General features: G+C 36.6%; 3 protein-coding genes, 1 long non-coding RNA gene and 1 other non-coding gene across 9 annotated transcripts; 2 read left to right on the forward strand and 3 right to left on the reverse strand.

Annotated features, from left to right (window-relative positions):
* Nucleotides 1–8,579: 8,579 nt before the first annotated feature.
* TRNAF-GAA (transfer RNA phenylalanine (anticodon GAA)) lies at nt 8,580–8,652 on the reverse strand. Its single transcript has one exon. It is a non-coding gene; the product is annotated as a tRNA-Phe (tRNA).
* Nucleotides 8,653–19,302: 10,650 nt separating this feature from the next.
* Nucleotides 19,303–26,224, forward strand: LOC132031374 (dihydrolipoyllysine-residue succinyltransferase component of 2-oxoglutarate dehydrogenase complex 1, mitochondrial-like). Of its 2 annotated transcripts, XM_059421311.1 has the most exons (15): nt 19,304–19,486; nt 19,586–19,648; nt 20,237–20,311; nt 20,964–21,024; nt 21,105–21,132; nt 22,478–22,548; nt 23,539–23,613; nt 23,699–23,754; nt 23,832–23,876; nt 23,984–24,265; nt 24,375–24,469; nt 25,014–25,104; nt 25,191–25,301; nt 25,458–25,652; nt 25,736–26,224. In XM_059421311.1, exons 2-15 carry the CDS (start codon nt 19,598–19,600, stop codon nt 25,925–25,927), a joined length of 1,428 nt encoding a protein of 475 aa, XP_059277294.1. In that variant the 5' UTR covers nt 19,304–19,486; nt 19,586–19,597; the 3' UTR covers nt 25,928–26,224. The 2 variants fall into 2 exon arrangements, with proteins under 2 accessions (XP_059277295.1, XP_059277294.1); XM_059421312.1 differs by lacking the exon at nt 23,539–23,613 and having other exon boundaries at nt 19,303–19,486.
* A 37,624-nt stretch (nt 26,225–63,848) lies between these two features.
* LOC132029406 (uncharacterized) lies at nt 63,849–65,384 on the forward strand. The gene is made up of 2 exons (XM_059418684.1): nt 63,849–64,314; nt 64,859–65,384. The coding sequence occupies exons 1-2, from the start codon at nt 64,032–64,034 to the stop codon at nt 65,011–65,013; spliced, it is 438 nt and encodes a 145-aa protein (XP_059274667.1). The 5' UTR covers nt 63,849–64,031; the 3' UTR covers nt 65,014–65,384.
* Nucleotides 65,385–66,155: 771 nt separating this feature from the next.
* Nucleotides 66,156–105,736, reverse strand: LOC132031375 (uncharacterized). Of its 4 annotated transcripts, XM_059421313.1 has the most exons (23): nt 105,442–105,733; nt 103,427–103,636; nt 102,523–102,553; nt 101,868–102,052; nt 100,492–100,648; nt 99,713–99,809; nt 98,750–98,919; nt 95,473–95,645; nt 93,413–93,601; nt 93,239–93,328; nt 82,386–82,466; nt 79,492–79,635; nt 79,169–79,251; nt 77,556–77,697; nt 77,355–77,438; nt 74,863–75,024; nt 74,698–74,785; nt 73,607–73,684; nt 70,081–70,147; nt 69,909–70,008; nt 67,037–67,153; nt 66,892–66,948; nt 66,156–66,624 (listed from the first exon to the last, which is right to left on the reverse strand). In XM_059421313.1, the coding sequence occupies exons 1-23, from the start codon at nt 105,559–105,561 to the stop codon at nt 66,448–66,450; spliced, it is 2,802 nt and encodes a 933-aa protein (XP_059277296.1). In that variant the 5' UTR covers nt 105,562–105,733; the 3' UTR covers nt 66,156–66,447. The 4 variants fall into 4 exon arrangements, 1 of the variants encoding a protein (XP_059277296.1); XR_009408256.1 differs by lacking the exons at nt 66,156–66,624; nt 66,892–66,948; nt 70,081–70,147 and having other exon boundaries at nt 67,080–67,153; nt 74,666–74,785; nt 105,442–105,736; XR_009408257.1 differs by lacking the exons at nt 66,156–66,624; nt 66,892–66,948; nt 70,081–70,147 and having other exon boundaries at nt 67,080–67,153; nt 105,442–105,735.
* Nucleotides 96,812–98,740, reverse strand: LOC132031376 (uncharacterized). The gene is made up of 2 exons (XR_009408258.1): nt 98,401–98,740; nt 96,812–98,362 (listed from the first exon to the last, which is right to left on the reverse strand). It is a non-coding gene; the product is annotated as an uncharacterized LOC132031376 (long non-coding RNA).
* Nucleotides 105,737–126,355: the final 20,619 nt, after the last annotated feature.

The following is a 126,355-nucleotide window of genomic DNA, read 5'->3' on the forward strand; positions in this document are numbered from 1 at the left end:
AAATCTCAATTTCCCCCCCAAATTTGTCCATGGACTCAGATCAAAGTATCTGAAGTTGGTTGACCGCATTTGAGACGTATCCCACACCCACACCCACACCCACACCCAGGGGTTATTTATCGTGGTAAGTTGAAGTTCAATTGAACCCCTAACTTTCGACGCGGAGCGTAAATTTATGTGTAACAAATTATTAAAATTGCACTCCCTTCATTTCAATTTATGTGAACTCAGTTGATTGGGCACGGAGTTTAAGAAATAAGGGAAGACTTTTAAACTTGTGGTGTTAAATGAGTCACATATACTTTGTGTGGCTATAAATTATTGCATAAACGTAAATTGTTTCTAAATATAGAAAGGGATCATTCTTTTTGGCACGGACTAATAAGGAAATAGGTACACGTAAATTGAAACAGAGGGAGTATTAAATAGTAGATATGAACCCATAACTTTTAAATATAATGGTTTCAATACTTAAGATATTAAAATTGAACCCCTAAAATTTAAATTCTGGATCCGCCTCCACTACTAAAAAAAAGCGCTTTTCCCGACCTCAAAAAATGACTTTTTCTCGACCTCGAGGTCGGTTTTGACGAAACCGACCTCAAAACAGACCTCAAATTCGGGTCGGAATATAGTGGGTCGAATTATTACCGACCTCATGAGGTCGCGAAAAACCGACCTCATGAGGTCGGTAAAAGGCCCACAATTAGCCGAGCATTAATTAATTAAAATACCGACCTCACGAGGCGAAAGTTTTTTAGCCGGGTTTTAATTAATTAAAATACCGACCTCATTAGGTCGGTAAATTATATTAATTATATAATCATATGACTTTACCGACCTCGTGAGGTCGGTAATTTATATGAATATATGATATATTTTTCCAAAAAACCGACCTCATGAGGTCGGTATTTTAGTTATATGTTGAATAATTTTCCAGAAAAACGACCTCATGAGGTCGGTAATTACCCATATGTTGAATAATTTTGCATATTACCGACCTCATGAGGTCGGTAATTTGCAATTTGTGAGAAAATTTTCCAGAAAACCGACCTCATGAGGTCGGTAATTAGCACTTTCTGGGTAAACTTTGCTCAGTACCGACCTCATGAGGTCGGTGATACCGCAAAAACAATTGTAGCACCTAGCTCTTATTCAAATTTGCCTCCTCCCGTCAAGATGAAAATAATTTTACTTTCAACTAAAACGAGCCCAAATAGTCGCCAACAATACACCAAACTACTATAAATACATAAAACAATAAGCTACTATTACAACACATATATTACAACCACCAAAACATCAAATTCAATTCAAAACTACTTCAAAGTTGAATAAAAACGTCAATCAAACATTCACAAGAGACATTAATTAAGCTACTTCAACCTTCGCAAACATCAAAACAACATTAAACTACTTCAACATTGGTAAACATCCACAAAACATTAAACTAGTCTACACTAAGTTAGTTTACAACATTAGACTACTTTACCCCTCGCAAATCCACAAATCCACCATAACATTTAACATTCAAACATGCCTTTGTGTGTTTGACACGTGAGTCCCATCAGTGATCACCAAGATATCCTAGTTACAGAGCTTGAATTTTTGTCCAACCAAATGTCCGACAATCAGGAATACAATATTCAAGGCACTAGAGTCCGATCTAATTTTGCCAGGGCACCCCGGTTTTTGGTTTGAATAAGAATTAGAAAAACTTGTACATTGCAAATAAGCGAGGATCTGATCCAGTGAAAATAAAGGACAAAGTGATGTGTGACATTTGCCGCACCTTTCATACTCATTTTGTGCCTTGTTAGCATGATCTAACAAGGCACGACCACTTACAACAAAATCTCGCCTTGTGTGAAACAAGTTGATTGCCTTTTCCAAGTCTTCCAATATGGAAGCTTCAGAACCACGAAGCTTCATACAAAATCCCAAAGATTCTAAAACTGCTGCTAAGCCAGCATCCGAGGCATCCAAACCTAAATACACAAGTTAAAAGGACAAAAGATAAGATGTACATACAATCATCATTACATGTAGAAAGTATGATAGCGAGGTATGCAACGTCAAGCTCAAAGAGAAAGAATGTTGGAACCAATAAAATCTAAGAAAGTCATGGCATGGAATATTTAAAGTTCAATAAAAGCAATTGTATCTAACAAATCTGGTACATATTACAAAAACAACATAACAAACTGATACCATACGAAAGAATCTGAGCATCCAACCCAAAACCATAAGGCTGTGGGTGGAGTAGCCCAGGATACTATAAATTCCTTTGAAAACCCCTGCATAATGATGAGAGAAAAGTATTTCTCTAACACAAAAGATATTTATTTTCTCCATTTTCTATCTACCCTACAAGTCTACTACCTCACCTCCTTTGAAGTTCAAATGTTCGCTATGTACACTCTCTTAAAAGTGAAGATATATGTGTCGTGAGTTCATTATAAATTAACTTGGTAGTACCAAATTTCTAACCATAAGCTAAAATGAATGTTAACTGGAACTGCTTTCCTCAAAGATCATCACTATGAAATGATTTAAATCATTATTCTGGTGACTTGTCTACTCCACAATACTCAGACTCTCATATTTAGTGCTTAAAAGATTTACATTTAACCAACAATAACCAAGTACCAGATATAGTAAGCTAATAATTTTACGCAAGCATAGTATTTGTTGTAAGGGTCAAAAACTCAAAATAGTGGTTACTCTACGGAGAAATGTGTGAAAGAGGAAATAGCAGGTAGCAAATATCAGTACCGAGGCAACTATTTACAACCTCGAAATAGACAAATATTTACATCTATAAACTTAATCAGAAAAAGTATGCTGACCCTTTTAACAATAACACAATTCAATTGATAGTAGCCCAAGTACAGGCATAATTTCATGATGTTCTCCAAAGAAATCCAGAAAGGTGTGGCTTCTATTTTACTTTTTACCACAGGTCCACAGCCTAGACAGTATTTTATAAGTTTTAAAAGAGAAAAACCTCAAGTTGCCTAAGGCTGCTCATACTCTTTGATGTTCCTCCAATGACTAGTGACCGTGAAGAGATTGCATCACCAGTTCCTTGCAGACGCTTTAAAAGCTGTTGGCTCATATTTCTCGCTTCTGCGGCTTTACCCAATGCATCTTCAGTAGCCATGAATTGCTGAACATGTGGTTTCTGCGTAGGACAAAAAAATCAGACCATTCAGAAAATATACTAAAATAAACAAATCTTCCCAGAGGAATCAAAAATGAAAGGTCTTACAACTGTAAACACAGGTCCATATCTAACAATTAATTCACAGCATCCATGTCAGGTTTACAGTTGTGAAGGAAGTGTAATAGACAGGAAATATGAAACTAACAACCAAGTCAAATTGAAGATTCAATTCAGGTCGAAGGGGCACTAGTTTAGGAAGAGCTCCAAAAGGATTTCAGGCAAAAAAAAAACACACTCCACAAAAAAGTCCAAGGAAATTTGCAAAAGTGACAATTTGAAGGTGGCAAACTATTATAATGAATGAAATAAAAAAAGACCTATCTCTCAAGAAGTTGATTTTGACTCCCTCTTGAAGACGTATCACCTCTAATTTTTCCATTGCCATAAAGCTGATAGTGTAAAGGGGATGTTACATCAGGAGAAGAAGCATCCATTACTCTGTCATTCTCGTACTTGTACCTGATTCGAAGGGTAAAATTGACATCAATGAATAGGTGCATCATCAAGTCACAATTATCATAAACTGAGTTCAAGCAGATATTGCAAAAACCAAGGGGATGCGAAAAGCATCCATCCCTTTCATATCGGTTGCCCTGTCGGAAATTACATGATGAATTAGTTTACCTCTTCATTACATAATCTTTCATGTACTTGTACTGTATTACTTTGGGGTAAGACGTTCCCGCAACTTCTTTAGTTGGGGGCATATATGTCACTGAGCAGATAGCGACTCTAAATTATTGAATGCTTGATGGATAAGTAAGGTAGTCAATGCACTGCGTCAACCGGGTCAGACAGGCAGCCGATGCACCAAAGACAGGTAAGACATGTGGAACTACGCTTCAAGACCAAATAATTGGGATCAGCTACATGAATCTTCTGTGTGCATTCCGCTCTCACGTCCATTTCATTCTACTGTTAAATGATTTATCTTGCAAGGCAACCGAGGGATCCCCTAATTTAGGTTTTCTAAATCTTGAATGTAACCCCAAATGGGTATACAAGTCTACCAGAATCAAAAGACTCCCCAAAACTCCAAACCTAATATAAGCATACGATCAACTAAGTATAAATCTAACTACTTTGTATCGACTATAGTTGGTATGACACTTATCTCTGATTGGTATATTAAACTATGAGGAACTGCAAAATTTGACCAATTAAACAATTGGTCATATAAAATAAGAATCAAAATTCCTGTTCCTGAAAGTGGACATGCATTTCCTATAAAAACAAAATTTACAAATCAGGTAACAACTGCAAAAAGAAACAGAAAAATACGAGTTAGAAGATCAGATTACCTTAGAATCTCTGCATCAGCGTTAACGTCAACTTTCTCTATTTCTCGGTAATCGTAGTCTTGACTTTGAGCATAGGCATTGACTGCCTGTAGCAACTGGGCAGGATTTTTCAGGCAACTTACAATTGCATGCCTTACCTCAAATCTTCGCATACGACCTTGTTCATCCTAATCTTTGGCTCATCGCGTGTTTCATCAGCAAGGGCAATGACAAATGTATCCTTTCTCTACTTTTTCTAGACCCCATCACATACTTTATATATAAATAAGGGTGATGACAATTGAATCCTTTCTCTTCCTTCCCTGGATAATAGATGCAACAAAATACAAATTTTGACTTAACTGAATGGTAGGCAGAAACACACGTACAAATCAAAGAGTCCAATCTTCATTCCAAATAATTGTTAAACACACATGGCCATAAAACTAATTGGCAGAAAAAAGAAAAAAAAGGAAGTAAACTATAAGCATATTAAAGACCTAAATATTCTCTTACTCATTCAGAATACAATGAAATAGGTGTAATGTTATAGAATCTGCGGTGATAAGCTATAATATTTCTATCTCTGACTAGTAGTATGTCATGCATTTGTGCTCTACAATTGATAACATCTTTGGAAACAGTTATGGTAAGAGAAGGGGATGAAAAGTTTCTGTAGTAGAGTTGAAAGGCACAGCTAAATTCCCAAACAGTTTCTACACCCAAGTTGCTGACTTTTTGACAAGCGAAAGGTGAGTTCCAATTGTCAGCTCAAATAAATTAAAGCTGATCAAGTTTAAAGCTTAGGTGATACATGTCTTACAAAATCAAACTGCATAATTGATGCCCCTATTCACAATGCTACCTTCAAGCTAACCCCAGTTTGCGGTGTATTGCTGAAGTTCATTCTTTATGTGCTTGAATTTATAACTAATTAAGTGGAGCTAAAGCCACTAGTTAAAAAGAAACAAGCGCTTCCAGAGTCTAGACTCCTATCAATTACAAATACTAACATGATTGGTGATTTTTCTTCTTGGCCTTCTAATCGTGGGAATCTGAATACCATAAAGGGTCAACTAAAAGTGAGCTTCTCTAAAACCTTTATATGTTACCAGAACTTCAAGATTCTGTGTTTTCACAATCTATGAATTGAAACCATGGAAATGTTATTATACTTATTTCAATACAAGCATGAATATTCCATTTTTGATAATAGAATGGTGTATGCTTAAACCTCACTGCATTCAACAGGTAACCATACTATTGTTTACCCAATCACAAGTGTAATTGCTTGGTTTTAGTAGCTGTATAGTCCTATAATATTATTTATGATCTGTGGACAGTACCAAAGAAGTGGCAAAACCTTAATAAGAACCTTCTAAGATGCAAAATTGAACACCAACATACAGTACTGAAAAATATTCTTACTTCAATATTTGCAAGTCATGTACTGTGGAACAAGTTTGCTAAGTCACTCCACCAGAGAGTGTATATGAAAATCATTAAATAATCAATTTTAAAAGACTTGAAGACATGACGTCCACATATATCACTTAGCCATCTATACATATAAGCCGCCAAACCTTTTATTTTAGTTTATGTTTGTATGATTCTACACCACTCACAAAGTCACAATTGAAAAGGAAAAAAAAAAAAAAACACCAAGCTAACTAAATTCTATTAGACAATTTTTGTAGATGTATCTTTTCCAAAGTAACATAATTGAGAGAAAACAAGAACGTGTTTTTGATAAGGTTTAAGAAAAAGAACTTTACATGCAGCTTTTTGATATTAAACGTATAAGATCTTTTTCACCTGGATGGACATTTTCAACATAGTACACTTTCTACGTAAAAAGGATCCAAGCAGTGGCCAGACTGCTAGACCAAACGAAATAAAAACTAAAGAGCCCACAAGATAGTAGAATAGAACTTAATTAAGCAATCATAAAGCTCACTGATATATTGATGTTTTTTTATGTACCTAATACTATTTAATAAAGCTATGCACGTCTAAAATATTAATCTATGAGCACAAGGAGGAATAAGGTCCAAACTAGATAAGGCTTGCACTACAAATTAGCGAATCTTCCGTTCAGAGTCCATGTTACCAAGCCTGGGTTGTTCATAAGCAAACAGAATTTAAGTTTCATCGGGAAAGAAAAGAAGCTTTAATCATTTTTCAAATAGTTTTATTGCAGAACTCAGAAATCTTCAAGACAAATTAAACATGATACATGGAACTATCTAATCATCTTACCACATTGTCTATCACAAATGACTCTTTAAGCATCTTCAAATCTAAGACATCATCTGCTAGGGACACACCCTTATATTATGTTTTCAGTTATATGCCCAATCCTACCTCCCCTGAAAATTATATTCACAAGATCCAATCTTTGCACGTGACAAAGAGCATGCTACGATCAGCTAGCACGTGAATTCAAGCAGTAAAAATGAAATATCAACTGAATAGCAATAACAATTTAACATATCTCAATTGCACTAGAGGCGTGCCTTCTGGCTCCAGATCCCACTAAAACATCCAAATGCAATAAATTGGTATTCGTTGTACCAAAGGATGCAAAAGTTATTTTGTTTTGACCAAACACATACACAAACACTTCCATTTTCCATAGAACTTTACCCAATTGACTATAATACGTTTTGATGTCGTGACTTCTATAGTTATACATCGTGTCCGGCTGGACTGAGATAAATGAACATAAGAAAATAGCTACGCTAGCTTTTGGTTAGTATTGGATTGAGATAAATGAACAAAAGAAATCCACAACACATTTTATTTTGGATTCCTTCATACCCTGGGAGATGGTAAACAAAAAAATCTGAATACTAGCCAAACATAAAAAATAAGTAAAAATTTATATTTGAAGAACACGCAAGAAATACATCTTCAACAAAAAATAATCTGCATAAAGATGCCCAGTCAAAAGATTCAAGATTTAGCAATTGCTGGGGAAGAATGAAAGCATATGGATTCTGCAAGTCCCTCCTCCCCATTGGCAAGGACAACATCGGAATTTAAAAAAAAAAGAAATACACACAAAATCAAGACATTCAGGATATACAAACAAAGTCATACGGGGCAAATTCTTTACCCAAATCAAACATCAAAAAAGGAAAATCCAAATTTTTCAAAATCTTGGATTAAACACTAATGATAACTAAAATTAGAGTATCGTCTAGTGAATTAAGAAATCGAGTACTGGCCTGAACAATATCTGTGAGGATCCGAGAAGGTAACTACTTGGTTCTTCCTTAGGTTTTGAAACCTAGCGTTATGCAAGTTGTAAGTATTATTTTGCTTATAGAGAAGAGAGAAAGAGATAGAACATAGAGGAGCGAGGGAGAGGAGAAGGGCGGGAGACATGGTGACGTCGCCGGAGTTAGACTAGGGTTAGTGAGAGAGGGGGCGAGAACAGTGACAAGAGAGAAGCAGAGAAATGGGAACGAATTGGGTCTGGGTGCATTTTAGTTGAAAATATTACCGACCTCATGAGGTCGGTATATTTAATTAAAAACAATACCGACTCTCATGACTGATAGAGATATTTAATAAGCTTATTTTTATTTAAATATTCTACCTTTGGCGCTATTGATATTTTAAATTAAAAATAAAGTTATAATATTTATCTGGAAATAAATTCCGACCTAGTGAGGTGCCTGTATATTATTTGTTGAAATTTTATAATATTACCGCATTATGGGTACGGTTTATTTTAAAAAAATTAAAAAATAAATATTACGAATTTACCGACCTACGCGAGGCCGGTTTTTTTCCCCGACTCAACCGCTGGGTTTTTTTTTAGGCCGAAAAGTACCTTTTTTAGTAGTGCTCTGCCCACACCCACACCCGCACCCGTCCTGTGTCGAGAAGGGTGTGGCATAAAAAATGAAGAGTCCGCATAACTTAGCCTCCAAGAATGTGAGGTTAGGTTATTAACCAATACACTGAAGCAGAAGTGCCGAACAGGAATGAATTCCTGGTCTCTTTATGTATTAGTTCCTTTCCATTACTAGGTAATTTCCGATAAAAAATATCAATAAAAAGAATGCGGTGAACGTGGATCGAACACGTGACCTTCAGATCTTCAGTCTGACGCTCTCCCAACTGAGCTATCCCCGCTTCTGCTACTTTATTTTAAATATAAAATAGTTCTACATAATATCTGTTGTTGGCTAATAAAAAGAGATTCTATTACTAGTACTTTGAACCATCCACCTAAGCAAATTCAATTCTCTTTCTCTTTTATTTTCATGAGAAATTAATCTTAACTTATTTCTATATTTCCAAATTATTCACACCCTTGCAAGAGCAGGTCGATAAGAGGTACTCTCCTCTCTACATGTCTTGTTCAGGATAAATTTTCTATTGCCTATACTTAAGTTATATGTATCAAGACAGTGGCAAAATTAGAAATTTCTTAAGGGTGTTCAAGATTTGTTATAAAATTTAATTTTGACCTATAATGCTCAGTATAATTCTTTATATACGAAGTATAATTTTTTAATGAAGAGTGTTCAACTGACCACTCTTTATTATACCGTATTAAACATTCTTCACACGTTCGTGTGTAATGTCAATAGAAATATATGTCCATCGAGAAAATCCCCCTTTCATTTGTTCCCTTAACTTTGTTGGAGTGTAGTTGCATGATTTTGGTGCACGTAAACATGTGACTAGTGCAACAAGATAAGCTGGAACCCCTAATCTATATCTATATTATAATAAAAGGAAGGTAGTCTAAATAATATTAATCCAAGCAATAATGAGTAAAAGCCACTTGGCAACAAATTCTATTTGTATCAATTTTAAAAAGAAATTAATTGACATTATTAAATATACTCACCTAATTTGTTAGATCTGATTTGAGAAATATAATTAATTTATATTTTTGGATCTAATTTAATTGATTTGAGGGTAGTCTAGCTTGATATTAAGCCAAGTGGTGTAATATGAACATGTCACTTGGCAACAAATTCTATTTGTAATATTATAAGAAGAAACTAATTCACATTATTAAATGAACTCACCTAATTTGGTGTATTTGATTGGAGAAATATAATTAATTGATATTCTGGGATCTAATTTATAGTCAAGAATACTCCTTTAAATGGTAAGATATAATATTTTTCCTTTGTTACTTTCTTCAATTAGGGTAAATTCAAGCCTATATGAAGAACACGTGTACCATTAAAATTAATGCAATATCAAAATTAGATAAGCATAAAGCACGTAAAGATTGAACCAAAAATAACTCCATTCCTATTTTTTTAATCTTCCATCACACATCCATTATAACCATAACTAATTTGTGAAAATATATGGTGTGTTCATGATAAATTTAACGTATGCATGAAATGTTGAAGATATAAAAATATTATACGAGATATAAAAAAACTATATTTGGTATGAAATACTTTATGATATGTTTATGGTATATTTAATATACACATGAAATGTTGAAAGATATAAGAAATTTATACAGGATAGACTATTTGCATTTCAGATGATATTTTTATAAAATGTATGATGAAAAATTCTATCTATTGATAAGACTACAAATTCAAAATAGTAAAATATACAACTAAAAAAAAAATTAATATATTTTGATATAAGAGAAGGGTGGGTGGGTGGGGGTGTGTGATTAATAAAAAGTCACATCTAAGTACTAAGTAATGTGATACCAAAAAATAAGTTTACATTATAATTAAGAGAATATTAATTATTTTAAATTAAATTGGGGGGGGGGGTGGGACTGTTTGGGGGGGGTGATTAATAAAAAGTCACATGATAGTGTAAGTACTAAGTAATGATCAATACAGTAATGATAAGTGATTATTGAATTTAATTTGAAATAATTAATATTCTCTTAATTATAATGTAAACTTATTTTTTGTTTTTTGTATCTTATTATGATATATGAAGTCATCAAAATGCTATTTGATAATTGTATCTACATAATTTGTTTCGTTTTTGTTATTGGGTACATTGCACTAAAAAACAAAATGACAGTTAAATATTTGTTAAATTAATATGATTCAATTAATGCACCCATACAAATAAAACAAAATCATAATATAATTTATATTAATATTCTTTAATAATTTCCGCGCATCGCGCGGATACTAATACTAATTTTAAAAAGGCAAACCTATACATTATTGTTACTCAAATGATCATTATGAAATGAGATCCCCAACATTTTGGGGCCTAAAACGGAGGGGTTGTCGGTTCTCCCCGAAACATGATCTTTCTTCTTCTTCGTCTTAGTAACAGGTTTCAAAAACTTTTCTATGACCTCTTTATTTTTTTTTTATTTTTTTTTTCTTCTTTTTAAGTATATGTCTTTTTATGCTACCTCCTTTTGTAAACTCTCTACCACAATGAGGGCACTCTTCTTTAAAATGAGAAACCATGTCAAAAATAACATTGGGGTCAAATAACTTATTTTTTTTGGCTTATAAAATGTTTGTCCTTCAAAATACTTATTCTCTTTAGATACTACAAGAAAGTACAAAAATGGCAACGGCTTTTTGGCAACAAAAATAATATAACGTTGGTACAATTATTTTTTTCAACTTATTTTTTGCACATATGATGAATCTTTCAAAATGAATTTTTTTTTGCTGGCAAACAATTTAATTTTGTTGCCATAGTATTGAATATTGTTGTAAAAAATAAATCCAACGGCAACTATGTCTTTTTATGCTACCTTCTTTTGTAAACTCTCTACCACAATGAGGGCACTCTTCTTTAAAATGAGAAACCATGTGCCCATTAAGTTGCATTTGCGTATCAAATAGCAGGCCACACTTATTGCATTCAAAAAATGTTTGCTCCATCGTGATACTTATTCTCTTTAAACACTACAAGAAAGTACAAAAATGGCAATAGCTTTTTTGGCAACAAAAATAATATAGTTGGCAAAATTTAATATATAATATCATCATCATATCATATCATATATAATTAAAAGTTTTGGTATATATGATGAATCTTTTGTAATGAACTTTTTGCAAAAAAAATACCAAACAATTTAATTTTATTGCCATAGTATTGATTATTATTGCAAAAGATGCATTTAACAACAAAAAAATTGTTGCCGTTATTCTTAATTTAATTGACTTTTTTATGGAAAACATTATAATAACAACAAAATAAATGTTGATCCAAAAGTATTTTTCTGCAACAATATTTAATATTAAAAAGGTGAAAAATATATTCTTTTGCTATTGTCAACAACAAAAAAATTGTTGGCAAATATCTTCTTTCTTGTAGTGGATTATGTTAATAATGTTATATAGTCATTTAATAGACATTGAAATAATATGATAATGATAATGTTTATGATGAACCCACGTGCCAACTAATAACTAGAAAAGATAAAATGATGAAAACGTTTAGAATATTTTAAGAGGTATTTAAAATTAAAATATTATGATATATAATATCATCATCATATCATATCTTATATAATTAAAAGTTTTGGTATTACAAGATACTTTTGTATATATTCTTTCAAATTAAAACATGCAAAAAAAATACCGAAAAGTCATTGAAATTAAATTGTTCTTGCTTTAAGCTTTGTTTTTCCTTCCAAAAGATGCATATTAAGATATTCTAACATTTTCTTTTTCCTTTTTCTTAATTTAATTGACTTTTTTATGGAATCTACATTATAATAACCTTTTCATGTTGAACTTAATTATTTTATCCTAAATTATAAAAAATATTGATTATCTCGTATTTCGTAAAAATATTTAATATTAAAAAGGTGAAAAATATATTTTTTTGCAATTGTCCAGTATTATTACTGTTTGGAGATCAAATTGTATTTTCTTTAACTACAGTTTCTCAAACATTTTTAGACTATATATGAAAATAGTGTTTTATAGTTCCACTTTAATATAGTCACATATTAGGTAAATTTTATGTTACAAGTGCGCGCACGTAAAATTAGACTAACTAACAACCGTACTTTAGAATTTATTTTTTGATTGAGAGGAAGGACTATAATCTAGATTTTGATACCTTTTAAAGTATTTAACAATGATATAAGTTATTTGTGTTTTTTTGTTAATTTAAAACTTAATCCTACCTTAAGTGAAATATTTGTTGATTACTTATGTGCCAGCATGTACAACATAAGAATATAGGAGAAAATTAAAAAAAAAAAAAAACTTTACGTTTAATCGGATGAATAAAAATTTAAAATAGCAATTGATAAATGGTATAAATATCATCAATAAATAATATTAAAGACCACCCCAAAAGAAGGGCAATCCGCACAAAAAAATGAACACTATCTTCAAAGAATAAAAAGATAATATTTCACTTTTGAGAATTTGTGTTTGTTGTTTGGATTGACTTATTTTAGGTATTTTTAAGCCAAAATAGATTTTAAGTACTTTTATTAGCATTTTTCACTCTGCTAACAACTTATTTCTCTATCGTCTATTCTTAATATTTTCCGTAGTTATTGATGGATGGGAAAACATTGTCTGGATAGAAAAATAATTCAAATATATTATAGTTCAAAGGTAATGTGAAAGGTATTACAATTTTCAAGTTTGTTGATGAATTACGTTTCTTTACCAGCTAGGCCCCTAAAGTCCCTAGGTTTGAAAAAAATTAGAACTGCTTTCAACCAAGTTAATATCTGTTGGCTGTAAAAATAATTTTTTTAAAAAAATCAGCTCTAAAAGCATCAATACTAATTGCAACCAAGTTGGATTAGATGACTTAAATTTGAAAGTAATCTTCAACAGATCGACAAATGTTTGTCTTTTTGGTTAAGGAGGGTAGTCTATCTTGATAATAAGCAAAGTGGCATAATATGAACAAGCCACTTGACAACAAATTCTATTTGTTTTAATTTAAAAATAAATTAATTGACATTATTAAATGTACTCACCTAATTTGGTGGATTTGATTGGAGATTCATATCTTTTTAAGTTTTGAATTAATCGTGTAATCTTAGAAATTAAATAACTAATTCACTTCCTATTTTTTAGCTACAAATCTTCTACTACTTCTACCTAAAAAAATTGTTCCTAATTTGTCTCTCAAAATCAGAAGTTATCGTAGTAGAAATGAAGCACCTAATTACTTCCTATTTTTTAGCTATAAGTATTCTACTACTTTAACCTAAATAATTTATTCCTAATTTGTCGCTCAATATTTAAAGTTGCCGTATTTGAAATGATATAAGGAATATTTATATATGACAAAGAATATTCATATGGTATAAAATGAGTTGAAAAGTTAATCAATTAATAATCAATCAACATATATGGAAAAAAAAGTTAATCAATTAGCAATCAATCAATTTTATATCATCCAAATTTGCAAGAAAATCACGTTAGTATAAATTTCACTTGATTTAGGGAATAATCTATATGCAAATCCAATTTGAACAAATAATTTATTAGAGTTTCAATCATAATAGGAGTATTACATTTTTGCAATATTAAATTGTATAAATTGACTATTAGAGTTGCAATAATAAGAAATTCAGTTGCTATAAATATGGAGCAAAAGACTATAAAAGGAGTCAACTTTAAGTAAAAGACGTGTGCTCTATTTTAGTGGGATATTAGTTGAAACAAAATCTCACACTCAAAGAGAGAAATTGTAAAACTTTAACATATTTTATGTTTTGAAAAAAAGGGACATGCAGGTTTCTCATCGATTCTGCATTAATTAAGATTATTTCTACCGTTATTTCCATGTTTCAACCAAAAATATTGAAAATTATAATATTGCCTCATTAATGATAAATTATTGGCACTGTAATTGGTTAGTGCGATGGGCGAAAAATCAGGACTATAGGATTGGGATTTTAACGTGATTCTCTTCCAAAATGATAGGTTTCTCCTATTAAGGAATGTAACTATTTAGCTGTTATGTTTTTTAATTAGTTAGTGCTTTAAAATTTCCTTAAATCTTGCACAATTAAATTTTCTCTTTATTTTGAAAATAAAAGGATGAAATAAGAAGGGGTTTTCTCTCTTCTTTTCTCCTAGAGTTGTTACATTTTTCTTTTGTGTTTGCTATCTACATTCTCAATAACCATACAGTTTTGCTCTCTTCGTTTGTATTTGCTTTCTTTATTCTCATTAATGGTGGTAGGGAATGATTTGATACATATATAACTTGATGTAAGTTAACTAATAATGGTGGTAGGGAATGGTTTGATACATATATAACTTAATGTAAGTTAACTAATTAAACTATATGTGCAGGTTTTTGGAAAGCAAAAAGTTCAATTGTGTATGAAGTTATTGAAATTGAGACTAAGTTTTGAACAACGCGGTTTAAGCAAAAAGGAGAGTTATGACAGAAGAATACCAAAACAAGAAGCTTTAGCAGAATTCGGACTGAAATCGGCAATGGCGGAGAAATTAGGAATGGCGTCGCTTTCAAAAGAACTATACTATTGTTAATCTTCAATTGATTATCAGTCTTTTTCTGCCTCTCATATACCATTTGAAGAATATCGAACTATACCCACACAAAAGAAAATCAGCTTTTGAAGGAAAACAATCCGCCTCATCAGAAAAATAAGACTACATAGGTAAAAGAATACCAGAAGGAGAATATGTAGCAGAATCTGGACTGAAATCAGTAATGGTCGTAGCCTCATAGGGAATGACTTGATAAAAATTGAGTGAAAAAAAAATTATGATCAATTAGTAATAGCAGGCCCTGAAAGAAGATTTTGCATTGGAAGAGTCAAAGAGTTCCTTGAAGTAATTTCCCATTCAGTGAGGATTTTATGACTATATTGAAGATAAATATATTTTTAATTCTTTATCATTATCGTATAAATATATCTTTAACTTTTAAGTTTGATTTCAACTTTATTTTTTTGTAGGTTTAGTGAAGTTTATTAGGAGGAAACTTGCTTATATATGCAGTGGTATTGTATATACAACGTTCTTGATTTATGGATGATGGAGCAGTTACTTGGTTGTTAAATTTTAGTTTTTACTCTATGATTGATAGATTCTTAGTGGTATTCATATGGCTCACTCAATGTAGGAATTTTGATTTCACTATTAGCAACAACTAACTCATCTTGAGTTTTCATTGCAGTTATCAATTTGACAATACTAAATTTACATGGTTTAACAAAAGTTCTTATCGGTATTGTCTCTTCATTCCCATGTTGTTGATCTTTTTCTTATAATACATGTTTCATGATCTATTTTGCTTAGGGCAATTAATTTTGTTGATAGCGGGGCAGACTGAAGGTGTGGTACATGAAATTGAAGATATAGCTTAGTTATGCGTTGAGAAAGTAATATGTTGTAATAGAAACTCCTTTAATGTTTCAGTTATATATTTTTTTTCAAGAATTTGAGATCTTTTCTTTGCACAGACGTAACCATATTCAAATTTCTAAAAAATGAGAAAAAACTACAACGTGGATGTAATCACTAGAGAAACTTCATTAAATCCTCAATGAAGGTAAATTATGATCTTTTATGATATTTTTTCTTTTGATTTTCCTTCATCGATAGAAATTTTCGCGATTGATTCCATTATGCCTTTTGGAAGGAGCATAAGGTGGAGTTGGGACCCCTTTTGGCAGAGAGTCAGAGAAGATGTAAGAAGAGTTACTAATCATATGTAGTGTGTGTTATTTTCTACTGAAGTTTTTGTTGAGCGATACTTTATTTAACCAATGAAAGAAAGTATAAAACATGAGTAGTCTGTCAATTTATAATCTTTTCCTTTTGATGTTGATTTGTTTGAGGAAATTATCAACTTCGCTGAGGATGTTTGATGTGCATTCGTAGCAATCATTAATATGAGTAGTCTGTCAATTTTATAATCTTTTCCTTTTGATGTTGATTTGTTGGAGTAAATTATCAAACTCGCTGAGGATGTTTGATGTGCATTCACAACAATCATTAATGTGTTATTTTTCTTCTTTTGCTTACTTTTACTTTATTACCTTTTAAGTAATATCACTAAAGGATGCGCGATTACTAACCCGAGGGAAAAAATTAAACGTAAATTGCTTGAGATGGTTTTCCGTTGAAAGTGAAGCAGACTAACAATTAGCATACTTCAGAAAATGATTGTTGATTGTATGATTAAATGTGTTTGGTGCAAAAGGTGTTTAAAATATGATATTCTGCTGTTTGTTGTTTGTGGCGTAGGAAAATACTCAAGTACAATTGTAAGGGAAGAGGCATGTCCCGTAATTGTTTCTACATAGCTCTTAAATTGGCTTCTTCAATAGTTTAGGGAAGCTTGCTTTTTAGTAAGTAAAGAGTTTACTTGGTCATGTTGATGATTATTGTTGCTCCATGTGATGACTATTTGTTGTGTATGTCCCCACTGTTTAAGTATTTAAACAACTGGATTATTATGATACATGTGACAATAAATAACTATGATTTGGTAGTTAATGAATCTACGGCCACCTTTATGTAGGTTCGGAATATTCTTGAACAATACAAATGGTGAATACACATCTATCATTCATGAGAAAGTTTACTTATGATAGATAGTTAATTTTCTTTCGCATAGATACATTGTGAATAGTGACTGTATGATTAATATGACAATTTAGCGAGCTGATTGCAAACTGAAACAAAAACAAATGTGCACTCACACATATTATTTTTTTGAAAACAGATGTACATAATTTGTCCATTTATCCTCTTTTGCCTTTAGCGTCAAATTTGGCAGTGTATCCTCTCTTATTTTATGTAAATTCGTAATATGTAGTATGCGTAGGAATTAGTCTTGGTGAAGATTTTGATTAAGTTTTTGGTAGCACATTGATAGTTTAGGAAACATGTATTGATGCAACAATCTATCAGAAATCTACTTTGGTTGAAGAAGGCCGATAATGCAAATAAGTTTACCTTGCATACATTGTATAGTCCTAAATATTCATTTTGGTGGATCAATTATTGTAGTTCTAAAGATCTTGACTAATTCTGTTGAACCAAAATATTGTTTAACAAGAAGTGCTTTTAGGTTCTTTTTTTTAATACACACGTCTTATAGTGTGTTTTTTTCCTTTGAAACGATCCGCGCGATAACAAAACTATTGAATGCTTAAACAAGACAATTACTGGGCAAGTTATATACTGAGAAGTGCGGAATCATAAAAGATGATCTTGTTGGACTCCTAGAGTACTTTTTTAATATTAAATAATAAACACCTCATAAATTCCTAAGTATTGAAAAGAATAGAAGAGTACTTACTGAAATATGGACATCCAAGACAAAGGACCGTACTATTTGGTCTGATCAAATGTCTAAAGTCATAGTAGGATTCATTTGAATGCCTAAATGAATCCTACAATGACTTTAGACGATGATTAACGTGGTGAAACTCGATTTTTTGTGTTATATGTTAGATATGTGTACCAATATAGTGTTGAGGATAGTTTGGGATTGAGTTGAAATAGCATTAATGTAGCAAGAGGATGTCAAAATGGATGTTAAATGTCATGATCAAAATCCATCTGATTTGCACCAAACACACTACATGATCGGAGTAAATTAAAACGTATGATCGTCCTAAAACATATGATCATCCCAACCATATGCATAAAAACTAATTAATCGTGAAAGCCATTTGAAAAATATTCTCATTTCAAATTAATCATGAAGTGTTTCCAAAAAAACGAAATCATATATGAAGCAGTTAATAAGAATAATGAAATCAAAATCAAATAGATGTCATTTCATGTGTGTCGTGTATTATCCCATTATTACAACCTAACGCAACTATTTATGGAGCATCTATACCGAAGAATAACACAACATTTGGGACAACTCCCGACTAAAGAAAATAATAAACAACATACTAGCTACCACGGAATAGAATTGGTGTCATATACCTCATGAAGAGAGTCATCCTAGTGCTGTCCGCTCATCACGTGTCACATCTCATCCTGAAATATGAAAAATAAAAGAGGGCTAAAGAGAGATTGAGTACATTGTCACATTACTCAATAAGTATCAGTGACTCTCTCTAATCCAAAGATGGGACAAGATTTCACTAGTAAATCAATTGTGGTGGACGATAGTGATATCTAATGGTGGTGGTGAATGATAACAATGGTTGACGACATATATTGGTGGCTGATGATAGTGATTATCGGTAGTGATTGGGGGTTGTTATGGTAATTGGTGGTGATGATTGTAAATGGTGGCTAATGGTGATAACGACTGAATGTGGTGACTGGCGGTGACAGTGGGTACGGGTGGTATTAATTGATAATGATGGGCGACAATGATGATTAGTGATGAAGGTGCATCTTTGTAGAAAATTTTGAATAGAAATCTTAATAATACTAAGACTTAAGTTATATATCTTAATTGCTTAGATAAATTCAGATCTATTAAGCGATTAAAATTATAAAATTAAACGCACTAATAATTAAGATTGAGATCTTAAAAGTAAATTGATTTTGATGATTGAGATTTAAATAATTAAAAGTAAAACATTCATTGTGGGTAGGCCTGGGCACAGAGCCGAGTCAGCTCATCTTGGTTTAAGTAAAAAAAAAAAAAAAAATTCGGCTCGACTCGATTTGATTCGGTTAATGTCCGATCAAAGCTCGACTCGGTAAACCCGGGTTCGGTTATACTTTGGCAAAGTTTGATTGAGCTTGACTCGAGCTCGGTATGGCAAAAACTCGGTTTAGCTCGGCTCGATGCCCAGGCCTAATTGTGGGTAAATATTAAATAAATGAAGCTTAGGTAATTTTTTTGGGACAATTTTAGGGAGTAAGTTGTGTATTTTCCCCATTTCTCTAATTGTGTTTGGTGACAAGTTGACATGTCAGTCCATTCTTCCCTCTAACGCCTGGAAGGAATAAGAAAAAAAGCAAGCTACTACAGAAAAGTATTCACTGGTTTGCGACTTTCCTTTTTTCAATCGGCGCTCTCCCAAACAAACCCTACTCCATTGATTCTTGAGGTCAAAAATATGTATTACTTTTCTTCTATAAGAGATCTACATCATTGTTTCATTTTGTTAAACTATTGTTTTTTGTATTGATTTGAACAGATTTAATAGAGGAAAGAAAGGATGCTGGGTGTTTTAAGGCGCAAGGTCGCTTCTACCACCTCTTCTGCTTCGGTACCATTCCTTATTTCCCTTTTCCTCTTTTAGTTGCGGTACTTTATGATGTTTTTTTTTTGGGGGGGTTCAAAAGAACCATTTACCAGCAGGCGAAATGACAATAGTATAAATAAAATAAAGAGACAGGAAAATGAAACTAGAAGCCTAATATGAGATCAAAAGTGTCTCAAAATTACCCAATATCTCTTGTGGAACAGAAAGGTCAAAGCTCGTTTGATTCTGATTTTCAGTAATTATGAACCGGGAAAGTGTGGCCTTTAGACCTTCGGGATACGAAGCTAGCATAGGGATAACCGGCTTGTGGGCTGTTGTGGCAGCCAAGCATTCATAGCGGCATTGCTTTTTGATGAGTTTGGACATGAATACAAGTTAGAAACATGTTGAATTTTTGTGAGTAGTTTGGAGTGAAAAAAGGTATTTGGAGTTTGTCGAATTCCGAAAAATTCTAACAATTTCTATGCCCAAATATAATTCTGGAAAAAAGTGAAAATTATCCATGGCCAAACGGGCCTTAGTTGCGTACGATGTTCGGTACTTTATGATTGGTTGATGAAATTAATACGGCGATTTTTTTTTTTTGGGCAGTATTTAGGGAAATCTATGCATGCGGTTCGACCTGCAGTGTCTACATCTAGAATTTCCTCTGCCGCAACAGAAGAGGTAAGGTCTATATTTATAGCAGGATATAAATGCTTCATTTTCTTACTACGATGCAGATTAATTTTCAGTGTTTAGGAGGTCAAGTTTTTGTTGTATTTGGAGCATTTCAACCCGAAATTCTTGAACGTTTATTTTGGGTAGTTTTAAGATAAATACATTATTGAGCTATTGTAATGAAATGACAGTATTGTTTTGATTAGAGTTTCAGGTTATCCAAACGGGCAGTGCTGTTCGTCAAATTAATTTCCTTTAATTTAGTAGGTTTTCAGGTTGTTTTGCTAATGATGTAAATTGCTGGAACTGTATTCTCGGTCCTTAGATCTCACTTGTTGTTTATGTTACCATGTCTTTTTTCCCTTCTACTTCTCCTTATACACTGCGACATGTCTAGCTTTCGGCTGTGATTGATTCTGATAAGATTGTGTTATGAATTAGCTAGCTTTCAGAATTTATGATATAATGTTTGAGATAAACCATGTGATAGTTATCCAGGCTTTTATCTTTTCTTTTTTTGTCCTCTTAACTCCGGGATGGTATTTGTCTTTTGAAATTCCAGTCTCATATCTTTGGACTGGCTATGCTCCTTTCTTTTCCATGTACACTTTGTTCTATTTGAGATTTTAAGCAGAACATACTTTTCACATGTCAACAGATATTACTTCTTCCTCGACAATGCGGTCATGCTCGGCATTTCAGTCACCTTGTTTTACCTGGTAATCATGATGGCTCAATCACAAATTCAATCTATTCATCTCATGTTGCTATTGTTATTAACTCCTAGTTTCCGTTACAGGATGCTCAATGAACTTGCGGCCAGAAAGGTTAGTGACCATGTTCATTACTAGGAGACCTGTTTTTCGTAAAGTTGTATAGCATGAAAAGATTCACCATATGTTTCCTCCAATTAGCCTAACCATTTTCCTCCTCGTAGGACAGCTTTGCTTTAGTTCTATGTTTGGAGGTGAAACCAACAATTTTTTATCTTTGCATATCTTAGTATTGCTGTCAGCTATACAGCTTGATCATTGTTTTTTGTCATTACGCGTTACTGGAAGAAGAGACCTTGTTTTTGGCAGCTGCCTATGTGTCTTCCTGCACTGAAATGAGAAATTAAGAGCTGAGGCAGCGTGACAAGGATAGCATGTTCATGTGCCCTAAAGAGACAAAAAATCTACATGTTTCTATACATGATATAAGTAAAACACTCCCTCCTTCCTGTTTTATACAATGCAATGACCAAGGGCTTCCAAACACATCGTAAGCTAAACCAAAACCGAAAAAAAAAATTGTTGAAGAACCAATATTGAGTATTGGTAATAATACCAGCAAACAAACATAATTTGATTGCCTATAGACTAATAAATTCACTTGCATTATTATTCACATTGTGGTTAGAAGAACATATTATAATTGTTGAAGACTTGCAGATTGATAAGGAAATCATATTATGATCTTGATTTGATCTTAACAGAAGTGAATCTTACACTTGCAAAAGGTGTGAATGATTTTATTGTGTAGGCATTTTTGGGACATCCATATGGTTGGAACTTTGTCATATAAACTGAGAGTAAGGGAGTTTTATGATCGTAGGTCTGATAACTTTGTATGCTCAAAGAAGTCTCTGTACCCAAAAACCAAAAAGTGGATCTTAAAACAATAAGAAAAAGGTGATCTTAAAAAACAAATGTAATGTGCTTTTTGTATGTGTTTCTGTACATATATTATGTATTACTTCAGCAGTTGACCTGTGTCAATAATACAGCACTGACCACAATGGTATTTTGCTTTTATATACCTTTTTTTTTAGAAAGGTAACAGTAATATTTCGCTTTTATACCCTTAAAGTCATTCTCAAATTGTAGTGTAAAGAAAAGTAAACAAAATAAAACGCTGGACTGAAATCATATTTAACTATTATTATCCCATTTTCATCATCAACTGTATAACAAAAGATGAGATAATGCGCCTCGAAGTATGTGCTCATTGGGTGTTGCCACCTATTAATCTTTTCTTTCTTATGCTGCACCTTGTTATGATGGTTTTCTTTCTTTGATGGATGTTTATGAGTAAAGAGTAAGAATTGATGATTTTGCTACATTCTGCTGCTTCTACTTTTCTTTTCCCCTCGTTTTTGTTGGTCCACATGAAATATTTCATTGTCTGCAGGGGAGCTATGGGTAATCTTCACTCAAGTCTACCACTACAGATTTGCAGCAGGCCTTTTTGTTCAAATAGTGGTATATCTTCTATAATAGTGATTAACCTTGTCTTGTCTTGTCTTGAATCTTGATAATAATGCTGCATCTGCTAACTTCCAACTTGTAAATTAAAATTTCTTCTCTAGTTTTTGACGCCTGAAATGATTATTACCTGTTGATATCCTTAGAGAAGATACCTTTTACTTTTCCTTCTGTTTTAGTACTGAGATTTTATGTAGATATTAATTGAACTTTGCAGGTTCTTTTGTTATTTCCCTTATGATCTCTAATGTTTAACATGTTAATTACGGTAATATGCAAATTCTTGTCTGAGAATGAATGATTAATTTGCATTTATCTATCTAAAGATACAGAGGTAGCTACTTGGAATGGGGTGAAATTAAGTATTCATTGGAAATTCACAATTGATTTATACTCCATTTGTTGTGAAATTGTAGAGTGGTTGGATGTTTACTTTTATTCATCTTCTTGTTTCCATTTCTAGTCTTCTTTGCAGTGCTATTCCTTTTTCTTCTTCTATTGGGCTTGGTTGGGATTAAGTATGAACATTAGGGCCTTTACCCTTCGATTTTCATTATTAGTATATGAATTCAGCTGTATGGATGTCTTGAAATACGTTAATCCAAAGTGGAGGAATTAGCTATACTTGTACTGCAATAATGGAGTCTAATGATAACTACCAGTGTTATGTCTAGCAAGTTCATTATAGAGACTTTTAAGACACGTATTCAACGTGTGCACAATTAATTGTACCCAATTGCAGTGACAAAGTTACTATTCATCACTTTGTTTTCATTGTTATATACATGAATTTCTCAGAATTGGATTATCATAAGATGTGTTAACCCTTTAAATGGGGTAGAATGATGACTATCAGTGAGATGACTGGCAATTTTATTAATAGTTCAGAAAATGCTTGAATTGCCGTACTCTGCCGCACTCAATTGTGTCTGCAATGTGATACAATTACTAACATTTTGTGCTTTTTTCATCTATATTTCTCCAAAGGTGATCTGGTCGATGCTGTTGTTCCTCATATGGGCGAATCCATAAGTGACGGCACACTGGCTAAATTGCTGAAGAGTATGTTTTTTGTTATTGTGTCCATGACCATTTTTTTTTTTCCTTTAACACTTGGTTCCTTTAATCTCTCATTCTTTTTATGCAGATCCTGGTGACAGAGTAGAAGTTGATGAGCCAATTGCTCAGATTGAAACAGATAAGGTATTCGAACATGTTTAACCAATTTTCTCCAACTTTTATGGGTTATTGTGGAGGTTAATGGCTTACATGTAATCCAGGTAACAATTGATGTAACCAGTCCTGAAGCTGGTGTAATCCAAAAGGTAAAATATCGTTTAACACTGGAACTCTTCATTTTCTTCCCCAGGTGTATTATGCATTTCTTATTTTGATATCAATGGATTTTGCATCTGCTTTTGAATATTTATAGTTTGTAGCTAAGGAAGGAGACACTGTGGAACCAGGCTACAAGGTTGCTATCATTTCAAAATCCGGTGAGGGTGCGGAAAGTGTAGATCATGTTGCTCCATCTGAGAAGCCATCTGAAAAAGAAGCTCGAAAGCCAGCTGCTCCCGTTCAAGAGAAAAAAGAGGAAGAGATGAAACCCAAAGTTGAGACAGCTCCTGTGAAGGAGAAGCCTAAGGAACCTTCACCACCTCCTAAACGATCTGCTACAGAACCCCAACTTCCCCCTAAAGAGCGGGAAAGACGAGTAACTCTCTTAAACTTTTGAAAGCTTATTGTCACTACTCACAACACTGTTCATTTGAGCATCTGTATCAATTACCGAGTAGCAACATTTAAATCTCCCTTGATGATAGGTTCCCATGACTAGGCTCAGGAAAAGAGTTGCCACTCGTTTGAAAGATTCTCAGAACACATTCGCATTGTTGACTACATTCAATGAAGTTGATATGTAAGTTTTGATTGTTATTTTGATGAACAAATTTGTGAGCTTGTCTTATGTTTTAGCTTAACCCTAGTGTTATCAGAAAGATATCCGAAAAAGGACAACTTGATATATGTTGCATGGATTCATATAAGGGTACATATTCAGTATACGTGCAGAAGTATGCGGTCCCGGCATGTTAATTTTTGCCAACTTTGTATTTTTGAAGATTCCACTTGAAATACCCATACTATCACACCCGTTCGACATGGTATGCCAAAGCAAATGGAAGGGTCCATGTACAGATCCTTTAGATGACTAAAACTAGTTTACTTGAGTGATTTAGAAGGTCCAAATCTTAGTACCTCTTTCTTTTTGGTGATTTTTTATGGCTAGTGACATTTGAGGTTATAACTTAAGTATCTTTCTCAAGCTGATATCCTGTAAGCAGACTGTTCCTGTTCTTCTGATACATTAGAGGTGTAGGAGCCATTTGTCCTAGCCCATGAACTGTTTGCTATGCACCCATTATATTAGTTGTATTCACTTTCTTCAATCTTCCTTATTGCAGGACAAATTTGATGAAGCTCCGATCTGAGTACAAAGACACATTTGTTGAAAAGCATGGTGTGAAGTTAGGACTCATGTCTGGATTTATCAAAGTATGAAAAGTATCAATGTTAATAGTTTTTTTAAATATATATATGTTGACAAACACGAATGAAAAAGGTCTTATGCAAAATTTCAGGCAGCAGTTAGTGCACTCCAGAATCAACCTATAGTTAATGCAGTTATTGACGGCGATGACATCATATATCGGGACTATATAGACATCAGTATAGCTGTTGGTACCCCAAAGGCATGCCCACCCTTTCTTTGACTCAATATTTCGAATTAAATTGACAATTTATAGACAACCTGTAATCTGATGTGTCGAACTTGTCCTTTTACCTGCTTTTGAGACCCCACACTAAGTTTATTGCCGATGTTTTCCAACTTTTCTTTGCCAATTCAGGGTCTGGTTGTCCCTGTTCTCCGTGACGCTGACAAGATGAATTTTGCTGAGATAGAAAAGACAATAAACGAGCTTGCTAAGAAGGCAACTAATGGAACCATCTCTATTGATGAAATGGCTGGAGGATCGTTCACAATATCCAATGGTGGTGTGTATGGAAGTCTTCTAAGTACCCCCATCATAAATCCTCCTCAGGTACTTGTCCTTATTGAGACAACAAGGTTTGAAATTTCTCATAAAGCTATCTCACCATTGATGTTTGTTGCTTGATTTTGTAGTCTGCTATCTTGGGAATGCATTCAATAGTGAATCGCCCAATGGTTGTTGGAGGCGACATTATCTCAAGACCAATGATGTACATCGCGCTGACATATGACCATAGGTTGATTGATGGAAGAGAGGCGGTATACTTTTTGAGAAGGATTAAAGATGTGGTAGAAGATCCACGTCGCCTGCTCCTTGATGTTTGAAGATATACAACCATCTCTGGATTTTGAGTTGACTGTTTGTGGTATACCTGAGTGTTCACGCAAGCTTAAAACCAGAATAAACATTGTCAAAGTTATTGAGGCCTTTGACATTGCTTTTGTCCCTGATTACTTAATCAGTTCCATCTATACTTGAGACATGCAAATAGAGCTATGTTACAATTCAATCTTTCCCTTTCCTTGATTCATCCTTTTCAACAACTTATTACCTTTTCACATGACGCCCAAGGAGGATAATTTATTGCTTGAATGTATTTCACCAGTTTTTTATGCTTTTCAGTTTCATGTTATGTAGTTACTCTTGTATCTGTCCTGTCTTCTTGATTTGAGGCGATTCCTTTCTTAGAACGGTACTGGTAGCCCTGATTGGGATTCACCTCTGTTTCAGATTCATCCACACAGCAATAATAGGTTCTATGACGAGGCAGCTCATGATGTTCATATAGATCTATTATGTGCTTCTGCCTTTAGCATTGGATAGACTTAATACATTACTGTTCTAGCTTTATATATATATATATATATATATATATATATATATATATATATTCTTTTTTCATTTTCTTTGGAACAATCACAGACTTTTTAAATTATGGACCTATTACTAGAAGTTTAATGTGTAATCTCAACATTCAATGTGTATTCTTGAATAATCTTCATAGGTCCCAAGCTCTTCTTAGAAAGCCCTCTTCCTTCTCGTTAAGAAAAAAAGAATGCTGCTTGATTGAACGAACATTGGTTTGGTCTTTGTACTTATCTAGCTTTTACATCCAAGGATGATATGAGATGAGGTCTAAAACGAGTAAGGAGCGGAGTAATTGGCGTAAAAAGAAGGGATAAGGGCCATAATACGCCTCCTTTTCGTACTTTTTATTTATTTATTTATGTAATTTTTCACTTTATTACATTCACTTTGATATGAAAAGACATCATCTCGTGTGTCTACTACTTCAGCATCAAGGCATCTTAATAGTATACAATTGTGGGTATCTTGTCATTCCTCGTTACCACATGGGAGAAGGAATGGCTAGAAGATTTTACAAGATGTGGAGACAGAATCATATGCAGGTTGGATCCATGTGCCTTCAAATGCTTAAAGGAATGGTATAAAAGCTATGTGATCTTTCTATTGTAGACGGCAAGGATCAAGTTAAGAGCACAAATTCTAAGGTATCTCTATTCTAAAGCGACTAAAGATATATATATTCCTTGGAGCTACGACATCTTGCTATGACCTATCAAATTTTTAATGGAAAAGTATCATAAGTAGCAGGATTAGTGTCTTTTTCTACAAAAACTAGCGATATTGTTTTTTCCATGTAAAAGTATTTTCTTTTAAAACGTAGCATATACACTGTATGCTCACTCTTCAAAGAAAAAGTAGCACATACATTGTATGCGCCAATACAATATCAATGTATATACACGGATACATTGTATATATAAATATATATATACGCTGATAGCATTTATACAGTATACGCACGCATACAAGAATTGTATGAATTCGTTCAAGAAATTCCTGCCTCTCTATCTATCTCTGAGATGTTTGGATTTTTCAAAACTCCATGGACATGCAGAAGAGAAATGCTATCTCCACTCAGACCAAGACAAAACTTTTACTTGTTCAAATAACAATTAAGGTGAAGCAGGGTCAGGAACGATGAATCTCTTTATGATAAACAGATTCATTTTTCAAGTTTGTTATTACGGGATCTATAACTGCTTCCGGTTTAGGTGTGAAACCTGACAAGTATACATCTAGGGAATTAGCTTTATCATTGCTTAAACGAAAGTACTATAAGAATCGGTATCAAATCCCGCACGTAATTGTACAAGCTTCCATAGCAATAACATATTTTGGTTGAGCATTTGCTCATATAATCTCACTGAAAAGGGGGCCATTTTCATTGTTCTTTATTCCTATTTGTTAAAATTAAATCCGCTTGTCTAGGACTCGATCTTGGTACTAGTCTATAACGATCAAAGTCGAAGCGTGAGCCTATTAGTGAAGCAAATTCAATGAAGCAACAACTGGTGCCATAGAGAAGCGGCCATAAACTAGAGTGTCTTGACCAATTTGAAAGATCATTTAATGTAGTTGATTATCGATGATTCATTCTTAGATTTTCTAAGATTTTTTAAATGATGAAGAGATAAAAAAAATGCACTATTCTGAAATGTTGATTGTAATAGTAATAAGGGGTAAATCAATTGAGTATTCAACTTTTTAAAGTCTGCTTACAATTTAGGCATAGACGAATCAAAATATATTTGCTATAATATGTAAAATATAGCTATATTTTGTAATTATTTAAAAATATCACTATAATGTGTAATTATAGGGCATAATCAATTACGGGCAATTTGCAAGATTACCCTTTGCTGGGGGTGGTCTTTAATTTTTGTCCCTCAAAATGGTGGTCTTTAACTTTTGCCCTTCAGGCAGAATTTCGCGCCAAATTCTAAGGCAAAATTTGGGTCTTAAAGGCAGAATTTGCACATGGGTAGAATTTGCAAGCAGAATTCTGCCTTGCAATTTTTTTTTTTAATTGAGCTGGGGTTTGAACCCACAACATCGGGGTATTAGGCGAAGGGAAAAACTTAAAGACCACTAATTTGAAGGGCAAAAATTAAAGACCACCCCAAATGAAGGGCAATCCGCGCAAGAAAAAGATCAATTACATTAGGTAATTTTTTCGGGCAATTTACAGGATTGCCCTTCGTTGGGGGTGGTCTTTAATTTTGGGGAAAAGGACATAAAGGGCCGTTCGACCCAAACTGGTCCCACCGGATGGCCCATGTTACTCCAAACCCAAAGTGTAGCCAGCGCGACCTTTATGGCGACTTTAGTCGCCACAAGGACTATTTGTGGCGGCTTTAGTTTCCACTAAAGATCAACTAAAAACTTACTGATGAATTTTGGTTGTTTTCAAGTAATTCTGGGTCATTTTAATGTGTTTTTGTTGTGTTTTAGGAATACGATGGCCTAAAAGCAAAAAGGAAAAAATGCCCAAAAATGAAGATTCGACGTTCCGTCGATTGATCGATGGACCGTCCTTTGAAGCGTCAATAAATTCAATTTTCCAGTGATGGTCTTAGCTGAAGAGGGCAAAGGACGGAGGCATCGACAAAGATCGACGTTTCGTCGTTTGTATCGTCAAACAAATTTGACAACAAGAAGAGAGAAAGACGGAAGACTTGACGAAGTGTCGAACTGGTCGACGACACCGACGAATGGACCATATAACTGAAGAAACAAAGGACGGAGGCATCGACGGATCGTCAAACTGATCGACGATCCGTCGATCTTACGACCAGGGGCAATTTTGTCAACTGTTGCTGTGCGTTTTTGGAGCTTATTTAAAGAACATTTTAGGTTTTTGTTCAATATCTGATTTTTCTCCAACATTGAATATTAGTTCCATTGGTGGGTGAGCATTGAATACACCACTTTTGGAGCTTAGTGAAGACAAAAAGATTCCATTTCCACCATCTTTATCACACTTTGTAAGCTTTATGTTTCTATTATTGCTTACTACTTTTGTGACCAATATGTGTGAGTAGTTTCTTTAATCAAAGTTGTGGACCCAAATAATGAGTGTTATGTAATGGGTGTCTAACATTGCATATATATATAATGGGTTGTGATGTGTTTTATTATTTCTCGTATTCATTGTTAGTTAGTGGTTGCAAACACTTACTTATGCATAAACCCTAGTTTTGTTTGGAAAGATGAACAAGGATTTGAGTTGAATTAATATAAAAAGGACTCGGGGCGCTAACCCTCGTTCTTTTAATCCAAACAAATTCCAAATACTTTAAAATAGCGAATACAAACCAAAACTCTTTTTCTACACTAGTCGGAATAGAACTAGTCTTTAGAGATTAGTAAAATATATGATTAGTATTCATTTAACACTTTATTCCCTGTGGGATTCGACCCCAACCTAGTTGGGTTACTATATTTGACACCGACCGCCTTGCGCCATAATTTAGGTGTAATTTGAGCCTGTCAAATTTTGGCACTATTGCCGGGGAATACGATTTTGAAATTTACTAATTGTTAAATACTTTTCTTTAAACCCTTTTCTATTCCATCACTCTGTTTGTTTTCTCTTCATTATTTGGCAACAGATGGCTGGCAGAGCCAACCGAAATAATCGAAGAAATCAAAATTAAGAGGGGCTCCGGATAAACTCTCCTGCACCTATACTAGTAGCGGGAGAGGATGAGAATGTATTTGCGGATTTTTGAATAATGCGGAGTATGCGACTGCGGTAGTTCCTCCTCGAGTTGGAAATGCAAACTTCAAAGTGGAGAGTCATCTCTACCATTTATTGAAACTTGAGGGGTACTTCAAAAATTCTTTGGAGAATTGCCCACTTTGCCATCTCAAGAATTTCTTGCATGTGTGTACTCAACAAACAAATGGAGTTGTTCATTCTGATGCTCTTCGATTGAGGCTTTTCAAATATTCTCTTATCGGAGAAGTTCGTGAATGGTATGAGAAGCTTTCAAGCAACTCAGTCCACACATGGGCCGAATTATCCGATATTTTCTTAAAGAAGTAGTTTCCGCCGAGCAAAAAAGGCGGGCTCCGAGACAAAATCTTTGAGTTCAAACGATTACCCGGGCGAACAACAACACAGTGCTTGGGATCGGTTCAAGTACTATCTAACCCAATCTCTGAATCATGGTTTCACGGATAATGTGCTCATGGATAAGTTTTATAAGGGGTTAGACACCATGAATCAAATTGCCGTTAATACGGCCGCGGGTGGTTGTTTCATGGATCGGACTTTTTCAAATATTACTACTTTGCTGAATCTTCTCACCACTCATCACCAAGCTTGGCACTCCAATGATACTGAAGATTTGTCCTGTGGTAGTCCTTTTGTTGCCGCGGTGGCCAAAGAGAATCATGAGCGAGATCATGCTTTTGCTCAATTGCAAACCACCATGGATTTTTATCAAAGAGACTTGCGGAGAAAGAAGACAAGGGTGTAAATGTTGTTGAAGAAATGCCATCTCATGCCCCCGGAATGTATCAAGTCTCGGAGGAGACCTATCTAGAGAGGCAACAACAACGTGAGGATGCTAATTATATCGATAACTCTCAAGGGGGTTATCAAAAGCAATGGAGACCCCAACTCTCAAGGGGGTTATCAAAAGCAATGGAGACCCCAACAACAAAGCAATCAATATGGCCGAAATGAATATGGTGGTTTAGATAGGAAGGATTACAACAACAACAATTATGGTAATCGAAATTCCAATGCCTATATTCCACCAAAAGGGCGTTCTTCCAACTCTCAAAATTGGCGAGAGGGTCCTTCCAATGTTCAAGGGATTTCTCGAATAGAATCTATGCTTGAGAAGATCTTGGAAAACCAAAACAAGAGTGACAAGAAGATGGAAAATTTGACCGAAGTGGTAGGCTCTCACACTGCTTCGATTTAAAAACTTGAGTCACAAATGCGAGATCTTTCTCGTGAGCAACATCCTCCACAAAGAGGAGGAATTCCTAGCGACACAATTACGAACCCAAGGGTAGTGGAGGTGATCAAATTGCCTTATGCAAAGCTATTTCTACTAGAAGTGGGAAGATACTTAATGCGGTGGATGAGAGGGTGGTTGAACCTATTATTGTCGAGCCGGTTGTTGATGAGGTTATTGAAGAAGAAATTGAGGCGCCAATTGAAGTGCCTATTATTATTAAGAAGGAGAAGGTGGCACACCCTATTGTTGTTGAGGGTGATGAGGTGCCAAGTGTTGAAAAAACTACCGAGGGTAGCACTAAAAAAATCAAGGTCACGGGGGGTAATTAAACCCTTGACTCAAACTTATAAATCTCCTCCCCCGTTCCCACAAAGATTGATGAAAAGAACGGAGGATGCCGAGTGCCAACGCTTCTATGACCAATTGAAAGGGTTGTTAATAAATATCCCATTTCTTAATGCATTCCAAGAAATGCCGGGATTTTCTAAATACTTGAAGGATTTGTTGACGACAAAAAGACCAATCAAGCATGATACAGTGGGAGACTCCCACCGTGTGAGCTCTATTATTTCGTCCTCAAAGGTTAAGAAGAAGGGAGATCCCGGGGCGTTCACTATTCCTTGCACCATCGGTCACCATGATTTTGCTAGTGCCTTATATGATAATAGGGCTAGTATTAATTTGATGACACTAGCCATCTATAAACAATCCTGTTTGGGGACACCTAGACCAACGAGCATGCGTCTCCAAATAGCCGATAGAACTATCAAGAGACTGGTAGGGGTTGTTGATGATGTCATTGTTAGAGTGGGAGAATTCTTATTACCGGCGGATTTTGTCATCCTTAATTATGCGGTTGACAAAGAAGTCCCAATTATCTTGGAAGCCATTTCTTTTCTACGGAGAGCCTTAATGGACTCGAAAAAGAATGAAATAAAATTTCAGGTAAATGATGAAGAGGTAACCTTCCAAGCTAGCAAGGGGTTAAAATTGCCAAGTGCTTATGAGAACATTTCGGTCATTGATTCTTTATATGTGGTAGACGAAGCGGTGGAGCAGAAATTAGAGGAGGAGTACTTTGACGAAGCACTTTCGGCTATTTTGGTGAATTTTGAGGCGGATGAAATGGAGGGATATGTTGAAATGGTAAATTCTCTTATTGGCCGAGGTTCGTAGACAAAAAACTACTCCTCCGGCTAAGCCTTCGATTATTGAGCCACCAAAACTTGAGCTCAAGCTGCTTCCATCTCACTTGAAGTATGCCTTTCTTGGCCCGGATAATACTCTACCGGTTATTCTCTCATCTTTGTTAAATGAGGAACAAACTAAAAGGGTGCTTGAAGTGTTGCGGGCTTATCGAAGATCTATTGGGTGGACTATTGCGGATATTATGAGGATTCCCTTCGGTATTTGTGAACATAGAATCGAGCTTGAGGAAGATAGTTCACCAAGTGTAGAGCATCAAAGAAGGCTAAACCCTCCTATGCAAGAAGTGTTCAAGAAGGAAATAATCAAATGGTTGGATGCCAGTGTTGTATACCCAATTGTAAATAGTCCATGGGTGAGTCCGGTACAATGTGTGCCAAAGAAGGGGGCATCACAGTTGTCGCTAATTCCAAGAATGAGTTGATTCCTACAAGGACAGTCACCGGATGACGAGTGTGTATGGACTATCTGCAACTTGTAAAGACCACTTCCTTATGCCTTTTATTGATTAAATGCTTGATTGGCTAGCCTGAAGATCTTATTATTACTTTTTGGATGGCTATTCGGGGTACAACCAAATTAACATTGCCTTAGAGGACCAAGAGAAAACCACTTTCACTTGTCCTTATGGCACTTTTGCTTTTAGCCGAATGCCTTTTGGCTTATGCAATGCCCCGGCTACATTCCAACAATGTATGATGTCTATTTTCTCGGATATGGTGGAAGATTTCTTGGAAGTCTTTAGGGATGACTTTTCGATTGTTGGTGACTCCTTTGATGAATGCCTTGATAATCTCGGTAATCTATTGAAGTGGTGTGAAGAAACCAACCTTGTACTTAATTGGGAGAAATGTCATTTCATGGTGAAGGAAGGGATTGTCCTTGGCCATAAGATTTTCGAGAAGGGTATTGAGGTAGATCAAGCAAAGATTGATGTTATTGCCCAGATTCCTCCACCTATCTCCGTCAAAGGAGTTTGTAGCTTCTTGGGACATGCCGGCTTCTACCGGCTATTTATCAAAGATTTCTCAAAAATCGCCAATCCGATGTGTAAGCTTCTTGAAAAGGAGGCTAAGTTTGTGTTTGATGAAAAGTGCCTTAAGGCATTTAATGAATTGAAGGAAATGCTCACTTCTACTCCAATTATTGTCTCTTCGGATTGGTCATTGCCATTTGAGCTCATGTGTGATGCGAGCAGATTTGCTATTGGTACGGTGCTTGGGCAAAGGCACAACAAAATCATGCACCCAATTTATTATGCTAGCAAAATCCTCAATGGTGCTCAAATGAATTATACCGTCACCGAGCAAGAACTTCTAGCCATTGTATATGCTTTTGAGAAGTTCCGGGCCTATCTTTTGGGATCCAAAGGGGTTGTTCACACGGATCATGCAGCATTGAGATATTTGATGACAAAGAAAGATGCCAAGCCGCGGTTGATTCGTTGGGTTTTATTGTTGCAAGAGTTTGACTTTGAAGTCAAAGATCGAAAAGGTTGTGAAAACCAAGTTGCGGATCACCTATCTAGGCTTGAGGAAGTTGGGAGACCGAGTGGAGATCTTGAATTAAACGATGCTTTTCCCGATGAAAGACTTTTGGCCGTGTCTTGTGAAGTTGCTCCTTGCTATGTGGATATCGCCAACTTCTTAGTGATAGGTCTTATTCCCAACGACATCAAAGCTTATCAAAAGAAGAATTTTTTGAGAGATAGTCGTCAATACTATTGGGATGAGCCCTATTTGTTCCACACTTGTGCCGACAACATCATTCGGCAGTGTGTGGCCGAATTCAAGGCCATAAAAATCTTAAAAGCTTGCCATGACTCTCCCGTGGGGGGTCATCATAGTGGGAACCGCACCGCGGCAAAAGTTCTTGAATGTGGCTATTATTGGCCCACTCTTTATCATGATGCAAATTTTTTGGTGAAATCTTGTGACCAATGTCAGCGCCAAGGGTCAATTGGGAGAAAGCATGAAATGCTGATGAATTTTGTCATGGAGATTGAACTTTTTGATGTGTGGGGCATCGACTTTATGGGCCCATTTGTGAGTTCTCGTGGTATGCGGTACATTCTTGTTGCGGTTGACTTTGTGTCCAAGTGGGTCGAAGCGGTAGCATTGTCCAACAATGACGGCAAGAGTGTCACAATTTTTCTCAAAAAGAACATATTCACAAGGTTTGGCACTCCTAGGGCAATCATTAGTGATGGTGGCACTCACTTTTGCAACAAGCAATTCACTAATCTCACGGAGAAGTATGGAGTGAAGCATAGGGTGGCAACTCCTTACCATCCTCAAACTAGTGGGCAAGTCGAAGTCTCCAATCGGGAGATAAAGAGTATCTTAGCCAAGACGGTTAATGCAAATAGAACCGATTGGTCATTAAAGCTTGATGATGCTCTTTGGGCTTATAGAACGGCATTCAAGACGCCCATTGGTACTTCTCCTTATCGGTTGGTGTTTAGGAAAGCTTGCCATCTACAGGTTGAACTTGAGCACAAAGCTTTGTGGGCATTAAAAAAATTAAACATGGACTGGGACGAAGCGGCCAAGTTGCGGTTGTTTTAAATGAATGAAATGGATGAGTTTCGGTATCATACCTATGAGAGTGCGGCATTGTATAAAGAAAAGATGAAGCATTATCATGATGTCAAACTTTTGAAGAAAGATTTTCAACCGGGTGATTCGGTGTTGCTATTCAATTCAAGGTTGAAGTTCTTTCTGGGCAAATTGAAATCCAAGTGGTCCGGCCCTTTTGCTTTGGTGAGTGTTTCACCCATTGGTTCGATGGAATTGAAGTCCGAAGATGGGACTCGTACTTTTAAAGTGAATGGCCATCGGGTAAAATACTACCATTGGATGGTTGATGGGGACAAGATTGTTGATGCTCACCGGTTGAAACATGGCACCGGACCTCGACACCAAAAGTGGTATTACGTCGTGCCGAGACGTTAAATTGTGCTCTTCTTGGGAGGCAACCCATGTTCATTTTTGCGTTATGTTTTTCGTTTCGTTGGTTTTGTTCTTGTGTTGTTTTGATGTTTGTTTTTGTGTCTAGGAACCTAAGTGTTGAATGGAGAATTTGCCAAGGAAGCAGATGAACAATGCACATTCGACGGACCGTTGATATGTTCGACGACAGGTTTGACGCTCCGTTGAACTGATCGACGGTCAATTCAACGGGCGTTTTTCTCTCTTGCATATATATATAAAAAAAAAGCGAATGACGTTGCACTCGACGAAACGTCGAACTATTCGATGTTTCGTCCTTTTAACGCGTCAGTGAGGGTTATTAAATTTTTATATAACCTGACACCCCTTTATTTCTCCCCATTTCTTCTTTTCAAATTTTCACTCCTCCTCCACCTTTCCCACTCCCATAACTATTACCCAACTGTTACCCGATTTTTCCCTCTTTTAAATACACCCATTAACCACCATTCCTCTCATAACCATCATTCTCTCTCTTGTTTGCTCTCTCATTCTGTAGTGTTGTAACCCTAGTAGTGGCTCTTTGTCTGTTCATCATTCCTTAAGTGCTAAAATCAAGTCTTCTTTCAATTTTAAGGTATGCTAGATCATGTATTGCTTGTTTACATGTTCATACTAGTTGTTTGCTTCGACTTCCATGTATTGTTGTTGTTAGTTTATTTTTGCTAGTGGTTTGTTTGGATGTGTGATTCATTGGGTATAACTGCTTGCTGAGAATTGAGACTCGTTGGAGCGAGTGCATCGTCTTCCATCGAGTCGGAGGGCATTACGACAAACATACCTCATTCATGAGATTGTTGTTGTTTTGCCCGCAACCTGTTTGATAAAATGCCCAAGAGTGGAATGATGTGTTGTTTGAAATGTTGGCTTGGAGGGCATTACGACTAAAGAGTTGTTTTGCCCGCTAATTATTTTCCATAAATCTAACTCGAGCCAACGTTGGGTGAAGTCTGAGTAACCCCAATTACGAGAGGATTTGCACCACGACCCGAGGATCATATTGAGTAGATGTAAATGCTGTTGAATTGAGCACCAATGTAAGCAAGTCCATGCGACGCTACGTTCGACGGTCCGTCGATTCACTCTACGAACCGGCCTCCTTAACGTCAAATGATTCCTCACAAGAGGTTGGGGCAAAACTAACTCGACGGTGGACTCGACGATCAGTCGAATCAATCAACGGAGCGTCCTTTCCACCGTCAATAATTTTCAAATAACAGTGACCAAAGATAGATTGACGGTGAGATTGACGGCCCCTCGATCGGTTCGACGGACCGTCCTTCTGATCGTCAATCTGCTCAACGTTTCGTCGATTAGTTCGATGGATCCACTGGCAGCTTTAAAATTATCACATGTTTTGCATCTTTTTCTGGTTTTGCTATATTTTTATGGTTGTCTCAACGACGAAGGGTGTTCTTTTTGCAGATATGCCTCCAAAGAATCCAGTCAAGTGGGGTGATGGTCCTAAAAAAGGCCGAGGTCGGGGACAATCGACCCTTGCTCTTAGGGATGAACCCTCCAACTCTGAACGTCAAGAGGTGGTACCAACGACTGCAAAGTGAGCACGGACCACCACTGCTCGTGTAGCATCACCTTTCCCAAACTCCTCCCAGTCTGAAGAGGGGGAGTCATCCTCCACACCCGCTAGTGCTAGCAAGGCAGCAACTGAGCAATAAGCCGCTCCTGAATTAAATTCAAATGAGGAACAACAGCAGATGCGGCTACAGAAAAGGGAGATAGCTGCAATACGATTTCCTTATGATAGGTGCAGAAAGTACTACATAAAGGGGGCGACTACAGTCACTGGGGGTAATCTGAGGAGGAATATTCAAGAAGAGGAGCAAAACAGTATGAGCGGATTAGAGAGTTACCCTCGGATTACTGATCTCATCCAGCACTATCATTTAGAGGCATTCACACAGCCTCTAGGGGACTATTGCCCGACCATGGTTCGGGAATTCTATGCCACCTACAGAGTGCTGCTATAGAAGCGACACAAGAAAAAGAAAGATTTGAAAGGCGCCCCTCCGTTAAATACATTGTATGTTCGAGATGTGCATGTTAATATCTCTGCCGGCACAATCAACAGGTTTTATTTTGGAGATGACTTCGTTGAGCCAGCCATAGTGGAATATGATGATAAATTTGAAAGAAGAGCGAAGATGTCATGCCCCAAAACTAGGGTAGGCCGTGATTGGCACCCGACCTAAGCTACCTGTCGAGCGAACCCTGAGTTAAGTTGTCTGTCATAACATGTACTGAATTAATTAGCAACAATTACCCAATAAAGCACTAACTGAGCGTATCGAAATCTACACTAGATACTGAAATACGAATCATGAAAATTCCATGAAAACATAAAGACTGAAACGTGAAACTAACATAATCCACTAGGCTGAGTCATGAGCCTCTAAAAAAATACCAACAAGAACCGATATCCTCAGGGCATACCCCAGAATACTAAATCAATATAAAATAGACGAGTCTGAATTCCCACCGAGAAGAGAAGCGGGAAAATGCTGAGTCGAATGCTAATTCTCTCCTGTAGTGCCTGGAATGTAATCAACAGTATCTGCATCCAAAAAAAAAATTGAAGCAGGCCCTCACGGGCTAAGTACCACTAATAGGATACCCAGCAAGTCTCATAAGCCACCTCCTAAGAAGGCAGAGCGAGTCCTTCTGGGATAAAATAACAAGAAGGAAATACATCCATAGATAGCATATAAATAATTTAAGGTCAAAAAACTGATAATAGACTAAAGACTGGGATTGTATGTGGAACATGTAAGCCAATAACTAAAAACTTGAAACTGAGTTACACATAGTGGCCCTACGTATGTGTGGTCTAGGAACACGCACGGGGGAGTGTCGGCCTATCTCCCCAGTAAATAATAGCCACTACGAGCATGCAGGTATCTAACCCTTGTCTCTGTGGCACTCACGCAAGAGGAGGTCGGCTAGCTCTCCTGTCTGTATATGATCACATTAATGCATAACTAATTGCTGAAACTAAACGTAAGTATCACAACAAGGCACATAATAAATGGTGATACACATAAGCACGTAATACCATCACGCTTTCATATGAAGTCGTATTAAATAGAAATGGAGTAAACTAAATATTGGAACACAAGAAGACATAACGTATGGATTTTATCAAATACATGGAGCACGAGGTTCTAATGAAATCCCCTGTTAGGAGAGTAAGCCTTAACTTACCTCAAAGGTTTAACTTCAATTTCACGTATCCTCCAAGCAATTCCGAAATCACAATTTCTCAATCTACATGAATATTGGGATTCAATTAGAGTAGAGCCAACCTTGAGTATTTCTTTATATTATAGGTGCCATTTTAATTCTCATGGTACCTTTCTATTTCACTAATTCTGGATAATAATTAAAAACATGATGAGAGTGTTAACTGAGATTTTTCTATAGTATATAAAAGTCTAACGGCTTTACGTTGTATTAATGTTACAGACTAACCATCTAATTTATTTGCTGGAAATAAGGGCTCAAAATCTCACACAAGGTATTCCAATCCAGAAATATTCTACTTCGTATGTTATTGTATGTGTTACACCTCAGAAAATTTCATGTCGTCATGAGATAGATAGACTAATGCAGGGTGAGATGAATATGATGTTTCTATAAGTACGAAAGGTTATTTAATGATCCTAGTTAAGATTTCAAAGATGTTGGAAGTAAGAGGAGAAAGTTCCTTAAGAAGGGCAAAGTATATGTGGTGTTTTGGAAGAGTTCCGTAAGTACTGAGCTAATGTTGACTTAATGATGTCTTAAAGAAGAGTTGTAACTCTCCTTAGGTTGGTAATGAAGTGTTAAACAAGTGTTAATAAGGTTCCATAAGGATTGGAGATCAAACGAAATGACGGAAACCATTTCAAGGAAGTGGAGTTATACGACCACTTATACGGTCCGTATAACTTTATACGGTCCGTATAAGGGGTCCGTATAACCCCCAGCAGGAATATGTTTTTCATGATGGTGAACCACGGCCACTTATACAGACTGTACAATGTTATACGGACCGTATAACACCCGACGGGCTGAGTTATTCTCAAGTTTATAAATGTGATCCCACTTCATTATTTTCATTTTAACACTTCTCCACTTCTCTCCAAGTCTCTAGAACATTCCATACATTTCATATACAAGAATCCAAGGGAAATCAAAGGGCTCATATCATTAATCCAAGGGAATCAAGTATAAGGAAGCTCTTAGGGGTTGCTAGAGTCAAGAAAACTTAATGGATTGAAGCTAGGGTTTTTCTTCAAGTGAAGTATTTCCATCCAAAGGTTATTCCTACTCAATCAAAGGTAAGTTTTATGATCTTTTCATGTTATTTGGACTATGGAGAGGTTGAAAGATTTGGGTAGAAGAAGAAAGTAGAAAATGAGGTCTAAATGTAGCTTTTATGATGTTTATGAGTAGTGATCTATATGGAGTCATGATTCTTAGTATGATATAGATATAACCATGTTATGGAAGGTAATAATGGTGATGAAGAAGCATTATACGAAAATATGCTAAAATGGGTATGAAGTTGCTAGTATGAGTTGAACATGGGGGTGAATATTGAAGGCTTAGTGTAATGTGATTGCTTGATTGGATATTATGAGTGTATTATGGATGTTATTGTGGTTGTTGGGAGTTTTTTTGTGATATGGTGGAAGTTGATGAAATAGAGGAAGTGCTGCCCAATTTTCATTAGACTATGAATTATTCTAGTTTGAATTTAAAAGTATCATTAAGGCTTAACCATGGTATAAATCCTTCTAAATGTAGATTATTCAAGCTTCAACGGTGAACGCTAGATAGTTGAGAAGGCAAAGAGGTATGTAAGGCTAACCTTTATTTCAGTAAGGCATGGTTCCTTGGCTATATATATATACACATCCTTTTATGAGTTCTATAATGTCCTCCAAATGATTCTATCTCCAAAGCTACTAAAGCTTTTGATCCTCGATACTTTCATGATTCCATTGCATCCTTTATATGATAGTTGATCCTCCAAGGATAGATGTGACAAAAACAATAATGGTAATGATGTTGACGATACTTATGGACCCTTATGTATACGTGTCTAAGTATGTATGACTATCACGTGACACCGAGCTTATATATCCGGGTATGATACCTAATCCGCGCATACCACTGCAGTTGGGTACGGATACCACTGAACCTTGGTAGGGCCAGGTATGTATGACCACCGAGCCTTGTCATGGCTGGGTATGCAAAACACCGAACCTTCATGGTCGGGTATGGTATGGATACGAATATGAATACGAACACGAATGTATATGTATATATGTACACGAGCACGCTTTAGAAATGGAAGGTCCCTATGAAAGACAAGTAAGTAAGTAAGTAATAATGATGATGGCTTTATTATCTCCCAATTCTCCCATCTTATGTTGATTCTTATGCAGTCACTTATGTTACTATTATGATGTTGATTATGCTTTACATACTCAGTACAATATTCATACTGACGTCTTTTTATTTATGGACACTGCGTCATGCCGGCAGGTGGCCAAAGAGACAGGCTTGATCCATAACTTTTCTTATTCAGGGACTACTTAGGGGAGCTCCATTTCATCCGGAGCTACAGCTTTTGGTATTATTCTTTTGTGTACATACATGGGCACGGCGGGGTCCTGTCCCGCCTATATAATGATACTTACTCTTCTTAGAGGCTCGTAGACAATTGTATATAGTTAGATGTCTTAAAGCCTTGTCGGCTTATATTTTGTATATCATTTTGATGGCCTCATCGGCTTATGTATATTGATGTGGGCATAGTTGCTAATGATGGTATAAATGTGTTGTTGCCCAATGAGTTTAGCATTATTGATGTATAGTATTCATGAGTAAGCTATGTGGTCCACCTATATGTGAATACGAATGTACGATAAGAGGTACCCGGGTGGGTTAGCACCGGGTGCCCGTCATGGCCCTCGGGTCGGGTCGTGACAGTATGCACGTCTGTAAATGGACTCTTACGTGATAAATTAACGTACAAGAGAAGATAACCAATAAAAATTGAAGCAGCTACATTGTGGATAGTTCTTCTTCACTCAATCTAGTTTGACTTGTATGCAATATTTACATCAACCCAAGCCTAAAGAATATATCTTTACTCACCTTAAATTAAGAACATTAGTTCAAGTCCTCTAATTTGTGGGTTCCCCATTACGCAGGAGCAAAACTTACCCGCTTAATTCTTTAGATTACAATGGGCTAGAATCACGATTAATAATATTATGGTATGTAAAATTCAATACCCATTCAAAGGTTCCATCTTCTTCTCCAATTCAAAACTCCATTATCAGTTTCTCACTTCACTACTCAAACCCCAACTCTTGTTTGCAACTCAAAAGATAATCTTTCAATATATAAATGATAATTGAAGTGAGAAGAAGGAATAATAAGCTAGAAGGGGGAGGAAATAATCATACACAGCAAGCCGTACCGGTGCAGCAAACAGAGGAATTCTTGACTGCGTCTTTTGTTGCTTATATTTCTAATATTTGCTCCAGTTAGTGACCAAGGGGGTTTTGACTACTTCCCTATTAATCATTAATTAAAATGACCATCTTTGTTTGACCGTATGTTCAACAAAAGGGCTTGGCCCATTAACTTAATTGGTCCATCATCAAGTTCAACAAAAGTCCACTTAATCATCTTATTTTATATATTAATAAAATGGTAGTGGTAGAATATTTGCTAAACTAAACCAAGAACATCCTTTAAAAACATTTACAGTTCATATAATTATAAGGTCAAACACTTCATTAAAATATATGGTCCTTTATCCCTCGATCTTCGATTTACGTCATTGTCACACCCTTAATCCGGTAGGGTGTGATGGGCACCCGACCCTTACTTAGGGCCGAGCGAACCCTCTGACTATCATAATACTCGTAGTCATAATGGGCCCTTAACCAGATCATAACTGCATAATGAAAATTTTCGAAAAACAAACATACTTTATACCTTTTTCAAATTAGACAAAACTTGTAATCGTACAAAATCTGTAAAACTACATATAACAATACTACGGCTTATGGAGCCGCTCACAACGGACATCTTATACACATGACTCTGTCTGCAAAGTCTCTAACATAATCAGATACCATAACACACGTGTACACTGACTCGGCAGCACTCCGGAGAAAATGGAGCTCGCCAATCCCGCTGGAACACCTTCTGCTAGTGTCTTCGGCTCACACAGGTGTACCACGCGGCATGAACGCGACCCCCGAAGAAAGGGGGGTCGGTGCGGAATATGTACCGAGTATGTAAAGCGGAAATCCATTAACGAATAATAACCGGAATGAAAAACCACAGAAAACAAGTATAGGAACCGGAGAGTCATAACTTGCCTGTGCAACACTTATCCTGTATATACATATGCCGGTGAGCAAAACATATCATAATCATATTAATTCGGGAATCATATGTGAAGTACAGAAAACAGATTTAGTAATCAGAACGTCAGAAGGCTTAGCTTATTCTTTTTTTTTTTGAAACCATTTCTGTCTCACATATATAGAAAATAGATCATATCATACTAGCTGACATCAACCGATGTGGGATTCGCCTAAATCAATGTGGGATTCGCCTAAACCGATGTGGGATTCGCCTAAACCAGTGCGAAATTTTGCCTCGCCCCTGGGTTTGCCCCACCATTGGGTTTGCCCCACCACCGGCTCCGAAATAAACAGATCGTATTTCTGAATATATATATATATAACACATAACGTGTCCCGGCCCTCCAGTGAGGGACTCGGTAAACAGAATCATCAGACTATCATATCATCACATCGAACAGAATCATCATATTATCGTATCATCGGATTATCATGTCATCGGATTATCATAGCATCGATTATCATATCATCGGATTGTCACATTATCGATTATCACATCATCGAATGCATTCATTATACTATCGGTCATCACATTATCAAATCATTATGTCATCGATCAATCGGATTATCATATCATATATCCTATGCGGCCCATAATAGACCGGCGGACGGAACGTGGTCGCCCCTCCCCGCCTTGGGCGCCACAACTCATCATACTTCGGAAGTTTTCAGATCTCCTGCATCTCCGTTACACATCATATCATATAACCACGGTACCCGGCCAAAAGGGGCTCGGCGTACCGGACACATCATAACACCATAATAATAGTCGCTCATCATACTTCGCATTGTGCGCACGATAGTAACCGGCCCGGGACTCGGCGAAGGGAATAACAAAAATGTGCACGAGCAGAATCGTGGGATCTATATACCATTCAAACATTCATACAGATTCCATAGAATAATCAAACGAATTATCATTTACAAACCAAAGCAATAGTCAGATCGAGTTCCTTCCGAACGTTACTCGAAAACATATCAAATAAAACTTTATCCATCATAGTTACGCATCACAATCATATGCATACGGATTCTCATTTCATACATTTACACGGACTTAACGGAATAATCAGACAAATGGTCATTTACAAGCCGATGGCATTGACCAAATCAAATCTCTTCCAGATATTATCCGAGACTTATCAAATAGAACTTTAGGCATCATAATCACGTATCAGAATCACATATATACGAATCTTTATTTCAAACTTAACAGATAAGTGAGTAATCATATTCGGAAGTCAGATTATTAGCCATATTAAGTTATATTAACAAGTTGTTAGAACTATACAACGGAACGTCTTGCGGGTCCACAGGCATGTACCAAACCGGCCCGAGCCCGCCTATGAATGTCGGGGATGTTATACATTAGGGAACCTCCCACGAGCGTTTCGGAGCGATCCGAGCTCATATGTGAAAGATACGGACGTTCGTAGTTTCCGACTCTTTTATGAACATAATCTTTTATGCACATTCATATTCAATCATACAAAGGCATAGAAACCATAACTTGACTACATTATACATACGGATATCAAGAAACAATTAAGAATCACGGACATGCTCGGATCGCGGGAGTAGAGTTACCTCGGGGATCATATCATAGCCTAATCATACTAAGACATGCCAAAGAAAGAAAGGTGAGCTTTACATACCTTGGCCGCCCTCTAAGCTAATCCAAACTTGCGTCTCGGCTTCTCACGATCCACAATAATGTCCTAAGGTATCCGACATTAGCCATAGACATTGAAGATTCCAATTCCAAGCCATCACTTTTTCTATAAAAATTTCGGCAGCATCTCCCCTATATATCCAACCACCCCGAGACTTCAACTCGGCTAATATCAACAACAACCAAACCAATAATCATAATAACAACATCCATAATCAATTCAGAACGCATTCTAAGCAAGTCGCACAATATTTCAAAACAGCCCGTGCAATACACAATGCACCGAAACCTTCCAACTTCATTAGGAACGTTCATAACATATTTTCTACTTTCCAAATTCATAACTACACCAACAATCCCATACACTACAACATTATTTTTATAAATTCAAGAACTACATTAGAATCACATTACATTCTCAAATCAGCCCATACAATTACGACTTCCATTTGGGTCATCAAACCTTCATTTTCACTACATAATCCGCAACAAACAACCACCAAAATACAACATAAAATTTGGTCCACCATGTTCCACCGAAAACAGCCCTTACACGGCCAAACTCCATCATACATGATTTCATGAATTTCCTTTATTTTCTACACATTTCAACAACACACAACATGTTGAATACAATTAATTCCTTACTCCAACACAACACACACACTACACGGCCACACACATGCACCCACACGGCCACACTCCAACTTCTCTATTTTCATAGTTTTCATTCATTTCCACACTTCACAACACACACAAACCATATATAACATATGAAAAATGAAATTGAACCTTACCTTCTTCCACCTAATTCTCTCGGCTAAGGTTGTTCTTGCAAAACAAATGGTTTCTTTCTTCCAACAACTACTCCACAAGATAGAGGACCTTCCATTTAGTCACAAACTAGAAGAAAATTAATTTTTCTATGATCAAATTTGGAGGTGGTTCCGGCCAGCCATGGCCTACTCCCTTCTCCTTCTTTCTTTTTCTTTTCTTGAATTTTCTAGAGGAATAAATGGTGAAGTGCTGTGTCTCCTCCTCATGAATTGCTCCTATATATATATAAATATATGCACATGACCATGCACATGGCCGGCCATGTGCTCTTTTTTTTTTTTTTCCCCTCCAATTTTCTTCAAATTTCTAGAGTTTTCCAAATGACAAAAGATGAATTCTTGCCTTGTCATCTTTGTCCACAATATATGTTTGGCCACCAAAAACATAAGATGAACACATGTTTTATTGCATGGCTTGCAACAAGTGGTCAAGGCACAAGTGGGACCCACGACCACATTGGCTTTTCCAAAAATTCATGAACTAATAGAAACTTCTAAATTCCACATTTGCCCTCAATATTCCATGCCCATAATATTTACAAGCGACTTGCGCATTAAAACAAAACCGGAAAATGGCCTTGCCCTTAATTACCCGCAAATTGTCTTACAACATTCCAACGTACAAAATGCGGGATATAACATTCATTAACCCCGTTATTATTGATTGTAAGCCTGGAAAGTTACGGGCTTTACAGGAGAGCTCTGTGAGAGATTAGTTTGCAACAATGATGGCTCGGGGTCCGGCAGACAGGGCACCATGGTTGAGTAGCTTGTCTGCAAAGATATATAAGGCTTATCTTAGCTTGGAAGCTAAATTCTGGTGGAATTTCGTCATATATCGCATTTTGCCAATGGGAGCGGATAACATACTCACACCGGATAGAGCAGTGGTTATGGTTGGAATGCTATCCGGATACCCGATGAATTTGGGAGAGGTGATCAGTAGAGCCATTCGGGCACGCGTACCACAGGAGGCAACAACATTGATATTCCCATGCCTTATCACACAGTTGTGCAGGATGGCCCAGGTGAGACACATTGAGACCTTCGCCACCACTCTCCCAGTAGCGTAGGTGTATGACATCACACGGAGTAGGGATGAGACACTCCGTACATCTCAGACCACTAGTACTTCACTGCTAGAGCTTCCGGATGAGCAGACTGATCATGTTATAGATTCAGTGCCACAGGGCACAGTTGATCTGGGCACTGAGGGCCCTTCTACAGCAGCTGCCTCCACACCATCTGTAGCTGCTGCTACCACTTCTTCAGAGGCACTACTACGGCCTGCTGGCCCATCTTCAGCTCCTATTCCTCTCTCAGCCATAGCATCAACCTCTGAGGATATCTTTGTCCTCAACAGGGCGAACTTCAGAGAGTTTGCCATCAAGGCAGAGCTAGCTGATCCGCAGGTGACTCGGATATTACAGCAGCTGGGTAGGTTTGCTCACAAAGAGATTGCACCAGAGTTAGAGCCTCTTCAGGAGGCTATGAAGAGGTATCATGCCAGGGTGAATGCGAGACTTGACAGTTTAGAGATGCAGCTACTCACTATTGAGAAGAAGAGTGAGAGTGGTACTTCGGGAGATTTGAAGACCGAGCTTGACCAGCTCAGAGCTGAGATCAAGGCCCTTCGTGCACGAGAGCAGGTTATTATGGATGACCCGACACCACCTGCACCAGTCGCCAGCATTTCAGATTTGATCAAAGTAGTTGACTTGGTGACTGAGGATGAGACTAGGGAAAGTCTCAAGAGAAAGAGGACTGAGACATTGGCTGCTAATGATGACGAGGATGATGATGATGAGGATAAGGATCCCGAGTTTCAGGAGAGTATTCGTCAATCTCGCCTAGACACGAGGTTCACAGGAGCATCTTCCAGCATCAGTGCTATCCCAGCACCAGTCGGGCCGATTACTATAGCTCCTCAGGACCTGCAGTCACAGGGCCAGTCAGCTCCACCTCCTGGGTCCACTGAGCCAGCAGTAGAGAGGGTCTCCTCCATTCGCGCGGAGGAGACAATTCAGCAGCAGCAGCGCGATTAGAGCGTCTCAGGTCAGCCCCTCCACCATTGGGTGATGGTATGATTTTGATGCATTGGGGATAATGCACCCTCTTTTTGCTCAGGGTGGGGTGACCTGATGTATCTTGTAGTGTATATATATGTTAAATCTTGCTTAGAGTAATTGTGACTTTAGTGGTTGTTGCATTTTGAACTTATGGCATGGATTTTGAGAACAAATTGGAATGAAAAGGGTATTTTTGAACTTGGAAATGAAATCATTTGAAATTGACCCCTCGAAAATTTTATTGCTTATCATAAGTTGTAATAAATTGACATGTATGGTTCTTTTTGTGACATCATAGATATTAGAGTGTGTATGGGTTGAGTGTTCAAATCCTTATGCCATTGTGCCTGTGAGAACTTTCTTGTGTTCATTGTTGGCATATGTGGATCTAAAACTTGCCTGGTAAGTTGTGCTATATTGCTTAAGATAGTTGGTTGTGAAGTGATCATAGGCTTTCCTTGTATATAGTCACTTTAGCCTTAAGAAGCCCAAAACCCGTTCTGTATGAATATCATTAGTTCCCCCTTTTGAGCCTTTGACTTGTTTTTCTTGATTAGCCATAACAAACCTTTTCCCCTCTTCATGAATTAATTCCATCTTTGCACCCGTTCCCTCCTTGACACTACGAGAGAAAAAGAGGCAAATCGCCTAAGTTGGGGGTCGTATATGTGCGAAGTAGAGGCTAAGAGCCTAAAGCTGGGGGTGTGTGAGTTACATAGTCGAGAACTGGATGTGGTAGCGGATTAAATTTGAGAAAAGTGTTATATAAAAAATAAAAAAAAGAGAAAATCTAAAAAATTGTCTCATGAAAAGTTTGTAAATTCTAGTAAGAATAAAATCACATCACAGTCATGAGTTGAAGAATAAACATGAATAGAATGGGCGTGCAAAAAGTGAGAATGTGTAGTGTCGAGGAGGATGAGTTACTAATTCTCAAATAAGTATCCTACCCGTCCCCAAGCCTACATTACAATCCAAGAACAAGTCCTATAGTGATCACAACTGAACCATCCGAAAGTGTTAGGCATTGAAATGAAGGGCAAGCATATGGTATCTGCACTTGTAAATCATGAACTTCTTTGTAAGCGTGAGTGCTTTCTATTGTCATTTATCCTTGTCCCTATTCTTATCTTAAAATTGTGTGTGGGACATTCTTTGGTCTATGTGAGGGCATAATGGTGAATACTTGCGTGCATAGATGCTTCTGATAATGTGATGTCATTGATTGAAGCGTCATAGTCAATTCTAATAATTTATTATGAAAGGACTTTGTTTTGAAATGAGGAAAGAGGGAGTTGACTTGAAAATGCACATGCCGGCAGTGATGAACAAACACCATTGTAGATACTTTTACTTTGTTTTAGTATGGTTGTAGTTTTTATTTTGTAGTTGTTTGGTTTGACTTGCTTGAGGACAAGCAAAGATTCTAAGTTGGGGGTATTGATGTGCCGCAGATTTGTGGCACATTCGACACCTTTCTACTATGAATTTTGGTTGTTTTCAAGTAAGTTTGGGTCATTTTAATGTGTTTTTTTTTTTGTGTTTTAGGAATACGATGGCCCAAAAGCAAAAACAAAGGGAAAAGGAAAAAATGCCCAGAAATGAAGATTCAGCGTTCCGTCGATTGATCGACAGACCTTCCTTTGAAGCATCAATAAATTCAATTTTCCAGTGATGATCTTAGATGAAGAGGGAAAAGGACGGAGGCATCAACGAAGCGTCGAACTGATCGACGTTTTGTCGTTTGTATCGTCGAACAGATTTGACAACAAGAAAAGAGAAAGACGGAAGACTCGATGGAGTGTCGAACTGGTCGACGGCACCGTCAAATGGACCATATAACTGAAGAAACAAAGGACGGAGGCATCGACGGAACGTCGATCTTACCACCAGGGGCAATTTTGTCAACTGTTGCTGTGCGTTTTTGGAGCCTATTTAAAGAACATTTTAGGTTTTTATTCAATATTTGATTTTTCTCCAACATTGAATAGTAGTTCCATTGGTGGGTGAACATTCAATACACCACTTTTGGAGCTTAGTGAAAACAAAAAGATTCCATTTCCACCATCTTTATCACACTTTGTAAGCTTTATGTCTCTATTATTGCTTACTACTTTTGTGACCAATATGTGTGAGTAGTTTCTTTAATCAAAGTTGTGGACCCAAATGATGGGTGTAATGTAATGGGTGTCTAACATTGCATATATATATAATGGGTTGTGATGTGTTTTATTATTTCTCATATTCATTGTTAGTTAGTGGTTGCAAACACTTATGCATAAACCCTAGTTTTGTTTGGAAAGATGAACTAGGGTTTGAGTTGAAATAATATAATAAGGACTCGGGACGCTAATCCTCGTTTAATGAACTCACTCAGGGATAAGATGAGTTCTACTTGGCATATTTAATTGGTCTTACTTGCAACTTTTTTATATTTGGGAAAATCATGAAAAGAAATACTTTCTAACTATTGGAAAATATTAGGAAGTGCATTAGAGATTAAGTGCATACAAAACCACGACCTATTAGAAATATATCATATTGATACCCATAGCATAACATCTAATCACAGAGGGGACACAACTTTGGTTCTTTTAATCCAAACAAATTCCAAATACTTCAAAATAGCGAATACAAACCAAAACCCTTTTTCTACACTAGTCGGAATAGAACTAAAGTCTTTAGAAATTAGTAAAATATATGATTAGAACTTATTTCACACTTTATTCCCTGTGGGATTCGACCCCAACCTAGTTGGGTTACTATATTTGACACCGACCGCCTTACGCCATAATTTAAGCGTATCACTTACCCAGTAGGTTGAAATATACTTGGTGGAAGATTAAGAGGATTGATAAATTTTTTTCCAAAAGCCCACTTTCTTTTGAAGTAATGGAATGGGCACATCCTTGTGTACTGTTCACTCCAATCACTTTCATCCTTCCGTGACCCAAAGGAAAAATCATTACGTCTAGAATATAGCATCCAGCCGGGTGTCGGGGTATCACCCACTGCTTTCCTTTTCCTCTGGCGCCTTGTCTTCATGGAAGATAGCACTTCCGCCACTTCAATAATAGGTTCTTCTTCACAGAACACCAGGGGTTTGAATAGCAGTACTCTCTTTGACAGCGGAAGAAGCGACATTTACAATATCTTCAAAGGACACATAACGAAAATTCTCCTCCATTCCTTGAGAGTTATTAGCCTTTCCATAAAAAACAGCAGACTCCCTCGGAGTACTGACTTGAACGGGATCTGCATTGGCAGGTTCGCTCCTCAACGGCTCAACCGTTTTAATAGGGTCGGGCATAACACCAATATGAGGAACAACAGCGTGTTCATCACCCTCGTTAGAAACTTGACCTTCAGGTGTTTCACGTGTTGTATGCTCAAGATTTTCAGGTGTTGTTTGCTCAAGATTTTCAGGCATATCTCCTTTAGATGGAGATACATTGGTTTCTTCGCGATTGACGTTAGAAAACTGTTCATCGCCCAATTGTTCCTCCACAACAACCTACATAAAGAAAACAAATTAAGAAACACAACATCTATTATCGAAGCAAAATAATAAAATAAAAAATTAACAAATTCTGCAAGTGGTAAAAGATTGAAAATTATGTCAAAAGAGGCAGAAGTTAGGTTTACAAAAACGAAAAGTTATCAACAAGTTTTGAACAATATGCCGGAAGGGGCAAACCTTATGTTTGAAAAAGGGAAAAGTATGCCGGAAGAGGCAAGAGTTAAGTTTCAAAAAGTAAAAGTATGCCGGAGTGGGCAGAAAAATAACTTTGCAAAAGGGGGGAGTATGCCGGAGGAGGCAGAACATGAGTTTGCAATAAAAGGGGAAAGTATGCCGGAAGGGGCAAGAGTTAAGTTTCAAAAAGTAAAAGTATGCCGGAGTAGGTAGAAATATAACTTTGCAAAAGGGGTAGTATGCTGGAGGAGGCGGAACATGAGTTTGAAAAAAGGGGAAAGTATGCCAGGCGGGGCAAAACCATCATTTGCATAAGCAAAACAAGGAAGAGCACACAAAGTGTTAACTATCAGAAAAGTGTACCGGGCAACTTAGGTTTAGAAAACGACAAAGTATACTGTAAGTTTACTGAAGGCAATTCAGCCTCAACATTTTCAGTTGCATTTCCTTCAGCTTGAGATATAATGGATTCATCATGATGAGGCGAAACCAATGAAGCACCCTCTTCTATTGTATCATCTCTGGCATGAGATTCAGTTTGTTCAAATGCCTTTTCGTTAGGAGGGCGGCACATAACTGGATTCCAGTGCATCTTCCGATGCGAATGTATCAACCTCTTCTATCCTATCATCTCTGGTAGGAGATAAATCTTGTTCGAGATGATCAGACACCACCACAACATCATCTTTTGTTGTTGCATCTCTAATTAGAGATTGAACTTGTTCAAAATTCGTCTCCATAGGATGTGTCACATTTGCTTGGCCTTCTCCAAAAACATCTTCAAATGCCATGTCCGTATCAGTTTCCACATTTGTAGATTGAGGACCATCTGGAAGCCATGGATTAGGAGAAGCATCTGCATCTGGTAATGTTTTGCGTAATTTTCTTCTCTTGTAAAATCAAATTTTGCCTCCCAGCTCTGTCTCGTCAAGGGTTCTTTCAATAGAAACGTCTTGCACATCTTCCGTCTGAATTTCTTAATTACTTTCAGCCTCAACATTAGACAAATCAACACCAAACGAGTTGCCCCCCTCGTCTCCCGTGGCAGTTTCAGCATCTCGAAATGCGTGTTCAATATCAGCAATATCTTCACCAACATAAGACCGCAACGATCTTCTTCGTTGCCTAACGGAAGATAGCTTAACATTTTTACGAGACTTGGCTTGTTTAGTTTTCCTTTTAGGAGCAGCACTTTTACGAACAGATCTTGTGCTCTTGCGTCTACCCTTTTCAACATGATGAGGAGAATCAACACGTCGACGAACATATTCAGCATCAGCACTAGTTTGGGATTCAAAATTTAACCCTACTTTTTGCAGAGCAGAAATCAGCCAATTCATCCGGTCCTTCTCCTCCTGTTGATTATTCAAAATCCTATCCAATTTAACATCACAAACATTTTCCAGGAACTGTGAAAAAAAACAAATACAGCAAAGTGTTAAACTCAAGAAAAAAAAAAGCACAAAACTTTTAGAGGAAAACAGAGAGGAACCCTGAGAAATACCTCAATGCGACGCTCTAGAGAAGAGCTTTCAGTGGTTTTGCCATCAACATTGGCATCTTCAGATTCACTTCTATCAGCACTTGAATTGTTCGTAGATTCATCAACCACCCCTTTACCTCGTTATTGAAATAAAATCCATACAACAATAAAGAATAACCACATCAAAACATAAAAGCAACAGAAAAAGAAAACCACATTAAAAGTTGACACGAAAAGTTAAGGGCAATAAACACCATTACCTTTCTCATGTACTCTTCAGATACAAGCATTTTCTTGACATCATTTAATTTTGGAGATTTATTACTGACATACGACAACATCAAAGGTTCACGACAATCGCCAACAACATCAACATATTGTCTGCGATAGTCATTGAACCTAGACCAAACCCAAACGATAAAGCCATGAACAAAACCAACAACACCATAATTAATGGTATATCTGCTTATCCCTTGCTTATATATTGATTTGAAACACCTCAGGAGTTCAGGAAAACACAAAGACCCACCCCCAATTAAACTGCTCAAACAATTTGTTGTCCTCTATGTATACAATATGCTCCCACAATACCATCTTATCAAGCCTACCCCTAATAAGACACGACCCAGAATATATACCTCTGCTAGCATCACCGCATCAAGGTCATCTTCAAAATCTGCATTTTTAGTACTCAACACATTCTTCAAATCCCTCATTTCCAAATTCTTTTTACCATCTTCAACATTAAAATATCATCTTAAAAGACGACTACCATTAGTTTTGTTATATTTAGCATAGAAAGACCTAGGAGGTTTAGTAATTGATAACCCAGTGACTCTCTTAAATGATTGATCTGTAAATCTCACAAGTTAATCTTGTATATTAAAATGCATTTCATTGGGTTCAGAACAGCGAACTTCCGACAACAACATAAAATTCACCAAGATACCCAACATTTTTAAATTACGCAACTCCATAAATTTCCCAAAAGGACGATTCTTCAAAACTACCAACTATTCTTTTGTAAGAAATTTCTCAACAAATCTAACAAACTTTTCATCCCCTCTCCATACAGCACTAATGCGTGTGTCTGTCCACTCTTCTGGAGGAATATAATAGTCAGCAACTTGTCCAAATTGACGTCTCATGATTTAGCACACTGACATGAAAAAAACATAAAATTCAATCAGGAAAAAAATAATAATAACAGGAAAAAAAACACATAAAAAACATTTGCAAAAACAACATTAACACAATGCATTATGAAAAAAGTAAAAGTACAAAAAAAAAAAAAAATAGAAAACCCTATTAAAATAAAATACAGAAACAAACAATTGAAGGAAATAACTTAGCCACAAGTAATAACATAGTAACTGATAACTTACAGATGTAATTCGAACCTCACTAAAAGAAATCAATCCAAAAACTGATAAAGATGATTTCGGAAGCGTCACAAACGAACTGACTTCTTCAGTTTTAAAATGAACAAATGAAAATTAAGTGAAATAAACGAAGAGCGGGCTAATATATATTGAACAACAAAAATTTAAAACTGCCCACGTGACCAAACTTATGCCGAAGGAGGCATAATGTATGTGTGATAAAAATAAAGGTTTGCCGTTGTGGGAACAACTGTGTTGATTTATATAGAAGTTCAAATTAGTCGATTTTAAATTGGAATAACTGTTGAAACGATTGGACTTCAATTGGATGAGGATACAGGAAGTTTTGCAGTTTTTTTTTTTTTTTTTTAAAACCAAAAACAGTTAGTGAAATTTGAATTAAAGTAACTGTTGCAATTATTGACAAAAATACAAAGAGTTTTTCAGTTTTTCTTCCTTTTTTTTTTTTAAATAAAAAAATTAATACATTTTGAATTGGAAGTAACTGTAGCACCTATTCGAGATATTGGGAATAAGAGTCACTTTTTCATTATCTTTTTTATTTTTAGAAAAAACAGTTACTACCAATTCAGAAGTATGTCGGAAGGGGCAGAACTTCTGTTCACAAATGGAAAAAGTATGCCGGAGGAGGCAAGCTCATTTAGCTTGACCTTGCATATTAAGCTCTTTGGATTTCAATTGGATGATAATACAACAAGTTTTGCAGTTTTTTTTTTTTTTTTTTAAAACCAAAAACAGTTAGTGAAATTTGAATTTGAGTAACTGTTGCAACTATTGACAAAAATACAAAGAGTTTTTCAGTTTTTCTTCCTTTTTTTTTTTTGAACAAATCAATTAATACATTTTGAATTGGAAGTAACTGTAGCACCTATTCGAGATATTTGGAACAAGAGTCACTTTTTCATTATCTTTTTTATTTTTTAGAAAAAGCAGTTACTCCAATTTTAGAAGTATGCCGGAAGTGGCATAACTTATGTTCGTTCACAAAAGGCAAAAGTATGTCGCAGGAGGCAAAATTTCTTTGGATAAAACTTAAAACCAAACTCTGCCATAAAGTGCATCACAATAGAGTAAGTCCGAGAAAGTAAACTTCATTATATGTACGTAAATGAAAAACCAATATACATATCCATCATTCGAAAAAGGGGGAAACATAACAACATAACACTTGCCTTAAATAAAAACACAAATATGTTTACAGTATTGTCACCACAAAAAAACAACAAAAATATGAATTCACTTTCCTAACTCTTCTGCAGTACAATATATATCAGTCTCAGAACTCAACCGTTTCTCAACTGGAGTACCACTCGGTGTAAGAAAATTTCAATTAGGATAGCCACCATCTTTTTTGTTTCCATCTTCGCATCTCAGACGTTTTCTACAATCTTCAACAGTAGCTGCTACTTCATTTACATTTTGTGATGCTTCGTTAGAAGAAAACACATAATCTCCGCGTCCAAAAGCATCATTAATTGCAGCAATTTTTTAAGTAAGCTTTCTTTGCGCGGTCTTCATTTTCTTTCACAAGTTCCTTTTCAAACTGAGAAAGAGTTTGAGTTTTATCAGACAATTGACTTGATTAAGAAATAGCAGCATCACAAAGCATATCGAGCATGGGAGAGGTCTCAATTTTCGTAGACCTTGCTTTACAAAGCATATTCTCCAGACATTCCAGTAAATCTTTTCGAAGTTGTGCATCTACCTTCACCTCAGCATTCACTACATAATCTAAGTCAGGTTGTCTTTTACCAGATGCAAAAGCTTCACACGATTTGTTTTCATGATGCACTCGAACAAAACTTTCAACACAATGGATCACATAATCAAATCTACTTTCCAAACTGTCAAGTCTACTTTCTAAATAAGTCCTTTTAGCACTTTTAGAAGAGAGCGCTACACATGACTTGGTTTTATCATGTACACGAACTAAGCTATCAACAACATTAATCGCACCAACAATTTTTTTATCCAATTCTTCGAAACGGCTATCCAAAGACTACAAAACAAGAAATTTTTTTAAAAGAAAAAGAAGATAGAAAATGAGAATAAACAAAAACAACAAATGCAACATGCAAAGTCTACATGTCATATTAACAAACTCAAAAAAAAAAAGAAAAAAAAAGCCATACCTTTACTTGATTAACAATTGTAGATCGTTCATCATCAAGTTGCTTCTTCATACTAGACAAAACACCCTGTATAATAGATAAATAAAACAACAAATTACTTTTAGTGGCATTAAATTACTGTTGAACAAGTATGCCGGGATAGGCAGAACTGAAGTCTGAAAATGAGAAGAGTATACTGGAAGGGGCAGAACTGAAGAATGAAAGGAGAAATGTATGCCAAATAGGGCAGATTTTAAGTTTGCAAAACCAAAAAGTATGCCTCAAGGGGCACAAACTTTCATTTCCATAACCAAAACAGAAAAGACTGCAAAATGTGTTAACTACTAAAATAGTCTACCGGAAGGGTTCTAACTCAAAATTCAGTTAAACAACCAAAAACAAAAAAGGAAAAGTACCATTCACATCAACTATCTGATAAGTAAGTTGAGATGGCAAAACCGCACTGCAAGAACAAGATCCTGAATCCTCAGGAAATTTAAGTGCAACTGGATAATCTGGCATATCTTGTTCCGTACCAACAACAACAGCATGGACAATAAATTTCTTGAATCTCTATAACACAATATAAACACATGACATATACAAAAACACAAAAAATAACAACAGGGAAAAAAAACCAAGAAAAAGAAGCACCAACAAAAAGGAAACACATACTTTTTCAGCATAGAAGAAGTTCTCGGTAATAACTTTATAATCAACTTGCTTTGAAGGACCCCAAGACAACATACGAGGAAACTTCGGACCATGAAAACATGAAAATCCTCAGAAGATAGGGAAAACCTCCAACAGCCACACATTTAAAGCGTAAGCGAAACCACTAATCATATAACGTGTAGATGGTGTGGTCTTGAAATTCTTCACACAACCACAAATCGACCGTACCAACCAATTAAAACTAAGAGAACCCCAAGGATAAGACACTCGAAGACTGTCATCATCAATTATCTTCATTAGATGACCTTTAACAACACATTTCTCGGTTCGACCCAACAAAATCCTCTCCATTATATAGACCTCAGCAAGTCTAACAGGATCACTAGATCTTTCCCAAAAAGCACTAGTACGATTACTTGACTTAATCTGTAAGAAACTCTTCAGATCACACAACCTTATTCTATCCTGATTTGGAAAATAGAGTCTCAACGATCTATTTGGTCTGCTAGACACAACACTAAAATCGCCAACACAAGAATCCAAACCAGTAATAAGACGGAAAGACTCGGAATCAAATACACACTCGCGATCAAATATCTTAAACTTTAACGCACTATCAGTACTAGATGAAAGTTGGGATAAGATCAAGTAATGGAAAATACTATCACTCAGGTGGACATCACTCAAATCCATAAAAGTCGTCCAAAAACATCCTTTTTCAACAAGTCCAATTGAAAGACACTCAAAAAGGACATAATCAAACCCTTAAAATGAAAATCACCACTCCACACATCCTTCAACCCAGTGTTCAAACTTAACCAAGGGATATTCTTCCTATAAAAGAAAAATTAATGTCAACAGAAATCAAGAATTTACATAAGAATAAACAAAAAATGAGGATGAAAATAATTAACATATACCATAATACAAAATCAGTTCCTAGACTGGTACACAAACACCTGCATCATAGAAGAAAGAACTTGATTAATAAAGTTATGTTGGAATAGGCATAACTTCAATTTCAGAAAGCAAAAAACTATGCTCAGGAAAAAACACATAAGATTGCATAAAAAATCGACATTATTAACAAAACAACACCAGAAAATCAAGACACACACAAATTAACTTAATTCATGAAGTTATGCCAGAACAGGCATAACTGGCATAACTTCAATTTAAAAAAAAAAAGAACTCTGCCGGACCAGGCATATGTTGCCTCAGACAAACACAGTCTTCATGAAAACGAGATTATTAAACAAAAACAACACCAAAAATCTTAAACTAGTGTTCACAGGAAAAAATAAACAGATTCAACACATTGAAAACCAAAAAACATACAAAATAACTTCATTCATGAAATTAGCCTAACAAGGACAACACACAAAAACCTATAATCAGAAAAACATATAAACTTTCATAAAAATCAACATCATTAACAAAAAAACATCAAAAAACCAAAACACATACAAATTGACTTAAGTCATGAAATTATGCCAGAATAGGCATAGCATCGCTCAAAAAATAAAAATTCTCATTTTAAACGCATATGTTGCCTCACACAAACACATTCTTCATAAAAATCAGATTATTAAACAAAAACAACACCAATAACCTAAAACAGTTGTTCACAGGTAAAACTTCAATGATTTAACACAAAGAAAACCAAAACACATATCAAAATCAAACCAAAACACATATCAAAATCAACAAAAACATAGCAATAACATAATGCGACATTCAAAAAACCAAGATATAACATGGGAAACGAAACTAACGTTGAAAAAATCATATAGAAACTTTAACAAAACACGTTAAAAAATAGTTTTAAATAAAAAATGATCAATTAAATAAAAAATGACAAAGACAAAGAAATCAATTCAACAAACAACAATATAACATTAAAACAAATATTGAAATGAACAAAAGATCCAAATTCGTCCCTAAATTTTCGAACAGATAAGAGAGACACAAACAGAGGAGGAACGAAGAAGCAAAAAAAAAGGGAAAATAACGAAATAAAAAGGATTTTAATGGGATAAGGGTAATTTCGTCAAAAAATTTTCATTAAACAGGCGGCAGGGGCAAAAAATAAAGAAGGCATAAATGATGGGCAGAATATAAAGACCAGCCCAAAAGAAGGGTATTCCCCGCAAAAAAAAAAAAAAAAAAAAAAGAAGAAATTAAAGACCACCCCAAATGAAGGATAATCTACGCAAGAAAAAGATTTTTTTTTCCTTTTTAATCAATTTACTCTTTTGACGGGCGCGGTGCACGAATAGCGCATTCTAAAGTCACTGTTTAAAACTTAGCCATTATTTAATAACGATTGAAGTTCATTTTAAAAACAAACTAGCTATATTTGCACAAGATTTAAAGCTAGCTATACTTTAAAAAGTGGTGAGTCCATGCCATTTCCACCCTATTAATTGTTGGAATTTTTATAGCTCATAATTATCTCTAAGACTTATTTATTAATAATAGATACTTTTTTTTTAATTATATTTCGTAGCTTAATTATTTATCAAATTACCATCTATAACTTGTTTTGTAACTGCAGTGTATTTCTCTAAAAATAAGGTATCTCTCTCCCACTTACCCACAATCCTTTTTTTTTTTTTTTTCAAATATTTTTCTCTCACCTATTAAATCTATTTTCTCCCTCACCCCTCTTTCTCTCTTCGTTCCATCTCCTAGTCTTTTAAATTGATTTTCTCTCACCTACTAAATTTAATTTCTCCCTCACCCCTCTTTCTCTCTTTGTTCCATCACCTACCCTAGATCTCATTTTCTCTTACAAATCAGAAGAATCCTACAGTAGTAGCAGCAACCATAGTCGACGACGGAGTGAAGCTTTATTAAAAAGAGCCATAGTCGACGACGGAGTGAAGCTTTATTAAAAAGAGCCATAGTCGACGACGGAGTGAAGCCATGATCGACGACGGGGTGAAAAAAAATAGAGCTCTAACAACGGTGAAGGACGACAGAGTGAAGCTTTATTAATTAGTCCAATTGAAAGTCTTTATCTCCGGGTAACGTCCTTTTTGTAACAATCTGAGACGACTCGCTTCTTTCCCATGAGAACGCCATTGATGAGAGTTGTGGAGCTTTATTCCCACCAAGTGTTTGATAAAATGTTTTAGTCTATTTCAGTGCATATTTCAGTGTATTTCTGTATATTAACAAACATTATATTTAATTCTTAGTGTATTTCAAAGGTATTATTTCGCCGCATTTCAATGTATTTATCTTTTTTTTTTTGTGTAAATATAGTGTATGTTCCAAATATAGAACCTATTTTTACTACACTTTCTTTTCACTACTTTTGTATTCGCTGTATTTCAATGTATTTCTGCATTTTGTATTTCTAATTTATGAAACAGTTTCTGATATATTTCATTGCATTCCATTGTATATACGCATACTACAACTTTATATTTCTTAAACAATTAACCATATTTCATTATATTTTAGTGTATATTTTTCAGTGATAAAAGTTGAGAGAGATTCGTAAGCTTTTATGGAAGAACAAATGTTATGCGTGATTTATGGAAAGTTTTAAATTGAATCCCATAATATATTTTTTTTAAAAAACTGTTCCATAAATAGGGCCTGATTTTATCTTCAGTGATTTGTGTGAAATATGGTTGATTTAATTTGACTTACTATTTAAAAAGGAAAAGAATATTATGTTCCAAAAATATAGCCTATTTTTTCTCTCAGAATTTTTTTTTTAAAATATGTTCCAAAAATTGAGCCTAAATTTACTCTAACGTGTTTTGTATTTCATTGTATTTCGTTATATTTTACTGTATTTCAAAAATGCGAGATACAACTGAAATATAGCTAAAAGCAGCTGCGAATTGTAAATCTTTAACTTGTAGCTATAACTAGTTAGAAGCTATTAAAAGATAGCTATTTGTGTAAGTTTTACTTAATTGTTTTTGCACGGATTTCCCTCCGAACTTTAAGAACTATTTAAAGTTTAGTCAGTTTGGATAAATGTTAGACTGCTTGTACTATGTTTCTTCTTTTTTGGACCTTCGAGTCAACGCAGACCTAAAATTTGTCAAAAGCCTAACTTCAGACCGCAAGTTTGATATTGAAGTGTTATTAAATTTAGACCTTAGGCTTTAGTAGAGTCGAAACATCAGACTCGTATTTCAACGTCAGACCATAACCCAATGATTTGAAGTTGATTTTGAGGCAGTTAAACCTTATAGGGAAATTTGCAGGGTTTCCCTTTCGCTGGGGGTGGTCTTTAACTTTTGCCTCAAAATAGTGGTCTTTAACTTTTGCCCTTCAGGCAGAATTTGCACATGGATAGTATTTGCAAAATTCTGCCTTGGGATTTTTTTTTTTTTTACTGAGCTGGGATTCGAACCCACAACCTCGAGATATTAGGCGAAGAAGAAACTTAAAGACCACCAATTTAAAGGACAAAAATTAAAGACCACTCCAAATGAAGGGCAATTCGCGCAAAAAAAAAGGAACTTTTAAACACTTTGTAAATTTTTTTATTGTTCTTTAAATAGGGTTCTAAAGTCTATATGCTCACTTCTTCCATTTTATGCTAGTGCTAAAATGAGCTATAAGAGCCTCTAACAAATTGAATCTTGATTCCTTATTTTGGGCTAAAATAGTCAAATCATCTACATTAAACATAAGAATAAATAATCAATAGTATAGAAAGAGATATGTTTTTCATATTTAATTTCAAGAAGAAATTATGTAGTTGTTATAAGTTAGACATGTCCCACCATTCAATTTTTTATTTTTCTAATAGTGTTTGGACAAGTTGAATCATGACTCATACTTTTTACTTTATCTGTTTTGATTCACCAAATTCTTACCAGCGAGCATCCATTTGACGCCCGATCGAATTTGGGCTAAGTGCACAAATAGTCATTTTTTAGGACCACAATTTAAAATATCGTCGAAATTTATAAAATATCTAAAGTTTGGCTCTCCCTAATTAAACATCAGACCTGAAATAAAGTTTCAAACCTCGGATCTAAGGTTTCAAACTTCATACTCGAATGTCTAAAGTTTTAATTGATAGAGCCTAATTTCATACCTCAACTCTGAAGTTTGGATGCAATTCAAACTTCAGAGTTGAGGGTGAAAGTTAGGTTCTGGCAATCAAATGTTTTTACCTAAAGGTCTGAAGATGAAAAAAAAAAAAAATGAATAAGCACATTAAAACTTTAAATTGAGGGCAAAAATTAGACTTGGCGGTTCAAAAACTTCAGGAGGTCTAAAGAAGTACAAGCAAACCCAATAGGAAGGGTCTGAAGTGTGACGGGCAATTTGCAGGATTTTCCTTCGCTGGGGGTGGTCTTTAATTTTTGTCTCTCAAATTGGTGGTCTTTAACATTTGTCCTTCGCTAAAATATTCTTGGTTTAGGGTTCGAACGCCGCTCAGTCAAAATTTTTTTAAAACATCACAAGGTAGAGTTTGGATTCGCACGACAGAGTTTTGATACAGCTCAAAACATCTGCCTTGCGATTTTTTTTTTTTTTTACTGAGTTGGGGTTTGGACCCACAACCTCGGAGTATTAGGCGAAGGGCAAAACTTAAAGACCACCAATTTGAAGGGCAAAAATTAAAGACCACCCCAAATGAAAGGCACCGCGCAAAAAAAAAAAAAAAAAAAAAAAAAGAAGTTTGATCCATCTAGCTAAAATTTAAATTATATTATATTATTATAAAAACTAGCTATAGTTTAAATCATTTTTTTGCGCCGATTGTCCTTCAAAGGCACTGGTCTTTAATTTTTGCCCCTCAAATTGTTGTCCTTCGCTTAAAAAAGTGATCTAAAATACCTTGAGCTTCAGGGTTCGAACTCCCGCTCAGTCAAAAATTTATAATAAAATCGCAAGACAGAGGTTGGATTCGCAAGACAGAGTTCTACCTCTGCCTTATGCATAAAGGCAAACTCTACCTTAAGGGTAGAGTTATTATCTTAAGGCAAACTCGGCCGTATAAGCGAATCCAAACTCTACCTTGTGCTTTTTTAATTTTTTTTTTTACTGAGCGAGGGGCGGAACCCAGGGGTTTTTAGGTGAAAGGCAAAACTTAAAGACGAGCACTTTGAGGGGCAAAAATTAAAGACCACCCCGACTAAGGACAATCGTGCAAAGTGTCCAGTTTAAATCGCATGTCCGAAAGTGACTACTTGATGCTATTTCTACTTTTTTTTTGCGGGGATTGCCCTTCATTTGGGGTGGTCTTTAATTTTTGCCCTTCAAATTGGTGGCCTTTAAGTATTGTCCTTCGCCTAACACCCTGAGATTGTGGGTTCGAACCCCAGCCGCTAAAAAAATAAAAATTCACAAGACAAAATTTGCAAAATTCTACCTGAGGCGGAATTTTTGCAAATCTGCCCATGTAAATTTTGCCTTAAGGCAGAATTTGCATGGGCACAAGCAGAATTTTAGCCCATGCAAATTCTGCCTTATTCAGCCTATGCAAATTTTGCCTGAAGGGCAAATTTTAAAGATCACCATTTTGAGGGGTAAAAATTAAAGAGTACCTCCGGCGAAGGGCAATCCTGCAAATTGCCCCTATTTCTACACCAAATTTTGCACAGTGTGTTTGGATAAGGACCAAAAATATCCATTTCCCACTATTGGGTTTAAGGTTTGGAATCCAATGTTGAGATCCGGTATTTGGCAATTTGGGGCCATACAACCAAATCAAAATGCTTCCCTTTGACATGTTCACAGGTTGAATAAAAGAAGCCTCCATTTACGTGCCACCACACATATTCCTTAACCAAACTACAAGTAAATAAGTTGGAAACCACAAGCATTTTATTTTGTTCTTTGTTGCTTCTTAGTCCCCAAGCATTTTAGATGCATCTTGTTACTATCACACTTTGAAGAGCTTAAGTTAAGTATTTTCCTTTTACCTCACTAATAAATCATCACAACTAACAACATTAAAAAAAAAAAAAAAAAGTTGTATTTTTGTTAACATTTGACTACGACAATGATTCAACCATTATTCGCGCTTGTATTTCTTGAAGTGGCCGTGGTATTGACCCTCGTATTCCGGACACCTTTAAGAAAACCGGTTTTGATGGCATTGGATAGATCGAAACAAGGAAGGGGACCTGTGATAGTAAAGAGTGCTGGAGGAACTTTATTTGTTGTTTTAATCTCAATCTTGTTCAATGTGACTTTAATGCAAAACCGTGCAACGGATTCTGGCACGGTCAATCCAACTGATCAAGTTCTATTGGCTACTCACCTCCTAGAAGCATCACTCTTGGGTGAATCTTGTCTTACAACCTTTACATCTTTTATTTTATGATTTCGTTAGAGACGAGCCAGAATTTGAAACTTATGAATTCTGAATTCTAATCTTTTTAAATTACAGGGTCCTAAATTTATAATTTCTACATATTCAATGATTTTTTTAAAATAAAAACAACGTTTGAATTAAAGTTTTACCCAAATTTCCGATTTAATTGACACTCAATCCGTCCATTTTTGTCATATTATATTTGGAATTTTTTTTTTTTTTAAGAGGCTATATACATTAATAAGGAAAAATATCTAATCATGTTAGCACGTTTCTTTGGTCCAACATTTTCTAAGTGTCTTTTCGTCGTGAGAAAATATAGAGAACTTCTAGTGCTTTTAAAAAATTTATTTTTATATAATATTAGATTGAGATGAATTAAGATGGAGACTACATGTGGATTCACATATGTAATCCCGACTTGCTTAGAATTGAGGCGTATTTAAATTATTTGAACTATATTTTTTGTATATGGCATAAAATAATTTCTTTTTTCTGGTGTACAAATGCAGGATTTTCTTTGTTCCTTGCTTTGGTCATAGATAGACTTCACTACTACATAAAAGAGCTCCGTCTGCTAAGGAAGACAATGGAGGCAGAAAAGAAAACAAACCAGAAATCCCCGGTGGAAGATGTCACATCAAAAAGTCCCAGCAAAAGTACATAGAATTATGGAGGCTACATATTATATCTAAGTTTTACCACCTATATTCTCTGTTTGTTTGATGTTTAGGTTGCCTTAACACGTATATTGGACACATCCTAGTGCATCACGATGTGGATTTTTTTTTTTTTTTTTTTTTTTTTTTTTTTTGCCTTTAATTATTTTACAGCCCCGCTGTATTCCTAAGTGTCTGGTTGTAGTTTGTATGATTTATTTATTCAACGAGTATACTGTTATGTGACTGCTACTCTTTTTATCAAACTGTCAAGAAGTGGAAATGGAAACGAACCATAAATTTTCAAAAACGCTTAAATGAAGACGCTGTGTTTGTTTTGAGATTTTGAGAAAGTGGAGCTTGTGAGAAACTGAACTTTTGCAAACCCTATTTTTCGAGTCACTCTCGGAGACAGCATCTCTACCTTGAGGTAAGGTCTGCTACACTTTACCCTCTCCAAACCCCACATTGTGAAATTTCACTGGATATGTTATTGTTGATGATTTTCTAGCTCCATTTTTCAACATCTCAAAATCTAGGATATATATTCTCAATTTGAAAATCTTGAAAGAAGTCAACTCTTAACAAAAACAACTAAGTTGTTTGTACAAAGGAAAATACTTTCTTGGAAAATAAGTAATTTTCTTAAGTTTGATAGAAAATAAAAAATATTATCCAAAAAATATTTATATATAATCTAAGCAAACACTATGAGGAAATACAGTGAGTCAGTGATGTATGTGGCTGACGCATCCTAACAGACAAGTAGACTTGAACCATATTCCTACATGATCAATTCGATTAGGCACTTGGCATCTATTTTTGGGGGTGGTAAAGTTGGGGGCTACGGGCAGTGGAGGTGTGTTGAAGGATGTGGACGAGTGAAATGTCATTTATGAAACTTATTTTCCCTACTTGCATTAGAAAAGTCATTTTCGTCATATTTAAGGATTTTGTTTTTCTAGAAGAAAAAAAAAATCAAAAGTTTTGGTCAGCCAAACATAAGAAAATTGGAAAACATTTTCACATCTTAAAACGGAACTCGCAAACTCTGTTTATCTTACTACCTCCCTTCATTAGATGACATTCAACATACTACCAGTTGATATTCATCTCCAGTTGAGCAAGAGAAGTAAAATTTGAGGGCATCTGACAAAAAGTAAATTTCTTTTTCCAACACTTTATTCTAAATACAAATTGGTTTTCAACTGATTAAAACAGCTTGATAACACAGGCACAGATCATAAACCAATGTACTTTCTCTGAATGTGGTATAACCTATTTTAACTTTCCCAGGTAAACCATATAGCACATGATCCTCGAAGTGAATAAACCAAAGTAGACAATTCAAATGAAGAGACAACTAGAGACAAACAACCTACTCTCGAACACCAGAAAAGCTTCAATTATTATACAAAAGAAGACTACAGTGACAAAGTAAGCTACACATCACTTTCGCAGATCATGTTATTTTCCTGCTTTTTACGACTCTTCCCTTGCATAAGTCCACGGCTGTTGAGAAACTCAACAGTAGATTGAAGATATTTGTTGTCAGATCTCAAAGACAGCTTGGCAATTTCGACTAGCTTGGAGCAAATATCAGATGCTCCTTGACATACCTGTTTAACAAGCATGCTAGGCTTAAACAAGGGAACTTTAACTATTTACTTGTACCAAACCTTACAAACATTCCAACTTCTAAACATCCGTCCATAAGAGATGGGACAGATTTGAAAAAGCTTTTTTTTTTTTTTTTCTATATTTGGTACTGGTACCAATTTGAATGTCTTGGATTGGGTGCAGTTTTAGATACCAACCAGGACGTGAGGTCCTTCAGTCAAATATTTCAGGGGAAAAAAAAAAAAAAAAAAAGAACTGTGACTTACTTCAAAAGAAGATGCAATAGCATTGCAAGCATCAAGTGCAAGATTTCCTCGGACAGCCTTCAAAGACAGTATTCAGACTTAGCTTAATAACGGTCCCTTATTCTTTTATCTTTCATGGAAGAGCAAGGGATGAGCAAGATGTTACCTGGTTCGGTTCTTGTAAGACGGTATCAATTAAGCTCTGAAGAATAACAGCAGAAAATGAAAGAAGCTCTTGCAGATATTGTTGATCACAATAGAACAAAGAGTCATTGCCCATAACCTGAATGCGTGATAAATCAATATTGAGAGGGTAAATGCAGTAGGACACTTACGAAAGAAATAGAAAAATATGTAGATATCAAATCAAAGGAATGAAAAACTAGGAAGAGAATGATGGTGGTTCCTTTGTTAGGACAATCTTTCACATATCCATCATTTATTAACATAGAGTACCAGAAAGTGCAAGTTGTTATGCCCACAATTTTTTTATTTTTTTTTCTAATAACCGTGGTGTCCGGGCCAGCTTGCGTGTATGCCCACAAAAATAATTATAATTACAATCTAACCTTTCTCAAAAGAAAAAATATATTTATAACTGGCATTTTCGTTCTAGTAGATGAAATGCGCACATGTATAGTTTCTCATTCCACCAGTAAACAAAACAGCCACATGTAGAATGGCCTAATATGATTTGATGTAAACAACAATATACCCAGTGAAATCCCACTAATATGACTTAATGTCAATAATGTTTTTTTCCTTTATCAAGTTGTACTCGTGCACCATTCATGCCACACCCATTGTAAGGGCCGCTCAAGATGTGGTAGCCAAATTTTAGAACTGTCTCAATCAGAAAAAATAAGAGAAGCGGAGAGTGATGACTTGATGCATTCAAGACACTATTTTACAGGTGTCAAAACACGACACATATTATAATTCTCTAGTGTGATACAATATCTCCTAACAAGATGTTAGTAACATTTTAACACAAAATTCAACATTCTAACAGTACCTCCTAATAGAAAATCATTCTCCTTCCCTCCCTCCGCTTACCACCCTCTCCCATCCGCAGTTTTACCAAGGGATTGAATCTTACAGTTTATTCCTCAGACATCTTTACTTATATGCCCACACTCTTTGGTTTGTGTTGCTTGAACGAAAATTAATTTATTTATCTGATAGGTCAACGCTTTTGTTAACTTTTTTATAGTATTTGTTAATGAGACACAAAGTTGGTTCGTAATAACAAATTAGATAATACAAACATGTATTAAGACTTTCAAAGAACTACCAAATCATGCATACAAGACTGTTTTTCCTGTTTGTGCCAAAAATACAAAGCGGACAGCAGAGAACTCTAATCACTTAACAGTGAACTCTCAGCTCCTTCAAAAGTCCCTTTCTCTTTCTCTCCATACATTAATCAAGTATACCTTAGTCCAAAATTAATTGATTTATTTCTCTCCATATTATCCTAAAAAAAGGAAATGCGCCGTTCTTCCAAAACCAATTTCTGCTAGTTCCTAACCTGATAATTGACATTTGTACCACAGTTCTCAGACACAGCGCACTTAATAAAAGCATAAAATATCAAAGTTCAAAGTTCCAAAGAAACCTACAATGTAACAAGAGGTGGTTGGTGTCATTTCCGTGTTGTTTGCATTATAGACAACAGTTAATAATAATACATTTTTTGCCTTAGATTGTCTACTGCCAAAATAGCATCCTATACTGCATATGACATAGAAGACTCCACCATCCTTGAAGCTCTAGATCTTCATAATGATTTCCAAACGGGCATTGCTTCTACAAATTGAACATGATAGCATGACTTCACTGTGAAGTATTTACTAGATGACCCTTTAAAAATCTATCATCCTCTCTGAACCGTGTGGGACGTATAACCTCTGGAAGAATGTTTTCACCTCTTCAAATTCCCAGCCCTGTAGAGGTCTTACAGACCGCCACTTTTATGGACCTCCACTACCATGACCTAGGTTGTCACTCGTAACGGAAAAGTAAATTTGGGACGCCTCTTTCGATGTGGTGTCACCATACCATACATCAAGCCAGAACCGTATTCAGTTTACAGTTCCCACCTAGAATCCAATAAACTTTGAAAAGATCAAAGTCCCTTCATAATCCATTTCCGCACGCTTGTCCCCGTAGGTAGTTGTCACCTCCTTAACATTCATATCAGTCATGTCCATACTACACCCAAATCATCTTCTTCCATAGCATTCTTCTCACACGCAACTCTTCTTAACCATTTTCCCATATTAAAAGTACCTAATATATGAAGACCGGCTTATCCAGCTGACCTGAGTGAATCATTTATGACTTAGAACAAAGTTTTCGTGTTGTTGATTCCTAGGTGTAGCGCTTCTTCCACTATGCTGCCTATTAGCGCTAGTAGAGTAGGATTAACCCGTAATACAAAACCTCAATTATTATTTTTTGAGGTAAAGTGAATCATTTGATTCAACCCTATCTCGTTTCTTAATGAGCCGACCTTTGCAGGCATATAATATCTTCCTACTTCGCTACAGCTGATGCATTGCACAGCAGTGACACCCATCCCTTAGATAAGAATTCATCTCTAATCATCACAAATGTAAATGTTAGATGTGGTTGCTATATAATGTTCAATGTGTCCGCCTCCATTAAAAATAATATTCCCAAGAAGGAGAATAACCATACAGTCTGCTAAGCTGGATAACAGGATATCAACGTGCATGAGCCTATAGAACTAGATATAAAAGATGCCGATGCAATGAATCTTCAAGGAAATGTTCCCTGTCCTATATATTTTTAAATAGGACATATATAACACTCCAAATATTTACAAGACTAATCTGCTAGGGCCTAATTATAGCAGCAGGAAGTTCACCTACATAAATCATCTTTAATTGCCTTAGCACAAATTATATTACAAGCTTAACCACAGACGTTAGTTTCCTTGAATGAAATATAATACATCTGAAAATTGATGTAATGTATAACCAAAGTTTATACTTATGAAACAACAGGAATACCTCATCATGTATTGCATGGTACAGGAGATTATTCTGTGATAATGCAGCAACTGTTAAGATGAGTGCACATAACACCTTTGCCTTCATACTTGGCAGCATCCTATAACACAACAATAGAACATTAATAGAGAATGGAAAGAAAATGATAAAAGAAGATATAGGGTTGTCTCACCATGACAAGGAGCTGAGGAGAGAAAAAAATTTTCTGGGGATGCTAGTGACTCCTAGTTCAATGTTACCTAGAATGAGAATCCAGGAAGTAAGGCAATGTCGTAAAGCTCATTGGCAGTATAACATGATATTCAATCTAGACGTCTAAACATATTATCACACTTGTATCATTAGCTTTTTGCTTATATTAGTTAGGAAGATGTTACCAGTTGGGTCGACGATTTACTTTTCCATAAACTTCAGGCAGAAAATCAGTTCATGCTTTATCAAAAAAGAAAATTCAGTTTATGCAGTTCATTGACAAAGTTCTAGGGCCTTAAGCATTATTGAATTACTCCCTAAAAAAAGGGCAGCCCGGTGCACTAAGCTCCCGCTATGCGCGGGGTCCGGGGAAGGGCCGGACCACAAGGGTCTATTGTACGCAGCCTTACCTTGCATTTCTGCACGAGGCTGTTTCCACAGCTCGAACCCGTGACCTCCTGGTCACATGGCAGCAACTTTACCAGTTACGCCAAGGCTCCCCTTCATTATTGAATTACTCCCTCCGTCCCAAAAAGATTGTCCTCTTTTGACTTGGCACAAAGTTTAAGAAATCAAGGAAGACTTTTGAAATGTATGGTCCAAAACAAGCCTTAGATATTTGTGTGGCTGTAAATCATTTCATAAAGTTAAAATTATTTCTAAATATAGAAAGGGGACAATCTTTTTGGGACAGACTAAAAAGCAAAGGAGGATAATCTTTGTGGGAGAGAGGGAGTATCTGTTTCCAATGCAAAATATACACCCAAATTGTGGCAAATTGGATTCCAATTGTGGCCAATCTTATGCAAGTGCTTATAAAGATGAGCAAAAAAGGAACACGGTTCGTCTCAAAGAGTTCAACAACTCCACGGTTGGCAACATAATTTCTACAAAATATATAACTCTTAACTGATTGAAAACTATATTCATCACATTAAAAGCTCTATATTTCCATTTCTGCACAGTTACCGAGAGACATTTTCATGATCCAACTCCGCAACTTTTTGCTTCTCCATCACTTAGTTTTAGTCACCATCCGATCTAGTAATACTCTCTCCTCGCACAATCTTGGAAGCTAGACCCTCACTGTTAAGAATATTTTAAATAACATTGTTAATCAATTAGGATTAGATTGATTATTTCCTGTTCTGGCACTTGTACATTCACTATTTGAACCCAATAGCTTGAAGGAATAATTAAGCTGGGTTTTCACTCAATTCTTCCTTTCTTGTCTTGTTACTCTCACATGATATCTGAGCATTGGTGAGAAAATTATGTTGTGCATTTACCAACACGTCCAGGAAAGGAAGATAGTCACCGTGCAATTTTTTCCAGTGAGCTTCAGATCTGGTGCAACCAGATCAGGCATTGTTTTTTCACAACGAAAGTAGGCCTTAGACATTCTTGAGGACACAGGAATGACGGGATGTAGACCCACCGACACTCCTATGGATCTGAATGCTAAAGTCCTGCCAGGACATGGGGAGCCATTCAGTGATCCTGGAAGATATAGGCAGCTGTTTGGTAAGTTGAATTATCTTTTTTTTCTTTTCTTTTTTTTTTTTTTTTTGCTTTTTTTGATAACCGTGATGTCCGGTCAAGCTTGCGCGCACCTCGACTAGTTCCACGGGATACCTGCCACCCCCACCAGCAACAGGTACCAAGTAACTCTATCCACCAAGGCTAGAACATATGGGAAGAGATCTCTCTGGTTGGTAAGTTGAATTATCTCTCAGTTATGAGATAATTGTGGCATTTCTTTTCTTTGAGTGTTGCAAGTTACTCCCTCCGTCCCAATTTATATGGCACTTTTCGCTTTTCGAGAGTCAATTTGACTAAATTTTGAAGCTCAATTGGTTTAGATTAACTCAATATTTCAACATTAAAATTTATATATTTGAAAACTACATGAAAAGTACTATAAGTTGCAACATTTCTCGTATCAATTTGGTGAAAAAACACATCTTAAAATGTTGGTCAAAGTTCATTCAGTTTGAATCTCGGGTAGCCAAAAGTGCCACATAAATTTGGACAGAGGGAGTAGTTTATAGGTTCTCCATGTGATAGTCATTAGATGCGGTTGTACGCATTATGCGATGTATAAAGTCAACTCTAGGCAAAGGACTACTCTTCGAGGATTAAGGCGATGAGCAGGTCGTTGGATATGCAGACGTGCGACAGGATGACCTTGTGATAGACGTTTTTACATCTGGATATTGTATTTTAGTAGGAGGTACTTTGGTGTCCTGGAAGAGTAGGAAACAGAATGTGGTTGCTCGATCTAGTGCAGAAGCAGGATATTGAGCAATGGCTATAGCAATTTGTGATCTAGTCTGGATCAAATAGTTGCTCAGAGAAATAAAATTTGGAGAAATCAGTCAGATGAAACTTATTTGTGATAATCAAGCGACCCTTGATATTAATCAAATCCGACATTTCATGAGAGGACTAAGCACATTGAGATTGTTACTTTATCAGAAAAAAAGATACCCTCAGCAGATATTGTCACAAAATTTGTGAAGTCAAAGGATCATCTTGCAGATATTTTCACAAACTTCCTCAGTGGTCCTCGTATTAATTACGTCTATAACAAGCTCAACACCTATGACTTATATGCATCAGCTTATGGGGGTGTTAAATATTAATGTGTATAGTATCCTACATGGAAAAGGATTGTAATATATTGTCTATAAATAGGGCTCAATGTAATAATACAGTCTTGTATCTTAATAGGAGTAATATTTTTCCCGTACCTTAACTTCTTACATAAGTATTGTAAGTCAATTAGATAGAGAAAATCACCAAGATTTCGCGAAAGAAATGAGATTATCGAGGATACACACATTTATCGACTCTCCGTCTGATAGTCATGGGAATGCAATTGTTCGTATTCTTCTATATAAAATCAACCTCAGGCAAAGGACTACTTTTTGAGGATCGAAGTCATGCTCAGATCATTGGACACAGACACAGATTGGGCAAATCACATTATTATAGACAATTTACATTTGGATATTGTGTTCTATAGGAGGTAATTTTGTATTTTGGAAGAGCAAGAAATAGAATGTAGTTGCTCAAGCTAGTGCAAAAACAGAATATCAAGCAATGGTTGTGGCAACTTGGGAACTGTCTGGATCAAACAGTTGATTAGAAATTGGAGATATCAATCAAATGAATCAAGCTTCTCTTCATATTGTATCAGCTCCAATGCTAAATGAGAGACTAAACACTTCCTCCTATAGAATTTTCCCACTTTATTAGAGCATTTTAGCCCATGGTTATTGGGATATCCGAAAATGTCAGACTGGATTTTGATTTTTGTTCTTGCCCACTACACTACATCTGTATGCAGTTTGTTCAAATTAACTTTTCACATTACAGGTTCACCAGGTGGCCATTCCCAAGCAGTTGACAGTACAGCTTCCAACATGCTGTCGTAAGTTCCAAGATGACAAAATACCAAGGACAAGCAAAATAGAAGAAATGAAGAGGAACATATCAAAAACCTGGAATCATAACAATAAGACTGCAAAATTTGCATAATGTTGATTGAAACCCATCAATGTCCTTGGGCATCCTTGAGCCTGCAGATGATGTTATTGCAATTCAATAATTTACCAAGGAAAACCACGATAAAACTGGGGTCGAATATCTTAAATCTGGTAGCTTCTTGATACAGCAACACGCATAAATACCTCTCAAATTCAGACAAAGAAGGTTCACAGGAGATGCAAAAGACACATTAATTTGAATATTTGATCAGGTCTTTAGTCAAAGATATGCAGGGTCAAACATTAAAAGATCTTGGAGAACTCAGGTAAATGGAAACAGCAATATGTTTCCACACAATTATTGCACCTTGTTACTGCTCTGGCACTGAAACAACTGAGAACTTTGCCTTCCCTTTTCCTCTTTATAATCTTGTCATCATCATATTCACCAACAATATCTCCAAAAGTTCAAAAGGCAAACCCATGTCCCATATCCTATCAGCTCAAAAGCTCAAATACAAAAGCTAGACTCACGGAGCATCTCCAAAACCTCTAAGCTGCCCACGCCATTTGGTGCAAGTAATTTTTTTTTTTTAAGTAATGTAAAAATGTGAATAGAGGCAACAAGCACTTGACTCATCCTCCCAGAAGGGGAAATCATGTCATTTTTGACTGATTTTTAGCAAAATGCGATTTTGGACAATGCCCATAAGCTTGACTTCCTTCTTGTTCTCAATAATTAACTGAGATGCTTAATTATCCATTGCCCATGTTATGATTGTAAGCTTTCTACTAATGTTAAAGCAAGTGAGAATGAAACTGTCTTACCTTTTATATTAAATACTTAGTCACCTATTATGTGTATCGTGACGGATATTCCAGGCAATGGTGATATAAACTTAACTCGAAATCAAGAGAGGAACTTTACTCCAAAATCGGTTTCGAAAAGCTATTGTAAGTGATACATTTTCAGGATAGGGAGAGGAATAGAGAAGGCAGTGAAAGAAATCATCCAGCTCGGTTTAATCTTGCGCATTGCAAATCTACAACTTTGAGTCGACTACTAATATATACCGAGCCATCTGGAGAAGAATTCATAGACAAACCTTCCAGTAAGTCAACATTATGCAAGCACCTCAATGCTGAATCTATAAGTCCATCCGAGTGAGAAACTAAACCAGCCATTAATGCAACCTGAGAGACAAAAATAAAAGATTCATCTGAATTAACACCACTTCAAAATATAAGAATAAAGAAAGAACTAACATTACCTCTGCAGTTTCCAAGTAGAGATTTAACTGTTTCATATGAGATGGGATAGATGGTATTGTAACCTCACTGCATGCTATACAAGATTTTACAAAAATAACATCACTAATGTCATTCCGTGTAGCTTTAACCACCAGTAAATTGCTGGAATGAACAATTGTCTCCTGAAAGAAGCAGAAGATACCAGAACTGTCACTCATCAACAAGAACTACTTGGAGCAATAATCAGTTTCAAAAGATCTATGCCGAGCTCAAACCTTTCTGCTATGTCTAACTTATACACCATGCTAACTTAAAAGGCAATCAAGTGGGAGTTTGTTAGCAACGTTGAAAGGAAACAATAAGAAACACTACACCTCATAACAATGGAATTCCTTTAGACCTGTTATAGTCCAATATTCAATGATTTTGGTTTTGGAACACTATAAGTTCTCTATATCTTTTACTCCCTTACAAAATTATAAGACTCCATAAGTCATTGTACTTAAATCAGCATACCAATATGACTAAGCCCTAATCTGAACTACTCCCTTTGTTCCATTTATGTGACACTCTTTCGTTTTTAGTATGTTCCAAAAAGAATTACTCTTTTCTGTAATTGTTAACTTCTTAACTTTAGACTTCCTGTTTTTTTGATAAAGGTAACAAACTTTAGACTTCCTGTTTTACCTTAATGAAATGCTCTTACAACCACATAAATGCCATGGCATGTTTAAAACCTCAAGTGTAAAAATCTTTCTTTCTTAAACTTTGTGCCAAGTCAAACACGCCATATAAACTAATGGAAGAAGTAGTTGATATCACCTATATGGATATTTTTCTTCTACTGTGTTCTATTTTTTGCTAAATCTACATGGATTCCGAGAAATTGCAGGTCTTTTGAGACAACTTCCTATCATGTGATTTTAGGGCTCTTTTGACACAGAATGTTGCAAGTAATGTTAGAAAGCAAAGGACCTTTTTAACTTGTTCTATAAATAAAGAACCTTCAACAACTAATTCATTTTTGTGGGCAAAAGGAGTAATTTTGCATGGATCAACTCATTAAACTTACGCTAATTACAAGTCATGCAGTGCAATATAGAGGATCAATTTTCTCCTTTTCTGGGTTAACATAAAGTATTTATTAACATTAAACAAAGTTGGTGTTGTCTAGTGAAAAATCTACACCTTACAAGTACATATTAAGCTTCCCAAAGTCTTAACCAATATCTACACAAGTTGCAAGTTCTTGTTTACACCAAAAATATAGTTTAAATAAAAGAGAACTCTTAATATGCAACAATGAGTTTTCGATCCCTTCAAAAGTTATTTGTTAACTTTACCCTCTACCCTTTCCGTGGAAGATTAAGAAACAAATTCATTAACTTGCAAAAGTCTGTGTTGCTTAACCCAAAATAAACACTCTTTTGGCAAAGTATTAATTCAATGTGAATGACCTACATTATCTTGCTAGAAACTTATTCTGCATATCCTCCATGTCTGTAAATGTCACAAGAGTTCACCACACTATCAAACTTAAGCTAATAACAGGAAATATTTGTTTGCTAATTAAAGAATTTATTGTGTTCACTGCGGGATGATTATAGAGAAGCTTTTCTTTCCTTACCTTTTCATCAAAAAGTAAATAAATAAACAGAGGGCCTTTTCTTTGCATATCCCATGGTTCAATTGTTCCCAACTATAATCTAAGACTCGAAAGGACCCTAATAGAGTATCATCTATTTAAGACTCCAGCTTTCCGGACTTATTTGTTTCCTGGGCATTGCACTTCCCCTAATAGTAGTACTGCTTTAGCAGCGGTATTAATAAGTTTAGGCCTTTCAACCAATCGATACGACCCCGGAGAGCCGCTTTTGCTAAAACTCGAGCAGTTTCTTGAAAGTTTTCTTTAGCAATATATCACTACTTCAATTCCCTAACACCAATCTATATTCTCCTTGACATCCATATCATGAGAGTTAGTTGAAACAGCTGATTGTAGGTAAAACTTGGACAGGTCAAGATAAATATTTCCCAACATTCTTTCATGTTTCTATAAAAGAAGACTTCATAGTTATGTGAGGAAATAGTCCACCACACCAGAGTACTTCCAACATACAGGGAAAAACAGGTTAGGGAGAAGACATGTGTCATAAGATCACTATTACATGCACCACGTCCAGCAATAGGCAGACCAATATACACACACAACGAGGAGAGGAAGTACAGCTATGGTCTTTCAGTTAAACTGGAAAGAATAATTCTCTTCAAAAAGACAGAAATAACATCATACCACCAACTGACAGGGATAAAAAGAACTGGGGAACAAGAAGTAAGAGTCGAGGATATTGTAAAACTCTACAAAGCGACATCACATTCATATTACAGAAACATAAAAAGAAATCACATAACCAAAAACTGTCCCCCATGCATGATTCATGGAAGCAGAAAATAAGATAAGATTTTTCAGTAATCCATTGAGGACATCTTTTATATTTTGGAGAACATTAACCTTGACTTCACTCATGCTTCCAAAAGCTCCACGGCACTGAACCAAAAAAGCTAAGTGACGTTCAACTTCAGAACCATAATCAACCTGAATATTATGATAAAGAAATGTATTAGCACATGTAAAGCACTAATGTGTTGTACTTAGCATCTCTTAACCTACCATCAAGAAAAAGGATATTATTTGCAAACAATATTTCATTACCATGTGTATAAAACGAGAAATTAAATGTGCTGAACGGTTGTTCTCCTTGTCTTTAATAGTTGAGAGATCTATGCTATCATGCAAGGACCTTGAAACTTCGAAAAGGAATTGAATGGTTGTAGGATCTCGAACACAAGAATTCCTAATAGAGAAAACAAGAAAAGTTGATAAATGACAATTATATTTCCATTAGAGGAACTGACAGTTTGTTTTCACATTTCAAAAAAGATATCTTCCAAATAAAGAAGAAAATTTAATTGTGCCCACGAAACCATCAGTTACCTTTGCAGCAAATTCAACAATAGTTAAGTTCTATAGAATGATTTTAAGGCCAATAATGTTCTATGAGAGTGAATGTTGGGCCTCTAAAGCGCAACATGTCCACAAGATCAGTGTTGCAGATATGCGAATGTTAAGATGGATGTGCGGCCATACAAGATTAGATAAGATCAGAAATGATCATATCCATCAGAAGGTGCAAGTAGCGTACATAGAGCATAAAATGAAAGAATATCGCTTGGGATGATTTAGCCACGTGTTATGTAGGCCTCTACATGCATCGGCTCTTAGATGTGAAAACATGATGATTGAATGTGTTAAAAGAGGAAGAGATAGATCTAAAATCACATGGAAAAAAGTTAACTCAAAAGATTTAGACTACCCCGGAATTCAGGGAGATCAAGCAAAGGATAGAAAACAATGGAAGTGGATAATTTGTATAAGTGAAGCCAATTAAAAGACTCTGAGTATTATAGGACATAACCACTAGAGTATATTCGAGAATAACCCCTAGTGTCAGATAATCCTTAAGTATGTGTATTGAAATTTTATGGACCAAAATTAGAGCATTTATGACAATGAATATTCATACAGCTGACCCAACTAACTTGGGTTTGAGGCGTAGTTTTTGTTGTTGTTGTACTTCAATTTCTCGTCAATAATTAAGAAGGACGCATTTTATTTACACGTGGGATGGTAATGAACTTCCCCATCTGAGGGGTCATAATTTTGTGTAGCCATCATACACATTCTAAAGAGCCAGTATACTGTTTATGTAATTTGCACACAAATACATAAAGGTGAAAAACAACAAAGAGAGAGCTCCAGCTTCGTATGCCAGTATAACAACAAAGAGAGAGCTCCAGCTTCGTATGCCAGTATAATTGCTTAGTGTACTTCTATTAAAATGGCTAAAGGAATACTGTTTGGGCAATCGAAGTGGTCATTCCCTTCGTTCTTTTGTATATATTAAACTTAGATAAAGAGGAAAAATATCCATTTTCTTACAGAGACCATGCATATCCGTAAGATGAGACTATACAAAACCACCCTGTCAGGCAGATTGACCAACAAGAAAATTTTGTGGTCTATGATATTTAAGAGTATACCTTTTTTACATGGATCAGGGAGCGCGACAAGTGGTTATCATCTTAAAATTTCACTAATGGTAGGTGATTCAGCCAGGTCTTACAGAGTGACTTTAAACAATAGGAGTGTTTCTTTCCGTCTTAAATGGTGCAACGGATATACCTATGCAGGAAGAAATGCTGAGATTATTGCTCGATGAAATAAAAAGTGTAATTCAAACACACATTAGGTCAAAACAATTATACCTCGTGGCTATACTAAGGATCTGCATATTGATGATGGTCTTAGAGCTCCCCTGCGTCACGCTTAATATTTGATTGAAATGGTTCTGCAAAAGATGATGGTAGTCCTGCTCAACATAAAGTGATTCATATCTCCCTTTACCACGATATAACAGAACTGATTGCAGGGCCCAATTTACAAGTAAACATGTCTATTGATGATTGTTTATCATATTTTTATCTGACTAAAGCATAAGGTAGAAAATGACTAGTAGGAGGATAGGACAGCTAAGAAACAACTGTAAAAGGAAAATGAATTTAAGCAACCACAAAGACAAGTAGCCTACCAATTGCAATATGTCCTCTAGGTTGTCAAAATGATTAAGAAGCTTCAGAAGAATCGATTGCAAACTTGATAGTCCATTTTCACCAATCTCGTCATTTGATGTGCGCTCGAGTATTCCATCTAATATGCTGTCCAGATAACTATTCTGCGCAAGAGGACAGAATTAGGAAAAGTAGCTACACAAACAAAGGAGCAGCACATTTTGGGGACTTCATAACCAAGGAGAAGACAACTATTCAAATACCCTCATCATATAGAAATATCAAATCAGATGCAATCAAGATAAATTTCATAGTTGGTAATTGGTGCGCTTGGCAAGTTGACTGGCTTTATCTCTGAACAGTGGTCACCAAATATTAAATTACCTAATGAATCCCATGTCATATCACTAGCATGGGACATCCCAACTATTCTATGAGCTACTCATTCCTAACATGAGCTCTAAGATCAGCAAACACTAGCATCTACCTTACCTGTAATAGAGAATCAATAACACTTTACTTACTGGAGCATCATTTTTGCAAACCAGATGCTTCAAAAGCAGTGAAGAAAACTTAAAAAGACCAAAAGATAACATAATGATTGGGTCCTTAGTTACAAGCGGAAAAGAGGCTCATAAAGTTAAGACAATGACATATGGTATATGAGGCATATTAGAGATGAGTGCACATCAACATATTGCAAGATGAAAATAATAAGAAAAACACACATATAAACCGAGGATGCATTAGGTATGAAGGAAAATGTTTCCACGGAAAGTGTTTTTTGTTGAAACTTTTTTACCTTGGGAAATCAATTTTGATTTGCCAGTGTTTGGTTGGATATAAAAGTAGGTAACATATGGTAATCGTACACCGAGTGTAATATTTTCTACTTTCTAGTATTAAAAGCTGACAACTATTAAAGAGTCCCACATCTGATGAAAAGGGGATGGGTCGTCTCCTTATATGGACTTGGGCAATCCTCCCCTCATGAGCTAGCTTTTGGGGTTAAGTTACTCATCCCATATCCGATGTGGGACTCTTAATACTCCTCCGCACGCCCAAACCTCGTTAACCGGAGCGTGGTCGAATATGGGATGAGTAATTGATCTCCTTATGTGGACTTGGACAATCATCACCCTATGAGCTAGCTTTGGGGTTGAGTTAGGCCCAAGATCCATTCTTTACAACAACAATATTTACATATGAGATATTTACACTCTATAACACTTGGCCCAAGTTTATAAACAAAATGAGCCCATACCTTCAGGTCTTAGCCTCTTTAGCCCATTTTGTATATAATTTCAAATACTTAGGGAAAAGGCAATAATTCCTGAACTTATGATTATGATATCCATTTTTTGAAGCTTAGAAACTGATTGAGAATGACATTCATGTTTATCATCACAGATTTAAACATTATTGGGTTAATTGAAGTGAAAAAATTAAGAACTCCATCGGTGGAGTTTATGAAAGGCTTGAAAACTCATAAATGGGTTTTGTGATTTGTTGAAATTTTTGACAAATTTATGATTGGGGTTTGTTGGATGTCATTTTGAAGTTGTGGTTAAAATTTGAAGCTATTCGATGAAGATTTGACCTATTTCGGATGGAGTTTCGTGGTTGAGTTAGGAGACGAAACACATTTTTTGTATAACTTTTTATGAATTATTGTATAATTTTGTATCACAATATAATAGTGTGTGGACACCTCTTATACACTTTTATACAAGGTTGATACATTGTTTACAGTGAGTGTATAATATTGTATAATGTTGTATACCGGGTGTATAAGCACAGTTGTGAAAACCAAAGTTGGCTACGCAAGTGTAAACTAAAAATAGGCTGCGTGGGTGCAATATGTTGTGCTGGGATGTATAATTTTGAAAAATTACCTTTAAATATTGATTGAACCAAGGGATGAGTAAGATTTACGATATTAGTATAGGAAACGGACTTCCAAAAGGAAGTTACTTTCCCCTTTTGGTGTAACTTGTTTTCCTTGAAGGTATCAAATTTCACATTTTACCGTAATTAAACATAAGAAATAGGTAAACTATGAAACATCATCCAAGGAAAAGAAAACAGAAGGTTGTGTCAGAATTGGCTGGTGTAAAGATAATCATTAATGCTGAGTTGGGAAAGCATCCACGGAGATAGTAGATCAATTAGCGCTGAAGCCCTTTTAAGTAAGGGCCTCATGAGAGCCCTATCGAAGCAAAAAACATTTTTTGCATAAATCATTTCCAAAATAGCAGACACATCCAACTAAGAGAACAACGAAGAACATAATAAAAACGTAAAAATTAACTGACCTAAAGAAACTCACCCTCATAGTGTTACCATTATGAGCACTGATTGCTAAAGTTGCAAGGAAAAAAAGGCTGGAGTCTAAGACAAAATGGAAGAAGAAGAAGAGATGGGTGTCAGCAAAATGTGGAGGGTTGGATGTCACGTGCTGCTCTCACATAAATCAAAAAGCTAGAACAAACTTCACCACTGATTGGATTAGTGAAGATTTGAAGACAAGGTGCAATCCGTAAAAGTTGAGTTAGGACTTGAAAAAGAAAAAATCTCAATCCCGCATTGTCTAATATGTTTCTTGGAATTTTCAACAACCTAAAAATGAATTACTTAAACCAAACTGAGTTATACAGAACAGATGGAATTATGCACAAACTAAAGAATGTACAGCATAAATAACAGAAACTAGTAACAATCATTGAAGATGCAAAAGGACCATCACATGTTTAATTTGAATCAACATATGCTCCGATGACAAAATAGATACTACAGGAAGCACGGCCAATAGCAGATGACATCATGCTTTGTAGCATAGCTGCACAAGAGTAAAAGATCTATGGAACAACTTTTAGATAGACGTAAACCAATCAACAAAATTCTCTCGACTTACCATGTGCTTTTGGAGAGCAATATCTATATGAGCATCTACAACATTGAGGTAAACATCAAGGCTATCAAACCGAGAAACAACCTGAAATTGTAAATTAATAAATACATGGTGAAAACCCATATTAATGGAGAACCAGGGCTGCAAAAGCATAGGGAATCTTTTGAGATTAACATGAAGAGAGATGAACCCAAATAACAAAATAAAAATAGAATCAGTGTGCATACGTTGAACATTTCTGTGATTTTTTTTTTTTTTGGTGTGTGTGTGGGGTGTTGGGGGTGGGGGGGGGGGGGGTTAGAGCTATAAGATTGTAAGAAGCTATACTTGATGTCCTACGTCCGGTAAATATAGCTGCGTAAATTCTAAGTGTGACTATAGTCCTTCAGGCACAAGACATAAGTCTCCATGCATTCCCTCTCTCTATGCTCTCCTTGTTTATCGTTTTATTTACTTTTTAGAATAACGATGGCACCGGACCCAACTTGTGTGCACTTTGACTATTTTACCAAGTACAAATATCGAGTAACTCTACCACCAAACTTAGGCAGATGAATGAAAAGAAATCTTCTATTTTTTTAGCCTTTGTTAGGATTTGAACCTTTTTCTCCCATGATCTTCATTTCAGCTTACACTAATAGGTAAGTCACACCCTCGTGTGCTTCTTGTTTATATTGTTTCTCACATAGTAAGCTTTCTTGACAAATTACTGATGCGATTACCAGGACACTAGGAGAAGAAAATATTGTCATCGTGCAATATCCGAATACTATCCAAGAAAGTTTGTTTTCCAAGAATGTGCGCGTAAACAAACACCACCACAAGCATTAGAGCACTTTACAGCACAACATGAGAAGTTTCTTTTTTTGGTTTTTGTTGTTGATAAGGTAAAAGTTTTATAAAACAGTACCAAGAAGGTACAGAAAGCACAACACAAGAAGTTGCATCGGAGTCAGAAGGTGGACATGCTCTCACACACCGAACAAAGACAGCAAGTCTGGTTCCATGCACCAATGCACCAGGCACTTCTCAACAACTGTCCATGAGCTTCTTCGGTCCTTAGGAGTTTAGTGAACCTCCTAACTCTAACTATCAAGGTTCTTGAGCAACTCCGATCATAGGAAAACTACTCCTACTTCTAACAGGATATTAGTGGACTCTTCAGGAATTGACTCGACGAGCAGAGAATTGTCGACCTACGTTAGAAGAAGCTCGAAAAAGGGAGAACAAAAACGACCGGTGAACACCAGCGGAGAGATGTCTATCACAGTAATGGGAGGAACCAAAGCTTAATTGCGATACTGCAGAATTGGGGAATTGTGGGGAAATCTGGGAAGTTGAGGATGCCGAACCAATTTTGGTTCATCAACAAGATGGATGCTCAGACAAAGAAACAGATACGCCTATTTGGGTCCGCCGATACTTACTCAAGCTAAATAAATTGTTTGGAGCTGACTTTCAGGGGAACGAGGAAGAAGCCATGGAACTTCTCTTGCAGATTGATAGTAGTAGACAAGCAAGGAAGTTGGAATCAGAGATTAATATTAAGAAGAACAAGTTCAAGGGGACACAAGAACTGAAGGGATTGGCCTCTTTTGATGTTAAATTCAAAAGTAATGGAAACTGGAGCAGGGGAAGGGCTTTAACTTTAATTGATCAATGAAGCTCAAATTAGTCACATGGAATGTGAGGGATTAAATAGCATGGATAAGAGGAGGTTGGTGAAGAATTCTATTCTTGATTGGGGTGCAGACATTACATGTTTGCAGGAACAAAGCTTGAGGGGAATGTAGAAGATATTGTTAATTATATTTGGGGAGGAAGATGGGCAAGTTATGCATGTCTAGAAGCCAGTGGAACTAGAGGTGGAATCATGATGATATGGGATAGAAGGGTATGGAAAGGGGAGATTCTTCAGATTGGGTCATATACTTTGACTTGCAGATTTGAAGGCCAGTTACAGAACTTTAAATGCCATATTACAGGGTGTATGCTCCAAATTGTGACATTGAAAGAGAAGAGGTTTGGGGGGGAATAAGTGCTATCAGGGGTTTGATGGAGGGCCCATGGGCAATTTGTGGGGATTTCAATATTGTTATATTCCCGACAGAGAAAAGAAATTATAGGAGAAGGTCCATAGCTATGGTGGAATTCTCAGACTTCATAGAGGACATGAGTCTTATTGATCTTCAGCTATAAGGAGGTGCTTATACTTGGTACAGAGGGGACAATCACACTAGTGCTTCAAAAATTGACAGAATCCTGGTCTCTGAAGAGTGGGTTGACAGTTTTAGAAAAAAATATTAAACAATCTCTCCTTCAGAGAGTGACATCTGATCATGTCCCTATTGTTCTGCAATGAGGAGATTGGGACCAACCAAAGTCATACTTCAAAATTGACAATTGGTGGTTGAATAATGATGGCTTTGTTGATAGAATTAAGAGTTGGTGGACAACATTTGACTTCTCAGGGAAACCTGATTATATTCTAACTTGTAAATTGAAGGCCTTGAAAGGTAAACTAAGAGAGTGGAGCAAAAGCAGCCAAAGCAACCTGAAAGTACAAAAATCAGACGTGCTTAATCAATTAGCAGTACTGGACAGAGTACTAGAAGTAAGAATCCTAACTGAAGGGGAAATGGTGGAGAAGGCATCACTATTGCTGAAGTATGAAGATCTTCTTTTTTTTTTTTTTTTGAGAAGGTAACAATTGTATGTATAGAGTAAACCAGGTTGTGCTGAAAACCATATTTACATCAGGCAAAAGAAAACAACTGATCCAACATTCTACCAAGATCCTAGAATATCTACAATGGACTCAGTATCTTCTGGAGATATCTGCTTACACCAAAAACAAAAAAGTCTAATGCAGTTCAGTTTGATCTTTTGTGCTTCATTACTGATGTCCTCAAAACACCTTGAATTCCTCTCTTTCCAAATTGTCCACCATATACAGGCTAGAACAACCCTCCATCTATCTCTGTCTGCAGCTCCTAATCCTGCTTCCTCCCAGGTATATAGTACTTGAGTAATCTTGTTAGGCATTACCCAAGCCAAGCCCCTAAGGTTAACAAAAATCCTCCAATAGCTTATCTGTTATCTTGCATTGTAAAAACAGATGGCTGACTGTTTCAGCCTCTTCTCCACATAGATAGCATCTGGAACAAAGAGAGAACTTCCTCTTGTTAAGGTTTTCTTGGGTCAAAACAGCTTCCCTTGCCAACAACCAAGTGAAACAAGCTACTTTGTATGGTATTTTCGCTTTCCATATATGCTTCCAAGGCCACTGTTGCACCTGTTGATTATCTTGGTTCAAAAATTTGTATGCTGAGTTCACTTTAATTATGCCTTTATTGTCTTCTTTCCACCATAGTTTATCTACTCCATCATGAATGACTTTGAATTCTTCCAGCTTTCTAAAGAATTCAGTCAGTGAATCAATTTCCCAGTCATTAAAATTCCTCCTAAACTGAGTGTTCCATCCTTGAGGAGTCCATGTTTCAGCTACAGTTTTTTGTTGATGTACAGCCAGCCCATAAATGTCAGGAAAGAGGTCCTTTAAACTTCTATTGCCCAACCATTTATCCTCCCAAAATGATGTTTTATCTCCATTGTTTACCTGTACTGTTGCATGATTCCACAGGAAAGGCCATAATACTCTTATGGATCTCCACAAACTAACTCCATAAGGAGTATTCACCTCTTTGGTCATCCATTTGCTTTCTTCACCATACTTTGTCTTGATGATGCTTCCCCAGTAAGATTGATTATCTTGAGCATACCTCCACAACCACTTTAGTTTAAGAGCTTTACTCTGCAATTTGAGATTCCTGATGCCTAATCCACTTTGTTTCTTCCCCAACATAACATCACACCATTTGACTAGATGGAATACCTTTTTGTCTTGACTACCTAGCCACAGAAAATCCCTCCTAATCTTGTCAAGCCTTTGGATGATCTCCACTGGAATGGGAAATAAGGACATCATGTAAGTTGGCAGTGCATCCAACACGGAGTTAATGAGAGTGACACTGCCTCCCAGAGAAATATATTGTGATTTCCATCTAGTCAACTTCTTTTCACACTTTTCAATCACAGAATTCCAAATACTCATAGATTTTGATTTAGCACCTAACGGCATTCCCAAATAAGTGGTCGGCAATGATCCAACTTCTCCATCTAAAATCCCAGTCAACTCCTCCATATTAGACACTACATTGACTGGATACGTGTGACTCTTTCTCCAATTAATGTGTAAGCCAGAAACTCCTTCAAATAGCACCAGGATTAATCTCAATATATTCAGATAATCTTCATCAGCATCACAGAAAATTAAGGTATCATCTGCATATTGGAGATGTGTGACTTCCATGTTGGCAATTGAATTTGAATTTGTGGCCACCTCAAAACCTCTGATCCATTCATTGTTTCTTGCCACCTTAATCATATTGTTCAGGCCCTCCATGACTAGAATGAACAAGAAAGGAGACAAAGGGTCACCCTGCCTCAATCCTCTTTGAGATGAGAAAAAACCTTCTGGTGAGCCATTGATTAGGATGGAAAACTTGACAGTTGAGATGCAAAATCTTATCCATTTTATCCATTTTTCTCCAAAGCCCATACATGACAGAATCTTCAATAGAAAACCCCAATTGACATGATCATATGCTTTTTCAATGTCTAATTTGCAAAGAATTTCTGGCTTTCCTTGTTTGATTCTGGAATCCACAGCTTCATTAGCAATTAAAATAGCATCCATTATTTGTCTCTCTTTAATAAAAGCCATTTTGTTGGACATCCACCAGCTTGCTTATTACTCTTTTCAGCCTCTCTGTTAACACCTTTGAGATCAACTTGTAGACACTGCCTATAAGGCTAATGGGTCTAAAGCCTCTCAACTCCTTAGCTCTATTCTTTTTGGGATCAAGCTTATATAGGTTGCATTATAGCTTTTCTCAAAAACTCCATGAGTGTGAAAGTTTTTGAAAGTTTCCATGATATGATGCTTCAAAACATCCCAACATTTGATGAAAAAGCCCATTGTGAAGCCATCTGGGCCAGGGGCTTTGTCCATGGCACACATCTTTAGACATGACAACACCTCTTGTTCACTAAATTCACCTTGTAAAACAGCATTTTCCTCTTCGGTGATGACAGGACAATTGTTCAAATTCAATGATGGCCTCCATTCATAAGTCTCAGAGTACAGTTTCCGGTAGAAATCAACAATTTCCCCCTTGATTCTTACTGGATCTTCCACAACTTCATCTCGGATCACAAGCTGGTCAATATTGTTACTTCTCTGATGTGCATTGGCCACTTTGTGGAAGAAACTAGTATTTTTGTCCCCCTCTTTGAGCCATAAAGCCCTAGATCGTTGTCTCCATGAGATTTCCTCATTTTTAATGTGTTCATCATATTCCATCAAATGAGAAGCTTTCAAAACTGATTCCTCTTCTGATAATATTCTATTCTCCTGTATTGCATCAAAGGTAGCCAATTGACTCAAAAGTTGAGCCTTTTGCATTCCCAGATTTCCTTGACAAGTTTTAGCTTGACTTTTAATGCTTTAACTTTGTAAGCTAAAATATAATCGGGTTTGCCTGTGACAATAAAAGAATTCCACCAATGTCTGATTCTTTCCACAAATCCTGCTGTATTCAGCCACCAATTTTTAAATTTAAAATATGACTTGTTACGTTCCCAGATTCCACATTGAAGTGAGATAGGGAAATGATCAGACTCCAGTCTCTGCAATGCAATACAGACTGCTTGATATTCCTGAACCTGTCATCCCCCTCTTGAGAGATTAGAATCCTGTCAATTCTACTATTATCTCCCATTAGCCAAGTAAAACATCCTCCTTCTAGTTGAAGATCCAAAAGTTCCATGTCTTCTATAAAATCTGAAAATCCTCCATTACAGGGTTTCTTCTTCTGCAATTCCTCTTCTCCGATAGAAATCTTGTGACATTAAAGTCACCACAGTCAGCCCATGGACCCTCAAACATACCCCTAACAGCTCCTACTTCCTCCCACACATGCTCCCTCTCAAATCTGCAATTTGGAGCATATACTCCAGTTATGTGGCACTCAAAATCTTGAAGAAGTGCCACAAACTTGCAGGTTAGAGTATATGATCCAATTTCCAGAATATCCCTCCAAGCTCTACTATCCCACAACATCAAAATTCCCCCTCTAGTGCCACTGGGCTTGTAAACATGCAAATTTCACCCATCTCCCTCCCCATAATTCTTTGACAATCTCTTTTACATCCCCCTCCAGTTTAGACTCCTGAAGACATATGATATCAGCATTCCAATTATACAAAAGACTCTGCACAATTATTCTTTTATCCCTGTTGTTTAATCCCCTTACACTCCATGATACCAATTTGAGATTCATTGTAAAAAGTTTCCATCTTTTCCCCTGACTCTTTTTCCATCACTTTTGAAATTAACATCAAAAGAGATAAGCCCCTTTAATTCTTGTATCCCTTTGTATCTAGGCCTCTTGATAGATGCCTCTGTCTCCATGAGCCTTGCTTGTCTGTAGCTATCTATTTGCATCAATAATTCCCGTGCTTCCTCCTCATGCCCCTAGAAGTCGGCCCCAAAATTTTTTCCCATTTTAGTCATGTTTTGTCGCACCCATGTTGATGTAGCCTTCTCTTTTTGACAAATTAAACTCTGATCATCTTGGATTGGTTCTGCATCTTCCACCACCCATTCTTCAGTTCCTACTACATCTTGATCAATCACCGTGATGTGCTGCTCCTCAGGATTTTGTGCCCCTTCTGCAGAATTCACTTCAGTCAAAGATGTAGACATGTTATTTTGCATGTCTTCTTCGGCTGATACTCTTTCCCCATAATTATTGAATCCTGCATGTGTCAAGTCCCTCGCCTCTGTCATCGTCACTGGAAAGACCTCCTGAATATTAAGGTTTTGTGGTTCTACTGCCAAAGGATCAAAAAAACCTTCCATACGTGTAGCAGTTAAGTCATTAAAAATGACTTGGGCTGCTCTATCTTTTCCAGACCATTTTTTACTCACTTTGGGCCTATTGTCCTGGCCCAATAGTCTAAATAAACCCTTTATGGCCTCCATCTCCTTTGCACGTGCCTTTAAGTCCCAATTAAAATTTTGACCAGCTGTTTCTGAGCACCCCACATGCTCTTTCAGTACTTCCTCTGATAAAAGCCTGCTCCCCTGTCCTTTTCCTTCAACATGTAAAGCTTTTACCCTAAGGTCTGAAGAATCCCCAAATCCAGCAGTTTCTTCTATCAAGTTCACCATCGCCGGCGCCACTGGTTCAAAACGAACCTTCTTTTCAGCCCAAATAGGAATGTAGAACTTGATCCCTTCTCATTCTATTGTCACCTCATTGGGGCAATTCCGACCGTCACCTGAAACTTGAATTCTTGCCCACTTTAGATGGTTTTTCAACTCTGTTTCTTCCTCAGTGGAGACCCATCCACCACAAAGTTTCCCAATTTCAATGAAAATTTTCTGTGACCAAAGCTGAAGAGGGATACCCAATGCTCGAATCCAAGTGGTGGTTGTGTTCTGCGACGATGTTGCACATCCAACAAAGGGGTTCCACCATTGAAGATGAAACTTGGACTTTTTCCATCGCCACTCCTTCTGAATGATCTGTTCCGCCATGTTTCTGTTTGGGAACTCGAACAAGAACATATTCCCGGCCATCTCGTAGATATTGATCCCAATCACTGCCTTCCATGTGATAGAGGACCACTTCCTGATCTTTTGTGATGCAGAAGTGGAACAACTGAGAATTTTGAGAATGATACTGGTCCTTTTTTAAGGCTTTTCTGGGCGGCATATTAATTGGAGAAAGAGTCATCTCTTCCCAATTAATGAAGTAACAAACATGGATGATTTGGCACTGATCTTGGGGGGAGAAGTGGGGACTCTTCCTACTACTTATCTTGGCATGCCACTGGGGGCCAAGTCAAAATCTACTGAAATATGGAACACTGTCTGGAGAAATGTGAAAAGAAGCTCTCAAGATGGAAGTGTCAATATTTGTCAATGGGAGGAAGGCCCACTCTAATTAACTCTGTATTGGACTCACTACCAACCTATATGATGTCCCTTTTTCCCATTCCTGTGGGGTTCATTGCAAGAAGAAGGAACTTTCTGTGGCAAGGTAAAAAAGAAAAAAAAAGCCTATCACTTGGTCAAGTGGGAAGAGGTAATTCTCAGCAAGGCTCAAGGTGGATTGGGAATTAGAAATTTGAAGAATCACAAAGCCCTCAAATTGAAGTGGTTATGGAGGTACTCTCAAGACCCTCAAAGCTTATGGAGCAAGGTAATCAAAGCCAAATATGAAGTAGAAGACAACTGGATGACTAAACCAGTAAACTCAACTTATGGAGTTAGTCTTTGGAGGTCTATAAGGGTACTATGGCCAGCTCTAAAGAGCCAAGTTTCAATCAGAGTGCTAAATGGTAACAGGACATCCTTCTGGAATGATAATTGGCTGGGGAATGGAGCTTTGAAGGATCTATTCTCTGACGTATATGCTTTAGCTCATCACCAACAAAGATCTATAGCTGAAATGTGGTCACCTCAAGGTTGGGAATTGATACTCAGAAGAGACCTGAATGATTGGGAGATAAATAGAATGGTTGAGTTCTACAAACAACTGGATAACTTCACAGGAACTCAAAACGGAGATGACACATTGAGATGGCAGGGACATAGCAGTGGAAAATTCAGTGTTAATGCAGCCTATAAAATGATAAACCAACCAACACCTCAAGTCACCAACTGGCCCTGGAAGCATATTTGGAAGACAAAGATACCATACAAGGTTGCATGCTTCTCCTGGTTACTGGCAAAGGAGGCTGTGCTCACACATGAAAATTTAAAGAAGAGGAACTGGACTATGTGCTCAAGATGTTTTCTTTGTGAAAAGGAAGTAGAGACAGTTGATCACCTATTTTTGCATTGCAGGATAACTGATCAGTTATGGAAGATCTTCATTAATCTCAGAGGCATGGCCTGGACAATGCCTAGAAAGATTACTGAAGCTCTCTTTAGTTGGGAGGCAGCTGGAGCTGGAGCAGATGACATAGACAGATGGAGGATGGTCCCTGCTTGCATTTGGTGGGCAAGTTGGAAAGAAAGGAACTCTAGATGCTTTGAGAACAGCAGCAACACAATGCAGGAGATCAAACTTAACTGTATTAAGCTTTTTTGTTTTTGGTGTAATCAGATCTACCCAGAGGATACTATATCTATCCTAGACTCATTAGGTTCCTGTTAGAACTGTAGACTGGTTTTACTCTCTTTTGCTCACTTGTAAATATGGTTTCAGTACAACCCATGTACTATTTTGTGTTTAATACATACAACATGTTACCTTCTCAAAAAAAAAAAAAAAAAAAAAAAAAAACTAGTCTGAGACTTCTACTATGTTCAAGTACAGAGCTTGCTTTTTCAACACCCAAACCATCTTTTGACCAACTTTAGGCTTCTTGGAGTAGCCTCTTGCACTTGACTCTTACTCATCTAGGTTCCGACAAGTCCTGGTGATTGCGACCGTTACAAAATTTGGACTTTCCAAATTATCTACCTTTCAGAAAATAGTTTATGGTTTATCTTACTTTCCTATCTAAATTTGAGTAGTGACAACTTAGTAATCATTTATGTTTTTCCTTTCCTGGTGGATTCATCGTCCTGATAATAGGGCAAGGTTACTTTTTATATTTATTCTACTCAGATGTTAGGAGTTCCAATCGCATTAGTTTCACTTTAGAATTTTTGTCGCTTTAACAATTCCACCAATGATTATTCAAAATGTACTCGAAATTTCTTAATAAAAGATTATTTTAAGTTACTCTTCAAATTAAAGACATTTTAGGCTAAAATACAAAATTAGTTTGAGGTTTCCATGCACAGTTTCCAGTGGTATAATATAAAAATATTATTTTGTCAATATTAGCATTTTGTGAGCTCTATTATGGTTTTTCCATCAGCAATCAATCATGTATACCCCTCAACAAAATGCAGTAATTAAGAAGAGTAGACATCATGGAGACTGCCCGCACACTAATCAAATGATCACATGTTTCACTGCATTTTGGTGTACACGGTTCTCAAAAAGTTATTTGATTAATTAACACTATCCAAATCATGATTTACAACATTCACATTTTATTCTTCCTCCCTGTGTCTAACTTGTTTTGTTCACTGTCAAATCCCTAGGGGAGATATTGTTGCCACTCACTCGACTTCCTTAAGTACTTTATGATAATCAGTTTCACCTTTTATGAAACTCAACCTTATCTTGTACTTCCTTTAGACCATCTTGACATCTCTTTTTTCCTTTTGATAACTAAAATATCTGTTGTTTCCAACTATTGGAACCCAGTGGATAACATGCCTTCTACCCTTCTCCATTTAAGTACCAAACCTTATGTACCACGAGGATTCGAATTTGTGACATATGCCTACCATGCATCCCCTGATGTACTACATTTGCTGTTGAACCAAACTAGAAGGGTGCAAAATATAGTTAAGTTTAAATAAGTATCCTCAGATGTAGTATAGAGTTACTATCCCGCCTGTGATGAATACAGCTATTTACATTGTAAAGAGTGACCATAAAAGGATTTAGGAGAAGAAACATTAGTCTTCACGCCTCATTTTATATCATTGTTTATCTTAGTCCTCACAAAGATAAAATATTTAAAAAGAAAAAAAAAAAAAAAAAAAAAAAAAAAAAAGGAAGAAGAGAGAGAGAGAGAGACAGAAAGAGACGCCCCCAGCCCCTGCCCTCAAAGATACACAGTACCAGACAAAGACTTGAAGAGAGACACGGCAATACCTGGATAACCTTCTTCATCACGAGATTGACTTCATTCACATGAGATATGTTTTCGCATAGTCTGAGTCCAAGTAACTTATAATTCAAACACTGTGTATTGAACCGAAATGATTTTAGGCATAAACAGAACAAAAAGCTTTTAAGAAGCAACAACACATGAATCTCACGAAATACCTGATCAAAGGAGTAGTCGTTGCTACACTCAATGAGATGAAGAATGTCCAAGGCATTAGAACAAACTATTCCTATAGGAAGTTCCCTTAATAAATGGTGAAGAACAAGCGAGACGCATGATGAGTTTCCAAATAACTCTGATTGGTTCCTCCCAAGTCCAAGCCCCATCAATATGTCTCCAATTTGCAACTGTTTCACATATGCATTACAAGTCAACAGGTTGTCGTTACAAAGTATCTCGAATCTAATTTGTGTTTCTCATAACAGCTAGTGATGTGGACGAAAGAAAGAATCCCGCTCTACTCTAGCAGCATTTAGTTATTTATTACTCGAGATTTTGAGTCAAAAATCAAGCTCAAGAGGAAGGTGGTGCAAAGGCAGGGAGTTCTCTTTTTGCACTGTGCTTATTCCAGCAAAAATTTAATTGGTCACTGGATGAGTGCTAGTAGATTAAAGATTACTTTCTGTTGAGAAGAGCAGAAAGAGGCCTAGGTTGGTCGATAGACCAGTTTTAATTTAATATCTTGTGGATACGGGTAAGCTTTTGCCCTTTCTTTTAGAAATTTATTAGTAAAAAAGGGCAGCCCAGCGCACTAAGGATACTCGTGCAAGTTAGAAGATTAGGATATCTATCATGTATTGTGGGGAATAGTCTACTTTGCTGTTAAGATAGACGTCTACTTTTCTCCCAACAACAATCTATTTTCTTGAGCTCTCATATGATGTGTCCCCAAATAAGTCTTTATTTCATCAACTTAGTATGTCTTCTTTTAAATTCCCATTAGGTGGCTTAAATTTTCTGTTCTCTCGCTGTTTCTGAGAACATATTAGGGTCACTGTTGCAATAGATATTTGGTATAGGACCGAGAGGCTCCACCACAAAATCCAGGCAGAAAATCATCTCCTTGCTCAGCATTTAGGCGGTTGCTTTCGCCTGTACCCCTAGTGTTTGAAATAGTGAGGTTTTTCTTTCAAATTTATGAATATGTGCTTTTACTGATGATCAACAAAGATTAACTTCACAGGGGCCAAGCGGGCCAAGCAGAAACAAATCCTACAAACTTAGGTCATAACTGTTATCCCCCTATGTGTTTATGAAAAGAAAATTACAGATCCTTTTTTTTTTTTTTTTTTTTTGGGGACATTTTTGCCTTTTGAGCAATCTCAAAATAGTCCCAAAAATTTATAAAAAAATGAACCCACAGCAACGGCCCCAAACATAAACATCCCCTGCCCACTTTCCCTGTTACCCATCCTTTCACAGTCTGAATGAACCTATCTCTTCCCTCACTCTATATCTACCCTATTCCCTCCAACTTCCATCTTTCCTCCCTCAACCTAATTGTTTCCCATTCCTCTCTCCTCTATTTTTTTACCCTCCCTATACTACCCAACCACGTGACCTACTTCACTATCTTTATCCTTTCCCTCCCTCCGTGTCTGAATTTTCTCTCCAGTCTTCTTTCCTTTCCTTCAGGCACCTGATCTCCCCAAACAGCAACTCCTTTCCCACTTTTCTATCCGCTCTTGTTAAGCCAACACCTTCCCCTCCCATAGATGACCTACCTCTGGCTCCACCAATCCCATTGCCCAACTCGCTGAACCCATCCTCATAATGCATCATATGTTTTGTTTTCGGTTTCTAAATGAGGTTAGCATAACACCCTTTCACATCTTAAAAGGAGAGGCAATTCTACTAGCAGCATTACAAAAACTAAGGGTGGAAGCTTAACCAGTGGCGGAGCCACCTTATGCTAAGGGGTGTCAATTGACACATCTTTCCCGGAAATTACAATGTCCAGCTAGGTCAAAATTTTAGTTTTGTGTAAAAATACTATATGTTACTCCCCTTATATTTTACGTGTGTCTATCTTTTTATATTTTGACACCCCTTAGTAAAATTCCTGACTCCGCCACTGAGCTTAACTACTTATTCCAAACCTCAGAGCCCTCTTTAAATAGTAAATGCATCTTTCTGTATGTGAGAAAACACCAAGGCACAGCACACCTTGCTGTTAGCAAAACCAGAAAACAAGAAACAGAAGCTGCTAATTACCAACCTCACATGACTCCTTGAATAAGCATTTCATAACATATTCAATAGCTGGTTCCATCAGGCCAAATCTTGAACTTCGAGTTCCTGATAAACCTCCAGACGTTTTTTCCGCAGATGCAACATGTGCACCATTCATCAGAAGAGTTTTCATGTCGTTCATAGAAATTGTCAGATGCCCTGTGAGAAAAAACCAGATGAATTATTCAAGAAAATACAATAAAACTGAAAGCATATCAGATCACTACAGGTGTAACACTTCACCCAAAATATAAAGTTCAAGCTTACAACTCAAATATCCGGAATGCTAGCAAGACTGGGAAGCTCCTAAGTTCACACAGCGAACCAAAAGAAGGAAAAAAAGGATGGGGTGGTAACTTGAAGGGTATTTTGTCTGATGCAAAAAAAACAAATAAGGAGAAGAGTTTAGCCTGTGATCAGACAAAGTACTGAGCAATCAACTCCACCTTAGACTAACTGGACCTGCATTTTCTGACATTCAGTTTGCTCAAATAAACCAATGTTCAAAACAACAACAACAACATACCCAATTTAGTCCCACAATAGTCAAAAGCACATTTTTCCCGTACTTGACGAAAGAGCAAAAAGATCATATTTTCCTATATCTTGGCTGGTATTTGGGGTAGGGTGTGGATTGTCTACCATCTAGCAGTTGCAGCATTCTGCTTCTTCCAGTGTAGAAATCGTAAATTCCTTGATACAGGAAGGATCACAGGAGGAAGGACTATTACTTTATTCTTGACAATGAATATAAAAGCAAAAGGAACATTTTTATAGAAGAGCTTTGTTAAGAATCTGTAAGTATGACCGGAGGCAGATTCAAGATTTAAATTTGATAGGTTCGACCTTCAAGATGAGTTCAGGTCTAATATTTATTAAAATTTTGGTGACTCTTCACATATATATTTAGACTACGTGATGAAAATACTTGGTTTGGTTTAACCTGCAGCACACAGGCTGCATCCGTCACTGAATATGACAAAAATATGTTCTTTGTAAATATGGAAAGATTTTATTTTATTTTTTATTTTTTTGATAACCATGGGGTCGGGGACAGCTTGCGCGCACCTCGACTAATTCCATGGATACCTACTACCTCCCACCAAAGAACAGGTATCAGGTAACTCTGTTTACCAAGGCTAGAACAAATGGGAAGAAATCAACTAGTTTTTGTCTCTGTTGGGAATTAAAATATGGAAAGATAGAAATCTAAAAAGAAAAAAGAAAACCATATAGTTACAACCCTATAAATATTCCTAGTTCTACAAAAGAGGAATTCTAAATATGGAAAGATTTAGAATACCTCTTTTGTAGAAGTAGGAAGATTTATAGTTTTTTTTTTTTTTTTTTGATAATGGTAACAATTAATCTATATATCCACAAGTATAACTACATCCAAATGTGTAGTCCCCCTTCAAAAGTATTACAGCTACATTGCCTTCCTATTTCCGCTAAATTACAACCAGTCAATAGCTGTTAAAATATCTCCTGTTTGACTAACATTTCCTGTTTACGCTAAAAATAGTAAATAGCTAAACAATTCATCTTCATTTTCTGCATGCTGCTCTGCTTATCTTCAAAACATCTCTGACTTCTCTCCTTCCAAACTTCCATATGCTTACTGGGACAATCTTCCATCTCTCCTCCTCCTTTGCTGCATTACCATCTCTGTTCCAACACTTCATTACTTATTTTATACTTCCTGATTTCACCCAGTTGATTTTTTTCATTTTGAGAAAAAACTGCCACAACTGGTCTGTCACTTTGCAATGCAAAAACCGATGGTTGACTGTCTCTGCTTGTTCCCCACATAAGTAACATCTAGAGCATAGGTGAAAACCTCTTTTGTTCAGGTTCTCATGAGTCAGCACTCCTCCTTTTGCCAAAAGCCAGGAAAAACAGTTTACCTTGTATGGTATCTTGGTTTTCCATATCATCCTCCAGGGCCATCCTGCCTCCTGATTTGTTGTTGAACTCAAGTCTCTGTATGCAGATTTAACAGTAAAATTCTCTTTACTATCAGCTTTCCATTCCAAAGTATCCCTCACCTGTTAAATTGTTGAAATGTGCCACTGTGTTATAAAAGGCTACTATCTTTGGCATCTCCCAATCATTCAGATTCCTTCTTAGCTGTAGATTCCATCCTTATCCTGTCCATATTTCAGCAATTGTGGCTTGTTGAAGTTGGCATAGGGTGTAAAGATCTGGGTACATTTGCTGTAAAGGTTCTTGGCCACACCAACTGTCATCCCAAAAGGACACCTTCAAACCATTCCCCACTTTAAATCTTGCTCTAACCAAAACTAAAGGCCATAGATTCCTGATAGATCTCCACAAACTGCAACCATAAGGGGTAGTCACCTCTTCAGCTATCCACTTATCCTCCATCCCATACTTTGCAGTGACCACTTCCTTCCAAAGTGAGTTGTCAGTTGTTGCAAACTTCCACAACCATTTCATCAACAGGCTCTTGTTCTGTCTACTCATGTCTCTGATTCCCACCCATCCTACTTCCTTGTTGATTGTCAACTCCTCCCACTTAACTAGATGGAACTTCTTCTTGTCTTCATTGCCTTGCCAGAAAAAGTTTCTCCTTAGAGTATCTATCCTTTTAACCACATTCACTGGTATAGGAAACCAGTGTTGTCAAAGGCGCACTTAAGCCCTGAAGCGAGACTCAAAACATGTTGAGCGCTTCACCTCGCTTTATGTGGGCTTCAGTGTCATCATCAAGGCTCTAAGCCATACTTTTCCTTGCCAATGAGCCTCTCTTGAAGAGGTGACACTAGATAATTGATATTTCACTTTCTTGTAATGGTTTTACAATTTCTTTGTCCAAATATTAGTTATTCATGCTTATTATTATTAGTCTTGGACTACACACACACACACACACACACACACACACACACACACACACATATATATATATATATATATTTGTATTTTTGCACCATTGCGCCTTTTTTCATTAAAGCCAACGCTTTATTTGCGCTTTGCGCTTAAAGCCCCAGCTGACCTAAGAGCTTTTTGCGCTTTTCGCTTTTGAAAACACTGCTTAGTATCATTTTAATCTTATCTAACTACTATGTTGATCCATCAATTTTTCATAATTGTAGTTCGCATGACCACTAGAAGCCACAACTTGCTGAGTCAAATTTGTGGCAAATTTTATTAGCAAATATGAACCACACACATACCTATTTGCAGTGACATTAGAGCTATCCGTCGTGACTAAACAAGTAAACTGCGTATAAGGTTACCTATGTTCCGTTGGGGTAATTTTTGTGCACAATGGGCCAAATATAAGCGGCAATAAAACGATGATAATGGATCTGCAACGCCTCTCGCCATCATAACTAGTCGTGGAAGATTATCGGCAGGTTGTTCCAAAAGGAAACGCCAGCAACGGTATATGGCCAGCTCCAAGTATCTGTTCACAAGAGTATTTGTCAAACAGAAGACTAACAGAAATATAAACTCTGCACAGCAGAAAAGAACCGAAAAAAGTGATTTTGGCTATCTCCCTGCAATGATCTCTTGTATAGTTCACAGACACTTCGCTTTTGTAAAGAAAAAGAGAAGAAGAGATCTGGTGATTCATTGTTCAATCAAACATGATGGTATTTAAATAGTGTTTACAAGTAATACTCAAAAGGAAGAAAGAAATTTCTATTTCTACTTACACAATTATAGGGATTCTACAACTTTCGCATATTTATAATGAACTCTTGCCATATTAACAATTTTTAATTATTAACAGCTTCCGAAGCTGCTCAGATATGGAACACAAGCACGAAACTACAAATACCAGAGGTGGATTATCATTAAAAACTTTAAATCATCCCAGTCTAGCAGGGGAGGAGGAATCAACTTTACTTTTATGATTGTGATGAAAGCAGTTGCATAGACAAACCCAATGACAATGTAAGTCCTAGATAAATTAAAATTTACCATGCCAGCAATACATTGTTAATCTCCAGCTTGTATGGAATTCTAGCAATTTTTCACTAGTGAACCAAGATCATCACATTAGGATGGAACAAAAATCCAAAGATCATCCATTCAATATGTCAATTTTCAAAAACTCTATAATGCTAATCCATTCCAGCATCTCACTTAAGGAAGTTATGTTTATGAATAACAGACACCTAAAGATAAATTAATGAAGTAGAATCAAGAGCTCAATAGACAGGGGAAGCAATTGCAAGAACTAAGGACCTCACATGCGTGGCAGTAGCTCGCGGATGGAACCAACTTTGCAAAACCAGTTATAGCAGGTTTCTTTGGCTTCAGCACAGATTTCAGTTGCTTGAAAGTTATCTGTTAGAGAACAAGTGTGTCTTTTAGGAAGAAATGAGACTCAGGAAACCAGAACAATTACATCAAGATCAAGGATATCAGAATACTGAAAACAACAAGAAACAAAAAATGGATAGGTGTCTTAGAGATTAGGTTTATTAAAGACATTGAAGCCTTGTCCTTCAACTTAAAAATAAAATATGAAAAATGAAAAAGAAGAAAAAAACGCGCAATTCTGATTTGGAATGTTAACAACACCACGATTGACTTATCCATCATTGCTTCACAATATAACCATCCCATCAAGTTGCCTCTTTGACTGTGATAAGTTGTAATGAGAATTGGAGAACCTTAAGGTGCTAAGGTCAGGCTTGACAGTAAGACAAATTTCATAACTCGTTGCCAAGATATCTACTATTCTAACTGTGGGCCTAAGGATTCTACAGTCTTCCATTACAAATTTACAATGAACAGTGGCAAACTGCTCTAAGTCATCCAAACAAAATCAATTAGAAAATCTAACAAATAATTTCCAAGTTGACTTAGAGGATGATGACAAACTTATTTTACACAAACTTAAGTACATTACAAACTAAATTTGGTCACAGTAAACGCATATGACAGCAGTGGACACCAGATACTGGAGCTTAGGTGCCAGTTGGCCACGGGGATGCAGAGGTTGAGGTAAATGTGACGGCTATACCTGGTAAATGGACTAATGTCCCATCTTCAGTGTATTCAGCTTTCTGCCTGATGCGCTCCCATACCATATCCCCTAACATATCTAGTATTTCTGTAGCTAGAACAAATACTGTTGGATACAATTGTAGTACAGATGTATCCGACAGCAGCTTAGCAACCTATACAAGAGAAGTCAAGATACATTTAGCTAAAAAATAGAAGAAGTAGAAAAAGCCAACAGGCCACCTGATGTTATAGAAATGTCTTAAGTTATTATATCTGTGGTTACATTACACCAGTTGACTAATTTGATCCTTCATAATTTTTATTATGCATTTTACTGTTGAAATCGATTAGAAGAGAAGAAACTTTTACTGTTTATGAATTATAAGAAACCAATGCAATCATATGTTATTTTTACTTGTTACTTTGCTTGGAATTATGTTGGTCTATCAGAATATCAGGCGAATTGTGCGTTGCACCTTAACAGTTGAATTATCTTTTCAGCATCAGGTGTCATCGATAAGCATATAGACAAATACTGGAGTGAAGATGTGAAAATTTGAAAAGAAACAAAGTGAAGAAATGAAAAACACGGAAAATTAACAATTACAATCGCCATTCTTAATTTATGGTTCAAAATGACTCACTGAATGTAAAAGAAATAAATGGGCAAACAAATAACTTAAAGAAACAATTAAACGATTTATATTTAACTTCCTCTATTGGCCCACTTGCTTAACTCTGTGGGAAAGAAAAGCCGAATGTTTTATTAGAAGAGTAAAATATTAACTTCTTTCGGTTATCGTTCCAATCCTTTAAAATATCCCGTCTTCTCTTTGGATTTCATGCCAATTTCTCACACTATTAAATCACCATGGCTGAGCATGTTACTTGCATGTGCAAATTTCCGTTTTCCAGTTTGACCGAATATTTTTTCCCTTAAAACCCGAAAACCGAATAACCGAATTTTTTAAAAATTAAAACCGAATACCAAACTGAAAAAATTGAAGTATTCAGTTCGGTCCCTTTTTTCGGTTTTACGAAAAAAGCCAATCCCTACTCTGTACCTGAGAATAGCCCTGAGTCAGCCAATTAAGCTATGAGACAAGTATTACTAAATAGCAAACTTGAAACTGACTTAATTAACGAATACCAAATAAAAAATTTAAACGGAGTGGTACTTATCCAAAAATAATGACTTGAACAGGAATAACCCGAGTGAACCAGACTAAGCTATGAGCCCAGTATCAAATAGCAAGTTTGAACTGACTTACTGTACGAATACCAAATAAAGTTGTTAAACTGGGAGGTACTTATCCAAAAAGAATGATCACTTGATTGGTAAATGCAGAATCCAGCAAGAAGCGAATGTTACAAATGTAGAACAAAAACTACCTTGATTGACAGATTAAGGGAGGTTACACGGTCATTTGCATGCCAGGCACGACTAATTTCATCTTTAAGTTCAGTTAAGCGTGAAACATACTCCTGCAGGGTGATATAATTAACACCTTCTTCAGCAAATCTCTGAGGATCATCTAGCTCCTCTAGATGTGCATTTGCTGAGGGTTTCTCAGGGCCTACAATATTTAATCATCATAGCAATTATTGCCGAGGAAATACAACAGCTAGTCTAACATATCAAACATGTTCAAATGATACCCTTTTTTTTTTTTTTTTTTACATTTTTCTTACCTGTATCAGAAACTAAAAGGATGAGAGAACTTTAAAAGGCCACGAGTAAAGAAAAAACCTTTGAATTCTATCTTTTGTCCGATTTTATATGAAAATCTTTGATTGAGCCACAAAGATTAAGGAGTCAGATGACTTAATATTGATTTTGCACAGGTAGAAAATTTTAAAACTAGTTTTGGATTAGGTACGCAAGTCACATTTATATGGAAATAATGTATCATAATCTTAAATCAAAATGTTTTAAACCTTGTATAATGTAGAATATTATTGTCTGACAATATATGTAATTTATTTGTGACATTTCAAAAATAAATAATGAGCCACATAAAGTAAATATAGCTAGGATACATCATACCCGTGCCTGTCTTCATAATTGAGCTTGACAGCTGCATGGAGCAAGAAAAAAGTTACACAAAAACCCAGAACAATATTAAGAACTGAACACGTAAAACACTGATCAAAAATTTCTAATTTTTTTTTTTATTGACACCCTAGTTTTTCTTATTCGTTTTACTTTTTCCTTCTCTTTTCTGTTATTCTTTTTAAGCCAAAAAAAAAAAAAAGAAATCCACCAGCACTTGCAATTTGTTGCAGTGTTAACAAAGCCCATGACCCCCACCTCCCAAACACCCCACCCCAAAAGAAAAATAAAGCACTTTGGGACAAAACAAACACAATTTCATTATAAATTGCAGATAGCAACTGCAACATAAGAAAAAAATTTCTGTCTAATCCATTGAACATAAATAGAAATTGATAACTCAACTTTAAAACAAATTTAGGGTGTGTTTGGTATGAAGAAAATGTTTTCCACGGAAATGTTTTCTTATAAAATATTGGAAAATAAGTAATTTTCTTACTTATTTTCTGGTGTTTGTTAGGTAAGCAAAAAAATATTGTCCTAACAGCATTTATATGAACTCTAAGAAAACACTATGGGGTGGGGCGGGGGTAGGGGCTGGGGCGTTGGGGTAGGAAGAGACAATGATCTTGAATTGTCACTTATGGAACTTGTTTTTCCTATTCACTCTAAGGAAGTCATTTTTCTGATTTTTAAGGAACTAAGTTTCCAAAACATTTTGACCAACGAAACATGAGAAAATTGGAAAACATTTTGGCAGGATATGTTTTCCTCCGTACCAAATACACACTTATACCATAAACTATAAGAAGACCACTAACTAGGGATCCACTAAGATCACCTCCATTTTGGAAAATTTGTAATAGCACGTGTATGAAGATTAAAAAGGCATACTAACCGAAGAAACAGAAATCATTTTGGAGACAGGAAACTTTTGCATCAAGACTTTCTTGTAAGATGTCCATTCCTTTCCCACAAATTTTATATCTCTATATGGTTCTGCTGTGATTTCAGTAGCTGTGCTTCCTATATCTGAATCCTCTGGTTCTCCACGATTCCCCCTTAATGGATCAAAAAACTCGTCCCTGCCATAATCCGTAACGTCAACCTACAAACTCAACCAAGTCATGGAAAAATTAGGAAATGAAAAAATATCTGGATATGCTAAGAACAACAAGAGCCCATGATCAATCGTAGTGTAAGGTTATTGACTTAACACTTGATTAAACCTAGGTGGTATATTGGTATCACCATTATAATCTTTTAAAATATTGAAGCAACCTATAGTGGCTACAATTTTAGCTACGTATCGTATACACAATCATCTGGTTTTATTTTCCTTTGCTGGTTTTGACTCTTTTTGAACAAGCTTATAAGTCTCTTCTCTTATAGGAGTAGTTTCTTTTGTCTTAAAGTATTTCTTCTCTTCTTTTTTTTTTTTTCTTTTTTTTTTTTTTTAACTGTAGTGCGTAGACCAGCTTACTAACCTATTTCGTCAAGTACGTGCATCTTGTTACCAGTATGGGCTCTGCCCACCAAAACTTAGACAGATGGATGCACTTTGTTTATCCTGAGTCTTAACACCTCTAAGGAGTAAGGACTAAAGAGTATGGGAAGTCCAACAACTACAACCTGCTCTGGTGAAATTGCATTGCCTATATCCCAATAAAGTAGAAAAACTTGAATGCAGTTATAACTTATCTACATCTTAATAACTTATTTTTTTTCACAATGAATCACTGGAAAAAGGACTTCACCTGTCACTAATTAGCTTAAATTTGTCAAATGGAAATTTTATCCATTTTTTGGCTAATCTCTTCAGAACAATAGGAGATTTAAGTACTTAGTCATGAAAAAGAGTAGTTTCTGTTAGTTCTTTTGTTTAAAACCCTGATTATACCTTAAGTGAAATTGGTCACCGTTGAATCCACTTTTTGGTCCACAATGTCATAAAAACTTACTACTTCACAACATTTTCATTGATTTAAATGCAATAGGTGGCGTAATAAGTTGCTGCGATCAATATACACAAGAAAGGGAGAAACATTGAACCTGCTCTGGTGAAATTACACTGCCTAAATCACAATAAAGTAGAAATCACACAAACACAAAAGCATGAATGCAGTTCTAACATATCTACATCTTAATAACTTCTTTTTTTCATAATTAACCACTGGGAAGAGGACTTCACCTGTCACTAATTAGCTTAAAATTTTCAAATTGAAACTTTATCCACTTTTTTTCGGCTAATCTCTTCAGAACAATAGGAGATTTAAGTATTTAATCATGATAATGAGTAGTTGTGTTCGTTCTTTTGTTTGAAAACCCTGATCATACAACAACAACATGCCCCGTGCAATCCCACAAGTGGGGTCTGAGTAGGGTAGAGTGTACACAGACCTTATCCCTACCGTGGAAGGTAGAGAGGTTGTTTCCGATAGACCCTTGGCCCGAAGAAAAGCAAATCAAACAGTCTGGGAAAAGAAATAACAGAAAAACAATTTGTTACCGTTGATTCCACATTTTGGTACAAACAACTTACTACTTTACAACATACTCCATTGATTTAAATGCAAGCGGTTGCCTAATAAGTTGTTGCGATTAATGTGACAACATTTGACTTAAGAAGTTTGAAATTTATGGTCTAAAACAAACCTTTAACATATTTATGTGGCTATAAATAATTTCATTAAGGGTAAAAGGGAAATTTTAAAGTTAAGTAATTTCTAATTAATACTACTTATAAGTTTTGAGAGCAAACAATGCAGAGAATATGAAGTGTGTATCCCTTTTTGGTGTAAACATGACAGAAGATATTTTTGATAATTTGTAAAAGGAACATAGATCCTTGTTTTGTAATAGTCAAAAAAAAAAATTAATAGAAGTTATTTAATATAGAGGAAAACATTGAACCTGGTGGGCACATAAGGGTGATTGAAGGGAGAGAGGATGAGTAGTCTCTGCTGCTACCCGACGCAAGGAGTGAACCTCTTGTTCAGCTTTATAGTCTCGATTTCGAAATTTCAGTTCCATTCAAACAATCAAATTGTACACCCTGATATGCGGGATACCCGTATTAAAGCTTCTCGGTTGTTATTCCACTGTCTAATATAACAAAAAATGATGATCAAAATGTTCTTTGGTGAGAGAAAAATAAAAATTCAAAAATGGTCCTTCGTAGTGTTAACAGGGCCGTTTGGCACGATCATAAGGAAAACATCTTATTCCTTATTTGGTTAATAATTTAAAAATAGTATCAGAATGAATTATCTCTGGTATGGAACAACAATTTGAGGATTAGTTACTTCACGATAAAATAATTAAAATAACAAAAATAGCCTGAGGTCCGTCAAACTCCTTTTCTACTAAATAAGGTGGAGGGTATTTTTGTTGGGCAACTTATATAAATGACTACACTTTGGGAGACCCGCGGCGGTTGGCCGATGCAGAAGAGAGAGTGAAAGAAGGGAGAGAGAGTTGAGGGAGAAGAGAGAGGCGGTTGAGGGAAAAGCTTGATACAATGGAATAAGAGGAGATGGATTTTGAATTAGTTACCTTGTGTAATTGAAATATAGCATTTAGCTACTAAAAATTATGTTCTCTACACTATGTAAAATTCCCATTTTTGTAAACAAACAACTTTTACTTAGAAATTATGCAATGCATGTTACTTTTAATTTAACAAACCCAAACAATCAATAAGAAATAATGCCAGGATAACTAATTTCAATATAACTCTTAGTTTGATTGGGCATACATATAGTTCTTTAAATCTTGTGGTCTTAAATTTATCATAAATACAACTTGAAAAGCGAAAAGGGAGTTGAAAAATAAGTTATAATATGTTTTCCAAATTTGAAATACAACTTCAAGTTGGATTTAGATTTTTATGACAAACGCTAATTTTTAAGTAAGGTCATAAACTATTCCGGAAAAAAGTGAATATTTTTTATGGCCAAAAGGGTTATCTATGGGCTTTGGTCCTTAAAATGTAATAAATATGATGAAAATAGTTCTTAACGCATTTCAAAAAGTGATCAATTTGATCCTAAATCACATAAATAATAATAATTGTTATTTTTACTATTAAAATAAATGAAGACCCTCGGCATATGTACTCCATGTGAGCCACTAAACTACACAATAAAGTTATCTTATTGTATCGTTCAAAATCCCATTTCGACATCCACGTCAAAATTTAATCATAACTTGAACGAGCCATGGGAAAAATTGATGTAGAGGTAAAGCCGAAAGAAAATTATAATTTTACTGTGACTTTATTAACTAGAGCATGAAAGGAAGCCTAGAAATTCTTCAATTAGACAAAGTGGGTTGTGTACGGAGGAAAGACTTCAGTTTAGTTTGACATTAAAAGTAGCAATTATTTTTACTTATATGGTTTTGGATCAAATCAATTACTTTTTTATTTACATTAAGGATCATTTTCATCGTTAAGGACCAAATGGAACCAAAACTCACACATTGAAAACCATTTTGATTGTTTTCTCAATATAAATTGGACTTTTGTGTTTCTCTCTATTAATATACTTGTCAATTTGTGGGATCTTTTACGTTCGAATAGAAGAAAACACAAAATATTAGGTAGATGGCCAATTGTAACAACACAGCTGCTCGTTTTGAATAATTTTGCCTAAAAAAGTGATTTGATGCTTTGAATATGTTGTTTTTATCATTTGGACTTAACAGGTGGTTTGGATTAAGACTCAAGGAGTTCGGATGAATTTTGGGCAAAGTATTAATTTTTGCACAGTCACTGAAGTCACTATCAGCTGGTGCGTCACGTATGCCGCCCTAGGGTCGCAAATTGTAAAGGGAACCACCAGGCCTGGCCTCTGCAAAAGTGAGCCAGGGAACACAGAGGCGAAAGTCGGTCAATGATGACTTTCTGCAATTGCAATGCTTCGGTCACAATTGCAATGGTGGTCGGCCATCCGGGCATTCACATTTGCATGGGTTCTAGAATTGCAGCATTGCAATTGCGATCAAGAGGTCCGCAATTGCGACGATACAACACACGCACACGCACGCGCGCGCGCGCGCGCACACACACACACACATATATATATATATATATATATATATATATATATATATATATATATATATATATATATATATATATATATATATATATATATGTATTCGGGACAATAATCATTCTTTACAAATTTGGAAAGAAGACCACTCGAATTTTTGGATCCGAATTGGTGGAGTTTCACCCAACTATTATAGATAATGATTCCTTATATTAATCTAGTGATTATGTGTTAATTTCATCGAATTTGAATCATGTAATCATGCCCTTCAAGAAGCTACAATTAAATAATTTAACCTAAACTTAAAATTTGAAAATTGTCGTTTTAATTAGCAATTGCAATCAAAATACAATTTTGATTATTGAAGATAATATTAATTGCTGAAGCTATAGTGTGTAATATTTTGCACTTTAACCTCCGAAATTAGCTCTCAGATATACTATCTAATGTATTATCTGTTTATTTTGTGTATATTCAAATAATTTCTTCTTCTAACCCAGCTTTTTGATATTTCTTGATCTTAAAAAAACAATTTGATTAGGGACGCATTCTCGTTCACTTCTTATATATATATATATATATATGTATATCATTTTCATACAGTAACTTGGGACAATTAATTATAGTTGACAAAAAAGTTTCAAAATTGAGTAGGGGTGATAAAATTTAGATTAGTGATTAAAGAGTTTTGACCATATTCCGACTTTCCCCCAAGTTTTATTTTTAACACTTTGACCCAACCAATATAAGCCCTAAAATACCCAAAACAGGTAAATAAAAAAAAAAAAAAGGTGCCAAAGCTCTCTTTAGCGCCGATTTTCTCCATTCCCTCCATTCTTCTTCTTCCTTCGTCTTCTTCGTCCACTGTTGCTACTCTCTTCTTGTTCTCCTTCTTCTGCTGATGCTTTCTTCTTCATTTTGAAGAACTTGCTCAAGAAAGAAAAAAAACGAAACCACCCGATTTTGCAATTGTTTGACTGGATTTCGTTCGTGTAGCACTGGGCATTACTTCATAAGTAATTTTCGCTCATTTGGTAAGCAAAACAATATTGTTTTGTTTCAATTATTCATCTAGTTATAGCTGCTGATTTTCCAACAATTTACAGTAGCTTGATTGCAGTTGTTGCAACAAGTGCTAAAGATGTTATATAAGAGCTTTTGAATTTATTGCAACAACTGTTGTAGTTTTACTGTGATTAAATAAAATTATGATGTTGTTAAAATTCGTACAAATCATTTTGCAACAAGCTCAGCTAAATATGTGTATAAATAATTTACAACAGTTGTTGTACTTTTTGCAACAACTATGATAGCCGTTGGACAGCTTCTACTCTTTCCAACAACTCACTGACTTGTTGCAACAAGTAACCTGTGATAGCGGTACGGACAGCTTCTACTCATTCCAACAACTCACTGACTTGTTGCAACAAGTAACCAACAAGTAGGTTACTTGTTGCAACAAGTACAACAGCTATTAGACATATTTTACAGTTATTCTTGAAGCTATCTCCAACAACTGAGTGAGTAGTTGCAACAACTCGATGACTTGTTGCAACAAGTAGTCTATTTGTTGCAACAGCTACATTAGTTGTTGGACGTATTTTACAGATGTTATGAAATAGAGACCAAAAGCAAGTTGTCTCTAACAACTGAGTAGTTGCAACAAGTAGACTACTTGTTGTAACAAGTTACTTAGTTGTTTCATTTTGTTACTATACTGTCATGACTGATTTTCTTAAAACAAAATATCTTTAGGTACCATTAATGGGGGACTCAATAACAATAGGGTTTGATTGCCATGGTGAATGGAGCGAGAAGAACCATCGATATGTATGGCGCTGGAAGGGTAGTGACATGTTAGAGACGATAGCGATGATTGATGTTGTGTTTGATGATTTTGTGAACTTAATCATTACCTATTGTGAATTAATCTGTGAACCGAAAGATCTTGCCATCACTTACATGAATAGCTCTTTTGAAAACCAGGGGGTCTTCCCTTTTAAGATAACCGATCAGGTTCGTTTGCGTGCTTATTTGAATGATGTAGCTAGGCCCATTTTAAGGGTATACTTGGTTGGAAGCCCAGTAGAGAACCAGAGTTTAACTCAAGACTAACAAGATATGTTAAATAATGAATTGGATGGGGTGGATATGGATATTCCAAATAATGGAAGTGGAGGTGACCAGATTCCTATACCGGAAGTTGCGAGCAATACACCGGGCACTACACAATCAACACAGTCCAGCCATGTTCAAGATGATGAAATAGGTTTTTATAAAGGAATGTCATTCAAGAACAAGGAAGTACTAGCAACTTCGTTGAAACTTGCTTGCTTGAAGAAAGATTTCAATCTCAAGCAGGTGATTAATTCACGTACTGTGTATTGCTTCAGATGTGTACATCCGAAGTGCAAGTAGTGGCTGAGGGCTGTGAAGCTTTTAAGTTCTGACAGAATTTGTATCAGAACCTACATAAAATATCACACATGTGGTTCTGAGCATATTACGAGCCATAATCCACACGCCACAGCGAAAGTCATTGGTGAATACTTCAAAGATAGGTTTCCCGACGGCAAAGGCCCATCTACAAAAGATATGATCCATTCAGTCCATACAGAATTGGATTATAAGGTAAGTTATTGGAAGGTCTGGAAGGGCATAGAGATCGCAAAGGCTTTGACAAGGGGGACACATAAGCACGGGTAGGCAGTGCTTGATGTGTATCATTATATGCTTCGTTCCGCAAATCTAGGAAGTAAGATTGCATTAAAGGTTGATGAAAATGGGAAGTTTAAGTACTTTTTTGTAGCTTATGCGGCTTGGATGCTTGGTTTTATGCAAATGAGAAAAGTCATAGCTGTCGATAGGACGTTATTGAGGAGCATATATGTAGGAGTGTTGTTGTCAGCCGTCGCACAAGATACGGAGAATCATATTTTCCCGATGGCATTTTGTGTAGTGGACAAGGAGTGCGATGCCTCATATTAATATTTTTTTGAACAAATGAGAAGCTATGTAGATGATACCGCTGAGTTGTGCATGATTTCTGATAGGCATCTAAGTATCAAAAAGGCGGTTTCAATTGTCTTCCTTACATCTCATTGTGGTTGTTGCATGAGGCACCTTGGGGAAAATCTCTGAACCACCTTTCACAATTCGAAGGCCATATCTCATTTTTATAAAGTCGCAAAAGCTTACAATATGGATGTGTTCAATGACCCTTCACAATTCGAAGTGTATTCTTCCTAAATCAAGTGATCATTAGAGTGATTTGATGTGAAGTACTTTATTCATCCATATTTAGTGATAAACAAAGGGTTTCAATGTTATTCAGTGATCAACAAAGGGATTCTCTGATATTTAGTGATCAACAACAACAACAACATACCCAGTGAACCCCACAGGTCTGGAAAGGGTAGAGTGTACGCGGACCTTACCCCTACCTTAGGTAGGGAGGCTGTTTCCGAAAGACCCTCGGCTCAAGAAAAGACATATGAAAGGTCAAATAAGGGCAAACAAATCAAAGCAATTATGAAAATGAAAACAATGAAAGTAAATAAGCCATTATAAACCAATAGATACTCACAAAAATTAAGAGACAAGAAACTATAGAGCAATATAACTACTCGTAAGAAAGGATAAACGTGACTACCTACTAGCCTTCTACCCTAATATGGGTCCTCCATACCCTCCTATCTAAGGTCATGTCCTCAGTAAATAGGAAATGTGCCATGTCCTGTCTAATCACCTCTCCCCAATACTTCTTCGGCCTATCTCTACCTCTTCTGAAACCGTCGCTAGCCAGCTTCTCGCACCTCCGCACTGGGGCATTTGCATCTCTCCGCATCACCTCGCTTCCCGCATCTTGTCTTCCACTGAGGTTACTCCAACCTTGTCTCGAATGACTTCATTCCTAATCCTATCACTCATAGTGTTCCCACACATCCATCGCAGCATTCTCATTTCCGCCACTTTCATCTTCTAAACATGAGATTTCTTGACTAGCCAACACTCCGCCCCATACAACATAGTTGGTCTAACTACCACTTTGTAGAACTTGCCTTTAAGTTTTGGTTGTTACAAAGATAAGTCATCTGTCGCAATAGATTATTTAGCTGTTGCAACAATTTAAGCAACTGTTTGATTTTTTCCAACAAGGTGAGTCATCTGTTGCAACAGGTTACTGATCTGTTGCAATATATTATTTAGTTGTTGCAACATCTTCAGCAACTGTTCTATTATTTCCAACAAGTTAGGATTCTGTTGCAACAACTATTTGACTTGTTTGAGACTCCTGAACATACAATATATAAGGGTATTGAACATAGAAAATATATTTAACAAAATTACATAATTTCTTCATCCACTATAATTCAACAACTGAATATAAAATGCAAACACAAAGAGAAATTTTTTGTCCCCAAATTAGGGCTCCCAAAAACACAAATTTAAAATAATTACCTTTCAGCCCACATTAGGGCTCCCACACCTTATCAATAATCCCAGAAGCCCACCTCTATTGCATCCTCGCCACAGTATTGTCACTCATTAAATATTTGTGCCGGTAAGCAAATGCTCAATAAAACCAAGTGAGCATGAACCACATGCCCTATTAGTCTCATTGCAAGGGAGATTTTTTTCCTGATCAAACTCCCATGGTTCATTAAGCAACTTTTAAGGCAAGTGTGAGAACATGCCACTTTGCTTTAGTAACTTGGGTAACAAATCCAATACCGACTACATGTAACAGAAGACATGTAACTGAAGAAAACATCATCTTCATAAACTGGGAGGTTGCAATCATAACATTTATGACCACCTCCTCAATCATGAACTCAAGGGTGACAAAATGGGTGGTATTAATATTCATCACAGTTATGACCCTTTTGACACCAACCCACTCGCAGCCATCTGGGTAGGGTCTTCTACCTTTGGGATAACTGAGAACATCATCGTCCCACATAAACATAGCAAGTCTTTGCTCCGAGGGCGCACCACCCTCCTTTGTAGCCTCATCGGTTAACTCTATGTACCTTTTGCTGATGTTATTGTAGAAGTTGAGGTCTAACGTTCTATCAGAGGAATCATAGTGCTTAAAGAAATTAAGTTGCCTAATACACATTAACAGCATGATTTCATCTACATACTGCAGTAAAAGTATCAAAACAGTCAGTCACTTGTTGCAACAATTAGTTAACTTGCTGCAACAACTAATTCACTTGTTGCAACAACTAGTTAACTTGCTACAACAACCAGTTAACTTGCTGCAACTAATTCAATAAAAAAAGACTTGTTGCAACAGCTAGATAAATTGTTGCAACAACTAGTTAACTTGTAGCAACAACCAGTTAACCTGCTGCAACTAATTTAACAAAACAGAGGACAAGTGTTGTTGAAACTTACATTGTCCATGCCATGCCCCGAACCTGGGCCTGGACGTAACACGGCACCCAGTGCCTGGCTACATGTGATCGAGCGAACCAACTGGCTGGTTGAATCAACATGTGATATCATAACTGTTGCAGGCTATGCGTCCACCAAACACAATATGAAGAGACCTGGTTGAGTACCAGTTCCCTTATGGAATGCAGTAAGTACAGAAGACAAGATTTTACCATGGAAAACTCCTTGCTCAAAGGATTAAAAATCACGACCTACACCAGTAGGATTTCAATTCCACTACACGAGCAACTTCAGGCTACAACTCTATCGTAAGCTAGGAATTAACTCCCATAATCCCTCACCCTTACAATAACGCTTATGCAACCTAGGGACTAACTCATATAGTCCCTCAACCTTTGCAATACTCTAATTGCAAGCACCTCCACTTGACTAACTCTAGCTAAGAAAACTAATACACCTAGACTCACTCTAGCCTAGTGTACCACTCAAAGGCACCCTTTGAGATTCTATCGTGACTAACTCTAGCCACACACTAATACAACTAAGCTAACTCTAGCCTAGTGTACCACTCAAGATCTTGTGGAAGCAGCCTTGAGAATTTAGAACACCTACAAACAGCTTTCTTTTTGGGAAGCGTAGGTTTACAGCTTAAAACTACTAAACAAATACTTACGACAATATGAAGAACTTAGACTGAATCTTGTGTCTGGATAAGGTTCTTTAAATTGTAGGTGATTTTATTCTTAAGAGATCTTGAGAACTTGTGTCGGCAGCTTTGCACGATTTAGATTAGGTTTTCAAGTCTACTCAATATGTTGCCATCATGTTGTATATATATAGTGAGAGCATGTGGAATGGATAGAGACCACTCATTCACTTTGACTTAAAGCATGGGCAAACTCACAGTTGTACATGTGTGCAGCAAGTGGCTCGGCTTTACAGTTATTCTCTACTGACGGTGCAAGGTGCACAAAGAGCAGGTTACTGACCAGGTCACTATCTGGTTTTGAAATAGTTTGACAATCATCAAAACACAAATGCACTTGGACTTATCAATTTCCCCTTTTTGATGATGACAAACTCATAGACGATGTTCCCCCTGAAAACCAGCTTCCCACTTGTTCCCCCTGCGAAGCAGACCATCATTTTAGAGCACCTGCAATATGTTAGTAACAACGCAACACATTTCTACAGCATATCTTCCCCCTTAGTTCGGCAACATGTCTTCACTTATTCTGATCACAGTCGGATGTACCCATTCATATCATCAACAATATCTTCCCCCTTTTGGCATTATCAAAAAAATTTAGTGACGCCCTCTCAGAGCTATGAAACATAAGTATACACGATGATAGAGATAGCTTATGGCATAAAGATAAAATAATCGTTGCATTCATCAGATTAATTTCCCTACAGGATGAAGTAACAATCATTATCCAAAAGCAGTAGTCTAAACAATACACATATGATAGTTAAAATGTTAAAACATCATGTCATAGACAAAGAGGACTGGGGGAAACAGGGGGAGCTTGAGGGACTGGAATATGGAGGACAGAACAAGGAGAGGAATCAGGGAGCACGAGCAAAGGCTTTCAAAACATTATTCACTTTCTCACTATCTCTTTGATTTTCGATCATCTTATCACCAAGCTCATCCACCTTCTCATTCAAGCGAGCATTCTCCGCTTGAAGCTCAACATTTTTGCGTACAAGCTCACTACTAGGGCCAAGTTCACATGTTTGTTCAACCAATTTAACTCTCAAGCGATCATTTTCAGCCAATTTAGCTCTCAGGCCTTCATTTTCAACTTGAAGCCGACTGATTTTAATGGTTGATTGCTCCTGTGCGTCAATTAGATCAGATATAACAGAGCTGCTCCCCACACCTTCCCTTTTGTGTATTCATTAGCACTCTTCTAAGGTCCCTAGAGTGATCATCTGCTTCCTTGTTCCCTTAGTAGCCTTTCCATTCTTGACACTAAAATGCTCAAACACATTGGTCAAGAAGAAGCCATAAGGAAGCCCATGCTTGCTATATTTGATATTCAAACCTTTATCCTATGTTCAATCATTAGACCAGGCAAGTTGATGGGTTAAAAGTTTGCAAGAGGTTCAAGAAGCACCAGGTCTGACAATGAAGTCGTGCATCTCCCCTCAGCTCTAGGAAGCAACACTTTGTTAACAAACTCAAAAATAAGTTGATATTGCAGCTTCAGTTGCTTCTTATGGAACCTTTCAGAGGATGCAGGGCCCTTATTGACAATCGAGTTTTTGAAATCTTAAGAGGCTTTTCCTTTCACAATTTTCAGTCCACAGGTTGGGACTGCCAAGATTTCTCCAAGCGTTGTCTTATCTAGCTCCAATTCCTTTGAATGAATTGCCAGAGCCAAGGTAGAGTCATCAGTATATATCAGATTCAGGTAGAACTCAGTCACCTCTTGTTCAAAAACACTGGGAGTTGGAGCAACAAACAGATGTTCCCATTCCTAAAATTTTACGATCTCTAGAAGTTCCCTCATTCTATGCTTGTCAGAGATGTCATGATCAAATACTCTTCCCCGCATCACTTTTTGATTCATTAGAGTATTTTCCCTTTCCTCATCTAAGTCCTGTAACCTTCTCCTTTTCTCAGAGCAACGTGGTTCTTTTCTTAGTTTTCTCCCTTTTCTTTTGGGTTGTCGAGGTGTACTCTTCTTCTTGAGAACTTGATCATTTCTCTCAGTAGGGTATCCTCCTTGATAACCCTTTTTCCTTTTTCTTCTTCTTTTCTTTTAGATAAACTTTTCTCAAGAGATAGTTGTCTAGGTTCCTCTTCTTCTTCAGGAATTGTCACCATATTCGAAGACGATGGAGCCTCCTCATCTTTCAAACTGTTCTTCCCAAATCTTCCTTTCTTCTTGTTTACCAATTTCTCTTTCTTTGCCTTTAGGGTGGACTCAAGCCTAGCTTTTCTCCTTTGCCTAGTGTTTAGACTTTATAAGCAATATGTTTCCTGACTTTCCCACTTCTTGGAGTTACAGGGCCAGAGGATCTCTTAATTACGGTACTTAGAATGATATCACCATCGGAGTCTACTTCCTCAGACGAGTTGCCTGACCTTTCTTTCTCCGGAGATGGTCCTCTTAACTGTACAACAGCAGGCATAACATCTCTAATTACTTTAGAGTGGTCTGGAATCTCAACTACGGTGGGAGTAATTCGAAGAATAAATAACTCGAACACTCCTTGTGCTGAGAGACCACGTCCCTCCTGCACATCCCCTGTACTTTCTTCTTTCCTCTTAACCTTTTCACTGTCCATTTTAGCCTGCATGGTGTTACATCCCGTATTTTCGTGCGCTAAGTTGCATCATAGGTTAGTCACATAAGCTCAAAGGACAGGATTATGTTTGAAGTTATAAGTGTTTACGTTATGTTCAACAAGTGATAAGTAAGTGTCGTGAAGGTTGGAGGTTAAACGAATCGAAAAAAAAAAAAAGTTTTGCCAAGTTTGGGATGTTGAACAAGTTATACAGACTGTATGGAGTTTTGATCATATCCAAGTATGCAAATAAAGAGATCGGTGTATAAAAGTTTTAGGTCTCAAAATAATTTCCGCGGATGAACGGTTACAGCGTGAACGAAAAGAATCGCTTACGGTAATACCGACTTTAGCTCACTATTTAAGGGCTAAAACCCCTCATTTTTCAGCCCAAAAAAAATTCTCCAAACATTTCTCAAATTCTCTAGAAAACTCTCCCAACTTCCGTCCACTAGATTTTAACGCAAATTAAGTGAAATCCCCGAATTTAAGTTTGGACAACACATGGTTGCGATTATAATATGGAATTGAGGAGGAACTTGGCTTGGATTCAAGGTGATAATCGAAGATATTGCAGTTCTAGCGGGTGAAAGGTATAAATCTTTCCTTATTAGTATTGATTTAAGCTTATCTACCAGGAAAAGTTACTAAATGAGGGTATAAGAATTTATGGGCCGAGAAATTGGATAAAACATCGTGTAGGATGTTTATGGAATGTTTTGATGTTGATAATATTGTTGTTGATGTTGGTACTGTTGTTGTTATTGTTGATTGCCGAATTGAGATTTTAATGGGCATATAAAGGAGAGATCTTTGTAGATTTTTGCATTCTAGAAAGATTTATTTGGAGGCTTAAGATAAGTATATAACAACGGGCCTAACAATAATATGAATGATTTTATATGTAGATTACGATACTATGAATGATCTTCGTAGATTGCAAGGCAAGAAGTAAGTTGGAAAGTGAAATGTAAGCTTCCAGGTATGTAAGGCAAACTTTTCTTCTTTTGGCATGATCCTTGTTGTCATTCATTCTATATGTACCCCATATGATTCCACTCTTAGACAAGTAAGGTCTAAATGCTTCTTGTGATGGCTTATTGATAATGTACTCCTATTCTGTTTCGTAGGGAACACCTATAAGGTGCCACGTTGAGTTGTGTATATGGTTCTACTAACGATTTTGAGGAAATGAGTTTTATACTAAAGGAAACATAAACTTTGATTTTCAAAACCACTCCGAAGGAGGTGTGAGATTTTACTACTTTATTTCATTTACGATTTATGTTTACATTCCATAGTATCATCCCTTTGTATTGATATGATCATTTATTCTTTGGGTAAGGCAATAAAATGAAATTGAGTAGAATATAGGTAGTAAAAATTTCATAACAATTCTACCCTCAAACCTGGAAGGTAGGTCCTCCTGAGTCTAGTGAGATACAAATTTGATAACTTTTTATGAAAGACTAAGGCTAATAACTGGATTGTGATGAATGAATTAGTGACTTATGATATGATTGAAATTGATACTTATGGATTGAATTTGTGTTGACATGATTGTAATATTAAGCCGGAAGTGGTACAAGAATATCATTACGAAGCCTAAGCGCCGTACTCGAAGCGGCTATCATTATGAAGCCTAAGCGGTACCGTCCCGGGCCATCATTATTATCTTAGGAGCGGTAAATCCGGGCGGGACTATTGTGATACTAACTCGAAATGGCCGTCCGAAGGGACCATTCTCGTTAACATGTCGGAAGCGTACGATGTGTATCGGACTACATTATTTACTAAAGATTGTGTTGAGACCTCGTGTGCACATTTATGTTTCTTCCAGCGAAGACTGCAGGTGTTGAGTTAGATTGTAATTTCGTCTCTCTTAAGTCAAATTATGATTATGACTTGTTACCACCTTACATACTCAGTACATTTTTCGTACTGACGTCCTTTTTATGGGACGCCGCGTTCTATGCCCGCCCCGCATTGTTTGGTAGGTTAAGTGTATAGCTAGGATGCTTGGACGTCGGTGGGATTGGCAAGTTCCACTTCATTACGGAGGCATCTTGAGTCATGTATAGATATGTATGATTATAGGTATGTTAGGGCTCACGTCTGACTCATAATGTTGATTTACTTCTTGTGAGACTTCGCGATGCGTGTCTCGTGGTATGTTTGTTGAGATATCGACAGAGTGATGTTAGTTGATTCATTTGTGTACTTTAAAAGAGTATGTATTTTAGATGATTTCTTTTTGGAAAAGTTTTATGTTCTTAAAAGTTTTTGAAATGACAGGTTTTGATAGAGCGAATGTCCGAGGGTTCGCTCGACTCGAGAGTCGGAGTGCCGTGCATGCCTGTCGAGTTGGGATGTGACCTTGTGGCATCATCAAACCCAACCAATATTTCTTTTTCACTCTCCAGTATATTAGAAAATCCCACTCTTTTCTCCGATCGGTTACTATCTATAACTGAGATGGAGTCCTCTGCTCCTTTTTTCATAGCTAAAGGAATTAGGATTACCTGAGATTTCTACACCAACTTCATTTTCCTTAGTTGTACCTCTATTTTCTGAGTCCTGTATATCCTCACAGTTTGCCTTTTCTACAACAGACCTTTGGATATTGATATTTAAACCCTCAGAGCTCATGATGTTGCTTGAAACTTCCACTCTATCATCCCTTTCGTTGATTTCCTCAGTGGTTTGGAGGAATTTGGAGACTAAAAGTGTTTGACCACTTTCGTCTAAAACTAGTTTTTCAGATGGAACGGGATCTGAGGATGTGTTTTTAGAAGGTGAGGGGAAGAGTTTTATGTCTGAGATAGCTTGAGAGGTGGACTCGTTGTTAAACATGATTGGTCTCGGCTAAGGTTTTGAGAGGAAGAAGAGGGATTTGAGTTTGTGAATGTTATATTAACAAAGGGAATAGAGAAGAAGGGTTTAGTAAGAGAGACACAAATAGTAGCCTTAAATATTTGAGACAAGGAACCGATTCTGATTGGCTAATACCTGAAGTTTCTTACAGAACGGATTGGTCCAGGAAAAATGTAACGTTTGGGCTGAGGATTTTGGGCGGGAAGATTTTTAATGACATGACATGTTAGCAGTTTAACACACATATATAAGCATTGGAGAGACTACTAACCTGAATCACAGGAAGCAGGTTCCTTGACAGTTTTTTTGAAGCAGCAGGGAATTCGGAAGTATGCAATGTCTCTAATACTTATGATGTCCTGAGAGTGGTATGAGAGTATGCTTCTCCTTGGTCAGTGTCATTTAGAATGTGAATAGCTTTTTCTGATCATGTTGTCTCTTCTTCAGTAGCAGCTAATTTCAATATCATAGGAAGGTGTTTTTCATTTTTTAACACACTTTCCTTAGGGTCCCTTAAGTGAGGTGACATTCTTCATTTTTCAAAAGGATTTTGAGAAATGATACCTTTTGACTGTCCTTTACTTACCTAAGTCTTCTGTCTAAATTACTGACTCCATCTGGGAACCCCCATCCAATCAGGTCCCTTAAAGTGAGAAGCAGTGTGAATTGAACTTTCTTCTTTTAATTCAAGAAACTCTTCATTTTCCTTCCACAGACCAGGTTCCTCCTCTCTTGACTCCTGTTTGGCAGTATCTTCATTTTGAAGAAGGTTGAAGATGCTGGTCTTTCGTGATCCATCTTGTCTGCCCTCATACTCATCCTGAGCGTTGTTTATCATCTCCTTCCCTCTACATGATGTATTCAATAGTTCTTTGCTGTGGCTGTTTAGAAGAGGATTTTCTTTAGTAACTTCCTCAACTTGCTCTTGTAGATCTATGATACCAACGACCATATCATCCCTTTCTTGATCTTGAGTGGTCTCACTACCCTTCATTTTGAAAAGATTAAGCTTTGTACTGATTTTGTCGACTCCATCATGTGCACCTTTGAGAGCGTTCCAGATCTCCTTTGTTGTTTCATAAGAGGAAGTTTACTCCCCTGATCCAATGCTTTGAAGAAGAATCTCCATTCAGCTCCGGAAGATGAGAACCATAACAGATCATGTCCCACAGATCTATATCCTTACCAGTGATAGTTTTGCATTCTAACCTTTCACCAATCATAATATTTAGCGCTGAAGCTTGGTGGTCTTAAGAGAGATTCTCCCATCTTTTGGTTTAGTGAGCTAGCCATGAAAAGATCCTTTCTAGGTGTTAACCTTTTAGAAAGAACATGCTCTGATACCAATTGTTGCAGGCTATGCGTCTACCAAAAACAATATGAAGAGACCTGGTTGAGTACCAGTTCCCTTATGCAATGCAGTAAGTACAGAAGGCAAGATTTTGCGATGAAAAATTCCTTGCTCAAGGGATTAAAAATCACGACCTACACCAGTAGGATTTCAATTCCACTACACGAGCAACTTCAGGTTACAACTTTATCGTAAGATAGAAATTAACTCCCATAATCCCTCACCCTTACAATAACGCTTATGCAACTTAGGAACTAACTCACGTAGTCCCTCAACCTTTGCAATACTCTAATTGCAAGCACCTCCACTTGACTAACTCTAGCTAAGGAAACTAATACACCTAGACTCACTCTAGCCTTGTACCGCCTGGCACCCTTTGAGATTTTATCGTGACTAACTCTAGCCACACACTAATACAACTAAGCTAACTTTAGCCTAGTGTACCACTCAAGATCTTGTGGAAGCAACTTTGAGAATTTAGAACACCTAAAAACAACCTTTTTTTTTGGAAGAGTAGGTTTACAGCTTAAAACCACTAAACAAAGACTTACAACCATTTAAAGAACTTAGACTGAATCTTGTATCTGGATCAGGTTCTTTAACTTCTAGGTGATTTTATTCTTGAGAGATCTTGAGAACTTGTGTCGGCAGCTTTGCACGATTTAGATTAGGTTTTCAAGTCTACTCAATATGTTGCCATCATGTTGTATATATAGTGGGAGCATGTGGAATAGATAGAGATCACTCATTCACTTTGACTTAAAGCATGGGCCAACTCACGGTACCGTATACGTGTGCAAAGAATCGGTCTTCGCTTTACAAGCAACTTTCTGCGACGGCAAGGTGCACAGAGAGTAAATCGACTTGGTCTCTATCTGGTTCTAAAATATTTTAACAATCATCAAAACACAAATGCACTTAGACTTATCAATAACATACTGAATGCATAAAATAAACTAACACATGATGATATACTGAAAGTCTGAATGATATAAATTAAAGTGCAGAAACGCTAATATAAGTCTGAAGCATAACTATAGCCAACATTGGTTAACATGTAAAACCTGCGACTCTATCTAACGGTTCTAGTCTATGAAGCCTCTAATGAAGTATTAAAAACACTGATTATTGCCGGGACAAGCCCCCGGCATACCTGACTGTCTGTAAATACTGAAAGACTGTAAAGTAATGATAATGCCCCGGAAGACTGGGCTTTTGTCACGACCCGACTAGGGCCATGACGGGTACCCGGGGCTAACCACCGAGCACCACTCATTCTATTGCTCATCTTGCGGTAATTCATTAATCTCATGCTCATAATCATAGAAAAACTATTTTCATTTGAAACATATTTACCTTTATATACATAAGCCCTTCAACTATCAAAATAATATATACATACGATGAGAAACTGTGAGACCATACTACCCACACATACGTATCTACGAGCCTCTACTAGAGTACTAGACATATGGACGGGACAGGACCCCGTCATGCCCAAAAACATATATGTACACAAAAGAATAGTCAATGGCACCTCCGGAACAATAGAGTGCTCTCAAATAAGCTAATAGCTCCTACGAGTCTGGATCACCTCTGCTCACCACTGTGGGAATAACACGGCGTCCGAAAACGGACGACGCACGAACATTATGCGACCGAGTATGTAAGGCATAAACAATAGTAATACATCGGTGAAAGTAAGGGAGCATCAAATAAGGAGCGACCTAGAATCGATCGTCAATTATAAAAGAAATAATTACGTCTTTGCCATACTTCATAATCATCATCATATATCATGTATGCATATATGTATAATTTGCCCGACCATATAGGTACGTTGTCATAATCATTAGCCCGCGTCCAGGCCTCCCGCGTCCGGGGTACTATCTCTGTCACGCCCCCCCCCCGAGGACGTGATGGGCACCGACCCCATACTCCGTGAGCCGAGCGAACCCACGGACTCCTACCATTCTATTGCACACATAATTTTTTTTTCAAAAACTCAATACTAAATAATCATGAAATACATAATAAAGCTTTCTAGTCGACAAAATCCGTAATTATACAAACTTTAGTACATAACACAAATTGAAAAATCGATTGACGGAGCACGACGGACCGACACACATATCCACAACAACGTCCGCAAAGTCTCTAATGCCATCCCGGAAAACACAACGTACATCGGACTCGAGCGGTGCTCGAAGGAATTGGAGCTCACCAATCATCTTTGAATATCTTGACTCATCTCGCGGGTACCGCGTGGCATGAAACGGCAACCCCCAGAAGAATAGGGTCAAGACGGAAAATGTCTTGGTATGTAAAGCCGGAAAAACTATAAACAAACATAATCGAACTAAAGTACATAAATAGAGCGCGGAACCATAATCGAACTTAGCAATACGGCATCGCGGACGGACCTTTAGTCGTAAACATACTACATACATCGGACGGAGACGTAGACGAGAATCGGAAGTACGAGGCATACGGATGTACGTACGTAACCGCAATCGGGCAAACGTACGAAGAATGCGAGGAATGCGGTGTCACATGCGCGGGCGGCCAAGGCGGGCTGCACGTTCGAGATAAGATCATGTGCGGACGGAATACAAAACATGCGTACGTATGCGCCATATCGATGGGACGGGGTACGAACGTACGGAGGGTCGGTGGATAACATATGTTGAACGAGAATACGAAATACGTGTCAAAGTCATAAATCTCGTATGTGTGTAGCGTGTCCCTACCTTCGATGAGGGACTCGGTGAATAGGATCATGTATAGCCGAATCGAGTGTCATATATGCAAATAACGTGTCCGCCCTTCACAAGGGACCTCGGTAGGCAAAATCATGCATGTCGAAGCATATACCATGTATACATAACGTGTCCCGCCCTACTACCGTCTCGGTGAATAATCATAATGTGCCATCACCCGGCCACCATCCCCGTACCATCAAATCATACATACATACGTACAACGTGTCCCGGCCCGCAAAGATGGCGGGACTCGGTGAATAATGCGGTGGAATGCGCACGAGAACATGTGCGGCCCGGACTCGGTGAATCATAATCGTATCGTAACGTACACACGAAATCATAACATACACGGCTGCCCGGACTCGGTGAAAGATACGTTGGTCGCGCACGAGCAAGAGTAAAGTGCGTAAACATATGCATAAAAATTCGGACTCAACGGCATTTAACGTATTTACCGACATCCGAGGCTCGAGAAGCAAATTTCAAATCAATCACTTACCGGACGTTGCAATTTATTGCGTCGAACGCCGGGCGTATCGGTCCCGTGGTCAAAGCATATCATCTCGAAACTGCATTTTCAAACGCAAAATCCGAGATCATTTTACGGAAGTAAAGCAAACATTTTAATCATACGGAACTTTCGGGGAAATGTTGTTAAACATACCGAGGATGCCATACGTACGTACATAAAGTGGAGGGGGTCGGAAATCGTGGGCCCATTATTTCGAACCAAAATCGAGACAACATACGTAAGTTATGAGTATTCGTACTTACGTAACTCTTTTTAGTACAAAGCCTTTTCATACTTACTCATTTTTCAATCATACTAAAATTTATTCATGTGACATGCTTATGTATATATATATAACATAAATCGGAATCATAAACGTACTTAGAGTCAGGACGAGTTACCTCAAATGCATATTATATCATAGCCTATCGGCTTTCTAAGACATGCCATAAAAGAAAAGGTAAGCCTTACATACCTGTGCCGCCTTGCTAGCTATACTTGTTTATCCCAACTTGCTTTTCTACATTCAAAAGGATCCATATGATCATTAGATTCATCGACTTGTTTTCGCCTTAATTTCATGCAAGTTCATTTATAAGCTACGAAATTTCGATTTCCTCTTGTAAATACACCATCTCCAGAATATACGGTTCAGCCCAAATCAACATCAACAAGAACCCTAGAATTCAACCCGCCAAACTATCATTAATAATGCCAATTTTCAACCCAAAATACATTCTAACATTCTCAATCTTTTTCTTACAATTCCATAACATACTACTTACATTCAATTTAATTCCAATGCTCATATACTCAATTACCAATCCGCAACCATTTCCACATGATTTAAAAACATTTCAAGTAACCCATACAATATTCAAAATAATCTGTCCAATGTACCTCATGGCCTCACATCATCCAAATTCCATAAAAACATAACGGTAAGACATTTCTTTCTTCCAAATTCACATACTACATCACGATGCGTGCATTTACAACTTCGTTAGAAATTTCGAAACTATATCCGGACTACCCTTTCTTCCGATTAAACCCATACGATTATAATTTTTTAACTTGGATTATTGAAACTACATTTCCATCATGAAACTCACAACGACGACAACCAAAATACCAATGATAATTTATTCATTTCCAACTACACATGCAAGGGACCATACGGCCAACACCCGCAAATTCATATTTCATGAATTTCTTCCAATTCCACATTCTACAATGTGTATGAATCATCTACAACCACAACAATCATAATACCAAATAAAATTGAATCATACCTTTTCTTGCCACACCTACTCACGGCTAGAACTCCCCTTTACAAAACGAATAGTTTTCCTTTTCCAACAATCACTCCATGTCGACAAGGGTCTTCTAATCGATGAAACATGAAGCAACGAATTTTCAAGACCAAGTTGGAGGGGAAATTTGGTTTCGGCCACCCCCTTAGCCGCCCCTCTCTCTCTTCTTTTTCTTCTTCTTTCTTTCTTTTCCTACTCTTCCTTAAAAGATGACAAGCACACACATATATATATATATATATATATATTTAAGAGTCATGTGAGGGCACGTACCCTCTCTAGAAATTTCCCTCCTTTTTCTTTATTTTCCTTTTTTCTAGAATTCTCTTGATTTCCTCCTTTCATGACTTTTTCTAGAGTTAATGTGAAATTACCATTTTGTCCCTCGTCTTTCCACAAAATTACCAAAATGCCATTTTGCAAATTTTCCATTTTTGCCCTCGGTCTTTCTCATTATTTCCATACTAATAATATTTTCCAACGACTTACGCCCAACGGTAAACCAAAAAGTGACCTTACCCTAAACTTTCCGCCATTGTCTCGAAATATCCGAGGACTCAAAATGCGAGGTGTCACAATCTCATGCCGCCCACTAGTGGTGTCTGCCCATGCCATCTAGACATGGTGTATACGCTTTCCTGTCGCGATTACTGGCCCTCGGCCATATAGGCGCGGTGTAATATCATCATCATGTACTCATCATAATGCATGCATAGAAACTCAAAGACAAGCTTGTACTTTATTGGGGTGACATAAGGTCGCCAAACCCCCGATTTCATTATGGAGTATTTATAAGCATTACGCCCTCACTTAAAGGAATTAGCATATAATTGAGTGTATATAATAAACAACATCAATGGATCATAGTTAACATCATTAGCTTTGTGGGAACATCATATCATGGACTACGAATCTTTAGACTTAAGCTCGTCATTATCATTATCGTGCTTTCCTTAATGTATCTCTTATCTCGTATGGCTATTCGCCTGGACATAGACTCTTAGTTTTACGGAATGTGGAAATTCTTGAAGAAGGAGGAAAATCATGCCATAAGACTCGTACCTTAGAAAGAAAGGACTGGCCTCACATACCTCTTCCTTTAGCTATTCTATCACTTGATCGTTCTCCTTGATACTCGCGTCTTTACCTTGAGGAAATTCGTATCAACATTAGCTAAACGATTACGAACGTACTTACTAAAACTAGAGAAAATTGGGCGACTACATTCCCTTTGTTTATCGTCTTTCCCCATATTC

Source organism: Lycium ferocissimum, chromosome 9 (genome assembly GCF_029784015.1).
Source record: "Lycium ferocissimum isolate CSIRO_LF1 chromosome 9, AGI_CSIRO_Lferr_CH_V1, whole genome shotgun sequence".
Taxonomy (NCBI): Eukaryota; Viridiplantae; Streptophyta; class Magnoliopsida; order Solanales; family Solanaceae; genus Lycium; species Lycium ferocissimum.

What these genes read in the sequence shown, in the direction of transcription:
- LOC132031374 (XM_059421311.1), top strand. Translation starts at nt 19,598, where the DNA reads ATGCTGGGTGTTTTAAGGCGCAAGGTCGCTTCTACCACCTCTTCTGCT. An exon ending in ATGAACTTGCGGCCAGAAAG is followed by an intron (nt 21,133 to 22,477) that starts GTTAGTGACCAT and finishes CATTGTCTGCAG; the next exon opens with GGGAGCTATGGGTAATCTTC. An exon ending in ACATTCAATGAAGTTGATAT is followed by an intron (nt 24,470 to 25,013) that starts GTAAGTTTTGAT and finishes TCCTTATTGCAG; the next exon opens with GACAAATTTGATGAAGCTCC.
- LOC132031375 (XM_059421313.1), bottom strand. Translation starts at nt 105,561, where the DNA reads ATGGAACTGAAATTTCGAAATCGAGACTATAAAGCTGAACAAGAGGTT. An exon ending in CCCTTAATCTGTCAATCAAG is followed by an intron (nt 100,649 to 101,867) that starts GTAGTTTTTGTT and finishes TCTCTTGTATAG; the next exon opens with GTTGCTAAGCTGCTGTCGGA. An exon ending in CGCGAGCTACTGCCACGCAT is followed by an intron (nt 98,920 to 99,712) that starts GTGAGGTCCTTA and finishes TCTTGTGAACAG; the next exon opens with ATACTTGGAGCTGGCCATAT.
- LOC132029406 (XM_059418684.1), top strand. Translation starts at nt 64,032, where the DNA reads ATGATTCAACCATTATTCGCGCTTGTATTTCTTGAAGTGGCCGTGGTA. An exon ending in CCTAGAAGCATCACTCTTGG is followed by an intron (nt 64,315 to 64,858) that starts GTGAATCTTGTC and finishes GTACAAATGCAG; the next exon opens with GATTTTCTTTGTTCCTTGCT.